Genomic DNA, 144,179 nt, shown 5'->3' with positions numbered 1-144,179 from the left:
GTAGTTGACCAGCATGAGTATATACTAATAACCATTCTTACTCTTAGAGAGTGGGCTGACAATATCCAACCCAACATATTGGAAGGGGACATCTAAAGTAGGCATTGATAAAAGGGGAACCCTAAAAGGTCTGTTAGCAGAGATGACCTGACAGTTGGGGCAAGACTTACAGAAATGCTTGACATCTCTGCCCATATTTGGGCTGATGGACAGTGGTGGCATCATGCAGTTGGCCAAGTGTGCACTTCATTTGAACTGTGTACACCATATGTGACAATAAATCTGAGTTAAACTGATTACACTACATTATTTTTAATAAGTGCACAGCCTATCCCTCCATTATACAACCCTCTATATCCTAACTACAGGGTCACGGGGGGTCTGCTGGAGCCAATCCCAGCCAACACAGGGCGTAAGAAAGGAAACAAACCCCGGGCAAGGTGCCAGCCCATTGCAGGGCGCACACGCACGCACACACACACACCAAGCACACACTAGGGACAATTTAGGATCGCCAATGCACCTAACCTGCATGTCTTTGGACTGTGGGAGGAAGCCCACGCAGACACGGGGAGAACATGTAAACTCCACGCAGGGAGGACCCAGGAAGCAAACCCAGGTCTCCTAACTGCGAGGCAGCAGCGCTACCCACTGCGTCACCATGTCTCCCGTGCACAGTCTAGCATTTTTTTAAAAACCAACATTGTTGTCCACTTGCATATTGTCACTTGCAATACCAATCAATGATCAGCATTAAGCACTTTTCCAAGTAAAAAAAAAAACAAACAGGAAATAATTAAAAAAAAAACACTCCGCAAATTAAGCAATGGAGCCAAGCCATGTTTGAACAGAATACAGCATGATTTTTTTTCTGTAGCTGATGGAGATGTGTTTTAGAATGTGATAGGAAGGGAACAAGATGGTTCTTTTGAGTGAGTAAAAATAATTAGAAACCTTAGTTTGTTTTTTTTTGTTGCTAGACCCACTGTACACTGAGGCAGTACTAATTTTAGGCTTTGATGCTAATGAAGGATCAAGATTTTTAGCAGTTTTATAACACTGTCTGGTACATCCTAATTAACCAACATCTCTATAACTGAGGCACATAGTCTTAGAACATTTCCTGAGTGAAACTAGGTCACACAGCTAGTTTATTTAAAAGACTCAAATGAATTACAAAACAATGACAAAATGTATGAATGAAGAAGACAATTGATTTTAAATTGTCTTATTTTAGTAAAAGAATCGAAGACAATAGCTAAATCTTTGTGACAGTGCTACAAGTACAAGTAGATTGATCTGTCATTATTTATTCATTAATTGTGCATTGGATGATATATATTGGTAATATATATATATATATATATATATATATATATATATATATATATATATATACATACACTCATATAATTTAATATTGTTAGATTGCTGAAATAAATTAAAAAAAAAATGTTTTCATTAATCTGGCATAGCCTGTACCTTTTTCTTTCCCCAGATGTTCAAAAATTAGATTCAGAAATGGTAGCCTAGAGCTTTCATTAAAGAGCATCACAAGAAACCCATACTTGCTAAGCCTGATCACTAAATTGAAGGTCAAATCTGCATCTAGAGTTCTCACCTCAATGCCTAGGAAAGGAAAACAAATAACCTGCAGGTTTCCCCAGCTGGCTTTTAGATACAATGATAAATTAGCTGAAGCTGCTACAATGTATAGACATACTGGTTTTGCACAAACTACTTATTTCTCATCCTGCAGGTCGAGGAAGCTGTTGCAGTTTTGCAAGCTCACCAAGCTAAGAAGGATGCTGCTCATAAAGTAGGGGCTATAAGTCCAGTGGTGACTTCCTAAAGGGTATGAGTAAGATGAAAAGTAATGAGAGCATGTGGTGTATAATCTTGTCTGATTCATTAATTCAGTTAAGAGGAAATTTAAGAAAAAGGAACTGTGACAGAAGGCATATAAGAGCACAATATAGCAACTAAAAAGGGAGATAAATGCACATTGTTTATAGAGTGGCATGAAAAAGTTTGGACACCCTTGCTTAAAATGTCTGTTAATGTGAATAGTTATATGTGCAGGAGATGAACTGATCACCAAAAGGCACAAAGTTAACGATGTCACATTTCTTTTCAGCATTTTTGTGCAAGATTAGTGTATTGTTTTTGTTTTTTACAATTGTTCAGTCAAAAAGGAAAGGAGTGCACATGTTTGGGCACCCCAAGATGTTTGAAGTATCAGATGACATTTACCAAGTTTTCAGACTTTAATTAACTCATTAGCGCTATGGTTTGTTCACATTCATCATTAGGAAGCCCCAGGAGATGCAAAGTGCAAAGCTATATGTAAAGATATACAAAGAAGGTAGAAAAAGATTTTGGGAACCGTCCCCTATGTTGTACAGAATACAAAGCAAAACAACTCAAAGGTTTAACAAATGGCTCCAGAGCAATGTCTGGTTCTGTGTCCAAAACAGGGACAACTAAACACAAAAGGAGTTGGGCTTTTATAATATCCAGAGAGGAAGAGGTGTGGTCTAATAATTGAGGCCGGAAGTGACCTTGGTAGGAGGTGTGGTTAGGCAAAGGAAGCAGGAAGTATTCTATGTTGGTTTTCCTTCGAGGGATCTATAGGAGAAGGAGAGTAAAGGTTAGTGCCATTTGAAAAAACCTGCTCGTTTCTGCCCTCAGTTAAGCCCTTAGCCTGCCTCCCAAGTGTACGTGTGTGACACTATAAATTCTTTGACTCCTCAGACCTTGTCCCAACAATCAGCAGCCATAGGCTCCTGTAAGCCACTGCCAAGCACTCTGAAAAATAAAATAATTGAAGACCACAAAGCATTTTCAGGGAGCTATTCCCTCAGTTTGTAATGTTACTAAAAAATGTCAGTTAACAGAAACGGTGGAGGTCAAGTTCAGGTCTGGAAGACCAAGAAAAATTTCTGAAAGAACTGCTCATTGGATCGTCAGAAATGCCAATAAAAAAACCCCCATTTGACTGAAAAAGACCTTCAGGAAAATTTAGCAGACTCTGGAGTGATGGTGCACTGTTCTGATGTGCAGTGATACCTGAACAAACAAGACCTTCATGGTAGAATCACCAGAAGAAAACCTTTCCTGCTTCCTAGCCACAAAATTCAGCACCTGAAGTTTGCAAACGGACATCTAAACAAGCCTAATGCATTTTGGAAACAAGTCCTGTGTACTGATGAAGTCAAAATAGAACTTTTTGGCCACAATGTACAAAGGTATGTTTGGAGAGAAAAGGGTCACAAATCCCAGGAAAAGAACTGCTCTCCAACTATTAAGCATGGGGGTGGATGTCATGCTTTAAGCTTGTGTTGCAGCCAGTGGCACAGGGAACATGTCATTGGTAGAGGGAAAAATTGATTCAAATACATACCAGCAAATTCTGGAAGCAAACATTACACCATATGTAAAAAAAAAAAAAATTGAAGTTAAAAATGAAATGGGTCCTACAACAAGATAATGATCTGAAATACACCTCAAAATCTGCACTGGATTACATCAAGTGGCTGAAGTTGACAGTTTTTCCATGGCCCTCACAGAGCCCTGACCTTAACATAACTGAAAATCTGTGAATAATCTCAAAAAAGCATGCAAGGACGTGCAAGACGGACCTAGAATCTTGCAGAATTAGAAGCCTTTTGCAAGGATGAATCGGCAAAAATACACAGTGATACTTGCCAAAAGGGGGTGTTACTAAGAACTGACTATGTCAAGTGCCCAAACTTAAACTCCTTTTAATTTTTTAAATATTTTGTACTTGTGAATGATGTAAATAAAAATGTAATCTTACTTAAAATATTAAAGAAATGTGTCATCTTTAACTTTGTGCCTTTTGGTGATCTGTTAATCTTCTGCTCACTTAACTATTCACAGTAACAGACATTTTAAACAAGTGTGCCCAAACTTTTGCATGCCATTATATAGGTAAAATAACTTAATTTGATGATAAGTAGTAAATATTTATACATAGTACAGTTGTGACCAGAGATTAATTACTTGTCTGTATGCATAAATATTGGTGCAGAAAATATTTGTATACTGTTCAGTTAAATTTGTATTGTTTTCAGACTTTTATTGTTAACAGTAATATAAAAGTTGTTCTTTTATTCAAAATGCAAATATACTGTAAATGATCCTCTGTGAGATAAAATAAAGTAAATATTTATTATCAACATATCAAAGCATCAAAAATCAATCCATCCATCCATTATCCAACCTGCTATATCCTAACTACAGGGTCATGGGGGTCTGCTTGTAGCCAATCCCAGCCAACACAGGTCACAAGGCAGGAAACAAACCCTGAGCAGGGCGCTAGCCCACCACAGGCATCTCAAATCTCCAATACAAATTAAATGCTACACAATTATTTCACAAAGATTTTCTACATGGTGAAAGCCAGTAGGCGCTAAACACTGATTTTTGTTCTATTTTATCTTTAACCTACAGTATATTGTTATAAGGTATTTTCAGATGATATATTGGAGATTACATTTTGTTCATACATTGCAATAAATGTAATTATTGAAATGATCTTTAAAAATAAAAAATATGAATATTTATAATAAACCACAATAACAGTTTTTTGTATATCATTTCGTACTTCAATACAAAGTACTTTGTATTTCATTTCCAGTTTAGGTTATGTTATGTTAGTTTTATGTTATACAAAAAAAAAATCAAGTATGGTATTTAAACATATGTAGAGCTCTTGTGCTAGCAACAGGAACAAGGTATAACTTAACCTTCAATCAAAGACTGAAGCAAACTTTTTCTATTAAGATGAAAGTATACAATGTACAGACGGATCCTGTAATTTCAAAGAAAAATTCTTTAGGATACCTAGTACTACTTAACCAAACATATGACAAAGCTGGTTAAAAAAAGAAAGTTCAAACTCAGGATAATAGTTAACTTTAATCTGCAGAGGTAGTATTAAATTCAAAAGATAGTTTATTAAAAAGCTGTGACCTTCTAAAAATAAATATATCAGAGGAATACGGACTAGACAATTTGGAGAAAACATGTATCATTCGGCCTGCTTAACCTGTTTTAACAATACAACAGAAATCTAGGCACATGAATGTATTTATCATTACAAAAACCTTTGAAAAATAAAATCTTATTGGGATCAACACTGTTCTTAACAGCAGTTATTTTTGACTAACCAATTATCATCAATCTCTACACATAATTAATTACTCTGTTTTAGGGTGGTTAAATATTAGCCTTACATAAATTAACCAACAAATATATTCGACAATTGTTATGTTAATGACTACAAAGCACATTTCTGTTCAAGGATATGGAGATCTAAACCTATTAAAGTAATATCTAGACTCCACCATGGAGAGGTAAACAATGAAAAACAATTCTTCACTACCCTTAGCAGTGTTAAACTGATAGGTTGCTTGTCCACAGCATGAACAAAGGTTTAGCAGTAATTATACAACAATAGATTTCATTATACAAAATACATCATTTTGAGAAGCCTATCCCCTGCCTCCACCACTCTGATGAGATCAACAAAGCATCTATCTATATAGCAGCTACCAATTGTACTACCTTCTCTGTATGTTGGGATGGGCCTGTCTAAAATGTCTAATAGCATTGTTCTCTTTGTGTGTGGTAAAGAGAATTTGGTCTAACACAGTCTCTACAGATGTGTCTTTTCAAACAGTTAAGACCAAGCATAATTTGTTTTCTATTTATATGTCTGCTTTCAAATATACAATTCCTTTTCTAGGTTAAAGACTAAAACAGAATTGAAGTGTATCCAGATTGGACTATGTCAATCTGTCCTCCAAGAAGAATGGCTAAGCATTTTCACACTTACAGTAAACTGTGGTGAATGGGAAGTATAGGATATCCTTCCAAGACTGTTTTTAATAACTAGTTTTATGAAGCTATATCTTTATGTTGTATTAGACCTAAGAAAAAATAAATTACAAAATGCAAGAAGCAGCTGAAGGTTTGTTTTGTTTTTTTTTTTAGCTATTTATACCTCAGTGGCCTTTAATTGTTTAAATGTGTTGCCAATAGACCAACTGTGGTTTTGCAATATTATTAGTTTATTCTTCTGCACTGTTTCTAAAAATAATACTGACCTGAGTCTTGAAAGACCCAAAAATGCAATCTTCATTTGCATTACTTTTAAAGTTGTTAGAATGGAAGATGGTGTTATTTATGTGGTTTTCTACCATACTTTACACAAGTTTAGGTTTCTGGTATGCGTACGCTCTTTGTCAATAAATCTATTTATTTATTAAGCTTGTTAGTTCTTTCGTTGAATAAAAATATTCTATACATATAAATGTACTTCCCTTTAAATTTACATTTTACAGTCTAGAAAGTAAGTTGAAAAATATTCCACAAACATTTATCTCATTAAGATTAAGTCCTGTAAAGAATGCTAGGAAACCTTGATTCATTGCTTAATATATTTGATAATCCATTCCATTTAAATGGCTTTGAAAAGTGTGGTAATGCAGCCACTGAAGATTTTTCAGAAGGATATTGCAGCTCAACAACCTGTGTAGTTTCTAAATCGAAAACTTGTTTTTGCATAGTTTGAAACACCTATCCCCAACCAGTTAATAGCACCATACATAAGTAGAAGTAGCAAAATAGCAAAAATATGTTGAACTGAATTTAATAAAGGGCTATGTAGGTATTTTATGAAACAAAAACAATTTAATATCTTGCAACCAATAGACAGTAGTTCCCAAATAATAAAAAAAAATCAACTAAAATATATCTTGTTTTTTACAATTAACACACCTATGTAATGGAACGACCTGGGAAGAGAACATGCACAGGGCATTATCTTCCCCGCAGCGCTAGATGGCAGCCCCCAGGATAACATGAGAGTTGAAGTTTGGCACAGCCCTGTTGGGTTCTGTGGGTGCTGCCAAAGGCTGCTGCAGGAACTGCTGAGCCTTTTATTGCAGCATCTCTACCACACCTGGAAGTGCTACTTAAAGGAGATTACAGGACACCTGGAGTTACTACCAGGTACATTTCTATAAAAGGAGCCACTCCATTCAGGAATCCAGAGTCAGGAGGAAGGAAGATGAAGTTTGCTGGGAGGAGGGGAGGTGGAAAGAAAGAGAAGTGAAAAGGCAAAGGCAAAGTGCTATATTTGTTGGATTATTGGTGCTTTCTGTACTGTGCTGAGTAGTTGAGAAATAAGTGAAAGTGTTTTCCACGGAAAAAAAATTAAAAAACTGGTGTGCTGAACTTGTCTCCTGTGTCTGTTTGTGTCAGATTTGGGGAGCTGTGCGCCCCCTGCAGGCCACACACTGCACTCTGACTGTATATTTATTTCTTAATAATTCATGTATAGATTCCTTGTTTGCGGTACTTTATTTCCACAGTCATTTTTATTCTTGTTCATTGAGTTAACAGTCACTTTAACAACACACTTTCCAGGAGAGGACCATGATCTAATTAATAATTAATTCTAATTATCATCCTCAGCTATGAACTGTGTTGGTGTTGGACATCACAGTCTAATAAGGCTAGTTAAACAACACCATCTGCAAAATGAAGATGTGCAAACTTTAGTTTCCCAAACTCACCAGCTTTGACTACACTTAAGTAAATTGCCCATTAAAATAATTAATGAGAGAATTTGTTAAAAAAAACACAAATCTCTCCACACAAACATAAAGGAATGGTCTTGCAAACTTGCATAACTGTACTAAGGGAAGAGGATATGCTTAGATTTGTCCTGTATTAAGTTCATCTGTTGTTGTCTTGTGCAAAATATAATGAAAACACAAAATTTACAGATTTCGTACCCCACAACAACAACACATTAAGGGGTGCATGGCCATAAGATGACTACAAGTTCAAAAACACATGTAGACCAGACTGGCAAATGTCCTTCCCCAAAAACAGGTATTCTGCACAAAAAACTCAGCATATACTGTACATATTCGAGTCTATACCTCGCTCTTTATTTCACACCCATTCCCTGTGTTAGCTACTGGTTCTTTACCCATAAGGAATAATAGTGAAATTAAATTTGGAAGTTAAGAAATATAAAAGTATCAAGATTGCTGTAACTGAAGAACAAAAAAATCCTTCCTTTTCTTCAGTAAAATGATCTTACTTCTAAGATCACCAGTTCAAAGTATACTAAACATTGAGGCAGTTGGTGGTTGTTACAAACAATACACATCAATTTGTAAAGGTATAATTATGACACCTATTGAGGATAAATAGACTGTAGAACTAGTTGCAAGAAACAAATGGATGAAAGTGAACTTATAACTTTACTCCATTAATGTTCCTTCATTTGATGTTGAAGTTGGAAGCAACTGTGGATGAAGTAATCTATAAAAAAGTGTAAAATGATTTTGCAGAGTTTGTTAACAATAAGCCCCAGACAATTTTAAATGGTGTGTATACTGTAAACCCCCCAAGAGACAACTACGTAGTATTTAATTAAATTAATTCCAAGCTCAACACATCTGCCACCAATCATGAAATAGTCAAAGTTTCTAGTTCTACATGTCTTTCCCATTCTAATGTTTAGTCACAAGACATGTAGACCTTTGGACCATATCTGTAATTTATGTGCATACTGAGTTGCAGCATTTTAATTGACTGTTGGAAGGTGTATCTGATAAAGTGACAACTGAATGTATATTTGTTTCAATGCTATATCTTCTTCTTCTTCTTCTTTCAGCTTCACCTGTTAGAGGTCGCCACAGCGGATCTTCTTTTTCCATATCTTCCTGTCCTCTACATCTTGCTTTGTTATACCCACCATCTGAATGTCCTCTCTCACCACATCCATAAACCTCCACTTTGGCCATCCTCTTTTTCTCTGACCTGGCAACTCCATCCTTAACGTCCTTCTCCCATTATACCCAGCATCTCTCCTCTGCACATGTCCAAACCAACACAATCTCCCACCTCCAGCTCTGTCTCCTGTTTTTTGGTCAGTGCCATTGTCTACAACCCATATAACATAGCAGGTCTCACTACTGTCCTGTAGACCTTCCCTTTCACTCTTGCTGGTACTCATCTGTCACAAATCACTCCTAACACTCTTCTCCACCCACTTTGCCCTGCCTGCACTCTTTTCTTAACTTCTCTTCCACTCTCCCCATTACTCTTTGCCAACTCTACTCTCTGTTTCCTCACCATTCCTCTGACATCCTTCTCATTCACACACATGTATTCTGTCTTGTTCCTACTTATCTTCATTACTCTCCTCTCTAGAGCATATCACCACCTCCTCAGGGTCTCCTCAACCTGCTCAGTACTCTCAGTACAAATCACAATGCCATCTGCAAACATCATGGTCCACGGGGACTCCTGTCTAATCTCATTCATCAACCTGTCCATCACAATTACAAATAAGAAAAGGCTCAGAGCTGATCCCTGATGTAATTCCACCTCTACATGGAATGCATCCGTCACTCGTACCACAGACCTCACTACTGAGCGAGCGCGAGTGGGCGAGCAAGCGAGCCCAAGCAGAAGAAGTAAACATTACAGAATTACATTTCCTCGTGTATGACGCGCACCTGATTTTCTAATGCTAATTTTCAGGAAAAAATGTGCGCATGGTACACGCGTAAATACGGTAATCTACTTGTGTGCATCTTCCTCCACTCTTGTATGACACCCTGTTTTCCTGTTTTCTTTCCTCTTCTTAAAATATCCCACGAGGTTGCTGGATATCATGGCCGGCCTGTACACTGGTACAGTGAATGCTGTGCGGAGTGGAGGCAGGACCTCTGCGTTTTTCCCAGTTGATTCTAGGGTTTTTCAGGGGTGTGTTCTTGCTCCTACTCTGTTCAATGCTTGTATTGACTGGGTGTTGGGCCAGGTCGTGGGTTCCAGCGGTTGTGGGGCATATGTCGGTGAAGAAAGATTCATGGATCTTGACTTTGTTGATGATGTTGTGATCTTCGCGGAGTCAATGGAGGCTCTGATTGTGGCATTTGAGAGACTGAGTGAGGAGTCTGAATGTCTGCGCTTGCGAGTGTCCTGAAAAAAAAACAAGATTCAGGACTTTAATGTCCTCTTGGGCACAGCCATCAGCAGTGTGTCTGTCTGCGGAGAGAGTGTTGACCTTGTTGAGAGGTTTACTTACCTTGGCAGTGACATTCATGTCTCTGGTGACTCTTCCTATGAAGTCAGTAGACAGATTGGGAGAGCACGGGGGGTCATGAGGTCGCTGGAAAGGGGTGTGTGGCGCTCCCGATATCTAAGCAAAAGGATGAAGGTCCAAGTCTTTAGAGTCCTGGTGTTTCCTGTCTTGCTATATGGTTGCAAGACATGGACGCTATCCAGTGACCTGAGACAAAGACTGGACCTCTTTGGTACTGTGTCTCTCCGGAAAATCCTTGGGTACCATTGGTTTGACTTTGTGTCAAATGAGCGGTTGCACAAGGAGTCCCGAATGAGGCACATTACCTGCATTGTGAGGGAGCGTCAGTTACGGCACTACGGCCATGTGGTGCGTTTCCCCAAGGGTGATCCAGCTTGTAAGATCCTCATTGTTGGGGACCTGAGTGGCTGGACCAGGCCAAGGGGTCACCCACGTAACACCTGGCTGTGGCAGATAGAGGGTCATTTCTGGAGAGTGGGACTGGACCATGCGTCTGCCTGGGGGGTTGCAAACTGGGATCCCGAGTTGTTTTGTCGTATAGTGGGTGCGGCAACGCACTGTACCAGTGCATGCTCCCCAACTTGACTTGACTTAAAATATGTATTCACCATAGCCATCTCCATCCTTTTTGCAAAATCCACTATCATCTGACCTTCTTAATTCCTCTCATTGACACTGTACCTACCCATCACTTTCTCATCACTTCTGTTACCTTCACCAACATGTCCATTTGAAATCCACTCCAGTCACCACTCTCTCTCCCTTGGGTACACTCTCCACCACTTCATCCAACTCACTCAAGAAATCTTCTTTTTATTCCATTGTACACCCAACTAGTGGGGCATATGCACTAACAATATTCATCATCATAACTTCAATTTCCAGATTCATAATCATCACTCTGTCTAACACTTATTTCGCCTCCAAAACATTCTTAACATACAGTTCCTTCAAGATAACCCCTTCCCCTTTTCTCCTCCAAACCACACCATGGTAGAGCAATTTGAACCCACCACCAATACACCTTACTCCACTTCCATATGCACACACAATATATCAATCTTCCTTTTCTCCATCATATCAGCTAACTTTCTCCCCTTACAGTCATACTGCCAACATTCAAAGTTCCTACCCTCACTTCTACTCTCTTTACATTCCTCTTCTCCCCTTGGCACTAGACATGCCTTCCCCCTCTTCTTCAGCCAACGGTAGCCCAATTTCTGCCAGCACCCTGTTGGCTAACAGTACTTGTGGTGGCCGCTATTAACCCAGGCCTAGACTGATCAGGCATGGAAGTCTGTATTGTTGCCCGCATATTGATCTGGCAATATTTTACACCAGATGCCTTTCCTGTTGTAACCCTCCAACCATTTATCTGCACTTGGGACCGGCACAAAGAAACACATTGGTTTGTGTATCCTCTGTGGCTGTGTTGGACTTTAAACCCTCAAAAAAAAATTTTTATAGTGTGAAATACAGTAAATACTAACAATAAAAAGGAATTATTGTTGCTTTTTCAAAAGTCCTAAAAACTTTACTATTTAATATTTACTACCCACTATTTGTCATTTTACTTTTGTGCTACGGTGTAAGTAATTTGCCTCTCAAGCGTCCGAGTTAGTGCAATATGAATAGTTAAGGCACCTACCTATCTCTTGTTGATTAGTAGTAATCAAAGTTTTTTGTAAAAGGTATAAATGTTGTGCATATTTTTGAAACAGACTTTTTTCCCTTGGTAGCAGAAACTTGCAGGAATATAAATGTTATGTACTAGAGAGTTTACAGCTGGTCTAGGTTACACCAGAGGGTGGACTGAACTCTCCAAGTGTTTGTTCTTCTTATTGATTGGTTCACAAGAAAAACCAGAGTATGTCGTTTAATCACTTGCCGTACATGCTTTTCTTGTTCTTCTACAGCAGATATTGTATCCTCCACAGCAACAATTTTTGTCCAAAGCTTTCTTAAAAATTACACCCTTAATAATGTGGTAACAATTAATTTCATAATTTAGAAATGAGGTCAAATTAAGCGCATAATGCAATCTATCCTAACACATGGTATAAAGTCACTGTTTAATTACCTTTTACCTTTCTCAATAAAAAAACACACTCTAGACAAACAAAGTATTAGAAAAGATGTTTAATGAAAATATTCAAATCTCTGTAAAAAATGTGATTTTTAAAATCATTAACCTCCTAATGCCCTGAATAGGGCTACTTTCTGCCTTGCTCTCAGAGCTGCCAAAACATAATCTGACCGATGTGAACCTTTATTGGATTAAACGAGTTTGAGAGTGATTGACTGACTGGCAGAGCTGCTAACATTAGATATACCATCAAACATTGCAAACAACTTTGAATGGAAACTGTTTGAAAAAACAATTTACTTCAAAAATGTATTTTTAAAGTGCTAATCATGTATATTCACTTATTTGAAATAAAGACTGTGGAGACTGGCCCAGACACAGACAGGCAGACACGTTCATGTCACCCACAAACACGTTTATTTACAATATTTATAGTCTTAAAGTACACCACAAAACCCCCAAAGTCCTGGCCACACAATGCCTTTCTCTTCAGACCACCTCCTTCTCTCTTCTCCAGCTCAGTCCACTCCACTCCACTCCCGACTCTTGCCTCGAATGAAGGGAGGCGGCCCCTTTTATTATAATATATATATATATATATACATCATATTATATTATGATGTGGTCCAGGTGGGTTCCGGCAATCACCCGCCGACATGCCCCTGTGTGGCGGAAGTGCCGGCTGCATCCCCGGAAGCACTCTGGGTGTCCTTGCTCTTCTTCCCCCCAGCACTTCCTGGTGTGGCGGAAGCGCTGAGGTCCAGGGCTCCAAAGGCATGGGGGCACCCCCTGGCGGCGACCACGGGCCCCTACAGGGTGGAGCTTCAAAGCTCTGTACCCATGGCCCCCAAAGCAACCAGGGTGGCGGCCCAACACGTGATCCAAAGGCGGGCGCACGCCCTCTTCCGGTCCTTCATGGCGTCCCGGCCGGGTCGTCACCCCTGGCACCTCTGACAAGGTATAGTAATTCTAACAGTGACCTTCCATGATCTATTGACTGTTGGGTAAATCATTATTAGAAGCTTAGGACAATAATTTATTTTTCACGTATAATTTGCTGTACAGGTATTACTATCTCACCTTGTTTAAAAGCAAATCTTTGACCTAGTCTAGGTGAAGGTGCATTTTTAAAATGTTACGCCTCTGAACAACACCATATTTTATCATATGTCACCAAGGTTCTTATTTGATTGATTTAATTAAATTAATTAATTAATTATTTTGCAATGTATGTGTTTACCTTTGCTGTGTTTCTCTTCAACAAATTTCAATATATTAACAAATATGTCAGTGCCTGTGAATGGAATAATGTACATATGTGTATCAGACAAACCAAATGATTATTACTGATTCTCTGAACCATAAATTGCAATTAGAGCAATGAGGATGGGCAGATTGATATTAAAGGATTGATGCTTCTGATCCATTTATTTCCTCATAGTCTCACTGAATCAGATGTGTAATACAGTATATACATCTGGAAAACAACTATGAGGTAATTTTGCTTAAAACTGGGTAAAGACAATTAAATGGCTCACTCAGTGTCACATTTCCAAATCATTCCAGTGCCTCATTAAGGTTGTGCTTAAAGTAGGGGCAGTGATTCTGAACCTCAAAGAGTAATGGTGCTCTTGCTAACCTGGTCAGACAGAGAGGAAGACTTTGATTACAATGAACTGTCAACAGCCAAAAACACTCCTAAAAGCACCTTTATTAAACATATTAATAATTAACAAGTCTGTAGGTAACATATTTCACATGTTAAAAACAACTATAACCAGTTTCAACAAAAAACTTTCATCCAACATCAGAGTATACATTGGCATTCGAATATATCAGTGAACTAGTGGTAAAAGTGAGCAATACTTTGTAAAAGATAACAAAGGAGACAAAAAATGTTTGGGGTAGCCAATCCATATACTTGGAGCAGATGCAAAAAAACAATCAACACAGAACTGCCTTAATGGCAACAACATGGCATTGATATAGTCGGGTTGTAGGAAGTGGTCATTAATAATAATAATACTTTTTATTTATATAGAACCTTTCCCATGCTAAAGGTGCTTCAAAGAGTCTTGGAAAAAAAAACAGCAAGGTATATGTAACATTGGATACAAATGTTTTCCTGAATAACAGATAAGAAACAGATAACAAAGCATTAAACAGAATAAAGGGCAATAAACCAGAGTAAAATACTAGATAGATTGATAGATAGATACTTTATTAATCCCTAAGGGGAAATTCACATACTGTACTCCAGCAGCAGCACACTGATAAAAACAATATTAATTAAATACTAAATTCAACACTTAAAGAAAAACCTAGCAAATAACCTAATTTGTGATATAACAGACACACAAATTAACCTGAGCACCTGGACAGAGAGGTCAACTAAAAGAAAGGGCAGAATGTTAAGTTAAAAGCCTTCCTAAATAGATGCATTTTAAGTTGTTTTTTAAAAGAATGAATGGAGTCAGCTGATCTAATTAATTTCACAATGTCATTCTAGAGTCTGGGCGCTATACAGCTGAAGGCCCTGTCACCCATAGAGTGCAGGTTAGTGTGAGGCACAACAAGATTACCAGAATCAGAGGACCTTAGTAGGCGAATAGGAGCATAGTGATTTAGAAGGTCACTGATGTAGTCCGGTGCAAGGCCATTAAAGCTTTGTAGGTTATTAATAAAATGTTATATTCGATTCTGTAAGTCACAGGGAGCCAGTGAAGGTGAAGCAGGATGGGTGTGATGTGCTCAGTGTTGCTGGTTCGAGTATGGACTCTTGCAGCAGAGTTAGGAATCAACTGGAGCTGTGACATAAGATTAGAAGGGGCACCTGCCAGCAGCGAGTTACAATAATCGATGCGGGATGTGATAAAAGCAGGGACAAGTTTCTCAGCATTAGAAAAGGAGAGAAATGAGCGAACACAGGATATGTTACGAAGGTGAAAGTAAGAACGTTTCTTAATGTTGTTAATGCAGGCGGAATAAGAAAGGGAGGAATTAAAAATGACACCAAGATTCCTTGCATCAGAAGAAGGTCTGATGAGATCACCGTCAAGAGTGACTGAAAAGGAGCTCATTTTCTTCAGTAGTGCTTTAGTGCCAATTTGCAGGAGTTCAGTTTTGTTGCAATTTAATTCTAAAGAGTTTTGCTCCATCCAGGTTTTAATTTCACTGAGGCAGGTTGAGAGCTGAGAAAACTCTGAAGAAGTTGCACTTTTGACATTGAAATAGAGTTGAGTGTCATCTACATAAAAATGATAACCCAGTCCATAGCTATGAATAATATGACCAAGGGGAAGCATATAAATACAGAAGAAAAGAGGGCCGAGGACAGAGCCCTGAGGAACTCCTTGTGTGACTGGTGCCAAGCTGGATCTGCTGTTGCCAAGACTAACAAACTCTTGCCTATCAGTCAGATAGGATTTGAACCACTGGAGGGCAGTGCCAGAGATACCCAGCATGACAGTGTCCAATGCTGCACTGAGGTCTAACAGAATTAATATGCTGGTTTATCCAGAGTCTGCTGCCATAAGCAAATCATTGGTTACCCGAAGAAGAACAGTTTCACAGCTGTGCTGCACCCTGAAACCAGACTGAAATTGTTCCATCAAATTATTAAAGGTTAAGTAATTGGTGAGCTGAGAGGCTACAACATGCTCAGGAACATTTGACATAAAAGGTAAGTGGGAAATAGGCTGAAAATTGTTAAGATCATCACTATGAAGGCCAGACTTATTTAACATGGGGGTTACAGAAACGATTTTAAAAGTGGCTGGCACAAACCCAGTGTCGAGGGATGTATTGATTATTGTCGTAACAGTCGGAATTATGGCATGAAGGCAAGATTTAAGAAGTGTGGTGGGGATGGGGTCCATTAAACAAGTAGTTGGTCTCATCTTACAAAGCAGGTCATTAACAAATGCTGATGTGACTGGTGAAAATTTAGAAAAGGAGCTGGATGGTGTGGGAAGACAGGGAAGGATAAAAGTGGATGAAAGATTTATGTTAGTTGAATTATTTAGATCTTTTTTTATTGCGGAAAAAATGGAGGACTTCAGCAGAGGAGGTAATTGGGCCAGATGCAGGTTGAAGTAATTTATTAACTACAGTGAACAAAACCCTTGGGTTATCATGGCCACTTTCTATTATTCTGCTATAATGTGTGTTTTTGGCTGCAGTTAGTGCATCCCTGTAAGACCTTTGATGGTCAGAATAAGCCTGGATGTGAACAGTGAGGCCAGTCTTACGTGACATTTTCTCAAGGCGTCGGCCAGTTGCTTCATAGATCATAGCTCTGAATTATACCATGGAGCTGATCGCTTAAAGGAAACCTCCTTATGTTTTAAAGGAGCCTTTTAATCGAGTGCTGAATGAAGGCCTGTGTTATAGTGGTCAACAAGACTATCTAGTGTTGATGGAAGAGGTGAAGACAGAAAAAGATCAGAAATGGATCCAGCAAGAACAGAGGGACAGATATTTTTAAAGTTTTGGAAAGAAATTTGACGTTTACAGGTAAGAGGAGGGAGAGGTAATGAGACAGTGAAAAGCACTGCTTTATGGTCAGATAGTCCCAAATCACTGCTATAAGTGTTGCTGAAAGATAATCCAGATGTGCAGATCAGGTCCAGTATATGACCACCAGAGTGGATGGGAAAATCAACATGCTGCACGAAGTCAAAACAGTCCAGTAAGGACAGGAATTAATTTCTTAGTTTACATGCAGTAATGTCAATATGGATGTTGAAATGGCCAAGAAAAATGACTCTCTGGGAAAGTGAACTTAAGTGGGTTAATAATTAAGTCAGATCAGATAAAAAAAGATGCATTGTATTTCGGGGGATGATAGACAACAGTAAGTGAGACAGGACCAGATTTTGTTATTAGCTTAAGAGCCAGACACTTAAAAGACAATGGACCGTCAATGGGGATTCTTTTGATGTTTAACTTCGATCTAGCAATTACTGCGACTCCTCTGCCTTGTCTTGAGCTGCGAGGCTCCATGAAGTGAATGTATCCGGGCGGGGTCACCTCCCTGACAGATTTAAAGTCATTTGTTTTTTGCCAAGTTTCTGTTAAGCATAGCAAGTCAAAGTTTGAGTCTGTAATGAATTCTGATAGCACCAGTGCTTTGCCATTAAGAGATCTTGAGTTAAACTGTGCAATATTAGCCGATGTGGGTTCATTGTGCGCAGTTCCATGACCAGAGTGTATTTTAACATATTGCAGATTTAGCACACTGACACTCCTATTTCCAAAGCCGTGAGTAGGACACCATATCCCTGAGAAAATGCTGCTGGTGAACTTTTCATTCGCAGCCCAGCTCTGGAGGTGATATGACCCACAATGTAAATATTTTGGGCGCCGCACAATACCATTGTCTTTTAGGACATTCCAGTCTGACCATTTGCTCTGAACAAACGGTTTAATATGAAGGAGTTTGTCACAAGAGTAGTTTAGCATAGTAGAGAGCAATACTTATCTGATAGAAGCAGCACAGCACAGCAGAGAAGGTGAGATGGGAGGATCGGATGGCGCAGATGAGCGGCAAGCAGCAGAAAAAGCATAGTAGGAGATATTACAAAATGCACATGAAGATACCAAGATTCGGAGGTTCCAACATACAGCCACATACATAGAACGCTGGGCTTTACAGGCGGGATTGCCCAAAGCTGCATCCAACTGGGTGTAAACCTCAGATCATTTCTTAGTCATTAAGCACGTATAGAAGGAATCAAGAGCAATTCAGAGTATAAATTATAATCAAGAAGACAGACCATTCCCGGCTCATAGATCGTCACGGTGCAAAGAAATGTCCATAGGGCTCGTCCAGTGTGCCACAGAAAGATTCAGTTGTCCCCGAGGCTGCAAACCCAGTCAAGGTAAAGTCCATAAAAGTAAATCCAAATCAACACAGTTCGAGACAATTGCATCCATGATCTACTGTATACGTACTATAAAAAAAAAGTGAACAATTACAAAAAGTGTAAGTTTAAAATGAATGTGATGTGTGACAATATATATAGACCACAATTCTTCTCTAAACTTTGCTTGGTGTTGTTATGCTATAGTGATATAATGGTCAAAATGACAGAAACATAATGTAGCAGACAGAAGCACTACACAAATGCAAGTAGCCAACTAACTGCAGTGGTCTATGTGTACATGTCTGTTTGCCTGTCTCTTTTGTTGCTGCACTTTTCACAATGTACAAATTAATCATTAAACTTCTGTTGCCTTGTGCTACTGAGCTCCTAAATGAATAAAAGTAATTTTACATTTCTGTTTTCTCTCAACATCAAGTTTTTTGCTCAGTTTATTTTGCTGTCTCCCTGAAGCTCTGGTAGATTAAAGTGCACCGAGTGAAGGACTAGTGGATGAGTGTTTTAGGAAGAAACCCTGTGGATGTAGACTTTTTTGCTGTTCACTACAAATATTTTAACAAGTTTCCACCAGAAGTGTATTCTCATTTCAGAGTCCCGTCTGGTCCTACACAACTATGACCCTTGCATCAAAGGACTGATACCATGTGTTTCCTTTAAAAGTAATTTACCTTGTAACACTTACCCTAAAATAAGAGCAAAATTACAGCAGTATCAATAGTTGTATTTAGAAAAAAAATCATCACCCTATGCATTTGATCAAACTCCTCCCCACCTGTATTTAGCTTCAGAAATAATTTGATAGGAAGAATTGGAAATATTTCTAGAGTGTATTTCAAAAGTACAAAAAACGTAAAGCACATTTGCAGTGGCATAACCATTATGATAATACATATAATACACCACCCGTTATGTCTCAGTCCCCTTTATACAATGACAAAAGCAAGAAAATAATATAAGCTGCTGGCTCACTCCTACATCCTGGATTCGTCATTACTTTAGTACAAATATATGAATTTAAGAAAATCAGTTTCTCCTCAGCAATCCAGCTAGTATTTGAATGTCTCTAACTTAGATGCATGTCTAACTGCTATGCCCACTGAGGTTACTTCTCTCACCTTCTCACCTCCAGTCTTCTGGCTATCCCTTTTCTTTCTTCCTTTTGATTTTCCTGCAAATTCAATTTATCTCCTGTTTTGGCAAGCCATTGTCAAGACAACACTAACAACATTGACTGAAACCCAGAACATCACATGGAAAGAAAGGGTCCTTAATGCTTTAGCTACTGTTAAAGCCTCCACAGACAACAAACATCACATACAAAAACAGGGAGATGACAGATATTAAGTCGAAAAGCTAACTAGACAGACAGTATGTGGCAGTGTTACACACTAACATGCTTAAAAACATACAGTCTGTCAAGCCATGAGAGACCACGGGTGCCAGTATTATAACATTAGAGCAAATGAGATGAGAACATGCCATTCAGCCCAACATTCCAGTCTATCCTATTTACCTAGATCAGGGGTGTGCAATGTCGGTCCTGGAGAGCCATAGTGGCTGCAAGTTTTTGTTCCAACCCAGTTTCTTAATGAGAAAACAATTATTGCTGATCAAACACTTATTGCTTAAGTGACATTTTGATGCCTCATTTTAGTGGTCTTGCTTGTTAAGGTTCCCCACCCTTGATTGCTTATTTCAATCTTAAACAGCTGCACTCATTGTTTTAATGGCTCCTTATTAGCAATAAAATGTAAATGACAAAGCAGCCAGCATTTCTTAATTCAGTTTGTTTTCATCTGCATTTATGTGTGATTTATCATGCACTGTTTGATTTATTAAAACACTAGGATTACCAGTTATATACAATACAATACAATTTATTTTTTGTATAGCTCAAAATCACACAAGAAGTGCCTCCTGACAGCCCCCCAGCCTTGACCCTCAAAGAAGTCCAGAAAAAAACTCCCCAAACCCTTGTAGGGAAAAAATCAAAGAAACTTTGGGAAAGGCAGTTCAAAGAGAGACCCCTTTCCAGGTAGGTTGGGCGTGCAGTGGATGTCAAAAAGAAGGGGGACAATACAATACAATACAGTACAATACATAGAACAGAATAAATCCTCCATATAGTATAAAAGTAAAAATTCTAGAAGTACGGAGTAGAATTGCACATGAGATGATGTCACATAATATGATTTGGATTTGTTTTAAGTCCTGGACACCTCATTCATCAAGCTGCCTGTCGCGCTGCCCTTCGATCTTTTTAAAGCCTGTCCAGCCGTAAATCTATGTTTTGTGCATTGAATGATGCAAATGCGAAAAGACTTTGTTTTCTGCTCTTTTCCTTTTATTTCTGACCTCGCTTTGTCCTGCTATTTTTTCAATTACACCTGGTATTGATGATTAATTTCCTTTTTTTGTGCTAATGCGATCTTTTATTCGTTGATGTTTCATTTATAACGTATTGTCCTTTATACGCATTATATGCACTGAGACACCTGTATCTGTGTGTGCTGCTTCCCTTTACACTACTGATTTTTTTTTTGCCCATTCTCTTTCATCTTGCAGTTCCTTTATTTGTCTTTCGTGATCTTAACGTGAAGATCACGTATTGTCTCCTAGTCGTTCATTCCACAGGATTTTTTTTATAATAGAGCAGGGGTGCCCAATGCGTCGATCGCGATCGACTGGTAGATTGCAAAGGTAGTGCAGGTAGATAGAGCTGCATTCCAAAAAAAATTTTTTTAAACGTTAGTTTATCATATATCCTCCCTATGGCATTTGCCACTTGATTGACAAAACAGGGCGGTCATCCCGCACGCACGATCAAACGCGCGAGCTACTGCAAAACTCCGGCTGTGATCTAGTTAGCCTTCCAATTTATATCGACTAAAGAAGGGATTTAAAAAAAAATGTTTGGGGTGTGTATGGGCTGGGTGTGGAATTGGAAGAGGATTTTTTTTCTCACAATGTCACAATCTAAGTGCGTTTGTCTGATCTGTCAATCTATCATTACTATTCCAAAGAAGGAAAATGTATAAAGGAACTGCTCATAAAAACTACGAAACTGACTTCCTTCCGAAAAGCGATCTGAGAAAGAAAAATGAGCGGGAACTAAAATCGCAGTTAATCGGACAGCCGTCATTTTTCACTTGGCTGAATTCAAAAGCTCCTCGACTGCATTATTCTGCTCTACTTATTTATGCGAGTCAGCCTTTTCCCACATGAAGATGATTAAATCCAAATACAGTACTGTAGTGACCATAAATGTATTGAATTGTTACTGTGCTATATATATATATATATATATATATATATATACATAAAGTGATCCCTCGATATAGCGCTTCGACTTTCGCAGCTTCACTCTATCGCGGATTTTATATGTAAGCATATCTAAATATATATCATGGATTTTTCGCTGGTTCACGGATTTCTGCTGACAATGGGTCTTTTAATTTATGGTACATGCTTCCTCAGTTTGTTTGCCCAGTTGATTTCATACAAGGGACGCTATTGGCGGATGGCTGAGAAGCTACCCAATCAGAGCACGTATTACATATTAAGTAAAACTCCCCAATGATATACGATGTGCTTCCTGCATGGTGCTTCGCATACTTGAAAGTCCAAAAGGCACATATTGAGTTTTTGATTGTTTGCTTTTTCTCTCTCTCTCTTTCACTGTCTCTGACATTCTCTGCTCCTGACGGAGGGGGTGGGAGCAGAGGGGCTGTTCGCACACTGGCCTAGAGGATACGGCCGCTCCTCTAAAAAATGATAAAAGACTTGCTTCACATTGCTCCCTTTCTTGCAGCTGCTTTCTCCGGGCGGTGCTTTGCCGAACTTAAAAGCCCTATTGATTTTTGATTGTTTGCTTTTCGCTCTCTGTATCTCTCTCTCTCTCTTTCTGACATTCTCTGCTCCTGACAAGCATTCCTTTGAAGAAGAAGATATGTTTGCATTCTTTTAATTGTGGGATGGAACTGTCATTTCTGTCTTGTCATGGAGCACAGTTTAAACTTTTGACTAAACTTTAAACCCTTGATAAACCTTTTAAACTTTTAAAGGGTGTTATTTCATGTCTAGAGTGCTCTAATAATGTTAAAAAACGTATTTAGAAGGTCGTAAACAGGTTTTCTATGCTCTAACTGCGAAAATATTCGATTTATAAATAAAGAATCCTACTTCGCAGAAATTCATTTATCACGGTAGAGTCTGGAATAGATTAACCGCGATAAACAAGGGTTTGCTGTGTATATATATATATATATATATATATATATATATACTGCTCAAAAGAATTAAAGGAACACTTTTTAATCAGAGTATAGCATAAAGTCAATGAAACTTATGGGATATTAATCTGGTCAGTTAAGTAGCAGAGGGGGTTGTTAATCAGTTTCAGCTGCTGTGGTGCTAATGAAATTAACAACAGATGCACTAGAGGGGCAACAATGAGATGACCCCCAAAACAGGAATGGTTTAACAGGTGGAGGCCACTGACATTTTTCCCTCCTCATCTTTTCTGACTGTTCAGAGTCACTACTGGTAGCATGAGGTGATACCTGGACCCTACAGAGGTTGCACAGGTAGTCCAACTTCTCCAGGATGGCACATCAATACGTGTCATTGCCAGAAGGTTTGCTGTGTCTCCCTGCACAGTCTCAAGGGCATGGAGGAGATTCTAGGAGACAAGCAGTTACTCTAGGAGAGCTGGAGAGGGCCATAGAAGGTCCATAACCCATTAGCAGGACCAGTATCTGCTCCTTTGGCCAAGGAGGAACAGGATGAGCACTGCCAGAGCCCTACAAAATGACCTCCAGCAGGCCACTGGTGTGAATGTCTCTGACCAAACAACCAGAAAGACTTCATGAGGGTGACCCAAGGGCCCCATGTCCTCTAATGGGCCCTGAGCTCACTGCCCAGCAGCATGCAGCTCGATTGGCATTCACCATAGAATACCAGAATTAGCAGATGCACCACTGGTGCCCTGTGCTTTTTACAGATGAGAGCAGGTTCACCCTGAGCACGTGACAGAAGTGAAAGGGTCTGGAGAAGCCATGGAGAACATTATGCTGCCTGTAACATCATTCAGCATGAGCAGTTTGGTGGTGGGTTAATGATTGTCTGGGGAGGCATATCCATGGAGGGTCACACAGACCGCTACAGGCTTGACAAAGGCACCTTGGCTGCCATTAGGTATCAGGATGAAATCCTTGGACCCATTGTCAGACCCTATGCTGGTACAGTGGCTCCTGGTGCACGACAATTCCTGGCCTCATGTGGTGAGAGTATGCAGGCAGTTCCTGGAGGATGAAGGAATTGATACCATTGACTGGCCACCACACTTTTCTGACCTAAATCCAATAGAACACCTCTGGGACATTATGTTTTGGTCCATCCAATGCCACCAGGTTGCACCTCAGACTGTCCAGGAGCTCAGTGATGCCCTGGTCCAGATCTGGGAGGAGATCCCCCACAACACCATCTGTCATCTCATTAGAAGCATGCACCGATGTTGTCAGGCATGTATACAAGAATACAGGGGCCATACAAAGTGCTGCATACAATTTTGAGTTGCTGCAATTAAATTTTGGCAAAATGGACTAGCCTGCCACATAATTTTTTCACTCTGATTTTTGGGGCGTCTTTGAATTCAGGGCTCTGTAGGTTGATCATTTTCATTTCCATCAAACGATGTGGCATCCTTTCGTTCCTAACACATTACCCAGTCTATATCAGTATAGATATCCAGGAGGATTTCATTTTTCCCATTGAGATCTGATGTGTTTTCAAAGTGTTCCTTTAATTTTTTTGATCAGTTTATATATATAAACTGTCCTGTTTATATATATATATATACTGTCCTGACCAGGATTGATCCCCAGGTCCATACAATGAAGAGGTATCCCGGCCAGACAAGAACCCCAGCCATCTGTGACACCACCTACACATCATGCCTTGAATTCCCACTTCTTTTAGTTTGATCACTAACCTTTTATGTGCTACCTTATCAAAACCCTCTTCTAAAACTCTGCACTACTTGAATGCTTTTGTTGCTTCCCCATAGAATTTAAGCATATTAGTTAATCACAGCTTTCATCATCTGAACCCATGTTGAATATTTTCTGATATTAATAATATTAGAATTCATTTATAAATAATATTGGAATTATAAAATAGTATTTTCTCCTGCCATGTGATGCTCGATCTATTCCTTAATAATTGTTTACATTATTTATTTGTCATGCATTTTAAGCTTACTGGCCTATAGTTACTTGGAACAGGTCATTAACCATTTTATACAAGGGAATAATATTTGCTAACTTCGTGTCTTTAGGAATTTCTGCAATGTGCACAGATTTTTTAAAAATATATGTCAGTGGGTTATATAGGTACTCATGTCCTTAAGAACTCAAGGGTAAATGTTATCTGGTCCTGGTGATGTGTTAGATTTTAGCCTGTTTGATGCAATACAAAACAATACAACTTTTTTATGTATAGCAATCTTAACTGAGTGCAGACTTCTCAATTAAAATACAAATACTGATTATTCTGATTACTAAATACAGAACTGGTACAAGTATAAAAGCACATTTTTAAAGCACATAGAGAACACGGCAGAAACTGGTTAAACATAAATTGAAAACAACAATTAAGTGATTGATGACCTATGGACAGTTGATGACAGAAGAGCTTAAAATTATAAAAGAGAAAGTCCTGGAGAACTTTGCCAACTGACCACCTATCTGCTCCTGGGTTTTCTCTAGCAGTTTGTGATGGTCGTCCATTCTGATGATATAATCTTTCCATCTGATGACTCAAATACCCCTTTATTCTAGATGATTTTTCCATATGCAGGAGAAACAGCCTTGTAGTAGAGCCATGCCACTTCCAGATACCAAGAAAAGAAACTGAAGAGTGGAGGGTTTGTAACGGTTTTAAAATATTGTGATGCTTATATTTCTGTACAAATTACTAACAAACACAAATGCAGGATGCACAGCTAATCGGCAATTCTACTGAGGGTATTCTAGACTAAAGTAGTGAGTCTTCCACCTGGATTTAATTAGCAGGCAAATCATTCCAAAGCATCTTGGAACTGTAGCTAATAGCACCACCTCCCACTGTTATTTTATTAATCCTTGGAATGTTAAATAGGACCAGCATCTTGAGATCTCAATGTGCGCTCTCCTTTGTAGGTAATGGTAAGTTAAGATAAGATAGCAGGGCTTTGGTCATTAAAAGTTTTATAGGTGAAAAGGAGGATTTTGAAATCAGCCTTAAGCTTACCTGAGAGACAGTGTAAGGACTTGAAAACAGGAGATATATGTTGCATTTTCTGTTTTGTGTAATAATTCTTGCAGCTGCATTCTGAATTAACTGAAAGCTGCATAAAGAATGAATAGAACAGCCAGTGAATAATGCATTACTGCAGTTAATACTTCTAGAAATAAATGCAAGGATTCATTTCTCATTATTTTGCATATTTAGAAAATGTCTTAATCTTCCAACGTTTTTATGATGGAAAAAACATGTTTTGTATAGTTTTGTAATATATGTTTTAAATGACATGCTAGTGTCAGAAATAACACCTACATTGTGTGCTGATTCAGTAAAACTAATAGTAATTTCAATGGAGTTAAACAGTGGCAAACGTTGATATGGCCAGCATCATTCCCTCCAATAGCTAACATTTGTTTTTTTTCTGCATTTAGAGAAACCAATATTTCTTATCCATCCACTCCTTTAACTCACTGACACAATTAATTAAGGACAGTACCGAAGAACTCTCATTTGGTCTAAAAGAAAGGTATAAGTGGGTGTCATCTGCATATGAGTGAAAATTAATATATTTTCTAATGATAGTTCCCAATGGAAGTAAGCAGTACTTCACCCTTTACAATTTCCAAGTCACAAAGTACCTCTTCAGTAGTCATTGTTCTTTTTGGGAGATTTTTGAGTTTTTTACATGTATAAACCTCAGAAAAATGCAAGTTTAACTTACTGTCTACTTTACTGTCTGTATATTGTAGCTCACCTCCCTGTACTGTATTATCATGGACATTCATCACATACAATATACTACAATGTTATTGTTATACTATGGTGTGTGTGTGTATGAATGTTAAATATATCTTCTTTATAGTGTCCCACATTTGCAGCTTTATCTGGAAATGACCAGCTGACATAAGCAAACTGAGACTTTTGTGTAGCTGCTTTATATTTTCCTACGTGTACAGCTATATCTTCCCAGCTGCCTCAAGCAGAGATACTTACTAGCTTTGAGCAGACCAAATGGTTGTCCCCAGACATGAGAAGCATTCAACACCTGTGTCACTTGCCAGAGTAGGTGCCTTCTCACTGCACTGCAACTTGTTTATGGAGTCCCTTCTTAACTGCTAATCCCTGCTAGAATATGGCAGTTACGCATACTAGGTGCTTGTAACACTATACCTTGGCATAACCAAACAATATTAAATCACATTTGAAAATAAGCAAAATTAATAAAATACAGTAAAACCAATATCAGCAAAATTGTACTGGAAAAGAATCTTTTGCCATAAAATTTCCTGAGAAAGAGAGTAAATTGGAGGCATCAGAAGTACTATTTAAGATAATGAATAATTTTCTATATGCAATATTGGTTTTCTTTGGGTTCCCTCCAGCCCCCACTGAGGCAAATACTAGTTTCACTGGAGCTTCTTACTCTTGAATAGTCTACAAGTACTTACAATTGTACATTAGCAAAACATTCTTGATGTAGATCAATTCTTGCTTTTTCTAGTTACAGTACTTGGTTTTTGTTGAATGTCATTGCAAAACACAGCTTTAGATGAATCTGTTTTCTATTGAATTTAAACAGGTAATTAGTACAAATAATGGACATTTTGGCCATAAATATAATTTCACTCTGTAGAAAATCCTGTAAAAATGGTACCTTCAATTAGATTTGAATGCAAACCTGATCTGTAATCTTGCATCATTTACAAAGGTTTAAAGGGCTTTGATCAAAAGCAATATACACTGAATCTTGTTTTCCTTTAACATATTACACAGAGCATTGTGGTTACAAGCTGAACATTAACATGGCCAGTGTAATGAACTGAATGTCTTAAGCACTGTACAGTGTCACAAACAAACTCCAGACAAATACAAAGGTTTAGGGCAGCCACCCGTATATTATATCCTGGCTGCAAAAAGTTTGAAATAAAGGAAGTAGTTCACAAGACTAAGTCCAAAACAGAACTGAACATGTGGGGGTAAGATGGTGGTTTTAAAGGTTGGTGGAGGAAATAATGTCTTTGGAACCGGAAGTGACGTCGTCAATGGCGCGGGTACCTGGCGGGCTTTCCCAGCAATGGTCTGCAAGGAACTGAGAGAGACAGTCAGTACACTCTGCCATACTCTTGTCTGATGTAGCATTACCATTACTCAAGCCCTTTAGCTGCCTTCTAGTCGCACATGTGTGACAACAGATAAGAACAGGTGAAAAGAAATAATATTGTGAACTATGTATAATTTCCACTTACTCTGTGTTCTATCCATGAGAATACCCCTTTACTAAGCTGCAAAAGCATTTAAACTAACCAAATCATGTTCCCAGCTTGTGTTACACCTAGGGCTTGAAATAGGTACGTTTTACTGGCAGCTCCCCATTACTGCTCTGCAAACCAGAGTATAGTGGCACGTTGCAGTCCATCCTCAAAGGGGACACCTTAGATCTCCGTAATACTGCATGTATTTTACCACCAAATTTCATCCTCCAATCCTTGTTTCTTAGAAGTATTTGTATATAAGAGCACAATTGACAGTCCAGTCCAGCTTGAATTTGTATTTTATTTATCCTGTGAAGTAAGAAGAAGCAGACAGAATATGTACTACTGCATGTACCCAAGGAGGTCAGTTGTTAACCACATCTTCTTTGAGTTTTGACTATCTTTTCTTCGTTCATTTCATATCTCATTTTCTGAAAAACATTACCAAATTTCAACCAAATCTATCAAAACATTATTGAGATTCTGGAGTATTTCATTTTTTTATTGTAGGTTTTTTCCCCCATAAAAACAGATTTATCGAAATGTCTCTAATGTCTCTATTAGCAGATCCCTACTGGACTAAATGTACCATCCTGCCAAATTTCAGCTTTTTAACTAAACAGGAAATGATGTTTTTTGTATATTCAGCTTCTGTAGGGATACAAATAATAACAAGGATGACTTCTTTCAAGCTTGGGTGAATAGCTGCTAAAAAGTTTCTTTAGTCTATAGAAGTTTACCTTTCCGATTTCAGAAGAAATACAGATGTCTCATTTATGATGAAGACCTTCTCTCATTCTGTGCACCATGATACCCAAATACAGTATACGGACTTATCTCCTTGTGGAGTTAACAATGATTACATAAGTGACTGATAATGTTAAACCACTGTCATATGTATATTGCAAAATTGTATTCTTTACCAGGCTGATCACCAAGCTTCCTATCTATCCCAGGCTAATACATAATGTTGTTTGTAAATTTTTAAAATAATAACTGATATACCTGTGGTGGGTTGGCACCCTGCCCGATATTGGTTCCTGCCTTGTGCCCAGTGTTGGCTGGGATTGGCTCCAGCAGACCCCTGTGACCCAGTGTTTGGATTCAGCGGGTTGGAAACTGAATGAATGGATGGATGGATAACTGATATATCTAGCTGTTTGAAAATCATTACCTAGCATTTTCCATTACTATCAGTTAAAAATATAAAATATCTAATAAATAATTTCAATGGGTAAAACTGTAGTACAGATTGTTTGAAAAAAAGTTTATGTTTATTGTAGCTAGTTAATCAGTTCACAGTTCAAACATGGTTCTTAATTTTGTAGCAGTAATTTAATCAGTTCCTTTATCTTTGTTAAAGTTCTAATTTTATTGTATTTAATTCACAGTTCAGTATAATGAGTTTGAACATTTATTAGTCTTCATTATGGCATGTTTCCATCATCATGCATGCTCCTAATGCTCTTCAGCTTTTCTGTTACTATTAGAATATTGAACAAATCTTTTTGGATCATCGTTTACCTTTTATGGATTAATATCTATTTGTTTTTGAACATACACTCTACCAAACACTGTAAAATATACCCTCACCGGACATTTCATTAGGTACACCTGTTGAACTGCTTGTTAATGCAAATATCCAATCAGACAATTACATGGGTGCAACATAATGCATTTAAGCATTATTTAAGTTCAAACCAGGTATCAGAATGAGGAAGAATGGTGATTTAAGTGACTCTGAACATAACATGGTTGTTTGTGCCAGATGGGCTTGTCAGAGTATTTCAGAAACTGCTGATCTACTGGGGTTTTCATGCACAACCATTTCTAGGGTTTACAGAGAAATGTCTGAAAAAGGGAAAATATCTAGTATGTGGCAGTTGTATAGGCAAAAATGTCTGTTGATGCCAGATATCAGAGGAGAATGGCCAGATGAGTTCAAGCTGATAGAAAGGCAACAGTAACTCAAAAGCCACTCATTACAACCAAGGTACGCAGAAGAAAATCTCTGAATGCACAACACATCAAACTTTGAAGCAGATGGGCTACAACTTCATGGAGACCACATCAGGTGCCACTCCTCTCAGCTAAGAATAGGCCACTGAGGCTACACTTCCTATAGGCTTAAACATGGCCTGCTCTGATGAGTCTCGGTTTCTGCTGCAACATTCAGATAGTAGGGTCAAAATTTGGTGTCAACAACATGAAAGGATGGATCCATTCTGCTTTGTATCAACAGTTCAGGCTGGTGGTGTAATGCTGTGGGGGATGTTTTCTTGGCACACTTTGGGCCCCTTAGTACCAATTGAGCATTGTAATACAGCCTGAGTATTATTGCTAATCATGTCTATCCCTTTATGACTGCAGTGTACCCATCTTCTGATGGCTGCTTTCAGCAGGATAATGCACCAGGTCACAAAACTCAGATCATCTCAAACTGGTTTCTTGAATATCACAATGAGTTCACTATACGTATATGTCCTCCACAGTGGCCAGATTTCAATCCAATATAGCACTCTGGGATGTGGTAGAATACGAGATTCGCATCACCCTGTTGAATCTATGCCACAAGGAATCATGGCATTTCTGAAGGCAAAGTTGTAGCAAGTTGTACCTAATAAAGGAGCCAGTGAGTGTATGTGTGTGTTTGTGTGTGTATATACATATTCATATTGCCAAAAGTATTGGGACACCCCTCCAAATCATTGAATTCAGGTGTTCCAATCACTTCCATGGCCAGAGGTGTATGAAATCAAGCACTTAGGCCTGCAGACTGCTTCTATAAATATTTGTGAAAGAATGGGTTGCTTTCAGGAGCTCAGTAAATTCAAGCGTGGTACCGTGATAGGATGCCACCTGTGCAATAAGTCCATTTGTGAAATATTCTCACTACTAAATATTCCAAGGTCAACTGTTAGTGGTATTATAACAATTTGTAAACAATTGGGAAAAATAGCCATAGATCTCCAAAAGCTCAAGAACAGTGCGTAGAGAGCTTCATGGAATAGGTTTCCATGGCTAGAAGCTGCATCCAAGCCATACATCACCAAGTGCAATGCAAAGCATTGGATGCAGTGGTATAAAGCACACCGCCACTGGACACCCGAGCAGTGGAGACATGTCCTCTAGAGTGACACACTTCTCTGTCTCGCAATCCAATGGTTTGGTGTTGCCAGGAGAATGGTATTTGCCTGACTGCATTGTGCCAAGTTTGGTGGAGGGAGGATTATGGTGTGGGGTTGTTTTTCAGGGGTTGGGCTTGGCCCCTTAGTTCCAGTGAATGGAACTCTTAAAGCCTCAGCATACAAAGCCAGTTTGGACAATTTCATGCTCCCAACTTTATCTTAACAGTTTGGGGATGCCCTCTTCCTGTTCCAGCATGACTGCGCATCAGTACACAAAGCAATGTCTAAAAAGAAATGGATGAGTGAGTTTGGTGTGGAAGTACTTGACTGGCCTGCAGAGAGCACTGACCTCAATCCAACAGAACACCTTTTAGATTAATTAAAGTGGAGCCTGTGAGCCAAGCCTTCTCATCCAACATCAGTGCCTAACCTCACAAATGCTCTCCTGGAAGACTGGTCAAAAAATCCCATAAACACACTACATCTTGTGGAAAGCATTCCCTGAAGAGTTGAAGCTGTTATACCTGCAAATGGTGGGCTCAAGATGAGTATTCAAGATGAGGCCTCACCAGTGCATTATAAAGGTTGAACATAACCTCCTTGAACTTGTACTCCACAGATCGTGCTATATAACCTAACATTCTGTTAGCCTTCTTAATGGCTTCTGAACACTGTGAGGAAGTTGATAGCTTAGAGTCCACTATGACTCCTAAATTCTTCTCATAAGGTGTACTCTCAATTTTCCAACCACCCATTCTGTATTCAAACCTAACATTTTTACTTCCTGTGTGTTATACTTTACATTTACTGACATTAAATTTCATCTGCCACAAATCTGCCCAAGACTGTATGCTATCCAAGTCCTTCTGTAATGATATAACAGATTCCAAATTATCTGCTAATTCACCTATCTTGATATCATCTGCAAACTTAACCAACTTGTTACTTATATTCCTATCTAAATCATTTATATACTGTATATTAAAAATAGCACCGGCCCTAGCACTGACCCCTGTGGAACACCACTCTTAACATTGGCCAGTTCTGATGAGGTTCCTCGCACCATCACACTCTGCTTCCAGTGTCTGAGCCAATTCTGCACCCATCTAAAAACATCACCCTGAACTCCCACTTTTTTTAGTTTGATGTCCAGCCTCTCATGTGACACCTTATGAAATGCTTTCTGAAAGTCCAGATAAATATGCTCCACTTTGATCATATGCTTTTGTTACCTCCTCATAGAATTCCAGCATGTTAATAAAACACGACCTCCCTCTTCTGAACCCATGCTGACTGTTTAATAACTCCTGTCCTTGCCAGGTGTTGCTCAATCTTTTCCTTAATAATTCCTTCCATTAATTTTCCTGTGATGCAGGTTAATCTTACTGGCCTATAGTTGCTTGGATCTGCCTTGTCACCCTTTTTATATAATTGAATGATATTTTCCATTTTCTAGTCCTTCGGAATTTGCAGTGACTTCCTAAAAAATATGTGTCAAGTGCTTATATATGTACTCACTACCCTCATTAAGAACACGGGGATAAATATTATCTGGTCCTGGTGATTTGTTTGATTTCATCTTATTTAATCTGAGCAGCACTTCTCCCTCTACAATTTCCAAATCCCTCAGTACCTCCTTAATAGTCACGTTTACCGCTGGCAGGTTATCCACTTGTAAACACCTTAGAAAAATGTAAGTTTAGGGCATCTGTTATTTCACCGTCTGTATCTTTTAAATCCCCTTTACTATTTCTGATGCACTTGACCTCCTCCTTGACTGTTCTTTTACTACTAAAATGCTGAAAGAATCTCTTAGAGTCTTCTTTTGCCTTATCTGCTATATTCCTGTCCAACTGTCTTTTAGCCTCCCTAAAATCCTTCTTAATGGTTGCCCTCATGTTCTCATATGCTCTACGATTCACTTTGCAGTCATTAGTCTTACATACTTTATAAAGCAGTACCACAGGTAGTGCTTCCTAATTATCAGTTTAAAAGTTATCTGACATTCATTTTATATATTAGAACTTCACAAAAAGTCTTTGACCAGGTCACAAACCAGACTTCCAGTGAGGCCTTCACTGAGTTGTGTCTTTCTTTAGCCCTGTGTTGTGTCAATGGCATTATGGGGGCAGAGAATAGTGGTCTTAAAAATGGAGGTTTTGTGTGATCTAACTGATTTATTAAATGGCAATCATTTCTGTTTCCAGTAATTCCAGACCATATAGGGAACAGCAAGGACCTTTTCTCTCTGTCCCTTCTTTTCCATTACTGAAGCATATGCACCCTTTCTTTCCTTTTCTCACTCACTCACACACACATTTCTCAAGGGCTTGATATTGTATATCCTTAACCAATATGTGATAATGTAAAATATATTTTGTAAAAGTATAATGTGGTATGAGACTATTGGAATTCAGTAGAAAGTCAAGTGTTTTCTCCTATAAATACCCAAACGTTTATATAAAATGCATGTATTTTTGAAAATGTTGACTGAATTATTTATGCCAGTACAATGAATAGTATCAAATTTAGTTTACTGTTCCCAAAATTAGGCAATGAATGGCTTCATAGGCTTGCTTTTGTGGAGTGTACTGTGACGGACAGCCGGGTCCCATGCCCGGCCGGGACGCCTCTGATGCATACGTCCCGGGGGAGCCATCATGGACTTTGCAATACCTCCCGGGCGCTTGGGGCAGTCTCCCTGGCACTGGATTCCTCCTCAATCTCCCCGTGGCTCCATGGGACATGGAGTCCACCACAGCAGCCCGGTTGGGAGATGGGGTGGCCGCTAGGGGGTGCTGCAGAGATCCAGCCACCACACTGGACGGTTTATCAGCCCCACCCGGAGGTGCAATTAAGACCAGCTGGTCAGGCACCTGGATCACTTCCGGGTGGGGCATAAAAGGGCCTGCCTCCCAGCAATCGAGGCCAGAATCGGGAGGAAGAGGACGAGGTTGCCTGGGAGGAGTGGTGGAGCAGGAAAGTGTGGGTTTGTGTTTGGCTTCTTTGTGTTTGTGCTTTGGACTGTGTTTGGGCTGTGTGGCACGGGGAAGACGTGTCACACAGCTGAAGAAAAATAAATATTTGTGAGTGTGAACACGTGCCTCTGCCTATTCTATGCCGGGTCGGGCGCTATAAAGCGCCTTGTTTACAGTACCTTTTTGACTGTTTCCTTGTTCTTGTTTCCTTGTTCTTCAAAGATCAGATATTTATGGTTATGTGTAGTTGTTGGCAAATTATTAAAATTAGTATTAAGTATTAAAATTATTGAAATGCTACAAAATTGACTTGCAGAAATGCATAATATTTGATAATCTATATTACTGTGCCTTGTAGCACTGAAAATGTGGTTCAACAAAGACACAGCCCTGTCAGATACTGTATGTAGTGAAATGATTCTTACCAGCTCAAACACAAGAAATGCCTTAAAAGTAATGATTCTCTTTTTCCTTTTCGATATTATTCAGTCATCAATCAATCTAAAATGGAGTGATTGTTTGCTTCAGGTAAACACTTTAAGTATAACCTTTTACATGTAGCATTTCTATTGCAATATTTTTAGGTTAATGTTTTAGTAGTTTTTAAAGTATACTTACTAAATTGGGAACAATTAAATTACATATTATTTGATATCATGATTTTATCCCTCATAAGTGACTGTATTGTGGTAATTGGACTATTTTTGTCTTTCAGGTACTCACTTAAGTACAATTCGTGTAGACGTACAGATTGAATTGAAATGGGTCTTACAGCAATGTATTAGTGAATAAAAATGTATGATTTTTTAAATTCAGAGCACTTAGTCATTTTTAATTATTTGTGCACTTTCGGAATGGTTTCTAACTAGACATGACATTCCCTTGAAGATGAACTGCTATGGTTGTACACTGGCATTTATTTTTTCTTTTTTACTCTACCTCATGAATAAAGCAGAGGCAAAAAGCAAGAGAAATCAATTGAGCCAAGCATTCCTATGACATACTGTGGTCATACTGGTGTGTTTATTTCATAAGCCAATTTGACTGTAGTTTAAGTGAATGTGGAGTTAATATGTTGATATTCCTAATAAAATACTTCACACTCTGTATTGTTTTCTTTTTCACAAAAAAGTCTTCATTGTCTGCTTGTGACCGACTTGTTGGGAAAGAACTCAGGCCAAGAATTCTGGATATAGACGAGGATGAAGTAACACACACAACTGGAAAATTAGACCAAAGGAGAGACGATTAAGTCATGTCCTCCTTGTTATTTACTTTTGACTGCATGAAGGATATGCACTCATATCTTGATGAGATACAGGGTAAAAAAAAGTTCCCACTAGTTGCTGCTGTTCTACCAATTAGATTGTTATGTTTTGTTTTAGTTTTGTCAACTTTTCCTTTACATTTCCACTGTAAAGAAAGGTGGGGATGGACTGGTTTTCTGACCTGGTTCAGTAGTTCCTTGTCTACTCAAAAGATATAGTGGATGGAGGACACAAATGGATGCCCTGACTGCGATTGTGTGCTTTATTAATTTAAAATATATTTATATTTCAGCCTGGAACTTGTATGTGTGTGGTTGTGTCCAGGGTTTGAGTGCTAAAATGCCCCCCACAGGTTTCACTCCCCTATGTTGTAGTTAATAATGATCTTTGTGTTTTGATACATCACTTTAACTTTCAAGACCTAGACCATTGGCTTGCAAGTTCAAGATGGGAAGCAAATATTAGATGGGACAAAAATCTGCAGCCCTGGGGACTGAATATGAGAACCACTGTATCAAACAATGCCATGTTACAAATCAGGATTATTAATATATACTATATGTGTTTGGGTGTGTGTGCATGTGTGTATATATATATATATATATATATATATGAGAAAGAGGAGGAATATATGTGTGTTTCATGATTTAAATCTTTTGTAATGTTTCAAATGTGCTTATCTATTTATTCATCCTTTTCGTGTCATTTTATAACTAATTACACTCACTCGGACTTCTTACTAAATTTTAACTTAGTACATAACTTTGCTCCACTTCACCATCTCCATGATGCATACTGGTACAGCAGTTAAGTCTTATACTCCATATCATCTTGGCACATGTGGATAATGTAAAAGCTGCTCTTGCAGAGGTATGTCTATAGACAATAGCTTAGCATTCAACACTGTTGTGCCAACAGAACTGGATTTTGGACTTCATAGTGAGCAGACCTCAGCTTTGCAGATTGCCAGCATCATATCTTCTTTGCTCACCTGCAGCCCAGGCAAACTATGGGGTAGGGTGGTAATCCCCCAGTGTGATTATGTGTCCAGACACCACACCAGCTCCATCATTAAAAATGCTACTGACATCGCCGTCATAGGCCAGGAAACTGTCAAGGGTCTTTTGATGGATGTCTGCCCCCGCCTTGAACCCGGCCCCCCTCTTCCTAGGACCCTTGACATGTCCAGGCAAGTTTATATCCAGACCCTGCCATCCCAACCACCATGTCCCCAGCATGAAGGCCCTGCATCGGCCCCCGGTCAGGCAGCCCCTGATGGCAGGGCAGCACATGTTGGTTGGCCCCTCCATTTCCTGGCACACTTCTTCCGAGGACATACACACACACACTCACATGCTCCTGCCTATATTGCTTTGGGTAAGTCCACATGTATCTATGTAACCATTATTTAAAATATCTATCTAACCTTTGCTTTATCTAAGTCAAAACATCCTTTTTTTCCATCTCCCTGAAAATCCTTTCACAGAAAGGTCTAAACGTCCAGCTGCTGAGCTGAGCAGACAGCCTCGACGTGAGATGCTCAGGCTGAAGCTCTAAGCGTACACACAGGCAAGTGAGTGTAGTTCGAAATACAAGCTGTCCGTCTTTCTCTGTCTACACAGAGACTCTAGGAGCAGACAGCACCCCTGCATGCCCCCGCGAGCAGGCACGCGTCTATAGCTGGAAGCTGCACACTGTATGAGCCCCGGAGCTCCGTTAGATACAGCCAGCGCCTGACACAGGCCAGGAAACTGGCAGCCTCCACCCCCCTGCTGTGTTCTGCGAGCGCATGCTTGTCAACCCCCCACCCTAATCCCAGAACGGGAGTGTGCATCAAGCTCGCCCGGTCACGCGCAGATCCTCAGTCCGGAGAACAGGTTATGTGTGTGTCTTTAAAGTTAAGGGATTTAAAATCACCCACACAGTTAAATAATAGGCAACAGGGACCTTTTAAAGAATGTTAGAGAAGTCTTAAAATCTGACCTCGGATGTATATTTTGTATATCTTAAAAAAAGCCCTGTTCCATCCATTACCTCCCATTTTAAATAATCAGATGCCCCTAAGGAAATACGTTGTGAAAGCATGGCGAACAGTTTTCTAAAAGTTAGAATTGTACTCAAATAATCCCAGAGTGAACGGAGCACAAATATTTACCAGAAGTGGGATTCGAAACAACGCTGGCATTTGTCCCTAGGAAGTTAAAGCCAAAGCCTTAAACAGATCGGACCTCTGGGGATACAGAAATGCATTATAAAACACTCTTTGGCAAAACATTTGGGAGCGATTCACAGCTCAGAGGCAACTGTTGGGGCCCTGGCTCTGACCAGATCATGATCTTTAACCTCATGTCGGATCATCCGGTGGACAGTGTGAAAGCGTATGACTATTATCAACTATTGAGTTGATTCTCAAGCGCGTCGTGAGCGCTTGTGTAGGAGCGTGAGCGCGCTCGTGTGCGTGTAAAATCCACCAATCAGGCCTGTATGGTAGAGTGGCCAGACGGAAGCCACTCCTTAGTAAAAGGCAAATGGCAGCCCACCTGGAATTTGCCAAAAGGCACCTGAAGGACTCTCAGACTATGAGAAACAAAATTCTCTGGTCTGATGAGACAAATATTGAACTCTTTCTCACATTTGGAGGAAACCAGGCACCGCTCATCACCAGGCCAATACCATCCCTACAGTGAAGCATGGTGGTGGCAGTATCATGCTGTGGGATGTTTTTCAGCGGCAGGAGCTGGGAGACTTGTCAGGATAAAGGGAAAGATGACTGCAGCAATGAACAGAAACATCTTGGATGAAAACCTGCTCCAGAACGCTCTTGACCTCAGACTGGAGCGACGGTTCATCTTTCAGTAGGACGACCCCCCTAAGCACACAGCCAAGATATCAAAAGAGTGTCTTCAGGACAACTCTGTGAATGTCCTCGAGTGGCCCAGCCAGATCCCAGACTTGAATCAGATTGAACATCTCTGGAGAGATCTTAAAATGGCTGTGCATCGACGCTTCCCATCCAACCTGATGGAGCTTGAGAGGTCCTGCAAAGAGGAATAGACGAAACTGGCCAAGAATAGGTGTGCCAAGCTTGTGGCATCCTATTCAAAAAGACTTGAGGCTGTAATTGCTGCCAAAGGTGCATCAACAAAGTATTGAGCAAAGTCTGTGAATTCTTATGTACATGTGATTTCTCAGTTTTTTTATTTTTAATAAATTTGCAAAAACCTCAAGTAAACTTTTTTTCACTTTGTCATTATGGGGTGTTGTGTGTAGAATTCTGAGGAAAAAAATGAATTTTATCCATTTTGGAATAAGGCCGTAACTTAACAAAATGTGGAAAAAGTGATGCGCTGTGAATACTTTCTGGATGCACTGTACAGAAGGGACCATTTGTGAAATGCCTACTCTTTCGAATCGGCATCGGTAGCAGGGGAGTCTCTGCACGGTCCGTCTGTTTTAAGCGTATGAGATAACGAAACATTTTTACTTTATAAACTCTTATTTGTTACAACCGGTTGGAGACAGCCTCCAGGAGCTTACTGTAACAGTGTTTTCATTCATTTCGCTAAATGTAATGATTTTAATTCAGAATAGTAATATAATTAAGTTATTTTTAAAAGTAATCCCACACTGCAGAAGAGGGACAGATTCCATGTGTGTTTTAGGATTTGCTGTGCCCAGTGATGATTTTTAATTTTTTGCTTAGCTCATTTCTATAACATAGTAGCCTTTTGACAAAGGAAAACTCTGTAAATACACTTTTGCATTTAACCGGAGATTTATAAAAAAGCAGGGTTCTACCTTATCCCAGTTTTGTACATGCATGTAAATGCACTCATTGTTACACTAGCACAAAATTTTGATATTTTCGGTCTACTCAAAAAACTAAAATTATTTCTATTAACACAGGTGATAATTAGAAAACATTTTACTATTTTTAATTAAAAAGTTAAAAACAGAAAAGCCCAATTATGATTTTTGTTTTGTCATGGGCGGGTCCTAGGGTGACACTTTTCCCCTTTATACTCTTTCTTATGTAAACCTTAACACATATTGTTACCAAAATAGTTCATCACTTCCCAATTCCTGTAACTTCAGGTAATTAGACAGAGATCCATAACAGGCAAGAGAAAAGTATTATAGGTCAAATACAGAGTGCCATAAAACAAAAGCAAAATAAAGTGTGAACACCATTGTGGTATTGTTAGATGTTTTGTTTTTTCCAGGTATCAGCCATAAGTCAAAATCTTTGTTTTATTCTTTTTTGATCAGCTTTTGATGTGCTTGTTTAACTAGAGGCAAGGGATGTAAGAAGCGCTCTTCTGCATGTCCGAAGTTTATTGAACTAAAATCATGTTTTTAAAATCAGCAGCTTTAGCTCATGCTAATGACCTCATAAACAGGTGCCAACAGCTCAGCACTCTTGTATAGCTCACAAAATAGCAGAGCTAATTATTGTTTCTGCTTAAACTAATTATCAAATATTCAGGTAATTAATTCAGGTAATATGCACTCATATCTTGATGAGATACAGGGTAAAAAAAAGTTCCCACTAGTTGCTGCTGTTCTACCAATTAGATTGTTATGTTTTGTTTTAGTTTTGTCAACTTTTCCTTTACATTTCCACTGTAAAGAAAGGTGGGGATGGACTGGTTTTCTGACCTGGTTCAGTAGTTCCTTGTCTACTCAAAAGATATAGTGGATGGAGGACACAAATGGATGCCCTGACTGCGATTGTGTGCTTTATTAATTTAAAATATATTTATATTTCAGCCTGGAACTTGTATGTGTGTGGTTGTGTCCAGGGTTTGAGTGCTAAAATGCCCCCCACAGGTTTCACTCCCCTATGTTGTAGTTAATAATGATCTTTGTGTTTTGATACATCACTTTAACTTTCAAGACCTAGACCATTGGCTTGCAAGTTCAAGATGGGAAGCAAATATTAGATGGGACAAAAATCTGCAGCCCTGGGGACTGAATATGAGAACCACTGTATCAAACAATGCCATGTTACAAATCAGGATTATTAATATATACTATATGTGTTTGGGTGTGTGTGCATGTGTGTATATATATATATATATATATATATATGAGAAAGAGGAGGAATATATGTGTGTTTCATGATTTAAATCTTTTGTAATGTTTCAAATGTGCTTATCTATTTATTCATCCTTTTCGTGTCATTTTATAACTAATTACACTCACTCGGACTTCTTACTAAATTTTAACTTAGTACATAACTTTGCTCCACTTCACCATCTCCATGATGCATACTGGTACAGCAGTTAAGTCTTATACTCCATATCATCTTGGCACATGTGGATAATGTAAAAGCTGCTCTTGCAGAGGTATGTCTATAGACAATAGCTTAGCATTCAACACTGTTGTGCCAACAGAACTGGATTTTGGACTTCATAGTGAGCAGACCTCAGCTTTGCAGATTGCCAGCATCATATCTTCTTTGCTCACCTGCAGCCCAGGCAAACTATGGGGTAGGGTGGTAATCCCCCAGTGTGATTATGTGTCCAGACACCACACCAGCTCCATCATTAAAAATGCTACTGACATCGCGTCATAGGCCAGGAAACTGTCAAGGGTCTTTTGATGGATGTCTGCCCCCGCCTTGAACCCGGCCCCCCTCTTCCTAGGACCCTTGACATGTCCAGGCAAGTTTATATCCAGACCCTGCCATCCCAACCACCATGTCCCCAGCATGAAGGCCCTGCATCGGCCCCCGGTCAGGCAGCCCCTGATGGCAGGGCAGCACATGTTGGTTGGCCCCTCCATTTCCTGGCACACTTCTTCCGAGGACATACACACACACACTCACATGCTCCTGCCTATATTGCTTTGGGTAAGTCCACATGTATCTATGTAACCATTATTTAAAATATCTATCTAACCTTTGCTTTATCTAAGTCAAAACATCCTTTTTTTCCATCTCCCTGAAAATCCTTTCACAGAAAGGTCTAAACGTCCAGCTGCTGAGCTGAGCAGACAGCCTCGACGTGAGATGCTCAGGCTGAAGCTCTAAGCGTACACACAGGCAAGTGAGTGTAGTTCGAAATACAAGCTGTCCGTCTTTCTCTGTCTACACAGAGACTCTAGGAGCAGACAGCACCCCTGCATGCCCCGCGAGCAGGCACGCGTCTATAGCTGGAAGCTGCACACTGTATGAGCCCCGGAGCTCCGTTAGATACAGCCAGCGCCTGACACAGGCCAGGAAACTGGCAGCCTCCACCCCCCTGCTGTGTTCTGCGAGCGCATGCTTGTCAACCCCCCACCCTAATCCCAGAACGGGAGTGTGCATCAAGCTCGCCCGGTCACGCGCAGATCCTCAGTCCGGGAGAACAGGTTATGTGTGTGTCTTTTAAAGTTAAGGGATTTAAAAATCACCCACACAGTTAAATAATAGGCAACAGGGACCTTTTAAAGAATGTTAGAGAAGTCTTAAAATCTGACCTCGGATGTATATTTTGTATATCTTAAAAAAAGCCCTGTTCCATCCATTACCTCCCATTTTAAATAATCAGATGCCCCTAAGGAAATACGTTGTGAAAGCATGGCGAACAGTTTTCTAAAAGTTAGAATTGTACTCAAATAATCCCAGAGTGAACGGAGCACAAATATTTACCAGAAGTGGGATTCGAAACAACGCTGGCATTTGTCCCTAGGAAGTTAAAGCCAAAGCCTTAAACAGATCGGACCTCTGGGGATACAGAAATGCATTATAAAACACTCTTTGGCAAAACATTTGGGAGCGATTCACAGCTCAGAGGCAACTGTTGGGGCCCTGGCTCTGACCAGATCATGATCTTTAACCTCATGTCGGATCATCCGGTGGACAGTGTGAAAGCGTATGACTATTATCAACTATTGAGTTGATTCTCAAGTGCGTGCGTGAGCGCGCTCGTGTGTAGGAGCGTGAGCGCGCTCGTGTGCGTGTAAAATCCACCAATCAGGCCTGTATGGTAGAGTGGCCAGACGGAAGCCACTCCTTAGTAAAAGGCAAATGGCAGCCCACCTGGAATTTGCCAAAAGGCACCTGAAGGACTCTCAGACTATGAGAAACAAAATTCTCTGGTCTGATGAGACAAATATTGAACTCTTTCTCACATTTGGAGGAAACCAGGCACCGCTCATCACCAGGCCAATACCATCCCTACAGTGAAGCATGGTGGTGGCAGTATCATGCTGTGGGGATGTTTTTCAGCGGCAGGAGCTGGGAGACTTGTCAGGATAAAGGGAAAGATGACTGCAGCAATGAACAGAAACATCTTGGATGAAAACCTGCTCCAGAACGCTCTTGACCTCAGACTGGAGCGACGGTTCATCTTTCAGTAGGACGACCCCCCTAAGCACACAGCCAAGATATCAAAAGAGTGTCTTCAGGACAACTCTGTGAATGTCCTCGAGTGGCCCAGCCAGATCCCAGACTTGAATCAGATTGAACATCTCTGGAGAGATCTTAAAATGGCTGTGCATCGACGCTTCCCATCCAACCTGATGGAGCTTGAGAGGTCCTGCAAAGAGGAATAGACGAAACTGGCCAAGAATAGGTGTGCCAAGCTTGTGGCATCCTATTCAAAAAGACTTGAGGCTGTAATTGCTGCCAAAGGTGCATCAACAAAGTATTGAGCAAAGTCTGTGAATTCTTATGTACATGTGATTTCTCAGTTTTTTTATTTTTAATAAATTTGCAAAAACCTCAAGTAAACTTTTTTTCACTTTGTCATTATGGGGTGTTGTGTGTAGAATTCTGAGGAAAAAAATGAATTTTATCCATTTTGGAATAAGGCCGTAACTTAACAAAATGTGGAAAAAGTGATGCGCTGTGAATACTTTCTGGATGCACTGTACAGAAGGGACCATTTGTGAAATGCCTACTCTTTCGAATCGGCATCGGTAGCAGGGGAGTCTCTGCACGGGTCCGTCTGTTTTTAAACGTATGAGATAACGAAACATTTTTACTTTATAAACTCTTATTTGTTACAACCGGTTGGAGACAGCCTCCAGGAGCTTACTGTAACAGTGTTTTCATTCATTTCGCTAAATGTAATGATTTTAATTCAGAATAGTAATATAATTAAGTTATTTTTAAAAGTAATCCCACACTGCAGAAGAGGGACAGATTCCATGTGTGTTTTAGGATTTGCTGTGCCCAGTGATGATTTTTAATTTTTTGCTTAGCTCATTTCTATAACATAGTAGCCTTTTGACAAAGGAAAACTCTGTAAATACACTTTTGCATTTAACCGGAGATTTATAAAAAAGCAGGGTTCTACCTTATCCCAGTTTTGTACATGCATGTAAATGCACTCATTGTTACACTAGCACAAAATTTTGATATTTTCGGTCTACTCAAAAAACTAAAATTATTTCTATTAACACAGGTGATAATTAGAAAACATTTTACTATTTTTAATTAAAAAGTTAAAAACAGAAAAGCCCAATTATGATTTTTGTTTTGTCATGGGCGGGTCCTAGGGTGACACTTTTCCCCTTTATACTCTTTCTTATGTAAACCTTAACACATATTGTTACCAAAATAGTTCATCACTTCCCAATTCCTGTAACTTCAGGTAATTAGACAGAGATCCATAACAGGCAAGAGAAAAGTATTATAGGTCAAATACAGAGTGCCATAAAACAAAAGCAAAATAAAGTGTGAACACCATTGTGGTATTGTTAGATGTTTTGTTTTTTCCAGGTATCAGCCATAAGTCAAAATCTTTGTTTTATTCTTTTTTGATCAGCTTTTGATGTGCTTGTTTAACTAGAGGCAAGGGATGTAAGAAGCGCTCTTCTGCATGTCCGAAGTTTATTGAACTAAAATCATGTTTTTAAAATCAGCAGCTTTAGCTCATGCTAATGACCTCATAAACAGGTGCCAACAGCTCAGCACTCTTGTATAGCTCACAAAATAGCAGAGCTAATTATTGTTTCTGCTTAAACTAATTATCAAATATTCAGGTAATTCTTAACTAAACACTAAAGTATTAGTGAACAAAATACATTTTCAGTAGCCAAGTTAAATGACCAGTTGCTTTAACATAAAAATAAAGCATCTTTAGAAAATAAAGCATCTAAAAGCATCTCTGTAAAGATCAAATTTTAAAACATAATAAAAATCCTTGTTTCCAAAACAGTTTAAAAATTAATATTAGAAATAACATAGTACATCCCCGCAACACTGCAGATCCTCCTAAGCCCCAATACTCCGTTATAAACAAATGAAATTCTTTCACCAGGATAAATTTACCTGATTTACATAAAATAATCTCTCAACTGAAACCCTCCACCTGCATCCTTGACCCAATACCAACATGTTTTTTCAAAGACGTATCAGGCATGCTAATTGATAATATTCTTGACATAGTAAATTAGTCATTAAATACGGGGGTCTTCCCAGACTGTTTTAAGACTGCTGTAGTTAAACCCCTACTCAAGAAAAATAATCTTGATGCCTCTGCTTTTGAAAATTTTAGACCCATCTCTAACCTGCCCTTCTTAAGTAAAATTCTAGAGAAGGCAGTCATTATGCAGTTAAATGACCACCTCAAAAAACATGCTATTCTTGATAAATTTCAGTCAGGTTTTAGAATAAATCACAGCACAGAAACTGCACTCGTTAAAGAAGTAAATGACTTGCGGGTAAATGCAGACAAAGGCCATTTATCTGTTCTCATCCTCCTAGATCTGAGTGCCGCATTTGACAACATTGATCACAATATTCTTATAAATAGCCTTAGTCAATGGCTGGGCATCTCTGGCAGTGTCTTAAATTGGTTTGAATCCCACCTGGCAGGGAGAAAATTCTTTGTTAGGTTGTGGTAATTACAACTCAAAGACACATGATATCCGATATGGTGTTCCACAAGGCTCTATCCTGGGTCTGCTGCTCTTCTCAATCTACATGCTTCCGTTAGGTCAGATTATCTCAGGGCACAACATGAGTTACCACAGCTATGCTGATGACACACAGCTGTATTTATCAATAGCACCTGATGACACTGACTCTCTCGATTCACTAACACAATGTCTTACTAGTATTTCTGAATGGATGAATAGTAATTTTCTTAAGCTAAATAAAGAGAAAACTGAAATTTTAGTGATTGGCAATACTGGATACAATGAGGTTAGCAGAAAAAATCTTGATGCATTAGGATTAAAAGTCAAGACGGAAGTAAAAAACTTAGAGGTAACTGTTGACTGCAACCTGAATTTTAAATCGCATATTCATCAGACCACTAGGACAGCATTTTTTCACTTAAGAAACATAGCAAATGTTAGACCTCTTATATCATTGAAAGATGCTGAGAAATTAATTCATGCTTTTGTTTTCAGTCGACTGGATTACTGTAACGCACTCCTCTCAGGACTACCCAAAAAAGAATTTAATCGTTTGCAACAAGTGCAGAATGCAGCTGCTAGAATCCTAACTAGGAAAAGAAAATCCGAACACATTTCTCAAGTTTTGATGTCACTACACTGGTTAACTGTGTCTTTCAGAATTGACTTTAAAATTCTGCTTATGGTTTATAAAGCCTTAAATAATCTCACTCCATCTTATATATCGGAATATCTGACATCCTATATTCCAAATCGTAACCTTAGATCCTCAAATGAGGATCTTAGAATTCCAAAAGCAAAACTTAAAAGATGTGGTGAGGCGGCCTTCTGCTGTTATGAACCTAAAATCTGGAATAGCCTGCCAATAGGAATTCGCCAGGGTAATACAGTGGAGCACTTTAAAAAACAGCTGAAAACACATTACTTTAACATGGCCTTCTCATAACTTCACTTTAATTTAATCCTGATACTCTGTATGTTCAATTCATTATAATAACTATAATAACTGGCTCTAAAATAACTAACTCCTATTCTCTCTTCTGTTTCTTTTTCCGGTTTCTTTGTGGTGGCGGCCTGCGCCACCACCATCTACTCAAAGCATCATGATGCTCCAACATTGATGGACTAAAAGCCAGAAGCCTGACCATCATCCTCAAGTCCTTCCGTGAGAACCCTAAATACAAAGAGGACTGTTTCATTTATGTGAAGTAGAATGCCCAGAGGGGATTGGGCAGTCTCATGGTCTATAATCCCTGCAGATTTTATTTTTTTTCTCCAGCCATCTGGAGTTTTTTTTTGTTTTTTCTGTCCTCCCTGGCCATCTGAACTTACTCTTATTCTATGTTCAGTAATGTTAACTTATTTTATTTTCTTACTGTGTATTTTATGTTTCTATTCTTAAATATGTAAAGCACTTTAAGCTACATTTTTTGTATGAAAACGTGCTATATAAATAAATGTTGTTGGTGGTGGTGGTCTGTAGATTGGCATTACAATTGTGTTGGAATCTGTTTTAATATTTAAAACTAGCGAACACGATGCATAATCAGGTCGTTTTTTTTAATCATTTTTAAGTAAAGGGAGAAAAATTTAACATTTGCAAAATCGGTAATGTAATAAATCAGCAAGAAAAGCAACATTGTAACAATGCACGGAACGAACCAACACACAATCGTCCGTGCGGTGTAGCGAGGTGGGAGGGGGGTGTGTACAAAGTGCAGAAGACGCATGTTTGTCGCGGATGCGAATTGCTATTTGTAGCGTGTACAACACTTTGCTATGCTGCACGCGGTCGTGCGTCGAAACCGAAAACTCGTTTTTTAAAGACTACTCACTTCATTGTGTTTTAACCTCAGTTGTAAAGGAATGTTTCAATGATCCCATGGAATACCCCTCGCAAACAGTTTTACACGCTGCATATGGCGATTCACCTCCATGAGAAACATGCCTCTATTAACAGTCAACATGTGGGAGGGGGGTGTGTACAAAGGGTAGGGACAAAAACAGTGGGAGCGTATGGGTCGCACTTAGTGGCAATTCCACGGTTTGCAGCCCGAATGGGATTCAACGGCTTACCCACGCCTAGACACACGCTCAATCTCATGCATAATTATTTATTGAATGGTAAACACTTCTGGAAAGACACGGTTGTCTAAAACAGGTTAGTGTGAGAATACAACAGTAAGTGAATGAAAAGATAGAACTCTGGAGAGAGCAAAATACAACACAATAGTGAACCCGCGGCATAACAAACGCCACATAATTATTTATTGATGGTTGAACACTTCTGGAAAGACACAGGGACACCCCTCGCAAACTGCTTTACATGCCGCATACAGGGATTCACATCTGCGCCAAACAAACTGTTTTACACACTGCATACAGCGAATCACATCCGCGACATGATTTTTCCTAGATGGTCCTGTCGCATCCACCCTTGCACTCGAAGCATACACACTGCCTGCTCATGTGCCCGGTCGCAAGCTGCGTCCAGCCTCGTTCTGGAAGCATACACACCGCCTGGTTATGTGTCCGCTCGCAAGAGAAACTCACGGAGAGCCGCCCACCAGCTGCCTGTGTGTGTGCCTCTGTCTGTCTCTGGAGCGGCTTTCTCTTGCGCTGCCTCTGTGTGAACCGGTCAGGCACAGAGAAGGTCAGCGGCTGACAGAGCATCTCGACTGTTGCAGGGCCTGCATTGGTGAAGCAGGTGAGACGGTAATGAAACAGAGGCACAGGGCTTATTGGTTTTTAAAGACTGATTCCTTCATTGTGCTTTAACCTCAGTTTTAAAGGATTGTTTTAAGGATCCCATGGGATACCCCTCGCAAACCGTTTCACACGCTGCATATGGCGATTCACCTCCGCGAGAAACATGCCTCTATGAACAGTCAACGTAGCTCGGAGGTACATGACATTAACCTGACCTGCACTGCATGTGACCTCTACGACAGACGAACATAAATGATGCCATTTTTTCTGTGTCGTCGTGTCCAAGCTGGTGGGCGTGGCCCTGGGAGTTGTTGTCGTATCCAATGGTCTTGGAGTTGGTGGGCGTGGCTCCTTCCTGTGTGCGCCATAGGTGACTCACTTGTTGGCGGCTTAGTGAATCCATGCCCCTTCCAGCGTGCTTTGTATGGTTGTCTTGCCTTAGTGAATTATATATATATATAGATGAATGCCTCAAACGATAAGTCACCTACATTTTTTGAAGTGATTTGCCTTTTGTTACAATGAATTATTCCAAGGCCTCCTCCTCGACCAGAATCTCTAGATTTATGAAGGAATGAGTATCCATCTAGTATTGCTTTAGCTAGGGGAAGAGTGCCACAATTAATGAGCCAGGTTTTAGTGAGAAGAATCAGATCAGATTTTCTACTTAATATAATATCATTTACCAAAACAGCTTTATTTCCAAGAGAGCGAATGTTCAATAAGCAGAATTTAAAACTGCATACTTCTTTCTGAACTGGTGATATATATTTTTTGTTTTAATTTGAACTGTTTCTATTACAGGTGCCCCTGGTGGAGGGTCTGGTTTGATCCTTGAGCATTGGAAAGGTGCTATATAAATAAAATTTATTATTATTATCCTTCTCTCTAATTATACACCTTATTTTTTGGTTATCAAGTAATTTAAGGTCTGCATCATGACTAAATTTAATGGATGCTCCATAACAAGGATTATGGGTAGCAGCTTCAGGAAAAAAAAAAATGGATAAACAACAGCCTGCGAGTTAAGATCACATGACTGGCCTGGATGGTGCTCTAATCAGTATCTTGCAATTCCTAAAGAACTGGATATAAACAAAATAAGGTCCAGTGAACTCTGTCTCAATGTCCATAACCAAATTTGTTACTGAAATACCATTTTTGAAAGCACACATATGTGTTTCAAAAACACCAATTATCCATTTACCAAATTTCTTTGGTACATTAAAGTACCTGTAACATTTCTGCCATTAGGCTTTTATACAATGCATCAATCCACTCCTATTCCCTAGGTTGCCTTGGTACTATTCAAATGTACTGGAGTTATCCCCTTTCTTTATGTTTGCATTTTGCCTTACATTTTCTTATAAATTTTCAGATTTGCTTCCATCCTCATGTTTGATTTTTACTGAATCTTGTTTAGTGCGGTAGTACAGTGCTTGGTGATGGAAAGTACAAAACTACTGGACTAACTTCTTCCACAATGCCGCTCTCATTAGTTTAAAATGTGTATGTACCTCAATACTTTCTTTTAATATTCATTTTCGTGTTTTATTCGTACCATTAATTATGGGGCACAGGATGTAATTATGGCAAATAATGCAAATTCAAATCAAGCAAAACAGGAAATGATAGCGAGTTAGAGAGACAATTTTTTTGGTTATGAGAGATCATAGTTAAATATTGAAATGGGTTTACAGAAGATGGAAATGAAAATGTAAAAAAGGACAATAATGACAATGGCATAATATATTCCATCCATCCATTATCCAACCAGCTATATCCTAACCTCAGAGTCACGGGAGTCTGCTGGAGCCAATCCCAGCACATTATCAGAATTACACTTACTGTATCACAGTTCGACTCAATATAATATTGTTTAGTTTTCTTGAAAGGGCCGCTAGATTGCAAAGCTTGAGAAAAAAAAAACATTCACTGTACACCTCAAATATAAGAAATTTAAATGTATTTGTTGCAACATAAGGAAAAATATGCTATATTATTTTTAAAATAATTTTCTTTTGTACTATCCTCTGCAAAGACACCATTCATTTATCAGAAAATGTGTACACATATTACAAGTTGTAATATTTGCAATGCTTCCAACTTAAAGAAAAGTTTAGATTCTTCCATACTATTAGTTAAAAGAGTTGTAATACAGGCCAGCTTGACTCCAACACCTTACAGAGCAAAGTTTTATCATAGAAAAGTGAAGATAGGGTAAGAACAAACTAGAATTACAAGTGCTATGGTATTTTGACAATTTTACAATTACAATAAATTATTTAGAATAATAAAAAGAAAGAACCAATAAAAACTAATTAAGTGTGAACTTTTTTTTAAAAACTTCTTTTTTTTATTATTTAACTTTCCCAAGTGTGTAACAGAAACAGCACACTGACAAGAGATTAACTTCCTCAGTCCTAATTCAGAAAATGAAATAAGTTTAACTGCATATGATAAATCTTTTATGACCTTGCCAATTATGAGCATACTACAAGCTGCATCAAAGCATTTTAAGGCAGAGATTGAGTTCCACAAACACCTTCAGGAGACAGAAGAAACTTTCAGGTACATCATTAAAGTGTTAGTAATAATGTCTGGGTGGCTGAAAGTGTGTTTAATGCACATAACACTACTGCAATCATTTATGTTGTATTACTTATTTATTAGCATTAGCTTGTTTGTTGCAAAGTTAAACAAACTTAACCAATCTATCTCAATATCCAACAATTTTTCCCTTCAATAAAAACATAATCATCTAATTTAGGCGAGGACAAAAAGTCTTTGTGCACTTTTCCCAGTTATCAATACACAGTTGTACACCAACCCCACTACTAAAGCACCAAGAAGTGCTATTGCCCTGAGAGCACATTAAGCATATTTGCTTTCAGGTTTGAAATGTGCTATTACATCCACAGAGAGGTAGGCACATGAAGTACATTCAAGCCCTTTGCCTCAGTGAATAGCAGATTAATATATACAACATGGAGGAAACATGCTAGAATGCCTTATTACTAACAATCATAAAATGTTTTCACAGCACTTTTTTCTTTGAAGACTGCAGTTATAGGCAGTTGAAGAAAAATATTATGAAGGATTCATCATCTTCAGGGTCTTAAAATTGCTAAAACATAAATGTCCGTCAATAGTTTTTGTTTTACACCTTCTGTACTGAATAGCAGGACATAAATAACATCCCAATATGTTAACACAAAATTTGAATTTCCCCTTACACAGAACATTTCACCATGTGAATACATTCATTTACCTTAAACAAAAGAGTTCTTTCTCATATTTCAGTGCAGCAAATATCCCAAGATGAGAAAGGCCACAGTCTAGAATCAACAGATAATGTCCATGGGACAGGGAGGTTGAAGGCTGGGGACATTTGGACTTGTGTGGTTTACCCATTGAATATGCAAGCTGCTGTGTTTTCAGTAAGATATCACTGATTTCATTCTTCGTATAAATCATGCTGAGCTAATGAGTTTATGTATAAACTGATTTTAATTTTTAAATTGCAAGAATGCAATCATAACATTTGGCCTGGTGAATTATCCTTGACACCTCTAGCACAACACACACCTCATCATTAGATTATGGCTGTTTAATACATTCTTTTCAAGCAAGGCTTCCTCATGTAGATCTGCAGCAAATCTGTAGCAAAAGCTTTAAACATAAGTCATCTAACAAATACATATAATAATCTTTTTATACAACAAAAGATGGATATAGTCTGCTTCTCTGACATCTGTAGTTGAAATAACTGCACACAAACAAAAAATAAATATTTAGTCAATCACAATAGGGGTGTCAATATTATCTACACACCCTATAATGATTAAAAATTGCACAATAACGCACATTTACTTTACAATATGCCTGCATGAGCCCTGTATTTCCTGCATTACCTCAACTTAGAAGAACACTTTTATTAGCTGTATTTTTGTTCTCTAAATTACAATCACATCTGTACACAATGTGAATTTTTAGGAACTTTGTAGGATCTTTATAATGACATGTTTCCATGGATGAAAACAAAGTTATACAGATTAAAGGGAAGCCTCTCCAGTAGAATAACCACTCTACTACATGCCGTTTCATTTATACTGATCAGGGAGATGAAGCAGTTCTTCAAACACACATAGTTGGTTGTCAAGATATGCAGTCATGCAAAAACAACACTGCTTATTGAAACCAAATAGAATAAAAATGCAGGCATGATTTCCTCTAAAATAACTTAGAGGAATCACCTGAAAAAAACTGATTGATACTACTTACACACTCACACTCAGTTCACACACCTACACTGTAAATGTGTCAGTCATTAACTACCTAAACAGGAATAACCCTTCTGACAAACTACAGTTTTAGGCTCAAAGAAGTAAAGATATCTCTTAATTTGGTTACTCTCACCACTACTGAAAGTGCCTGTACATACATTGATAGTCAAAAGGCAAATTTTGGTTGTTGAGTATCACCGATAAAGAATACTGTTTTCAGAGTTGTGCAGACTGTGACAGTCCAGAGTCGGGGTGCACATTTTAGGTGCCCTGGGAAGTGTATTCCAGCATGCTCTGGGATAAGTCACATCACATTCATCTGAAGTAAGGTCTGGAATATCATCTGATTGAGTATCTGAGGTCTCTAGGTCACTGCGGATGCTCTCAGGTTGTGCTAAAGTAACATCTCCAGGTTGGTGGATAGAGCATTCTTTGCCATGATCCATTCCTCCTGCAGAACCAGCATCTCCTAGTTCAAATCCTGCATTAAGAGCCATAGCAAGTAATGGGCGGGTCTGTGTCAAATCTTCAATGCTACTTCCACTAGCCAACCGCAAATGGCTTGGTTTTGTCTCAATATCCACTTGAATTTCCAGATTAGTGCAGTCTCTGAAAAGAAAAGCAAAGATATCCTTCAGGTAGAATCTGGGATGGATGCATGCATTAAAAACATTTTTAGCTATCAAATTTAAAATTTTGAATGGAAAAAAATTGTGCTCAAAATAAGGCCACTAGCTTCTAAATTTTCAAATCAAATAATTTTAATGTCTACGGTGGGTTGGCGCCCTGCCCAGGATTGGTTCCTGCCTTGTGCCCTGTGTTGGCTGGGATTGGCTCCAGCAGATCCCTGTGAACCGGTGTTCGGATTCAACGGGCTGGAAAAATGGATGGATGGACGGATAATTTTAATGTGCAAACTAAAATCACTTATACCTAGAAGAAAGAGGAATAAAATAGTCAGCATTAAAGTCTGTTATGCAGATGCTAGATTGATTATTTGATATTCCCCGAGATTATTTGTAGATTATTTGGTAGTCCCCGAGTTACGGACATCCGACATAAGAACGGGGCCGCAGCTGCTCCTTCATTTGTCTGAGGAACACGACGCAGGCACTTCAGTAACTGCAACTCCATCATTTTCAGCCTGGGGATGCTGCAAGCGGTGGTTGGAGGGGGATGATTTCGCTGCTCGCGCAGTGTAGTGTCCCTTGGGCGACTCTGATGAATGGGGCAGTGGTGGCCGCACCCTATTCATTCTCAGTGGGCAGTTGGGTGCACGGCAAGTAGTAACCCGGGTCATAGTCACCGTGAGCAGGAAGGAGGCTTGATGGGGCGAAGGGGGGCGTTTCACTGTCCACCCACTACAGAGCCTTGCAGTATCCCTTGAAAGGCTGCCAAGTTTGTTCTCGAGAGGTGGCTGGTGATGTTGCAAGCAGTGACACGGTTGTGGCTGAACAGAAGCCATTGAGGATGAATAGGGCGGCAGGGGGCAGCATTGTAGTGTGTCTTGGGTGGCCGCCTATTGAATGGGGGTGGTGGTGGGCAATTCACTACCCACCTTTGGCCCCACCCTGTTCGTTCTCGGTGGGCGGACGTTGCAGGCAGCATACTGTATGCAAGTGGAGGTGACTGTGTGGTGGGCGGGTGGTGAACCGCCCCTCGCCACCCCCATTCATTCTCAACAGCAAGCTTGCTTGTACGGTTACGTACATAGCAGGAAGTTGTTTATCGTCAGTACACCAGACGTGCTGACGAAGGGTGCCTTCCTGCTGTGATAGCATGTACAGTGCTGTGCATCTTAACCTTTTGTCTTCACTCTTCAACAATGTCTCTGAAACACAAATCTGATGCAAGTGCTGGTGATGCAGTAAAGAAGATAAAAACCACCACCACGGAAAATAAAGTGGAAATAATAAAAAGGTCAGAGAGAGGAGAAACTCTATCATTCATTGGCAGAGCACTTGGTTACAGTCGGTCAATAATAACATTTATTAAAATAATGTACCTGTTCCGACTTACATACAAATTCAACTTCAGAACAATCCTACAGTCCCTATCTCGTACGTAACCCGGGGACTGCCTGTACCGAAACTTGTAGCCTTAGAAGTGAAAGCAACACCTCTCATCTTTTTCAAAAGAACAGGTTATGGATAAAAATGTTTACTTTATGTTAGCGATTAGAACTTTGGTCTGTTATCATTACAACTGTACTATTCGGCTCAACAAGCTCATCCATTCTATTTGCCTAGATGTTCCAGAACATCATTGAGATTTAAAGATCCATACTCCTACTCTCCACTGTACTACTTAGTAATCTATTCAAATGTGTCTATGATTCTCCCATTGTGTATTCAAATCTAACATTTCTCCTTCCTATATACTGTATAATACCTACATTTACTCATATTAAATTTCATCTGCAACAAAGCTACCCAAAGTCTACTGTCAAAGTCCTACTGTAACAATTTAGCTGATTCTGCATTTTCTGCCCCTTCACCTGGCTTGGTATTGCTTGCAAACACAACCAGCATACTGATTATAATCTTGTCCAGTGATCATGAAAAAGCCAGGCATCTAGTGGAAATACATATGGTAATAAATGTAAATCTGAAAATTTATACATAATTTATACTAAAATAATAATTTACACTAAAATCCACTGATACTTCAGTCTTTTATATAAGATTGTGTAGCATTTGCTTATAATCTATGTACATCCTCCTGTATACTTTAAAGCATCTCTAGCACTAGCTGCACTAACAATTCCAAAAAAATCATCTTCTTTCTGCTTTATTGTGTGAATGCTTAATGCTTGACACTTTTCAAATCTAAGATTTTATTTTTTTATTAAGAAATAACAATTTATACTCCCTCTTAGCCTTTCAGCTTGGAATTATTAATTCCCTGCATTCTGTGCACACCACTTATAACTACCACCAATTTTATGGTTTGGCAAGGTCCCCAGAATGGCACTATACAATCACTCACAGCCTCTGGCACAGCGCCAAGACAACATCAAACTTGACATGTCAAGTTTAAATGGGCCCTTACTGTGTCTTGGGGGAGAGAGTGGAAGGCTGGCACATCTGCTCAAACCTGTATGTAATCACTGGTCCTTTCCCAGAGCTGTTGTACCACAGGGTATTCCTGCATATTGCTTTGTTCACGTGTACTTAGTGTGGTGCTCGGCAAACCTGCAAGTGCCTATGTTTAACTGGCAATAACAATTAATTGAAATAATGTGTGAAAAAATCTATTTTTATTAGATAAATGTTGAAATATACTTTTTTAAATTAAGCTTTCATACAAGTACTTTATAGAAGAAATTAACAGGACAGATCAAAATTATGAGGAGCATGTTATTTTTTTGCCATGTATACAATGTATAAATATTTTCTTTACATATATTATTAAAAAAGTGCTGCAGATATTTTAAAGGAATTTTATTTTTGTACTTGAATGTGTGGAAGAATAATTTTAGGGTAGCATAGCATTCATCTTAAAATAGTATAAAGGGTTAAAAGATGTCAGAAGCCTTTGCAGGGATATCAGTAAACCATATAAAGTGAATAACAAAATGTACTGAAAGTTGACTAAGAAATCCACAGATATTCTGTAAAACAACCAGAATGGACAGTTGTTATATGCACAGAAATTTCAAGGGGGGTGGCTCAACTCAAAAGGTATAAGAAGAACCAGAATATAAGACTTTTATTTTATAGAAGTCACTTGGGTGTAAACTAATGAACCAACCTGAGTAAAATGTATGCATTGATTTATACTGTATTTAAATTCAATAGTTTCTAAAACTAATCTCGATTCTTTGTTTCTCTGATCATTCTGACCATGCTGTAACAGACTGATTTTGAAGAATGCTCCCTCTAAGGCATTTTTCCCCCGATTTGTCCTGTAAGATGATGCTTCTTTCTTTAATAAGATGTAAAATTTCTACCATAAAGGTCATTGAACAATATGCTTACAGAATTTCACAATTAAAAAATGAATAGGTAATACTTGTAGTCTATAGTTTAATTATAAAGATACCAATGTTAACAATTTAATATAGAATGTAAGGCTTCTCTGCATCTGGTTATGAATGAGCTTAGTGTAAAAAAGTTTTTAATACTAGAATCCCTGAAGCCTACGAAAAAAGTCGTAATTCCGGACTACCTTAAATTCCTTTTCACCTCTCCATAAGCATCTTTTGTTTTGTAAATGCGTCCATCAGCACAAGCAGCCCGCTATCCCATCCCCACCTTGTTGGAGCTTAACTCAGGCAAAACAATCTCCCAGTTCAAGCCAAAGCTCCTTATCTGTGTGTGAGGTGCCTGGAGTTATACAGGGTCAATAATACAGTATATCGTTATTTGGAATACATGCATTTCATGTGTGTTCCATGTCTACAAAGATCTGGGTAAGTGTAGTATGAAAGGAAATGCGTGGCAAGAAATGCTGAACACATACATAAAGCAGAAAGTTTTTCCATAGGCTTCAGGGATTCTAATGCTAACAGTCATTGCTGCTACTGACAAAGTCAAAATTATTGGTTCAATATCTCACGAAACTGAATTTTGGAATTGTGCCAGGGATTGTCTTTTTTTTCTAGTGCACTCTTTTGTTTCATAGGAGTTAGGTGGTAAAATCAACAAAGCATCTTACCTTTCGTGAGGGTTGTAAGAGCTGATGATGGATCCTGCCATTGCACGAGTGCTTGCATTATCACTGATGGTACTCAGACTTACAGTGTCTTTATGGAAGGTTTCTTTCTGGAAATCTGCCTGCACCTCTAGCCTGCAAAAGAACAAATAAATAAAAAAATAACAGTTCAGCAGCTTTTTTGGTGTATTATGTGCTAAGATGATCTGTCACTCTCCCCAAGCAAAATATAAAACAAACCTAACTGCATCTTTGGATTTTAGTCTCTTAGTCTCAGTGTTCTACAGTTGCAGCATCTTCTTCATTTTGTTGAGGTAACTTCACACACACTATTATATATTAGCAGAATACCCGCGCTTCGCAGCGGAGAAGTAGTGTGTTAAAGAAGTTATGAAAAAGAAAAGGAAAAATTTTAAAAATAACGTAACATGATTGTTAATGTAATTGTTTTGTCATTGACATGAGTGTTGCTGTCATATCTATCTCTCTCTATATATCTATATCTATCTATATCTATATATCTATAGTGTGTATATATATATATATATATATATCTATATCTATATCTCTATAGTGTGTGTATATATATATATATATATATATATATATATATATATATATATATATATATATATATATATACACATATATACAGTGGTGTGAAAAACTATTTGCCCCCTTTCTGATTTCTTATTCTTTTGCATGTTTGTCACACAAAATGTTTCTGATCATCAAACACATTTAACCATTAGTCAAATATAACACAAGTAAACACAAAATGCAGTTTTTAAATAATGGTTTTATTATTTAGGGAGAAAAAATCCAAACCTACATGGCCCTGTGTGAAAAAGTAATTGCCCCTTGTTAAAAATAACCTAACTGTGGTGTATCACACCTGAGTTCAATTTCCGTAGCCATCCCCAGGCCTGATTACTGCCACACCTGTTTCAATCAAGAAATCACTTAAATAGGAGCTGCTTGACACAGAGAAGTAGACCAAAAGCACCTCAAAAGCTAGACATCATGCCAAGATCCAAAGAAATTCAGGAATAAATGAGAACAGAATTAATTGAGATCTATCAGTCTGGTAAAGGTTATAAAGTCATTTCTAAAGCTTTGGGACTCCAGCGAACCACAGTTAGAGCCATTTTTCACAAATGGCAAAAACATGGAACAGTGGTGAACCTTCCCAGGAGTGGCCGGCCGACCAAAATTGCCCCAAGAGCACAGAGACGACTCATCCGAGATGTCACAAAAGACCACAGGACAACGTCTAAAGAACTGCAGGCCTCACTTGCCTCAATTATGGTCAGTGTTCACGACTCCACCATAAGAAAGAGACTGGGCAAAAACGGCCTGAATGGCAGATTTCAAGGCGCAAACCACTGTTAAGCAAAAGAACATTAGGGCTCGTCTCAATTTTGCTAAGAAACATCTCAATGATTGCCAAGACTTTTGGGAAAATACCTTGTGGACTGATGAGACAAAAGTTGAACTTTTTGGAAGGCAAATGTCCCGTTATATCTGGCATAAAAGGAACACAGCATTTCAGAAAAAGAACATCATACCAACAGTAAAATATGGTGGTGGTAGTGTGATGGTCTGGGGTTGTTTTGCTGCTTCAGACTTGGAAGGCTTGCTGTGATAGATGGAACCATGAATTCTACTGTCTACCAAAAAATCCTGAAGGAGAATGTCTGGATCATCTGTTTGTCAACTCAAGCTGAAGCGATCTTGGGTGCTGCAACAGGACAATGACCCAAAACACACCAGCAAATCCACCTCTGAATGGCTGAAGAAAAACAAAATGAAGACTTTGGAGTGGCCTAGTCAAAGTCCTGACCTGAATCCAATTGAGATGCTATGGCATGACCATAAAAAGGCGGTTCATGCTAGAAAACCCTCAAATAAAGCTGAATTACAACAATTCTGCAAAGATGAGTGGGCCAGAATTCCTCCAGAGCTGTAAAGACTCACTGCAAGTTATCGCAAACGCTTGATTGCAGTTATTGCTGCTAAGGGTGGCCCAACCAGTTATTAGGTTCAGGGGGCAATTACTTTTTCACACAGGGCCATGTAGGTTTGGATTTTTTTCTCCCTAAATAATAAAACCATCATTTAAAAACTGCATTTTGTGTTTACTTGTGTTATATTTGACTAATGGTTAAATGTGTTTGATGATCAGAAACATTTTGTGTGACAAACATGCAGAAGAATAAGAAATCAGGAAGGGGGCAAATAGTTTATATCTCTATATATATATCTATATATATCTATATATCTCTATATATCTATATATATCTATATATATATCTATATATATATATCTATATATATATATCTATATATATCTATATATATCTATATATATATATCTATATATATCTATATATATATATATATATATATATATATATATATATATATATATATATACACACACACAGTGGTACCTCGGTATATGTCTGCTTTGGAATAAGTCCAACTTGGTATACGTCCTGTTTAGAGGCAAAATATTTTGCTTGGTATACGACCTTTGTTTGGAATATGACTCGTGTGCTAGAACAACACGTGTGGTATACCGGGCGCGTGCCTTCAAAAAAAAAAAAAGTTTTAACTTGTACAGTAATCCCTCACTATATCGCACTTCGACATTCGCAACTTCACTGTATCGTGGATTTTATATGAAAGCATAACTAAATATATAACGCGGATTTTTCCCTGCTTCGCGGGTTCTGTGGACAATGTCTTTTTACTTCCTGTACATGCTTCCTCAGTTGGTTTGCCCAGTTGATTTCATACAAGGGACGCTATTGGCGGATGACTGAGAAGCTAACCAATCAGAGCACGCAGTTAAGTTCTCCTGACTGAGAAGCTAACCAATCAGAGCACGCAGTTAAGTTCCTGCGTGCTGAATGCAGTGTTAACCAGGAAGTCTCGTCTCGCTCATTCAACATCAACGTGTTTCACTGTGTAAAGAGTTAACTTTTGTGCTCTTTTGTGTTTATCTTTGTTTATAGTCAAGCCATTCATTATGGCTCCAAAACGATCTGTTACTGCTTCAGGGGCCGTGCCCAAGTGCAAACGGAAGATGTTAACGATTGTCGAAAAGGTAAGCGTTTTGGATTTGTCGAAGGCTACGATTCTTTTATTTAAAAGTAGGAAAGGAATACAAGATCTACGGCCGCAGTGTCCTTTTAACCAGGGTGCAAAACGAGTTGTAAGTGGATGTAATAAGGCAGTAGTCTGGATGGAATCTGCTTTAGGGATTTGGATTGAAGACTGCCAGAAGAAGAACAACGGCAGTGCTACACAATCGCCTGAAGTGGCAACTTTGGAAGAACTGTAACGCTCTCCTTTGTTCTGCAGTAAATTTAAACTCATTGTTATCGGACAAGTCATCGTGTCATTTTTGGTGAGTAACGATAATTAATTTTCTACTTAAAGAAAATTAGTACATGTACGTACGTTAAGTGTCACTGTACACACATTTACTGTATACTATATTTCTTGCGTTGTACATATTTATTGCTGGTGGCCTGTCTATCGTAATGGCTGTAACATATGTGATATCGGAGACACTCAATATCTTTAAAATAATATTTAGGTTTTACTGTATATAAACAGTGTGTTTATATACATAATTTCAATGAATCTTACCTAATATCTAAGAAAATACAAAGGGATTATGCTGTATAACTCTGCGGGGAATATTTATAAACAGTGTGGGAGAGTTTAAAAGGGCTTAAAATATATAAAAATAACCATACAAACATATGGTTTCTACTTCGCGGATTTTCACCTATCACGGGGGGGTCTGGAATGCAACCCCCGCGATCGAGGAGGGATCTCTCTCTCTCTCTATATATATTATAAATATATATTTATTTTGGAGAATTAGTGAGTGAGTGAGTCAGTGAGGGCGTTGCCTTTTATTAGTATGGATATATATATATATATATATATATATATATATATATATATATATATATATATATAATCTATAATAATAAAAGGCAAAGCCCTCACTCACTCACCACTAATTCTCCAACTTCCCGTGTGGGTGGAAGGCTGAAATTTGGCAGGCTCATTCCTTACAGCTTCCTTACAAAAGTTGGGCACGTTTTATATCGAAATTCTACGCGTAATGGCCATAACTGGAAGCAGTTTTCTCCATTTACTGTAATGGAGATGAGCTTCAACGCCGTGGGGAGTTTCGTGTGACATCATCACGCCTCCCGTAATCACGCAGTACATAGAAAACCAGGAAGACCTCAAAAAAGCGCTGAAGAAAACATGCATTATATAATTGAGAAGGCAGTGAAACAATAAGAAGCGAGCGAGTGACATATACAACCATATTCATGAGTTCTGCTACTTCGGAAACAAAGCACGATGTAAACCTACACTCTAAATTAAGTTCATAGACAGGCTGCCGCTGGCGTTTGTAATTTAGTGCCTGCCCATATAAGGCCGTCCGTCAGCGGCAATCCAACAGCAAACTGCCACGGGTAAATATTCACGGGTGAAGGACTGTGCTTATGGAGAGGAAGATGAGATGGTCAGGGTGGTGTTTGACACAAACTCAGCGAAACTGCGAGAGAAAGTTTTAAGTGCCAGGACTAAGGTAACATTAAATACAGCTATGGACATAGCACGAGATGGCACCAGCACAGCTGGGAACCTTCGATGCATGTACACCGAAGCGCTCACATGAACTGACGCAGTGTACAGATAAAAGCAACAGTTCCAAAGAGCTGAACAAAACCAATTACACAATTGAAAAGGCAGCAAAAAATATGTAGCGTCTGATACTTACAAGCATATTCATAAATCCAGCTACTGCGGAAACAAAGCACACGTTGGAAAAAGTCAATGTCCCGCTAAAGGAAGACAGTGTTAAAAAAAAAAAAAACCCGTGCATGCAGTGTGTCGTATGTTACGTTATTTTTAAAATGTTCCCTTTTCTTTTTCTAGCTTTTTTAACACACTACTTCTCGCTGCGATACGGGTATATATATATGTATATATATATCCCGATCTACATACTCGAATAATGGATACTTTATTCGCCATCAATGATTGTTTTGGTAAAGCCATACTCAGTGTATTCATTAGATGAACGGTAAAAAAGTAAGAGCGAGGGGAGGATGACTCATTGAGGCATGCAGGCTGTAGTGCACGTCAACTCTATCTGAATTGCGCGATCACATTTGAAAAAATATATCTTTTCAAGTTCTATTTAGTCCATATGTGTCAAACTCAAGGGCCGCTGGCCACATCCGGCCCGGCGTGTAATTATATCCGCCCGAGATCATTTTATATACTGTATTATTGTTATTAATGGCCCGGGTATATGAAGCGCTGGTAACACAATAAACTACAGATCCCATAATGCAGCGCTTCAGCTGCCTTGCCGAACACTTACCGCGTTAATCAAGTCTACCTTATGATGCTGCAAGTTATTGCGCAGCTACAGTTATTGCGCAGCTACAGTTATTGCTCACTGAGTTTGCACGGTGCTTTGGTGACTTTGAAGAACAAAAAAAGTCTGTCTACATGCGGCTCGAACCTTGTGCATGTTTGGTAGCACATATCTGTGTGAGAAGCTCTTCTCAGTGATAAAGACTAACAAAACAGCACACAGGAGTCGCCTCACTGATGAGCACCTGCAATCCATCCTGAGAATCTCCACAACACAGAACCTCACACCAAACAGAAACGAACTTGTGGCCAAAAAGATGCCAGGCGTCCAGCTCTAAAATGACATATGAGCAAAGACAACTTAATGATTTGATTTGTTATTGCACGTAAGAGCGGAGTCAACTGTTTTAACAAACAGCGTATTGCACTGATACGAAATAGCTGTGTGTGTATATATGTAGATATGTATGTATATGTATATATATGTTTATATATGTGTGTGTATGTATGTATATATATATATGTATTTGTGTGTATATATGTGTGTGTATGTATGTATGTGTGTGTATATATGTGTGTGTATATATATATATATATATATATATATATATGTTTATGTGTGTGTGTGTGTGTAAATATATATATATATGTTTCCTTTTCTTTTTCATTGCTTCTTTAACACACTACTTCTCCGCTGCGAAGTGCGGATATTTTGCTAGTATAATATATAAAAGAGACGCTGCTGCTAAATACTCGCAGGCAAATCCACAAGTTAATACCGGGAATGCCTGTTAAACATGTTAGATTCACGAGTATCGAATATATATATATGTATATATATATACACACACATATATACATACATACATACATACACACACAGCCAAACTTTTGCCTCGGTTCCCGCCCACACACTCGGTATACAAACAAGCCAGTTTCCCTTTCAGTTTGTGCGGGCCGATGATTTTGCATTGTTCTCGGTCAGACGTGCCTGCCTGCTGCTGACAGTGAGGGTGTGTGCGAGAGAGAGAGAGAGAGAGAGAGAGAGAGAGAGTCAGAGAGAGAGAGAGACTGCACGTCAAGCCTACCTGCTGCTGAGAGAGAGAGGGGGGGGCGCGTTCTGCTGACAGAGAGAGTGAGCCTGCACGTGCCTGCTGCTGAGAGAGAGAGGGGGAGGGTGCGTGCTGCTGAGAGAGAGAGAGAGAGAGCGCGAGCCAGCACATGCGTGCCTGCCTGGCTGGTTCATACGCGCCGATTACTGTATTTAAGCAGAGCCGCTCCCTGTTCATTGTTCTCAGTCAGAAGTGCGTGCTTTACCTGCGATCTCTTTGTGCTCTACAGTATTTTGTGTGCTTTTGCAGTTAACTATGGCTTCTAAGCAAGTGAAGAGTGGTGAGAAAAAAGTTTTGAAGAAAATTGAAATTGAAGTAAAGAAAGAAATTATTGAAAAGTTTGAGCGTGGCGTTCGTGTTACTGATCTTGCCGCCGAGTACAAGAAGTCAAAATCTACGACTTCAACTATTCTAAAGCAGAAAGAATCTATTAAAGCAGCTGATGTTGCAAAAAGAGTTACAGCATTAACCAGGCAGAGGCTTCAAGTGCTGGAAGAGGAGGAAAAACTGTTTACCAGTTTATTCATTTACCAATTTGAGAACCCTCGTACTTTCAATGTAAACAAAGCCAGACTGCCAGTAATGTGGAGGGCAAATACAAAGGGTTGGGTCACAAGGACTTTGTTTTTGGAATGGCTGCATGAGGCTAAAAACACCAGAAACCCAAGAAACCACAAGAGAGAAAACACCTGAAAGAAAACATCCCTCTATTGCGGAGCCAGACTCTCCCTCAAAACTGTAACCTCCTCTTCACCCAGTTCCTCCACACTTCATGCCAGAACTCAACTCATGCAAAGTTAGTTTTCTTGGTGGTTTATGGTTTTTGTATTACAGATTTTTCAAAAGTAAATTTTTCAGTTCGTAGCGTGAATTGTTGCAATGTTACTTTTCTCTTTTTCAAATGTTCATTTTTTTCCCTGTGCTTAAAACTCATTTAACACTAGAATTACCAGACCCTACAAAAAAACTCGTAAATCCGTCCCACCTTAAATCGCTTCTTAAATTCCTTCACACAGGAGCATTTGAAAAATCTGTAATTTAATAAACCACCAAGAAAAGTAACATTGCAACAAATCACACTACGGACCACTCTCTGTAAACACTTTTTTTTTTTTTTTAAACACTAAAATTACCAGAGCCTACGAAAAAACTCGTAAATCCGTCCCACCTTAAATCGCTTCTTAAATCCCTTCACACCTCTCCGCCAGCGTCCTTTGTCCTCTAAATGTGCTGATAAAGAGAAGCTAGAAGCAGCCGGCTATTCCATCCCCCCACCAATTTAGAACGTGCACGAACTTCTCTCAGCTCATGCCTTGATTGAGTATCTGGGAGTGAAGTGAAGTTTTAGAGTGGAAATAATAGATCGTTACTTGGAACACACGCATTTCATGTCTGTTCTGTTTCTACAGTAATCTGTGTAAACACATTGTTAAAACAGAAACGTTTTTTATATTCTAGTAGTAGATGACAAAATGTAGGCATAAACTATATAATGTATGAAGCCTGAAGTCCAAATATCAAAGAAACATTTTCACAAAAGGTACAAATATAACACAACAATTGCGCTTTTATTCAAAAAAATAACTGCAGAAACAAAAAGCCGCCTCAACAAGCGACATTGACACCCATTTATTATAACTGCCTCCATGGCGCAATAGAATCAGCTGCTGCCCAGGAATCAAAAGGTTGTGAGTTCGATCCTGCACCACTCCGTTTTGAGAAGTAAACTGCTCTTAGTCTTACTATCTATACTAATAAAAGGCAAAGCCCTCACTGACTCACTCACTCACTGACTCATCACTAATTCTCCAACTTCCCGTGTAGGTAGAAGGCTGAAAATTGGCAGGTTCATTGCTTACAGCTTCCTTACAAAAGTTGGGCAGGTTTCATTTCGAAATTCTGCACGTAATGGTCATAACTGGAAGCTATTTTTCTTCATTTACTGTAATGGAGTTGAGCTCGAAAGCCGTGTAGGGGATAGGGGTCGGAGTTTTGTGTGACATCATCACGCCTCCCACGTAATCGCGCGGTACATAGAAAACCAGGAAGAGCTCCAAAAAGTGCTGAAGAAAACATGCATTATATACTTGAGAAGGCAGCGAAACAATAAGAAGCGAGCGAGTGACATATACAACCATATTCATGAGTGCTGCTACTTTGGAAACAAAGCACGGTGTAAACCTTAAGTTTAAATTAAGTTCATAGACAGGCTGCCCTGTCTACCCCGACATACATACTCTCAAATAGACAAGCCACACGCCGTGGCACAATGGTAGAGGCTTCGCCTCTAGCGCCGACATCCGAGGTTTGATTCCCGAGAGGGGATGCACGGAGTATGTACGCGTGCTTCCCAATTCATTTTACCCTCGCATCCCCTTGGTTTGAGACGTATGAAAAAATATGCGATTAACGCAGAATCATGTTACGTTATTTTTAAAATGTTTCCCTTTCTTAGCACAAGCACAGCTGAGAAGCTTCGATGCATGTACTCCATAACGCGTTAAAAAAAATAATGCATTTCATCACACTTTCAATTCCAAGCAAAGGGGAACTTTTGTCAATGCATGATTTCCTGGTACATCGATTACATTGATGCACACATCAGAGCTACAAAAATGTTAGAGTCGGAATAAAGCGCATTCCTACGACTGATCGGAGGAAAATTTCATTTCAAAAGACTACCCGACGGAAGCCTTGATAAAAGCATGGTTTTGTGCACACTGAAAAGCAAGCAAAATTAGATGCATTACAGAAAGCGGACTTTGTGGCTCTTACTGGGGATCATTGGACTTCCGTGACCATTAGTAATTCTAATGACATTACAAAATGTTCAATGATCACACTGTTTTAGCCTAATGTACAAAATAATTTTGGCTAAGGTTACTCAGAGTTTAAAGATTAAGATGGTCAAATTACCTTTTACGTTTCTGACTTATTTTTTTAAGAAGAAAAACTGCACTTTATGTTGAAATTTTGGTTATTATTATTTAAAGACAATACCATTCTGAAAATGTACTTAAAGTACTTAAAATACCACTTTATTTTTAAGGCTGCCCAATTTTAGCCAGGGATGATATTTTTGTTTCTGTTTTGAATTGAAATGCAGTTTTCATACATTTCATACATTTTTTTTCCAGAAATGAAAAGAGCTTGAGTTTACAATATTCATGTCCATATCTATTATTTGATTCTGTTGCCCACTAAAACCCTTTTAAATTAAAAAAAAAAATTTGCGATTTAGAGCAAATTTTCATGTGTGATTACATACGATTAATCAAGATTAATTATTACAGTCTCTAATTAATTAGATTATATTAGGGGTGGGGACTTGATTAAAAAATATATATATATATATATATATATATATATATATATATATATATATATATATATATATATATATATATATATATATATATATATATATATAAATATATATAAAAGTGCACTTGTTTTGTTATACTTTTACACCAACATATGTTCCTGTGTTTGAGCATGCTCAAACAGGCATGCTCAAAAAATACACGTGTAATGCCACGAAAAGAGAGAATAGAGAGAAGTGTGTATATTGCTTCTTACAGGAAAAGGCGATGGAAAAAGTGCACTTTTGTTATACTTTTACACCAACATATGTTACTGTGTTTGAGCGACACAGGCAGATGGGGAGTGTCTGATTATTGCATATAGCGCCGAAGTTACTGCTCTTTACCATTCTCTCCTCTGCATGTCCTGGAGTACAAAAGAAACAGCATACAGCAACATGCAGTGACTGGCAGGAACACTCAATTAAACTGAATAAAAAAAAAATCAAGTGACAGTGAGATACGAAGAAGGCAGGTTGGCCAGTGTTTGTGTGTCAGAACATGCGTGGGGGGGGTTGGGGGGGGCGTTAGTATGCGTGGGGGGCGTTAGTATGCATGGTGGTACACTGCAGAGCTATAGCACGTCTTTATGTGAAAACAGCCATGTCAGATGGGGTTGTATGGATTGATTCTGAACACAACTGAGGGAATGAAAATTGAATTTACAAAAAAAAAAAAAGCCAAACTTTACTAGGATCATAAATTACACCAGCTGTTACAAACTGAAATCAAATGTATGCTTTTACTCTAAAATAGTAAGACTAAGAGCAGTTTACTTCTCAAAACAGAGTGGTATAGGATCGAACTCGCGACCTTTTGATTCCCAGGCGGCAGCTGATTCTATTGCACCACGGAGGCACTCATAATAAACAGGTGTCAATGTCGCATGTTAAGGCGGCTTTTTGTTTCTGCAGTTATATTTTTGAATAAAAGCGCAATTGTTGTGTTATATTTGTACCTTTTGTGAACATGTTTCTTTGATATTTGGACTTCAGGCTTCATACATTATATAGTTTATGCCTACATTTTGTCATCTACTACTAGAATATAAAAAACGTTACTGTTTTAACAATGTGTTTACACAGATTACTGTAGAAACGGAACAGACATGAAATGCGTGTGTTCCAAATAACGATCTATTATTTCCACTCTAAAACTTCACTCCCAGATACTCAATCAAGGCATGAGCTGAGAGAAGGTAATGCACGTTCAAAATTGGTGGGGGGATGGAATAGCCGGCTGCTTCTAGCTTCTCTTTATCAGCGCATTTAGAGGACAAAGGACACTGGCGGACAGGTGTGAAGGGATTTAAGAAGCGATTTAAGGTGGGACGGATTTACGAGTTTTTTCGTAGGGTCTGGTAATTCTAGTATTAAATGAGTTTTAAGCACAGGGAAAAAAAAACGAACATTTGAAAAAAGAGAAAAGTAACATTGCAACAATTTACACTACGAACTGAAAAATTAACTTTTGAAAAATCTTTTGAAAAATACTTTTGAAAAAAACACCAAGAAAACTAACCTTGCATGAGTCAAGTTCTGGCATGAAGTGAGGAGGAACTGGTTGGAGAGAAGGTTACAGTTTTGAGGGAGAGTCCGGCTCCGCGATGGAGAGATGTTTTTCTTCAGGTGTTTTCTCTCTTGTGATTTATTGGGTTTCTGGCATTTTTAGATGTTTAGCTGGTGGATCAGTGTGATCAGTTTTTTCACGAATTCTTTTGCAGCTTCAGGGTCTGAACTAGCAGCCTCTCCATGCCTTACCACACTATGAATGCCACTTCTTTTGCAAAACTTTTCAAACCATCCTCTACTGGCTTTAAATTCCTCACTTTTGGCACTCGTAGAAGGATAGTTTTGCAGCAAATCGCCATGAATCTTCCTGGCTTTCTTGCATTACATCACCTTGCTTACGCAAGTTGCTTCTTGTTCAGCCACACTAGCAACAGTTTTTCCACCTCTTCCAGCACTTGAGGCCTCTGCCTGGTTAACGCTGTAACTTCTTTTTCAACATCAGCTGCTTTAATAGATTCTTTCTGCTTTAGAATAGTTGAAATCGTAGATTTTGATTTCTTGTACTTGGCGGCAAGATCAGTAACTCCAACGCCACACTCAAACTTTTCAATAATTTCTTTTACTTCGATTTCAATTTTAATTCAAAACTTTCTTCTCACCACTGTTAACTTGCTTAGAAGGCATGGTTAACTGCAAAAGCACACAAAATACTGTAGAGCACAAAGAGATCACAAGTAAAGCACGCATGTCTGACTGAGAACAATGAACAGGGAGCAGCTCAACACGTGCTTAAATACAGTAATCGGCGCGTACGAACCGGAAGGGAAATGGAATAGAACGCAAAGAGTTCACAGTGAAAGCACGCATGCACGTGCGGAAATCATCGGCGCGCACAAATAGAAAGGGAAACTGGCTTGTTCGTACGGTGGGTACGGAAAGTATTCAGACCCCCTTCAATTTTTCACTCTTTGTTATATTGCAGCCATTTGCTAAAATCATTTAAATTAATTTTTTCCCTCATTAATGTACACACAGCACCCCCATATTGACAGACAAAAAAGAATTTTTGAAATTGTTGCAGATTTATTAAAAAAGAAAAACTGAAATATCACATGGTCCTAAGTATTCAGACCCTTTGCTCAGTATTTAGTAGAAGCACCCTTTTGAGCTAATACAGCCATGAGTCTTCTTGGGAAAGATGCAACAAGTTTTTCACACCTGGATTTGGGGATCCTCTGCCCTTCCTCCTTGCAGATCCTCTCCAGTTCTGTCAGGTTGGATGCTCAATTGGGTTTAAGTCAGGGCTCTGGCTGGGCCATTCAAGAACAGTCACAGAGTTGTTGTGAAGCCACTCCTCCGTTATTTTAGCTGTGTGCTTAGGGTCATTGTCTTGTTGGAAGGTAAACCTTCAGCCCAGTCTGAGGTCCTTAGCACTCTGGAGAAGGTTTTGTCCAGGATATCCCTGTACTTGGCCATATTCATCTTTCCCTCGATTGCAACCAGTCGTCCTGTCCCTGCAGCTGAAAAACACCCCCACAGCATGATGCTGCCACCGCCATGCTTCACTGTGGGGACTGTATTGGACAAGTGATGAGCAGTGCCTGGTTGTCTCCACACATACCGCTTAAAATTAAGGCCAAAAAGTTCTATCTTGGAGTTTGCTAAAAGACACCTGAAGGACTCTGAGATGGTGAGAAATAAGATTCTTTGGTCTGATGAGACCAAGATAGAACTTTTTGGTTGCAATCGAGGGAAAGACGAATATGGCCAAGTACAGGGATATCCTGGACAAAAACCTTCTCCATTGTGCTAAGGACCTCAGACTGGGCCAAAGTTTTACCTTCCAACAGGACAATGGACTCTAAGCACACAGCTAAAATAACGAAGGAGTGGTTTCACAACAACTCTGTGACTGTTCTTAAATGGCCCAGCCAGAGCCCTGACTTAAACCCAATTGAGCATCTCTGGAGAGACCTAAAAATGGCTGTCCACCAACGTTTACCATCCAACCTGACAGAACTGGAGAGGATCTGCAACGAGGAATGGCAGAGGATCCCCAAATCCAGGTGTGAAAAACTTGTTGCATCTTTCCCAAGAAGACTCATGGCTGTATTAGCTCAAAAGGGTGCTTCTACTAAATACTGAGCAAAGGGTCTGAATACATAGGACCATGTGATATTTCAGTTTTTCTTTTTTAATAAATCTGCAACAATTTCAAAAATTTTTTTTTTGTCTGTCAATATGGGGGTGTTGTGTGTACATTAATGAGGGAAAAAAATTAATTTAAATGATTTTAGCAAATTGCTGCAATATAACAAAGAGTGAAAATTGAAGGTGTGAATACTTTCAGACAAGATGATGTGTGTGTGTGTATATATATATATATATATATATATATATATATATATATATATATATATATATATATATATATATATATATATATATATATACACACACACACACACACACACACACACACACACACATATATATATTTTAATACATATTTTTACACACACACGTTATATATACGAACATCTATGTTTAATCAGTGGAATTGCCAACCACCCCATTTTTATTCTCCCCCTCACCTTCTATATTTGCCCTTGTTTGTGCCAAGAGTTCCTCCAGAAAGAGCTGTGAAACTACCAGTCTCCCCATAGCCTCCTTGTGCCATGCTAAGCCCATCTGTAGGACTACCACTTGTACTTAGGCCACTGGTTAAGCCCTCAATGCTGCTTTCACCAAGACTTGGGTTCTTCAAAGCCCGCCAGGCATCTGCCACTGAAGAAAGAAAGGATGAAAATGATAAATAGAAAATGTTAAAATTGACTGCCCTACAGTTTGTAATCTAGAAAATGTAGGAACCTGTGATTGGTCCATCATCTTCATCAAATTCTATCTTGACTCCTTTTCCATTGCCTCGGCTTACACCACATCCCCCTCCTCGGCATAGTGAAATTGGTACTACTCCATAAACATACGCCAACATGATGGGTACTCCAATGCCTGCAGATCAACACAAAACAGCTCAAGACCTGAATTGTTAGTTGCTTACCACCTTCTTTTAAATGCTCAACCTGATTCATGGTATTCGTAAATGAAAGTAATGTAACACGCACCTACACTAACCGCTGCAATAACAGGCGATGCAACAACTGATAGTGCAACACCTCCTGTTATAGCAAGATTGCGTTTATGCTTTGAAGTCTTCTTTCCATCATAGCGACTATGGATCTGTGAAAGGTTTTAAACAGAAACAAAAAACTTTTGTTATTTTTGCAAACATAAACTATTTTTTTTCTCATAGAAAATGACACTGGTCAATGGCAATTTTAAAAGATAGCTCTAAAAGACATATTAAAAAGTTATTATCCTGAGAATTTCAATCCACTTCAAGTATTTAATGTCTGACATATAGTCAATAACCTTTGTTTTGAGCCATTACTATTCTATTAATGGCCACTCATCTCTGCGTTTCATGTCTTTAACTACAGATGTTCTAAGTTTCAGTAATACCATACAAACCCGACACTAATGCTGTTTCAAGTTGAGATCAGGCTTTTGAATGCCATCAGGAAAAAAAGCAAGCCCTATTTTCATCATTTGCCACTTATTATTTTATTACAGCTTTTGTAGAACCACAAAGTCATAAGCAGCTCAGAGGAACATTAAATAAACTCCACTAACAGAGTTATAAAAATGATTAACCAAGATACCAATATTACCTTCCTCCCAATATATACAGGAATGCCAATGATCATTGCAGGAACAGCAATGCCAGCTATCAATGTGATGCCCACAGGTGCGCCAATAAGTGTGCCCAGCTGCCACAGAATCTTTTTCTTGCGACTCCAGGGTTTTTTGCCCCAGAATGTGCATCCTGAAGGACTATGGGAAAAAAAAAACAAAAAAACAAAAACATTCCTAAGGTGTTAGAATGTTGTCAGTAAACCAAAGCAATCTGCAAGAACACCTGCATTACAAATTCAGAAAAATAAACATGTTGTATGGTAATGATGGTTGTTTATACTTCTGGCAGGTTGAAAAAACAGTTGCCCTTAAACAAACAAACAAACAAACAAAAGTTCTTTAAACTACCTGGAAGACAAGATGACCTTTTTTATTTTGTTTCATTATTTTTTCTTGCGGTACATACAGTAGGTGATTTGAGATGTAGTTTTTACAGCGTGGGATTGTTATATACAGAAGTAGAACCATTTTAACCTACACCAATAGAAAAAACTAACAAGTTATATACAGCAGTTCAGTATGTTGTCATTAATGACAAATAATGTGTCCTTTATCAAACTGTATAGATCCTACCAGTTCTGCCCTCATATCCATTACATAGGCACACCTGAAGTAGATTTCAACTGTATTAAATAGCAGACAAAGCAAGGCATTTATTTCCCCCCCACCCATTCAGTAAAAAGCAGGAGCTTGCCCTTTTAACTGTTTAAGCAGTGTTCAGTTTAAATGAAGGAAGATCTGTAGATACTGTGTTTGCTCAAAAGACTTCCAAAGTGTTAAATCTCTAAACCCAGTACTTTCTGTTCTTTATTTTGCCTTATACAATTTCTTGTATTAGGAATTTGTTCGTTTTTACATACGCATTGGGTTAAAGCGCAGTGTCAGCCATTGAACAGCGCCCCTGGAGCAGCTGCAGGTCATTCTGGCTCCATAATCATTCACTATCTCTAATAGCTCATGTGTTCTGAGCATACTGGCACAGAAATGACTGCCATTGCATCATCCAGGTGGCTGCAACACAGTGGTGGTTGAGGTGGCATCCAACTCACTATGTAAAAAACTTGCTTTGAGTCATGAGAAAAACACTATACACTGTAAAATGCAAAGAATTATTATTATTAGTAAAGCAGAGATCTTACTGACTCTGAAAGAGTGATAATTGTTAGGATATGCTTTGTAACAGCTTCAGTGATGAAGGCTAAGATGATGGCAACCTTACAATAACTCAAAACTAAACAACATATTTTGTGTTTTAAAAGTTCCTAGTGTTTCACAAATTCTCCATCATTAGTCAATTCACCAAACTAGGTGGATTGTCAGATTATCTATAATCCATGGAATCCTTACAGAGGGACTTGGACAGATTTAAGGCAGATACTTTACATTTAAAATACATTAAATTTTATTACACAGAAAGTAAAAATTTTAGATTTGAATAGACAATGGGAGGTCTAAAAATGTAAAGTATATCTTATGAGAAGAAGGCTAGCAGAATATTAGGTTATAAATCTTAATGTGTAGAGTACAAGTCAAAGGAGCTAATGCTCAAGCTTTATAATGCACTGGTAATGCCTCATCTGGAGTACTGAGTGGAGTTTTTGTCTCCAGGCTACAAAAGGGAAATAGCAGCCCTAGAAAAGTTCCAGAGAAGAGCAACTAGGCTCATTCCAGGGCTATAGGGGATGAATTATGAAGAAATATTAAAAGAGTTTAGCTTTTTCAGTTTAAGCAAAAGAAGATTAACAGGTGACATGATTGAAGTGTTTAAAATTGTGAAGAGAATTAGTGCAGTGGAGACTGTTATTTTCAGATGTGCTCATCAAGAACATGGGGACACAATTGTAAACTTGTTAAGGGTAAATTTCGCACAAACATTAGGAAGTTTTTCTTACACAAAAAAACACAGACACTTGGAATAAGTAGACTTGATATATTTTTAGAATAATTAAGTAGATAGGACTGGCAAGCTTTTTTGGGCTGAATGGCCTGTTCTCATCTTGATTGTTCTAATGTTTAAAAAGACAATAACATGCAACTAACAACTAGTTAAGGATACATTTTGCACCAAAATTAGGATGTTTTTCTTCACACAGAGAACCATAGACACATGGAATAAATTACCATGTAGTATGGTAGACAGCAGGACTTTAGGGACCTTCAAATCTTGACTTGATGTTATATGGTGTAATAAGTAATAAGTCATTCTTCACTTTCTTCCATAGGTCCTAAATAGAGTAATTTTCACTCCAAATAACTCAAATGGTAAACAAGTCAACCTCAAAAACTGATTTTTTTCTAAAAATCTGTTTTTCTAAGGTTTACGGTAAAAGCTTATAATATTACAGCACTTAAGGAAGTGCATGTGTCTTTTTTCTCCTAGAACCAGTCAGGAGTATTTTAGAAGAGAGAGAAAAGACCAGAATGTTGGCTTTTATATTAAAGAAAGTGAAGTAATAAACTGAAAAAGGAATTTAAGGAGTCAATTGGTACATGTAGAGGAATGGCAGATATGTACTGTATGTTGTCCAGTTGAACTTTGAGTGGTAAAAAAGGAGCCCTGCTGACAGATATGCGTGCCTTTGGCAGAAATTAAAATAGAAGGTGTTTTAAAGAATTCAGACCTTTTCATTTTGTTAATTAATTAAAATGGTCACTTCTTGTCCAAGTGTGGACAGTAAGTGAGCTTGTGTTTATTACAGTAGCACATTTGAAATTGAAAAAGAATAGATAAAAAAAAAAATTTTCACTTGTTTAATAAACAAAGTTTTCAGCTTATAAGACAACTTTGTCTATTTAACTTGTGAACTTGTTAAGGATGTTAGCCTTTATCTTCTTTATAAAATTCAGGAACATTTATTAGCATTGTTACTTCTAGTTATTTTATTTCTTTTAATCCATATGTACAATGGATACTTATTTTAATTAATAATACATGTACATAAAATATTAATTTTATGGTGATTTTATTTATTTTAGTATTTTTTATGATTACTAAGCAGTAAGTCTGCAAAATTTCACTGTATTAATAAAATTGAAAAGGTAGCACCTGTGGTGTAACTAAAAATATCAATTTTAGCACTTTAATATAAAATATGACTTTTACATGGCTGGACATACAGATGTTTAATTTTAAAAAAAATGCTGAAAGAATAAAGCAAAGAAAAAAAAAGATCAGAATTGAATGATTCTAGCAACATTAAACTGGTAATAGGCATCAGCCCTAAAAAAACATATACATTTAAAGAAACTTGTAAAATATGCATAAAAGAGAACAGAAGCTGTTCTGGCCTGTTATAGTAGTTCAACCCCTTTTAAAAACATTTTAAACAGGGATTAATTTGTCAGTCACCTGTAGCAGACACTGCACTTTTAGTGGGAAATTTTACACTGCGCATCCCTGATAAAGTAGGCAATACCTCAAGTAGTGTAAATCAGATATCTCCTTCATGCAGAGCCAGCAGAACTCACAGCCACAAACAGCACAGGTCATGTGATTGCAGCTACCATCATTCATCTTGATAATATAAGCACCACAACGAGGACATGGTTTAATGTCATCTGTTAAAGGAAAAAAAAAGTGGGAAAAGCAGGCAATAAGGTAAGATGCAGTCTTAAAGGTTTTAAACTTGATGCTACATTTTTTTCTAACCTGTGGCAGACTCTTGCCCATAGCTTAAACCAGAAGTATGCTTAGTGCGGACCCGCATGCTGTTTGCTCGTTGCTGTCTCGCCGTGTCACAGGTCTGATTTGGGTGCCATACCTGCTTGCAGTGATAACAGAATTCTGTTTCACACCCTTGGCGCCCACAGGTGAGTTTTGGACAACTGGCACAGCCATATGCAATAACTGCAAACCTGAAAATTTGTGGGGAGAAAAAAAAAAACACAAAAAAAAGAAAAGCAGGTGAAATATAAAAGTAATTAAATGAACAGTTTATACCTAGAATTTCAGGATCTTAAATATAATTACAAAACTTGAAAACACATCTTATAAATCTGTTGGGCCATTGAGCAAGGCCCTTAACCTGAAAATTGCTTCCAGGGGTGCTATACAATTTCTGAACCTGTACTCTGACCTCTGAATGCCATGTGAAAAGACATTTTCTCCACAGGGATTAATATACTAAGCCAAATACCAAAATAAATGGAGCTATGGAGTCTTAAGGTACTTTCTCACCACAGGAACTGATGAGTTCCTGTACAATATAGGCCCTGGGCCACTTGTGGTCACAGGCTACTTTTGTGTGTTGTGTTTCTGCCACACAACAGGAACTATAACCTTTATGCAAAATATGTGATGTGTAAAGAAGATTGACTTAATGCAAATTGAGGTGCATTTGGGAGTTCATGTGGGACTCCCCGACCTTACTGCTTGAAAGATTCAAAAGGAAGATCACTGCTTTGATGCAGTGTACCAGGAAGCCAGTTGTAAAGAGTGATGCAGTTTGAAGTGTGGTGCTCCATATTCATGGGTAGGAGCTTTAAAAAAAACAAATAAATAAAAAAAAACAACAAGTACCACCTACCAGGAAATACAAATGGCCCAAGTTCCCGAGATGGGAATGCTACAAAAGTTCCTGTGGTACAAAGCGTCTATAGGGGACAGAGGAGAGCGCCTAACTTTACTATAGGACTGCAAAGTATGATATGTGGAAAAACTGAAAGTGTGCCATTTGAGAAAATAAAAATGAAGAGGTGACACTTAAATGATCTACTTTTGCTCACTTTTGGAAAGCACATTCAATTTAAAATATCTTCACCTTTCAAAGTTTTACATGATAAAGCATTTCATATTTATAAACTTCACTAAATCCTTACACTCTGAAAAGAGAACTCTTGTAAATGATGCCCACCTCTTGTCCATCACACTTTACCAATACAAATGTTTGGGTTACACATCTTTAGTTAATATATACTTCTCAGCTAACATACTCACTTCCAATGAGATTAGACAGAAGTAGTCAAATGATTTGTTTAAATGTAAAGAAGAAAAATTGTTAAAAATCCAGGCACACACTTTCATTTTCTTTCTTTGGGCTACCTTTATGTGCATTTATTCTCCTATTTCAGGTTTTTCTTTAATTTTCAAAATATATTGTATTTTTTGTTTCACGTTATCTGTAAAAATGTCCTTTTTTAATTCTATTTTGCTGTTGCAACAAGTTTTTAATGTTTATGGGTTTTTTTCCTAGCTATGTTATCAATTAATGTTTTGCAATTCTTATTTTAGGTTTTTCAATTATTCCTGCCAACTCCATCTCTGGTATTGTTATTGTATGGGTTTTTTTGGCTTATTATACTATCTATGTACAAATTTGCTACTTTTTTCTCTAGAATTAAGATATCCTCTTCAACAACATTATATATTTCTAATATTACTGTGTCATTTAATATATATGTCTACAGGGCGGTAGTGAGACCAGCTATTTTATATGGGTTGGAGACAGTGGCACTGACCAGAAAGCAGGAGACAGAGCTGCAGGTAGCAGAGTTAAAGACGCTAAGATTTAAATTGGGTGTGACAAGGGTGGATAGGATTAGAAACGAGTACATTAGAGAGTCAGCTCAAGTTGGACGGTTGGGAGACAAAGTCAGAGAAGTGACATTGCGTTGGTTTGGACATGTGCAGAGGAGAGATGCTGAGTATATTGGTAGAAGGATGTTAAGTATAGAGCTGCCAGGGAAGAGAAAAAGATGAAGGCCTAAGAGAAGGTTTATGGATATGGTGAGAGAGGACATGTAATCCTTGGGTGTAATAGAACAGGATGCAGAGGACAGAAAGATATGGAAGAAGATGATCCACTGTGGCGACCCCTAACGGAAGCAGCCGAAAGAAGACGATGACTGTGTCCTTTAATATATTGTCTTATTTTATTCTGTTTTTTGCTTAAGTTGCACCTAGTTTTTCAATTTTTTGTTGGCTTTTTTACCTATTTTGTTCTAATGATTACAATAATTTGATTTTCTTTTGATATACATTTTTTTCTTGGATTCTGGTTGGTTGGTTGGTCTAACACTTGACCATGGGGCAACATTTTGTGAGTTTTCTTTATATTTCTCCACTGTACTACAGACATCTTTTGATACTGTTTATTTTTCTGTGTGTTCTGTTTTTGTTAACTAAATTATACTTTTCCAAGATTTTCTCATCACTTTTAATGGAATGTTTTGATGATTCGGCTTAATATGTTTATTGATGTTCTTAAGACATAGGAACACTATATTTTAGTAGTTAAAGATTTAATGATAATATCTTAAATATTTTTCTCTGCTCATTATTTGTTTTTTGTGATTTACTGTTTAAGCAGTGTTTTATTACTTTAGTAAGTTTTTTGTACATTATTTGTTTATTTCAAGACTTAGAGGCCTTTTTATCTGATCAAACTTTCCCAGTAGCTTGTTTATTTTATAAATATTTTATGTAATTTAAAAATGTTATTGTCTACTAAATAGTTTTATATTTTATGTACCATTACTTGATGTAATGGGTCTTACTACAAAAATTCTGGCTTGAATTCTTGTGACATGGAAGAAGTGTTTAAATTTACGAAAGGAATTAGTACTGTGGATGTCAGCTACAACTTTGAAACGTGTTCTTTGAATTGAACATGGTGGTGCAAATGGAAACTGATTTAAAGGTACTTTTAACATAAAGAAAAATTGATACATGCAAAATGTTTCCAAGAAGTCAGTAGTAACTGAACCTTCAAATGGTGACTTAATGAAATTTTGCAAATGCTATGTGAATAGGAATTGATGAGGTATGATGGGCTGAATAGCCAGTACTTACCCACAGTCTGGTGCTGGACACCACCGGCAGTCAGGATCAGAAGCCAAGTAGCGGCGTAGCATAAACAGCTCATATTTATCCATAAGGACGGGGTCATCCAGGATGAGGCGTATATCATGCGGGTTTAGACGCTCCGAACACTCAGGACAGCTAATATTTACACGGCTCTCTGTAATCTCAATCCGCAGGTACTGTCTTAGACAAGCCAGGCAAGAACGATGGCTGCAAGTCATGATTTCAGGCACCTTCTCTTGGGGCTGTCTAATCAAACAAAGTGGACACTCCAGCATATCTTCACTGCAAGTAGCATTTTCCAAACCTTCAGATGAATCCAATGTGTTCTGGCTTCCCAAGACTGCAAGATCTGTTGGTGTTTCTATATACAGAGGGTGCAAAACATTTTCTGAAATGCTCAGGACACTGCCCAAGCCAGCAGGGGCTGCATCCAGGGGTGGTGTCAGCGGCTGCTGGAATGGAGCCTGCTTAGCCCGAGACTTCCCACTGAAGAAATGAAATGAAATCCTTTGCCTCTTGCCTCGGCATTTGGGATTAGGCAATCCACTAATGGAAGAATGGGGGGACTCGGAGTCCTTTTGGGATCCCATAATTTAAATATGCTTATTAAAAGAAATCAGCTGCCTTATTTGATTGGCAGGCAATAGATTGAATTTTTCAAATAAAGGCAAAACAACTAGAGCCCATATTAATTTTTTTGAGCATTGTATCATGTACTATTTGTCAATACTGTATCTCCAATTCCTTTTGAATTCATAAGGGTTTTTGGTCAGTATGCGACATTCACTTCAGGTAATCCATCAAAATAGAATGCACATGTCAAATTCTTTCTCAGAAGGGAAAAAAAAAATCAAAGTGACTTCTCGTTTTTCTGTTTTGCTCAAACGTTGCCTGTATCAAAAAAGAAGAGGAAGTGAGCAAAAATGCATCTCAACTGGGCAAATTCTACAATCAGATTCCATTTCTTAATTTTACCCTGTACAAACTGATAAGAATATATACTGAACATAATTTGGAAAGTGTTAAGTTCAGCTAGAAAGCTCCCTAAATCCTTCAACTTGTCTTAAGAAAGCCTCTAACACACCCAAAATATATGGCTTTACACTAGAGATGCTCCGATCGATCAGCCGCTGATCTAAATTGGATGATTTTCACTAAAAAAAGACAAGACACCAAGAAATTATTAGAATATTAGCCATTACATAAAAAATGAAGTAATAAACTGAGGAAAAGGAATCAGTCTTCCTGTGCAATCAGACAAACAGCAAGAAAAGATACTTTAATTCAGACCTTTTTATTTTGTCCTTAAAATTAAATATGGACAGTGAGCTTCTTTTAAGTTCAGCAGCTTACATTTTAATTAGAAATAGAAAAGATAGACACATTTGAAATTGCAGCTTATTAAACAATAGGTTTGCTAGCTTAACAGAAAAAATGTGTCTTTTACTTATAAACTTGCTAAGCATGCTAGTTTTGTGTCTTCTTGATAAAGAACTTATGAACATTTGATACATTTTCAGCTTTTTTGTACTATTTGTACTGTGTTTATTAAACTTTGCTGTGCTTTACACAGTATAAGTTTTGGTAAGAAACACGTACTGCATTATTAAAACGGTAATCCATATTTAAATTACACCTCAATAATTATGAATTATGTCTAGCTGATACACTGAAAAAAAACATACCTGTATAAACATACTAAATGTATAATTTAACAGTAAAAAAGCTGCAGTGTGATTAATGATTAAAACCAATAATTGCAGGCATATTTTTTAAATTTAAGCAGTGCTTATTTGCCAATACCAATTAAGTGATTGTTTCAGTATGTATGTGTAGCTGTTTTGTTAGAAAAATGGTGAAAACAACTTTTTTTAATAAGCCACATTTCAGTTAGGTTCTTTACAAAACAAACAATATTATAGCTTGTAATTGTAAGAAGCATTTATTTTCTTTTATGCAATATTTATTAAGTATAAATATTTTTGTACATATATTTTATAAGTATGAACAACAGGCCCACAGGATTTCATTTTGTTATTTAAAAATGTACAGTTAACACTGTGGTCTATAGTTTAATTATAAAAATACACTTTGATATAGGATATAAGGCTTCTATGCATCTGGTTATGCACATAAAAGTTTTTTAAAGTTATAAAGGAAAAAACAAAATCGGACTCAGTATTGGAATCGGCTGATCAAGTAACATGAAATTTGTGATTGGTATCAGCCTAAAAAAACCTGATCTATGAGGAATCAACAAAAGGATATGATCAAAGTCAAGCATAGGATATTATTTATCTTGACTTTCAGAAAACATTAGATAAGGTGCCACATGAGAGGTTGGGTATCAAACTAAAAGTAGTGGTTGTTCAGGGTGTTTGTAGATGGATGAAAAATTGGCTCTGACACAGGAAGCAGGAGGTTATGGTGCGAGGAACTCTATCAGAATTGGCCGATATTAAGAATTGTTCTCCATATGGGTCAGTGCTAGGGCAGCTGCTATTTTTTAATTTATTTCATTTATATTATTAAATATATATATTGTGGCAGGCGGCTGCAGCACATCTGGGGCACTATAAAAGGAGCCACCTCACTCCATCAGACAAGAGGTGACAGAAAGAGAAGATAAAGAAGAAGAGAGACTATTGGGGTTTGTGCACTATCTTGTGGGTGCAGACATGTTTTTAAGAAATAAACGTGTTAATTCTAGTGTTAACCTAATAAAGATATATTATTTATCCTATACAGTTTCAGACATCTAACTCCCAGATAAACAGACTTCAGCTCTAAGAATTTTGTCCGACTTCAGCTGCCTCGGTGGGGGATGAGTGAGCAGGCTGCCTGCTGCCAGTGCTGACTGACACATTTGCAAAAGAAAGACTGTAATGAGGAGATGCGAGGGAATTTAAGGTTACATACATAAAATTACATACATAAGTAAGAACTTGGAATGGAATGGATTTATTGTATAGCGCGAATACAATGGTACATGAAGATCAGGGGCTTGTGGCAATTGTTTGTGTATATCTGGGACTGATAGATCAGGGGCTTAAGCAACTGAAGCCTAATACCTCTGATATTATTGTCCATTTTTAAACCTGTCCTGTGTTTATATTAGATAGGACAGCTTCACCTTTCCTGTGTTATAAATCAGTTCAAACACTATTTAACTGAAGGCTGATAACATTGGTTCAACACAATAATAATCTGCAGGTGATATTTTTAATCAATTCAGTCTTACTGTATATATGTTTACAATATTGTTTTCCCCTTGTATTTACAGTATTTCCAGATAAGAGACTTTCTTTGTACTCTATTAGTTAACATAAATAAAACAGCAGGAGAAAGGTGCTGCTGTGTGAGATATTTGCACACCCACATCCTCACTTGCATTGGGCATCATGGTTGTTCCTCTTTTACTTGTCAGAGATCTACAAAATATACAAGCTGAAGCAACCAATCTCAAGGTAAAACTGAAATAGTAAAATGAATTCCTATTTGAAGTTGCATAACACATTTCTGTTTTAAGATGAACAAGTTCACAATTTCACCAATGCATTTCAATGGGAAATGTTCAAATTTTAAAACTTAGTAAAGTGCGATCAATTTGAGTTATCTGAACAAAAATTGAACAGGCTTGACAAATTTCTTTGAAGAACAACTTTGCCGCATCTCAACAAAAGTAGTCCAAGGGGTGCCCCCCCAAGATGTTTCATGCAGAGATATACAATATATGTGACATTTTGAAGAAATCATTTTATGACCTGAATAGCACCAATCAGAAAACATCATTGCACTAATGCAATACTATTTGAAAACGAACAGCATCAGATCGGGTGTGAATTTATACTGGCGCTTTTAGAGTCAGATCAGAACGGGAGGGGTTGAATGAGAGTCTGAACGTGACTGAGAGAATAAGACTGAAAAAAAGCTAACTTTAAGAAATGCCATACATTTACAGCTGATGCACGGGGGCCACTGAGAAAAGAAGAGTGTTCATGGGTCACCTTGCAGAGGAGCTTCATTGTCACTTCTTACAAGAAAAGTGGATGGATAAAGCAAAAGAGGATGCAACATCGACAAGCTTCTGTTCCAAGACTGCCACTTCTCCAGCCCCCTCAGTGTAATAGTAACCACAGCACAGAGTGAAGTGTGTACATTGCAACAGGTACACGTCGTAAACGTAGAAAGGATGGTCCTTGGGTTTGTGGGAACTGTTAACATTTGAATCTGATGATTGCATATAGCGCTAAACTGACCTCGCTGTGCTATTCTTTCTCTGAATGTCCTGGAGCACAAAAGAAACAGTAACGTGCACAAAAGTGGACACTGGCAAGATTGAAGAAAAAAAAAAACCACAGTCACTGATTACAACCGCAAGATGTTATGCGAATGAATATGAATAATGTTGCATCAGTGCCACAATGTTTTCCGAAATGTACTATACCGGTCATAAAAGGAGTTATTCTAAATATCATATACTGTATACATATGTCTCTGTTTTTTGTCAGTGTGGCTTTGACATCATGGACCATAAGATGCATACTAATTCAGTGTGAGCAAGAACACTCAATAAAACTGAATTAAAAAAAATTCAAGTCACGGTGAGATACGAAGAAGGCAGATTCACCAGCGTTTGTGTCATCCCTCCAGATCTGAGAATTTCCAGTTCCATTGTCTCAAAACACCACTCGCATCTACAGTTATTCCTAGTTTCAGATAAAAAGTAACCACGTCAGATCTGGGGCGGGGGGTGGGTGTTGTATCGTGATCGTGACTGGGAGAATAAGAGAGAGAATAAAAGTGAACAAGTACAATAAATTTACATTGGCTGTTACAGACACAAATCAAATGTACAGTATGTTTTTATTGTGTAATTTTAACAATAAGGGCAGCTCACTACTCAAAACGGTAAATATGACAGTTTCTAACTCACAACCTCCGGATTATTAGTCCACGGATCTTACTGCTACACCACGGAAGCTGTCATATTGTATGTGCACCTTTTGTGAAAGTGTTTATTTGATATTTGGCCATCAGCCTTCATACATTATACAGTTCAAGTCTATATTTTTTTATTACTAAAACATTACTAAAACGTTTCTATTTTAACGATGTGTTTACACAGATTGTTGTAGACACAAAACACACATCAAATTATTTCCTCTTACAATTCTGGGTAGTTCACTCCCAGATAACCAATCAAGGCAGGAACTGGGAGAACTTCTTGCCCGTTCTGTGGCGGTGGGGGGTATGGTATAGCAGGCTGCTTGCTGCTTTGGCTTATTGACACATTTAGAAGACAAAAGACGCTGACAGAGAAGTGTAAAGGGATTTAAGGTGGGCTGGATTTACAAGTTTTTTGTTGGCTCTGGTAATTCTAGTGTTAAATGTAAGGATGTGAAACAATACTGTTTCACTCATCTGTACTTGGTACTATGCTCTTTTTTGGCAAATATTAGAAAGTATATGTTTACTATTGAGAGAATACATTGTGCAAAAATGCAAGCATTTTGTTCAGAATTGCACAAACATTGCACTATGTAAAATCTCAGATTAATTAAAACAGCGACTGACCAACTAATGAATTAACAAAAGATGCAGATTTATTCTAGAGACAAAAAAATCTCATATGGCAATTTGCTTTCTGGGCACACAGGTAGATGGACCTCTAGCCAGAGGAGGTGTGGATCCAATTATCATTGTCCATGTTGGGATAAATGACATACAGTGCATCTGGAAAGTATTCATAGCGCATCACTTTTTCCACATTTTGTTATGTTACAGCCTTATTCCAAAATGGATTAAATTCATTCATTTTCCTCAGAATTCTACACACAATACCCCATAATGACAATGTGAAAAAAGTTTACTTGAGATTTTTTCAAATTTATTAAAAATAAAAAAATTGAGAAAGCACATGTACATAAGTATTCACAGCCTTTGCCATGAAGCTCCAAATTGAGCTCAGGTGCATCCTGTTTACACTGATCATCCTTGAGATGTTTCTGCAGCTTAATTGGAGTCCACCTATGGTAAATTCAGTTGATTGGACAGGATTTGGAAAGGCACACACCTGTCTATAGAAGGTCCCACAGTTGACAGTTCATATCAGAGCACAAACCCAGCATGAAGTCAAAGGAATTGTCTTTAGACCTCCGAGACAGGATTATCTTGAGGCACAAATCTGGGAAACATTACAGAAAAATTTCTGCTGCTTTGAAGGTCCCAATGAGCACAGTGGCCGTAAGTGGAAGAAGTTCAAAACCACCAGGACTCTTCCTAGAGCTGGCCGGCCATCTAAACTGAGCGATCAGTGGAGAAGGGCCTTAGTCAGGGCGGTGACCAAGAACCCGATGGTCACTCTGTCAGAGCTCCAGAGGTCCTCTGTGGAGAGAGGAGAACCTTCCAGAAGGACAACCATCTCTGCAGCAATCCACCAATCAGGCCTGTATGGTAGAGTGGCCAGATGGAAGCCACTCCTTAGTAAAAGGCACATGGCAGACTGCCTGGAGTTTGTCAAAAGGCACCTGAAGGACTCTCAGACCATGAGAAACAAAATTCTCTGGTCTGATGAGACAAAGATTGAATGAACTCTTTGGTGTGAATGCCAGGCGTCACGTTAGGAGGAAACCAGGCACCGCTCATCACCAGGGCAATACCATCCCTACAGTGAACCTTGGTGGTGGCAGCATCATGCTGTGGGGATGTTTTTCAGTGGCAGGAACTGGGAGACTAGTCAGGATAAAAGGAAAGATGACTGCAGCAATGTACAGAGACATCCTGGATGAAAACCTGCTCCAGAGCACTCTTGACCTCAGACTGGGGCGACGGTTCATCTTTCAGCAGGACAACGACCCTAAGCACACAGCCAAGATATCAAAGGAGCGGCTTCGGGACAACTCTGTGAATGTCCTTGAGGGGCCCAACCAGAGCCCAGACTTGAATCTGATCGAACATCACTGGAGAGATCGTAAAATGGTTGTGCACCGACGCTTCCCATCCAACCTGATGGAGCTTGAGAGGTGCTGCAAAGAGGAATGGGCGAAACTGGCCAAGGATAGGTGTGCCAAGCTTGTGGTATCATATTCAAAAAGACTTAAGGCTGTAATTGCTGCCAAAGGTGCATCGACAAAGTATTGTGCAACGGCTGTGAATACTTATGTACGTGTGATTTCTCAATTTTTTTATTTTTAATAAATTTGCAAAAACCTCAAGTAAACTTTTTCACATTGTCATTATGGGGTGTTGTGTGTAGAATTCTGAGAAAAAAAATGAATTTAATCCATTTTGGAATAAGGCTGTAACATAACAAAATGTGGAAAAGTGATGCGCTGTGAATACTTTCCAGATGCACTGTACAGTGGAACCTCGGGTCACGACTGTAATTCGTTCCAAAACTCTGGTTGCCACCCAATTTGGTTGTGACCCGAAGTAATTTCCCCCATAGGATTTATGTAAATACAATTAATCCGTTCCAGACCGTATGAGCTGTATGTAAATTATATATATATATATATATATATATATATATATATATATATATATATATATATATATATATATATATATATATATATATAACCACAAAAATAGTTAAATTATACCATAGAATGCACAGTGTAATAGTAAACTAAATGTAAAAACATTGAATAACACTGAGAAAATCTTGAACAGAGAAAACTAACCTTGCAGTCTCTTTAAAAACGAATCCGGTGCATTCTTTAACTGCCTTCTCGCGCATGCTCGCTGCACAGGGAGAGACTGAACACGTGTGGAAATCATCGGCGCGTACGAACTGGAAGGGAAACTGGCTTATTCGTCACCCGAGTGTGTGGTCATGAACAGATGCAAAAGTTTGGCGAACATTTTGGTCGTAACCCGATTTGTACGTAGTCCGAGACGTTTGTGGCCTGAGGTTTCACTGTACGCAAGGACAGGCTGTAATTTCTACAATGCAAATTTAAAGACTTAGGTGCAAAGCTGAAGAACATAACTAGCAAGGTGGTCTTATCTATCTTCACCCTATTGGAGCTATTATTAGGAAATTTAACATTTCTTTTCATCGCTATGCGGATGATACACAGGTTTATATTCCCATCTGCAACTCTGCAATAATTCAAATGCACATCTGTCTTTTTGAACTAAGATCCTGGATGGCTAATCATTTTCTTGATATGAATCAAAATAAAACGGAGGTGCTTATAGTGGGTCCAACAGCTAAAGCCCAAATTGGTCTTGGACTTCTCAGCTCTTTCTCTGTCTTTTGCAAACCTCAAGTCCGCAATCTTGGTGTTATTTTTGACAGTAACCTCTCTTTTGAAAGACAGATTAATTCTGTAGTCAAGAGTTGCTTTCTCAAGCTTCATCTTTTAGGTAAGATCAAGCCTTTTTTATCTTCTAGGGATCTTGAGAAAGCTACTCATGCTTTTATCTTTTCTCGCCTTGATTACTGATTATTAGCAAATCCCTGATACGCAGGTTACAGTTGTTCCAGAATGCTGCCGCTCACTTTCTGATTGGGGAAAGAAAATCCGATTCTGTTTCTCCAATATTAGCTTCTTTACACTGGCTGCCTGTTAGTTTTCAAATTGATTTTAAAATCTTGTTGCTAGTTTTTCAATCATTAAATGGGCTTGCTTCTAACTGTTTATCTGAATTGTGTGCTTAACATCAGCCATCTAGAGTGCTTAGATCTTCTGGTCAGTTGTCTCTTGTCCCTCGTTCCAAGTGAAAAACTAAGGGGGCCAGGGCTTTTGCAGCTGCTCCTCCTCGCTTGTGGAACTCTTTACCTCATTACATAAAGGAGCCTTCTACAATTGAACTGTTCAAAACAAGATTAAAGACTCATTTCTATTCACTTGCTTTCCGTGACCTTCAGTAATACTGATGGTATCCTCTTTGTGATTATGTAATCTTACTTCTATTTATTATTTATTTTATTTTCTATTTATGTTTTTGTGTTAATTGTATGTTTTTTAGTTAAAGAATGCGCCCTTTAGTTAGTCAAGATAATCAGGTAAGCCAAAATTTACCATCTTATTATTGGAGGAGTAGAGTGCTGAGAGACAGCCTGGGGAAGACATGAACATGGCTACCAATAAGCCAAACCAACTCTCTATTAATCTTTCAGATAGATATCTCTTATTTCAGATCATTATATATAAAACTGACATTTTTCTGGAGGGATATGCAAGTAAATATCTGTATTGTTCTTTAATTTGTTAATATATTTTTCATTTCACCTACTTTTGCATGTGGCATTTTTCTGTGTTGGTGGTTTTTTTTTTTCTTTCTTTTTAATTAGTTTTCTATTTTCCAAGTGATTTTTGTTGCTGCTGTGGCTCTAGTAGCACATAATTGTTTCACTTCCTGTTTAATTTATTCTGAAGGTACATTATAGCTTCATGTAAAAGAACGAACAGTAGTGTAAAAGCTTATACAGGGGGTCCTCAGGTTACAACGTCTCGACATACAACGTTTCAAGTTTACAATGCTCACTCCCATAAAAACTTAAAAAAATTGAAACGTGAGAAGGAAGGTAAGGATTTTTTTTACACTCATTTTTTCTGTTCCTACAGTACAGTGTACAGTACAGTATATTTATGTCCTTTTCCTTTTTCTGTGGCTTAGTTGTGGTTTTATGTTCTAGATTATGATTTTGCAAATGTGTTAGGATAGGTAAGTGACTTAGCATAGGGTGTGTTTCGACTTACAACAAAATTTGGGTTACATCACTGTTGTAGGAACGGAACTGTGTCGATAACCCGAGGACCCCATGTACACTTCTTAACCTAGCACAATGTTCAAAAGCAAGGAACACATTAAAAATTAATTACTTTAATGCTTGAGGTATCAAAAACAAAACAAGTAAGTTAGAGTAATATTACTTATGATATTTTAGCAATAAGATAAACCTGACTAAATAAAAGATGGGGATGAGCAACATAGAAAGATACACATCTTTTAGGAATGATAAGCAAAAGCAAAACAGAGATACTATTGATGCGAAACCGAATTAGAATGCATGCTGGATGATGAGTCACAAGTGCCTGGATTTGACTAGAAAGCATATGGGGTACAGGCATGATAATACGAGCGAGTTATAGAGACCCCAATGCAGACAAGTTTCATTGTGTATCTTTTTTTACAAAATCAAAAAAGCAAATTTACAGGGGAATATTATAGTCATGAGGGATTACCTAATACATAAATATTCTAGTACAACAGCACAACCTTTTAAGACTTAATTTGTGTCTTTTTTTAAAACACCAACAAGAGGGAAAACCTGTTTGGATGTCATATTTTGTAATAATTAGGATTGAATTTGAGAGGTAAAAGTAATAGAACCATTAGGATCTATTGGCCATAATATAATATTTCACAGTGTTAAGTTTAACTTTAGTAGGGCAAAATTTTCAGCAGATGCAGCAATGTCTAAAAGTGATAAACATTTAAATGTTGACAAAGTAAAGCCGAGAAATGCAATATGCATATGTGCACCTTACATTTTATTTAAATCATAAAACCGACGAGAAACCGTCAAGCTATATGTCCATTACTTATAACGAGCAAAAACCAGCCAGTTCCAATTAAACTAATAACATTCAACCAAACTAATGTTGATCTTCACTAATGGATTTGAGAGGCAGACAGTCTGCTCCTGAACATGCTACACCTTCTGATTAAGTGTTAGTTTTATATTTTACTTACAAACATATTTCCTACTCTTAAGACACATTCTGCCTTTTTGGCACCCTACTTCACACCAGAGCTTTGGTCTATGAAAGCTGTTGTTAATCATTTAGATCAAATAAGCAAGAAAACTGGGCTTGCTGATATACTTCTTGGCGGCTATAAGGAAGTACTTACAAAGACTAAAAATCTGTGGACTCTCAGTAAAACCACAGAGTACTTTTTATAATTAACAAGCTATTGCATTCTTCTAACATTTTTCTACATAATGCATCTGCCAATTTACATACTGAATTCCTGAAAAAGAATCCAGTCTATATATCAATACCTGCTGTAATCAGTTTTTGGTTTTTTTTCACAGAATGCACCATTCTCTTCTCCATCTCCTTTAGTTAAAGTATTTTTCAGTTTTTTTTTGTGCTTAGGTAAAAACTGATTTATTAACTGTGCATGTTTTAAAAGTAAGAGCTATTACTAATCAGCTTGACTACATGCATTTGGTTAAATTTTGTTACTCTTCCTTTCAGCTCTCTTGATATCATCAATGTATCATTTCACTCTGGCATTGTTTCATCTGAACTTAAAGTTACATTGGTTGTTTCTGTTCTCAAGAAGACTTGAATCAATTTGTGTGATTTTTAAAAATTACAGGCTAATTTCCAGTATCCCATTTTTTGCCAAGCATTTTTCTTGAGTTTACGGATCTCAGCCAAATAAAATCTCAGATGGAATATTAATGAGCTGCTTGAATACCTCTAGTTAGGATTTTGTGTATCTGTTTTGATGGTATTAATATTTACTTATTTTTTTCACAGCATTGAAACTGCGTTGAATAAGATTTTAAACAAAGTCAGAGTAGCTGCTGTCTCTGGTCATTTAAATATACTTACTTTTCTTGGTCTAACAACTGTCTTTAATACAGTTAATCATAATATACAGTATTTTTAAATACATGTGGAGGCATTTTGTAGAATTACTGGAATGTCTCTTGACTGGTTTAAGTCCTACTGTTTCTATCGGACATGTATCAGCCTGTCTCAATTGATACTCTTAGATCCATCTTTTGCTCAGGGCATTATATAGGGTTCCGTGTTAGGTCCCCTATTGTTTAATATTCATATGTTTCCTCTTACTCAGATTATTTACTGTCCTGGATTACATTTCCATTGGGGTTGATACTCAAATTTTGAACAAATACATATTTTTCCCTATAGGTTACCCCTAGGAATCTGATTTGTTCTCTAAATGAAATAAACGCCTAGATGGAGTGTAATTTTTAATGTTAAATGGGTAAAAAACTGAGAGGCTTTTCATTGCAACTCAACCCATCCTGAGGTACACTGAAAGTTTTACTCTATCTGTTCCAGGTTTTATCTCCTACTACAAAATAGAATAATTATGGTGTTATCCTAGATTACAGTGTTTCTTGTGTGAATCCCATAATACGAGCATTACTAAGGCAGTTTTTTTCATGTAAATGTAAAAAAAAAAAAAATCTCTCTCTCTCTATATCTATATATATATATATATATATATATATATATATATATATATATATATATATATATATATATATATATATATATATAATTCACTAAGTCGCCCGACTATGGGATACGCACGACAGAGCCCCGCCCGCCAACTCTAACCCTCCTCCCGCATCATGGGATACGCACGACAGATCCCCGCCAGCCATCTCTAATCCTCCTTCCGCGTCCACAACCCTTCGCTAAATCATACAAACACATGCATGAAATCGCTCAGTCCAGTCCAACAGCATTTGTACGAATGCTTTTCAAGGAAAACCCTAGGCAGGATTTACAACGATACAAGGCCCCGACATGTCACACCAACGTTTCAGCGATTTTCGTTGGAGAAGATGGCAAACCGCCTGCGGAAAGGGACATATGCATCTGTCCCATAGGAAACTCCTGTAAACAGATTTCCACGCTCAATATGAATTGCAATCCTATGGTTTACCCACTTTTATTCCATTACGGAGACATTGGCTGGCACAAAGATTTACAACATGTTCCCGATAAAAGAACCGCCAAGCAAAGAAGGCTTACTCAATGCCAATTTTACGCGCACAGATTAGAAATGAGGAATACATTTAGTATTTTGCACTCCAGTGGCAAACTATTCCAACAGTACGTGGTAGATGCGTATGTTAAAACAAAGGGCGCGTGTCTCAACTATCTCAGATTAGATCAACAAGATTTGCGCGTGGAACAATACAAAGGACAGTCAGACACACTGCAAGCAAACGCTGAAAATAACAACGCACGTGTAGACAAAATGATCATATTACCGTCCACATTTCCAGGAAGTCCAAGATACATGCAACAAAACTTTCAGGATGCCATGGCCATAGTACGTAAACTCGGACAGCCTCATTTATTTATCACTTTCACATGTAATTCTGCTTGGCCGGAATTGCTACATGCACTGTTGGATACCCAAAGACCGGAGCACAGACCTGATATTGTAGTACAAGTCTTTTAGATTAAGCTGCAGGAATTACTTACAGACATTCTACATCAACATTTTTTTGAGATTGTTATTGATTATATTTACGCATACATGTCATTGTATTTCTATGTATTTATTTATGAATATGTATGAATTTATTTTGATAATATTACTGTATTATATGGCATGTTTAATTTTATTCGACTGTACAGCTTCACTGGTACCTCAAAAGGCGGTTTCAACAATATGTATTAAAAATATTATCAATAGGCTTCTCTAACAAGTAAGAACACTGTGTTTCACGCTATTACTTTAACTAATTCATGAATCTGATTTTAGGGTTTTGGACTGTTTAAGAATGTTTTTAATAGAAAAACCATCAAACTGGCTTTTGTTAAACAGTTAATTAATAGCCAGATATTGATGATCTCTGTTTATGTTAAGTAGTTTAAAACTACTTTGCTTACCTGTCAGTTTAAACAAATCTGTATCTTTACGTGTATTTCTTATGAACTTACTTTTAAAAAGTTTTATTTCCATTTTACCTGAGAAGTTGTCACAGCAACCCAATGAATACCACAATACCAAAATAAGCTGAATTAAAATTGGGGGAAAAAAACAAATTATATATGTGTGTGTACTTGAATACAAGGTGAAAAAACTCACAGTTCAAAATACCCCAACTTATTTTTATCCTGTTTCATTTTTTAAATTTTTCTAATTTTAATTACTAGTGTCTTCCTTTATGAATTGCTTCCTTAAATAGGCAGAATTTCATTGTGCAGCTGTCTGCTATTGCAATGTGGCATTTTCTTTTTTTTCTTTGTTTGTTTGTTTTTTTTAGGGGTGATAAAAATGTCTTGTTCCTTTTGACTTATCCTTGTGAACCTAAATTGGACTGAGAAAATGGATGGATGGTTGATGGAGTTTTGATTCATAATAGTGCACAAAACTGTATTTTGCACAACATGTAACACATTCAATAGCAAAAGTACTGTATAAGCAAAACATTATTATGACATAAAAGAAAATATCAACACTTCCTCCATTGTCTTAAGACTTCATTTACAGACTTTGGCATTAGGAATAAAACTACACTGATCAACTGACACTGGTACCATTTAAAAGTAAAATAAATTTTAGAAACGTATTCATCCATCCATTTCCTGAAACTGTCTAATCTAATTCACGTTCCTTGACAACGATGGCCTGTTTAGCAAAATTAAGGCCAACACAGGAACCAGTTCAGGATTGGACACCAGTCAAATCACAGAAAAGACACAACTAAATGTTTTAAAAACAAAACATAATACATAAGGCTAAATAATACATAATCCTCTTTACATCCAAGCACTTAACAAAAATTAACTCATATAATTTTGAATAAACTGTACATTTAGAAAAAGAAATCAAACTTTCTAATCAAAGTACAATTCACAGCATAACATATTCTTTACATATACACAGTTATTCTGAAATGCCAGTTACTACTACACAGTCTGGAGAATCTCGACTTACACGGGTCAAAAACGGCATCTTTCTCTCTGGCTCACCCCGTACACTTTATAACTTATCTTCTTGGTTCATAGGATGCATTTAAGTTTGTTAACCTGCCATTTGTATCTGTGATTACAATATACGGTGTAGCAGCTTGCTCTTATCACAGTAGTGTTTCCAAAATAATCATGCCATTTATGTAGAATACAATTTCTGTTCGCACAACCTGAAATGTAATTCCTTCATCCATTTCTGGTATTCCCATATGTAATTGCCATATTGCTTTCTGTTTCTCAAGGCAGCACAAGGCAGAATTGAAATGATCACTTAAATGTCCACTTAAATACTGCAAGTTGGACTTATACGCTAAAAGAAAGTATAGACGGATGAATAGAAATAGGCACCTGGTGTTCTTTAAAGTAAATCATTTTATGCTGTCGTTTACAAGGATACTTTCCAGAGGGCCATGGTTTAAATCGCCCAGATATGAACACCGTCTCTGACCACCCAGATCATATCAGCCATTTTAGTGAAACGTGCATTTCAATACAAGTTTGAATTGGAAAAGACAGCGGTGAGCATAACCCCCTACAGCTCTCGATTTTGCGATCAAACTGTTCGCTAATCTTAAACCATTTCGTCCCCAGGAGTTAGAAACAGAATACTGCCACCTCAGTCGTAAACCCTGCAAATACCTGTTAGCACCGTCACGACGTACGCCAGCTTGATCAAGCCAGCAAGCAGGCTGCTTCAGTAAATAAACCCTTCCGCAATCAAAGGCTCTCACCTCCCAGAAGAGTGATGCGGCCTGACGTCAAAGGGGAAAACCCAGTGACGCAACATGCCTTGTTTGGAAAACTTATTCCGTGCATACTGTAGGACGAAGAAGTATCATCGAAACCTAAATCACTCATGGGCCAGGTCGGCTTGAGCGACACGTGCAGTCTCCGCCCCCAGTGAAACGGATTCATTTTTTTGGGCGGTGTTAAAAGAAATCTTCGTTTCAAAACGCGTATGTAACCTTACGTAATCCTAACCATAGACATATATAGATAGACGCCGCATTCACTGTGTTGCCCTGTCGACACGATACGTCAGCGCATCCGCCATATTGCGAGTGGCAAAAGTGCCATTTAAACTAATACAGGTAGACGTGGAAACCGGGTTTTGTGATGAAAAAACAATAAGGTTTAAAACAGTATCGTTTACATACAACAGATTTTGGCGAATCGTTTAAGTACAATTACTTATATCCATTTATATACACTAATAATTGCAATTAAATAATAATAATAATTATTATTATTATTAAATAATTCCTCCCATATAAGTAACAGTTCTCGGACTGCCTTCTTCCATCTCCAAAACATTTCCAGACTTCATCCTGTTTTTATGCAACACAGTACTGAAGTATTGGTTAATGCCTGAGTCACCTCATGTACAGATTACTATAATGCTATTCTATCTGGCATCCCACAAAAACGTATCCATCGCTTACTACTTCTTCAAAATTCTGCTGCCAGGATAATAATCTGTTCTAAATCCACTGAACATATTACACATATTCTCTCTCAGCTTCACTGGCTCCCTGTTCACTACTGAATACAATACAAAATACCACTCTTAACATTTGAAGCTCTCCACAACCTCTCTGATCTCCTACAGACTCTCACTCACTCAGATCCTGTAATTTGAGAGTATTCAGTCTGGCAATATGGTGCAGCCTCAGTTTGTGGAAGACAGACACAACTAAAGACATGAATATAAAATGATAGTTGTCAATTTCAAACTGTGTTTCCTCAATGTGCTCCTTGAGAAAAAACACATTATCTGAACCAATCTCAGCCAGAATAAACTGATTGATTAAAGATACACTGACAGCGTGCCCTAATGTCGACTGTCAGATAACATGCTCATCTACTTTGACCACCTTGACTGTACCCTCAGAAGGAATCATCAAACTTCCTTTGTTTTTAATGTGAGCAAGTGGTAGCTTTGATCATATGATGCCAGTACAGTATCTGTTACCAAACTAGCACGACACACATCACAGGACAGCTTTCTCAAAATTCCATCTAAAGGCTACCTCCCACTGCTTCCTGAGGTGGATTTCTTTGGGAAACCTTCAAAGTTTGATAAACGTTAACAGCTAACAACAATCTACTTAGTTAGTGACTAAATACATTTAGCCAAAACATTGTTTGGAGGCTCACTTGAGCACATAAATGCATAGCTTTGCTAGTTTAGCCTGGCGTAGCTAAAGTTAAGATTATAAAATGGGATTTTATAATAGCCAAACATAATCAAAACAATTGTTCAGCCTTACCTATGAAATGTAATCCCCCGGGATCTAGATTGGAGCGTACAGCAATTTGCACAATCCCAAAAGCAGCACATGTGTGAGGCATCTTTATCCATTACTTCACTCCACAGCAGTGCCACTCTCAATATAGTGGCGACGTTGATGTACAATGCTGCTGGTCATGCACCATCTATTAATTCTATGTCTATGATTCAGATGATGTGTTTTTTCTCAAGGATCACATTGAGGAAACAAAGTTTGAAATTGACAACCATCATTTTATGCTCATGTCTTTAGTTGTGTCTGTCTTCCACAAACTAAGGCTGCACCATATTGCCAGACTGAATACTCTCAAATTACAGAGTGGCAACACACAGAAAAAGCTATGTAAGACAGTTCCGTTTCAAGGATTTTAGATCCTGCCCTGCATATATTTAAGTAACCACATTGTGTGTGTGTGTGTGTGTACGCATGTGTGTCAGAGATAAAGATTGAGAGAGAAATGAGTTAAATATTTTCAGAAATTTGTATACAATAAAATTGTTTATTTTTACCATTGAGTGTATCATTTCACTGTTAAAAGAAAGACAAACAAAGATAACTGGCAGTAACAGTGCAAAATTGGTATGCCAGTTTGAAAAGATAAGTTTTAAAGGTAGTTTTAAAATGTGTTATTGGATCGAGCTGTATATGAAAGGGAAGAGAAATCCAGAGTTGAGAAGCACTATGAGAGATGCTCGAGCTCCCATAGAACAGAGTTTGATGTGTGGTACAGAGAGATGCTCAGGCATCCATAGAGCAGAGTTTGATGTGTGGTACAGAAAGTAGAGCTGCAGATGAGGATCTGTTTGAGCGAGATGGAGTGTAAGTCTGTAGGAGATCAGTGAGGTAGGGAGGAGCAAGACTGTTTAGAGATTTAAATGTTAAGAGCAGTATTTTGTATTGGAGACTAGGGCATTAACCAATATTTCAGTACTGTGTTGCGTAAGAACCTGACTAAGTCTAGAAATGTTTCGGAGATGGAAGAAGGCAGTCCGGGAAATGTTACTTATATGGGAGGAATTATTTAATAATAATAATAATGATTATTATTATTATTTAATAATTGCCATTATTAGTGTATAAATGGATATAAATAATTGCATTTAAATGATTCACCAAAATCTGTTGTATGTAAACGATACTGTTTTAAACGTTGTTTTTTCATCAGAAAACCCGGTTTCTGCATCTACCTGTATTAGGTTAAATGGCACTTTTGCCACTCACAATATGGTGGACGCACTGACATATCGTGTTGACTGGGCAACACAGTAAATGCGGCATCTATCTATATGTGTCTATGATCCTAACTATTTGGAAGGCAGCCAGTATCTGGTATGGAACGTGGGTTGGGTCAGAAATGTCTTGGTGTTTACCCAATGGCAACTTTTAGTAACAGTTATTTTTGACATGAAACAAAACGTGTACAGGCCTAGTATCCAGAAGACAGCAGTGACTGCAACTGAAACGTAATTAACGTACACACTTGTTTTAACATTCAGAATGCATATTTTTAATTAACTGTTAAACATCTGCAAACAGTATCATTTTCCTCATCCTTTACATAACTAGGTGCCAAATAACAATCAAATGCAAATAACAAGAGAATCAAACAATAGATACCTTGACCTCAAGTGCACCTGTCTATGTTGGTCATATATAAACACATATGCAAATAAGAAAGAGGGGGGAAAGTGAAGGACAGAGAAGTACTAGTTTTTTCCTAGTCACAAAACGTTTTGATGTTCTCAGAAAATAAATAAAACATATTACAGACAACTGATCTGATAGGATGCAAGAACTAGCAAACCATATGATTAAACAGCACATTTAATAATTGATTATTGGCTGTTGATACAAAAATGTTTAGATGAAAAGAGTCATGCTAATCATCCCACTGGAAGCTGGATCTAAAATTCTTATTTTATTTGGCTGATACCTTTCTCCAAGGCAGCTTCTACAATTTTGGCATGTGCAGATTTCATATTTAAAATACATTGTAATAATCAATGTAAAAGATGATTTCACTAATTGAAAAAAATATGTAGAGTTATGATTAAATGCATACAATTAAAAAATATAAAATCCTGAAATATCTCCATCCATCCATCCATTTTCTAACCCGCTGAATCCGAATACAGGGTCACAGGGGTCTGCTGGAGCCAATCCCAGCCAACACAGGGCAGGAACCAATCCCGGGCAGGGTGGCAACCCACCACAGGACACACACACACACCAAGCACACACTAGGGCCAATTTAGAATCGCCAATCCACCTAATCGCCATGTCTTTGGACTGTGAGAGGAAACACACGCAGACACGGGGAGAACATGCAAACTCCACACAGGGAGGACCCGGGAAGCAAACCCGGGTCTCCTAACTGCGAGGCAGCAGCACTACCACTGTGCCACCGTGCCACCCAATCACAATAGTACCTAAGTTAATTAATTTTAACCTTGTATTGGAATCATGTTCTAAACAATAAAAAAACAAATGAATGTCGAATGAATCAAAGACATTACTTCATTAAAGTAAGGTTTCTATTGTTTAAATAAAAAGCTGCCATCCACAATAAAATTTTACATTGAAGTTTAATTTTTGTTCCATATTATACAACAAGCAATATTAATGTATGATAATTTAAGTGTAACATTTTAAAGAATTTAATCTTTTCTCATGTTCCAAAATGCAGTAAACTATAATTTTATGTATTTTCAAACATTCAATTAAAGTATTAGCAAGAACAATTATAAAAATATTTTCTGTTCTATTCAATTACAGATTCTAGCAAATGATTATAGGTCAAGATCACAGAAAATGAGGTGATGAGAGAGGGAAATGTTCTGTAGGTTGTTAGGAAAGTGCTGTTTTTACAACAATTCCATTTTTAACAAGTCTAAAGTCATTCTATTTATTATGCTTAAATCTGGAAGGAGATTTGGAGAAGACCTCCCTGGCCTCCAGGGTCATGTGTGATGAAAATTGTGAGCTTCAGCTTGTGTGCTTGGAAATGGAGATTAGTAGAGAGAATCCAAGTTTTAAAAATGTAGATATCTATTTCTTAGAACACTGCAAACTTACATTCCCCATTGCTGTACAAGAAAGTAGCATTACCCTCTTTTCTTTGGTGTGGCACACAAAACTTGAGCTGCAGCTTCTACCCTGATTTGCAGCTCTCCCTTTTTATGACTTTTAATATCAAACTCCTACTTAAGTCAAAGCATGAGTTCTCTGTTACCTCTCTTTGATATGCAACATCTAGATCCCTTTCTCATAACACTATCAATCACAGTCAAATGTACTATTTTGTACTATTTATTGCCTTAGTCATTGACAAAAACGACTATAAGTCAGACTTGGCCAAGGTTGATGGATAAGGCTTTGCACCAATAAAAAAGCATACAGTTGAGTTTATGTTCAGTGTGCACCCAAGAAACCAATGGCAAAATCTTCATTGCTTTCTTTATACCCTCAAGCTCTCCTCTCTCTCTTCAATACTAAAGACCTGGGTACACATTCAGCTCCTTTGCAGACCAGTTTGTTGGATCATGTGTGTTCTACTAAAATTTAAAAGAAAAGTTTACAGGATGATAATATAATCATACTACCTAAGTATTAGCTGAGATAACTTTGCAAATAGAAGAGCAAAAGAGCTGGAATTTTTAGAAGTAATCAGTGACTGTTTTTAACTTGGTATGTTAAAGCACTTAGCTGTCTGGATTTAGTATTCTGTAATAATCAGGATAGAATTGAGGGTGTAGAGGTGATTGAACTATGAAGGTGAAGTGACCATAATACAGTTCTCAGTGTTTTGGAAAAGTGTGATTGCAAATACTAAAACTGTTAAGTTTAACTTTTGTAGGGCAAATTTTTACCAGAAAGTCTAAGGGAGATGAATTAGGAAAAGATTTTAAGGGTGAAGAGACAGTTGAGGAGCAGTGGGATAGATTTACATGTTTTACATGTAATGCAGGACGAGTACATACTTAAATTTGGAATTAGTAGGACATTTTAAAAAAACATGCAGTGGATAAGGTGTATAAGACTAATAACTCCAATGTGAATTGTAGGACATATGAGAACATGAGGGCAATCATAAGAAGGATATTAGGGATGATAAAAGGCAATTAGAGAGGAATATCTATACTAATAAAAGTCAAAGCCCTCACTCACTCACTCACTCACTCACTCACTCACTCACTCACTCACTCATCACTAATTCTCCAACTTCCCGTGTAGGTAGAAAGCTGAAATTTGGCAGGCTTATTCCTTACAGCTTACTTACAAAAGTTAAGCAGGTTTCATTTCAAAATTCTACACGTAACGGTCATAACGGTCGATAACGGTCGACAACATTCGCCAATTTGGTAGGCGGCTTTCCCGCGCTAACCGAAACCAATGTACATACTTATTTCGGTGGTATGACGCCACTGTCAGCCACCATATTGAACTTTCCAACGTCACTAATTCTCCAACTTCCCATGTAGGTAGAAGGCTGAAATTTGGCAGGCTCATTCCTTACAGCTTACTTACAAAAGTTAAGCAGGTTTCATTTCAAAATTCTACGTGTAACGGTCATAACGGTTGACAACGTTCGCCATGTTGAACTTTCTTATTTATGGCCCCATCTTAGTTATTGTGTAGATATTTTAGACTTACTTTACATTGTTCAAGTACCCATTTCCTTTATCATTCCAACCGTACCCCCATTAACATGTCTATCGAGGTGATCACCATCGATCAAAGAACTGTCACTTACCGAGTGGTTTCCATGCCCGGAGATGGCACCTACCTTTTCCATTTTCTTTGTTACATATTGCACGGCCATATCAGGCTCACTCTTGATATCCGGAGGAACATTCTGTCTTATGTATTGAATGACTGGGACAGGTTCAAGGTGTGGACTGATGACGGTACAGGAGATAATTATACTACACAGGAGCACTATAAGAGTGAAATGCTTAAGCCCTTCACCTATGCATCTGCATGTGAGTTGATAGCTGTCGCTGAATTGTTCGGTTGTCGCTTTCAAGTGTACCGAAATGGCCAAATATTTTACACCTTTGGACAACCGGCAATGCCTCCTAAACATCTTAGATTCACAGGTGACGATTTCAGTAGTGGACACTTTGATGTTTATGAATGTTTAAACTCTTAAAAGCTGGATGTGAAGTTATCAATGAAACCGGTTGTATACTTTCAACGCTTGACAGATGCCGAATATCTCTTCAACACAAGTCCTACAAATACTGTCATAATTGAAACAAACCATGAAACTCAAACTGATTATGACAGCAGCAATCCAAGCTGTGAGATTTGAAACAAGATTACTGTTTACATGGCCAACTGTACATTGCATGCTCAAGAGTAAGCTCAGCGCACAGCTTGGTCATATTACAACCGGAGGGCCGAACTCATAATTGTAGTATACAAAGAGATCCTTAACAAATAATTATTGGTATATTTTCCCTCACTTTAAAAAGGTTTAATTTTCTTCTTAATAAAAATTTTAAGGCAGTACTTCGCTGCTGCGAAGCGCGGGTATTTTGCTAGTATTAGATAATATGAAAGATGACCCAGATTCTTTCAGTAAAAATAAAAAAAAAGAATAAAAGAATGGTCAAGGAGGAGGCAAAGTGAATCAGGAATAGTAAAGAGTAACTAAAAAATACAGATAGTAAAACAGAAGATGCTCTAAACTCACATTATTCTGAGGTCTTCAAATGTGAGAAAGTAGATAAACTCCCAGCAGTAAAACGGACTACTAAGGAGATACTGAGTGATTTGGAAATTGTAGAGGGAGAAGTACTGTTTAGATTAAATAGGTCAAAATCAAATAGATCACTAGGATCAGATAATATTTACCCTCAAGTTCTTAATGAGGTTAGTGAGTATATATATAAACTTTTGATGCATTTTTTAGGAAGTCTCTGCACACTGGGGAATTCCAAAAAGCAGGCAAATAGCAAATATTATCCCATTATATAAAAAGGGTGACCAGGCAAATCTAAGCAACAATAGGGCAGTAAGCATAACATGCACCACTAATAAATTAATGGAAGGCATTATTAAGGATATGTTTGAGCAATAAATAACAACAACAGGGGTTTTACTGAACATTCAGCACGGGTTCATAAAAGGGAGGTCATGTCTAACCAACATGCTGGAATTTTATTAGGAGGCAACAAAAGGATATGATAAAAGTGGAGCATTTGATATTATTTATCTTGACTTTGATAAGGTGCCACACGAGAGGCTGGGTATCAAACTGAAAGGAGTGGGAGTTCAGGAAGTTGTTTATAGATGGGTGTAAAATTGGTTCAGACATAGGAAGCAAAGGGTTATGGTGCAAGGAACCAGATCAAAATTTGCTGCCTTTAAGAGTGATGTTCCACATTGGTGAGAGCCAAGGCCGGTGCTATTTTTAATATATATAAATGATTTGGATAGGAATATAAGTAACAAGCTGGTTATGTTAGCATATGAATCAGAGGGACTTGGGACAACATACAGGCTTGGGCAAATTTGTAGCAGATTAAATTTAATGTAAGTAAATATAAAGTATTACATATAGGAAGTAAAAATGTTAGGTTTCAATGCACAATGGGATGTCTGAAAATCGAAAGAACACCTTATGAGAAGGATTTTTGAGTCATTATTGAACTCAGCACTATCAACTACCAGTGTTCATAAGCCATTAAGAAGGCTAACAGAATGTTAGGTTATATAAATCCAAAGTTTATGTTTTATAATACTGGTGAGGCCACATCTGGAGTACTGCATACAGTTTTGCTCTTCAGGATGAAATAAGATCATAGAAGTCCTAGAAAAGTCCAGAGAGGAGCAACTAGGCTGATTCCAAAGCTACAGGGGATGAATTATGAGGAAAGATTAAAAGAGCTGAGCCTTTTTCAGGTTAAGTAATAGAGGATTAAGAGGAGATTTGATTGAAGTATTTAAAATTATGAAGGGAATTATTACAGTGGATCGAGAAATTAGTTCTTCAAGAACACAGGGACACAGTTAGACACTTGTTAAGGGTAAATTTTGCACAGACATTAAGAAGTTTTTCTCTCCACAGAGAACCATAGACAAACAGAATAAGCTACCAAGTAGTGTGGTATATAGAACTGATACGTATTTAAAACTGATGTTTTCTAGATGAATTAAGTGGGTTGGACTGGCGGGGTTTGTTTGGCTGAATGGCCTGTTCTCCTCTAGATTGTTCTAACATTCTAAAAAAAACAACTGAAGGAAAGAGTTGAGTCATCACCAGCTCTCAGTCAAAGTATCCATTGTGTGGAACTTTAGTCTGTAACTGTATATAGCTGTCCACCACAAGGTGCAATGAAAACATAAAAATACCAACATATCTTGTAGCTTTAAACTGATCAGGCAAAACGTTAAAACCAGCTGCCTAATACTGTGTATGTTCCCCTTGTGTTGCTAAAACAGCTCTGACCCATCGAGGCATGGACTCAACAAGATCAGAAGGTGTCCTATAGTATCTAACACCAAGACATTAGCAGCTGATTCTTTAAATCCTATAAGTTACGAGGTGTTGCCTCAATGGATCAGCCACGTTTTTTCAGCACATCACACGGATGCTCAATCAGATTGAAATTTGTGAACAACTTGAACTCCTTGCCATGTTCCTCAAACCATTCCTGAACAATTTCTGCACTATGGCAGGGTGTAATATTCTGTGAAAAAAGGCCACTGACATCAAGGAATACTGTTGTCATAAAGGAGTATATGTTGTCTGCAACAATGTTTAGGAAGGTGATACTTGTCAAAGTAACATCCACATGAATGACAGTACCCAAGTCCTGTATTTACCTGTACAGGTAAATCTTTATCCTTGATAAGTTTCTCTGAGCACAACGTATATGCATGGAATATAAGAATGCCAACTAAAGTGCACGGACAAATGAACAGAGAAAAAAGAGGCAGAGATAATTGTGTGCTGCTATTAAAATTCCCTTGTTAATAATGTCCCATATATATAAACACACAGGGATGTGAATCATTGTTGTATAATTGACTACTCTGACTTCTGCACTTGAGTCTGAAGTTATTTAATAAGTATGATTAGAAATACAACTTAATATCAGTTATTTTTTTAGGCAGCAACACATTACTTAAACTACACACAGATACCCAACTGCAAATGTAATTTGGTTTAAACTTTTCAGGGAGTACCACTGGATTTTAGCTTTGCAGTACAAACTAAAGATTCAAATGTAATGGGTTTTGTGCAAATTCAAAGCAATATTTTTTTACCTGGAATTTAATTGCACATTCAATAGTTTTTTGCATTAAAGAAAACAAACACAAAGCATGTCATTAAAAAAATTAACATTTCGTTAACTAAAACTAGAAATAAAAACCAAATAATGCCTGAAAAAAAGAAATAAATAAATAACAATAAAAATGAAAACAAAACTACTTTTTGTAAATGTAATTTTGATTTTAACCCCACTAGTCTTTGTACACTGCGGTGGGTTGGCACCCTGCCCAGGATTGGTTCCTGCCTTGTGCCCTGTGTTGGCTGGGATTGGCTCCAGTAGACCCCCGTGACCCTATTCGGATTCAGCGGGTTAGACAATGGATGGATGGATAGTCTTTGTACATACTGTATATGTGAGTTTGCAATTGCTGGTATATATAAAAAATGAGTAGCCGTAACATTAGTTTAGACAAGAAAATTGATTCACGCACATGTAAAAGTACCTCTCAGTGCTCCTGTTGGAATTTTACTATCAGCAGCTGTATTCTGTGCATTTCATTGGTTGTTTTTTGAGCTATAGGTCAGCTTTTCCTATAAATCTGAAAGAGATACTAAAGCCTCATCAGTTGCCAGTGACTTATTCTGTGGATTTCATTGGCCATAACTAAACATCAGTCACAGATGTTCCTCTAGCTGCCAGCAACTGCCATCTTTCACCAAACTTCAAGGCAAGGCTACCTGTTCCATTGGAAGATACAACATTAACAGTTTTATATTGCCCAAAAAGCACACAAAAATGCCTCAATTGGCTTTAACGGGCACTTTTTAATTGTCAGCTCCCCAACTTTAACTCTCCAAGGAAACAAGAAAAAACTATTGGGAACAAAGGAAGAAATCTTTGGAAGGACAATTCAAAGAAAGATCCCCTGGTAGACTGGGTGTGCAGGGAGTGTGAAAAAATAGGGTAAATACAAGATAGAAAATGGAATGCCACTAGTCCTCATCTCAGAACTACATGATTGTTATAGGTATTGGTGTCATATCTCCCTATATATAAAATCCAACATCTGTCTGTCTGTCTGTCTGTAATTTCTGTCCACTGTTCACAAGAGAAATACTTAACGGATTTAGATTGGGTTTTTTTCTATAATTTGCTTGAACATTCCAGTTGATTTTGTGACTTCTCTCATCCCGCTAAGTATTGTAGTTATATATTATAGCGGCATCGATTTATTCCCATGAATCTCAGAGACAGGCTGTGGGCTGAGGGGAGGGGGAGGCGGAACCTCAGGAACAGGGAGTCAGGCAGGCCATCCTCACTCACATGCCAGCCTCCATTCAAGTTGCTCTACCTCTCGCCACGTGTTGGACTGCACCTTGCCTCTGCTTCGCTAGCAATACCTGTTTGTACACCAGACATTATCATCTAGAGATTGTTAAAGAGTAACGTTTGATGTTTATGGAAGAGAGATCACAGCTACATGTGTTTTAGTGTGTACCTGCTCATTGGCAGAGATGTCATGGCCACGTACTATTGTCCCCATGCAGGGGACACTCTCCAATCAGAGCTTAACACGATCAGATACAGTGGCAATGTTTGATGTTGAAAAGTACCTACCTTCTGTGGAAGATTAATTTTAGGATAACAGAGCATTTCACTTAAAAAAAATAGCATAAAGGGTTAATAAATGTTGTAAATCAGATAAAGGTCAAGTGAACAACAAAATTTACTGAAAGATGACTAAGAGATGACTAAGAAGTCAGCAGATGTCCTGTAAATAACCAGAATGGACAGTTGTCCAAATTTCAAGGGTGGTGGGTCAACTCAAGGGCATAAAGAAGAAACAGAATATAATATAATATATAAAATAAAAGTCTAATATATTATATTATATTATATTATATTATATTATATTATATTATATTACTAGCAGAAAACCCGCGCTCCGCAGTGGAGAAGTAGTGTGTTAAAGAAGGTACGAAAAAGAAAAGGAAAAATTTTAAAAATAATGTAACATGATTGTCAAAGTAATTGTTTTGTGTATTTGGTGTCAGCGTCACTAAGTTATTTTCGTCTAGCTGCATCAGAAAATGTACCACGACGTCTGACACGCCTCCTTTTTAGTGTTTTCTCACAGCTTGGATTGCTGCTGTCATACACACACACACACACACACACACACACACACACACACATACACACACACATACATACATACATACATACATACATACATACATACATATATATATATAGATATATATATATATACACATACATATCTTCATATCTACATATACACATATATAAATTATATATATGTGTGTATGTATGTATGTATGTGTGTGTGTGTGTGTGTATATATATATATATATATATATATATATATATATAATCTAGATAGGGGTGTGTGTGTATATATATATATATACACATACATACATATATACACATACATATACTTGTGTGTATGTTTGTATGTGTCTATATGTGTGTGTATAGCTTTGGTCACTGAGTGCAAGGGAAAAATAAAATATAGTCTATAAGTTATTAAACAGTAAAACATTAACGTTTTAAGAAGTACAGGTACATTGAGCACTACTGGAGTGGTTGCGGGTAAACTACATTTTAAAGACTGTGTAACACAACAGGTAAGTAACTAACAGCAGCTAAAATGTATATGGATCATCTCTCGGTAGTAGATCCCTTTTGAAAGGCTACACGACGGCTGTGGTATAGAAATTACATTTTCTATGTGAGCGTTCAAATTTGTGCCTCTGGTAATGTGCCTTACCGCAATTAAAGAAAATTATTTTGTGTCCTCTGCAGTGTTAAGAGAAAGGCTTTGGTTTGGGATAAAAGGAAAAAGGTGTAAAGAAAGGAAAGTTGCCTTTTCTTTTATATAGTATAGAGAGATGTGTTCGCTGACGTTATGATCGCCTTTTGGGGACAGTCGTGGTGGGTCTTGTGTAGACTGGTGAGACATCCCCGCCATTAATCGGCTGTGATGGCACTGTCAGTCCTCCACTAGTGTGCGTATCTTCATAATCCGAGTTGAGGACCTCATAATCGTATACGTGCAAAATAAAGTGTGAATCGCCTTAATATTATTTTGCCGTGGTGTAGAAAAGGGGTCCGTGTTTGCACTTGTCTGGGCTATAGCGCAGGGGAGGAAGAAAAAAAATTAAAAGTGCTCACTTTGACTTAACAAAGGCCGGCACAGCTATGTGCGTGCGCGCTGGCTGCTCGACTTTTGCTGGGCAGGAGACCCCTTTTGTACACACGTTCATGATATCAAAAGTCTCAGAGCTCTTTGGAGGTAATTCATATATATATATATAGCAAAATACCTGCCTATGGCGGAGAAGTAGTGTGTTAAAGAAGTAATGAAAAAGAAAAGGAAACATTTTAATAATAGCGTAACATGATTGACATTGTCATGAGTGTTGCTGTCATATATATTCCTGCCTAAATAAGTCACCCTCGCTTCACTCTTACTTTTTTACCGTTCATTTAATCATGGCTAGTGGCGGAAAAATTATAAAATGGAAGGGAGGATGGCTTTACCAAAACAATTATTGATGGCGAATCGATTATTCATAAAGCTTGAATTGGTGATCTGTTTTTCTGTGTTAACCTCATATTTTTCATACTTCTTCTCAAACTAAGGTGGTGCAAGGGTAAAATGAATCGGGATGCGCTGATCAATGTAATCGGTGTACCAGGAAATCATGCATTGACAAAAGCTCCCCTTTGCTTGTAATGCAAAGTGTGATTAAATGCATTATTTTTAGCAGCGTTATGGAGCACATGCATCGAAGCTTCTCAGCTGTGCTTGTGCTAAGAAAAGGAAAGATTTTAAAAATAACGTAACACGATTGTCAAAGTAACCTTTTGTAAGCAGTGCCTGGAGGATTCAGTGTGGAGAAACTCTAGAGACAGCGTGTGTATTAACTTGTGGATTTTTCTGTGAGTATTTGGTGGCAGTGTGACGAAGTTGCTTCGGAAGACGGCGATAGCCGCGGAGCTCAGCTCAGAGCGAAATGAGGTAAATGGGAGGGGAGATGATGACGTGACTCCCCAACCCGCCTTAACTGTCAATCCCCCCACAAACACAGTCTCTCGGAATTTGCATAAGCACACCCCTTCACCTACAATTTCAACTTAGTTACAAAGTGATCAAAACTCTCGTTTATATCCTGCGTCCTCTCATTAAACTTGTATCCCGCATTACCTGTGGGCATGTGAAACGCCAGTGGTAGCCTGTCTATGAACTTAATTTAAAGTTTAGGTTTACACCTTGCTTTCTTTCCGAGGTAGCAGCAGTCATGAATATGGTAGTATATGTCACTCGCTCGCTTCTTATTGTTTCGCTGCCTTCTCAATTATATAATGCATGTTTTCTTAAGCGCTTTTTGGAGGTCTTCCTGGTTTTCTGTGTACTGCGTTGACAGTCAGTTCACGTGACTACGTGGGAGGCGTGATGATGTCACACGAAACTCCACCCCCCACGGCTTTCAAGCTAAACTCCATTACAGTATATGGAGAAAAATAGCTTCCAGTTATGACCATTAGGCGTAGAATTTCGAAATGAACCCTGTCCAACTTTTGTAAGTAAGCTGTAAGGAACATGCCTGCCAAATTTCAGCCTTCTACCTACACGGGAATTGGAGAATTAGTGATGAGTGAGTGAGTGAGTGAGGGCTTTGCCTTTTATTAGTTATAGATATTATATTATAAGTTATTTGGATATAAATCTACAAATCAACCAGAGTAAAATGTATGCATTGTTTGACACTGTATGTAAATTCAGCAGTTTATAAAATGAACTTCTTTGCTTTGTTTCTATGACTGTTCTGACCAGCTGTAATGGACTGCTTTTGAAGAATGCTCCCTTCAAGGCATTTTGCAGAGGAGTAATTAAAAGATACAACGAACAGCTTTTCTCCTGCCTGATTACTGATTTGTCATGTTAGGGGATGTTTCTTTCTTTAATAAGATGTTACATTTGTGCCACACTTCTGCTTCACCAGAGATCCTTTGCCAACCTTTTACATTTTTGCCATTTCACAGCTACATTCTTCACCTGAGAGCAAAACCAAAAATATTATATATCAAGAAGTCCTGGGATGCGAAATCTATCAATATAGATTCTTCTCAATACAAATGATTATTTTTTTATTGATTTTAAAAGTTAGTCCTGTTTCACTACTACGCAGGCAGAACCGTGGGGGACAGCTAGTTATATTATATACTAGCAAAATAGCGGAGAAGTAGTGTGTTAATGAAGTTATGTAAAAGAAAAGGAAACATTTTAAAAATAACGTAACATGATTGTCAATGTAATTGTTTTGTCACTGTTATGAGTGTTGCTGTCATATATATATATATATATATATATATATATATATATATATATATCAAAACACACACACATATAAACATATATACATATATACATATATATACATATCTACATATACACAAATATACATATATATACATATACACATATACATATATATATATATACACACATACATATACTGTATATATATATACACACATACATACATACACACACACACACACACATATATATATATACACACACAGACACATATATACATATATATACAGATCTACATATATATACATATCTACATATATACACACATATATATACTCAGCAAAAAAGAAACGTCCCTTTTTCAGGACTGTGTATTTCAACAATAATGTTTTAAAAATCCAAATAACTTTACAGATCTTCATTGTAAAGGGTTTAAACAATGTTTTCCATGCATGTTCAATTAACCATAATCAATTAATTAACATGCACCTGTGGAATGGTCGTTAAGATCTTAACAGCTTATAGAAAGTAGGCATTTAAGGTCACAGTTCTAAAAACGCAGGACACTAAAGAGACTTGTCTACCGACTGTGAAATACACCCAAAGAAAGATGCCCAGGGTCCCTGCTCATCTGCGTGAACGTGCATTAGGCATGCTGCAGGGAGGCATGAGGACTGCTGATGTGGCTAGGGCAATAAAGACAGCGCTACAGGGAGACAGGAAGGACAGCTGATCATCCTTGCAGTGGAAGAGCCCGGATCTCAATCCCACTGAGCACGTCTGGGACCTGTTGGATCGCAGGGTGAGGGCTAGGGCCATTCCCCCCAGAAATGTCCAGGAACTTGCAGGTAACATCTCACAACAAGAACTGACAAATCTGGTCCAGTCCATGAGGAGGAGATGCACTGCAGTACTTCAAGCAGCTGGTGGCCACACCAGATACTGACTGGTACTTTTGATTTTGAGCCTCCCTTCATTCAGGGACACATTGTGAAAATTTTTAGTTTATGTCTTATGGTGTTGACTCTTTTACTGTTCATACAAATATTTACACATTAAGTTTACTGAAAGTAAAAACAGTTGAAAGTCGGAGGACGTTTCTTTTTTTGCTGAGTATATATATATACATATCCACATATATATATACACATATATATACATATCCATCCATCCATCCATCCATCCATTTCCTAACCCGCTGAATCCGAACACAGGGTCACAGGATGATCAGCTGTCCCTATCTATATCTACATATATATATATATATATATATATATATATATATATATACTGTATATAGCAATGGGTGGCGCAGTGATAGTGCTGCTGCCTCACAGTTAGGAGACCCGGGTTCACTTCCCGGGTCCTCCCTGCGTGGAGCTTGAATGTTCTCCCCGTGTCTGTGTGGGTTTACTCCGGGTACTCCGGTTTCCTCCCACAGTCCAAACACATGCAGGTTTAGTGGATTGGCGATTCTAAATTGCTCTAATGAGCTCTTTTGCCCATCTTCTCTGACTCCCTTCTACTCCTGTCTGGCCGAACCTTGAGTTTCCATGGGAACCCTTATCATCTCCTTATTTTCCTATCACTGGCCCCCTCGTGGAATTTCTTATTTTTCTATGCTGTTCCCATTTTCTCTAACTGGCCAAGGCTTCAATTCCATATATGGGTTTCCTCTCATCATTTTCTTTCTTAAACCTTCCAAACTTTTTATAATAGTGACCTGAAGCTTAAGCTTTTAATAAAAAAAGAGGTATAGTATGTGCTTTCATTTAATCATTGCTTGGCATGCTTGATTTGTCTTAATTTCTACACTAAAGTTAATCTATACTAATACTATACAATACTACTCATCACTAATTCTCCAACTTCCTGTGTGGGTGGAAGGCTGAAATTTGGCAGGCTCATTCCTTACAGCTTCCTTACAAAAGTTGGGCAGGTTTCATTTCGAAATTCTACATGTAATGGTCATAACTGGAAGCTATTTTTCTCCATTTACTGTAATGGAGTTGAGCTCGAAAGCCGTGGGGGGCGGAGTTTCATGTGACATCATCACACCTCACACGTAATCACGTGAACTGACTGTCAACGCAGTACGTAGAAAACCAGGAAGAGCTCCAAAAAGCGCTGAAGAAAACATGCATTATATAATTGAGAAGGCAGCGAAACAATAAGAAGTGAGTGAGTGACATATAAAACCATATTCATGAGTGCTGCTACTTCGGAAACAAAGCACGGTGTAAATAAACAGAACTTTTTTATTTTCTCTTCACCCGTAGGCGCACGTCTTCCCTGTGTCCCACAGGCCCAACACAGTCCCAAACACTTAAACAGTTCAAACACTCTTCCCCTGTGGGGCACGTCTTCCCCGTGAACCCCACAGGTATAACACAGTCCCAAAGCACCTTACTTTACACACAGCAATCCTTCCGCTGGCACCACCACTCCTCCTCTCAGGCAACCTCGTCCTCTTCCGATTCTGGCCCAGAGTGGTGGTTGCTGGCTCCTTTATGGCCCTCCCGGGAGTGCTCGTGTTGCTTGTTCACCTGTTCCCAATTGCACTCCCATGTGGGCCTGATGATTAAACCAGCTGGGCTTAATTATCTTTGTCTCATTCCCTGGCCGCCATCCTGGGTCCCCACAGGGTTAGGGAGAACTCCATTTCCCATGAAAGCCTGCGGGAAACTGAGGCATCATCAACCAGGGAGGCTGCCACCAAGCGTCCTGGGGGAGGTACTGAGAAGTCCATGGCTGCTCCCCTGGACCATATACGGCAGGGTCGTCCCGACCGGGCATGGGACCCAGCTGTCCATTACACCACCCCTCTTCCAGATGAGTCTCGTGGGACTCAGCGGCCCGTCCCGCGAGGGCTGGTCTTCTCCATAACGGGGAGTTGGTATCCTCAGCACTACAGTTCTACCCTGTGGAAATATAAGCAAATGGTCTGGGGGTGTTTCCCCAACGTCGCCACTTGGACGTCCTCGACTCCCTTTGGCTTGACCTTTGCGGGAGTGGAAGCAGGCAGGAAACTCCTGCCCATTCACCCGCTCAATTGAGGGTTCCAAGCGTCTTGGGGAAATGTACTGCGGAGTCTCTGGTGGCTTCCCCAGAACATGCGCAAAAGGGCGTGGAACCCGGCCATCCATTACAATATATATATATATATATATATATATATATATATATATAAATGCCAGCAACACTCATGACAATGACAAAACAATTATTGTCAATCATGTTACATTATTATTAAAATGTTTCCTTTTCTTTTTACTTCTCCGCTGCCAAGCGCGGGTATTTTGCTATATATATACTGTATATACTAGCAGAATACCCACGCTATAGCCGAGAAATAGTGTTAAAGAAGTTATGAAAAGAAAAGGAAAAATTTTAAAAATAACGTAACATGATTGTTAATGTAATTGTTTTGTCATTGATATGAGTGTTGTTGTCATATCTATCTACGAGTATCTATCTATATTGTCGCAGTAGGGGGCAGTAGTGCTCCCTTGAACCCTCAGGTACCACGCCAAACACCTGGTAAAATTGCCACAATAATTATATTATAATAATGTGCACCAAGCACCCTCCACTCCACTATATTCATCAATCACAATAATAATAATAATAAATCAACAATCCTCCACTCCCAGACACGTTGCCCTCCTACCACCCAGCTCAGCTCGTTGTCTGGGAGTTCCCAGAGTCCTTTTATTCCCCCTGACCCGGAAGTCTTTCTGCCCAACAGTTCCACAAGTCCTTATTCCTTCCGGGTCAGGGTAAACAGTACTTTTCTTCACCCCGGAAGCCCGTCGCTCTTCCTGTGACGAACTTCCGGGTCATGATGTCCAAATGAGTCTATTGGTCTCCCAACAGCGACTCCCAGTGGCCCCCAAGGTATCCAGCAGGGCTGTATATAAAAACTACATAGTCCATGAGGCCCTGCTGGAATTCGGGGCCCGTATATGCTCTGGAGAGCTCCTCCCTAGCGACCAGGGGTGAGGGCGGAGTAAAATGCCGCAATCCACCACAATATATATATATATATATATATATATACTAGCAAAATACCAGCCTTGAGCGGAGAAGTAGTGTGTTAAAGAAGCAATGAAAAGAAAAGGAAACATTTTGAAAATAGCGTAACCTGATTGTCAATGTAATTGTTTTGTCACTGTTGTGAGTGATGAGTGTTGTTGTCATATATATATATATTTACACACACACACATAAACATATATATATATATATATATATACATATCTATACATATACACATATATACATACATATATATCTACATATATACACACACATATATACACACATATACATACATACACACACATATATACACACAAATACATATATATACATATACATACATATCTACATATATACACACACAGCTATTTCAGTATCAGTGCAATACGCTGTTTGTTAAAACGTTGACTCCCACTCTTACGTGCAATAACAAATCAAATCATTCAGTTGTCTTTGCTCATATGTCATTTTAGAGCTGGGCGCCTGGCATCTTTTTGGCCACAGGTTCGTTTCTGTTTGCTGTGAGGTTCTGTGTTGTGGAGATTCTCAGGATGGATTGCAGGTGCTCATCAGTGAGGCGACTCCTGTGTGCTGTTTTGTTAGTCTTTATCACTGAGAAGAGCTTCTCACACAGATATGTGCTACCAAACATGCACAAGGTTCGACGCGCATGTTGACGGACTTTTTTTGTTCATCAAAGTCACCAAAGCGCCGTGCAAACTCAGTGCGCAGTGCGCTCAGTTTATCAGCAAAGTGCGTGTTTGGGAACACCGTAGTGACGACTTGGTTTAACATTACTTGGCAACAGGGAAAGTGGGGCAAGGTGAACTGGTGCATTTGTGTCTCCCATAAAAGCAGCTTCACTTGAAATCACTTTGTGATTGTGCACGGGTTAAAGCGTCCGCTGAAGTGTCAGATTCTTATTTAATTATGCTGTTTTCTGTATCTTCTGAATTGCATTCAGGTTACCCTGATGCAAGGCAGCTGAAGCGCTGCATTATGGGATCTGTAGTTTATTGTGTTACCAGCGCTTCATATACCGGGCTTTAATAACAATAATACAGTATATAAAATGATCTCGGGCGGATATAATTACGCGGGCGGATGTGGCCCGACCCTTGAGTTTGACACATATGGACTAAATAGAACTTGAAAAGATATATTTTTCAAATGTGATCGCGCAATTCAGATAGAGTTGACGCTACAGCCTGCATGCCTCAATGAGTCATCCTTCCCTTGCCCTTACTTTTTTACCGTTCATCTAATGAATACACTGAGTATGGCTTTACCAAAACATTCATTGATGGCGAATAAAGTATCCATTATTCGAGTATGTAGAGCGGGATATATATATATATATATATATATATATATATATACCAGCGTATCGCAGAGAAGTAGTGTGTTAAAAAGGTAGAAAAAGAAAAGGGAACATTTTAAAAATAACGTAACATGACTGTCAATATACAGTATTTGTTTGTGAGTGTTACTGAGTGTTGCTGTCATCAAGGATTTGATTATCATTATTTCTTTCAATCAGGTTCGTATTTGTAGGATGTGTTGTGTTCAAGTTACATTCCGTGTTTGTCAATCGTTGTAAAGATGACAGGTTTCATTCATCGATTCGTTTCTTACTGCATCAATAAACAGCTCGTCTTCTTCTTTATCTGAGACCTGACACACTGCATGCACGGGTTTTTACACTGTCTTCCTTTAGCGGGACATTGACTTTTTCCACCGTGTGCTTTGTTTCCGCAGTAGCTGGATTTATGAATATGCTTATCAGACGCTTCATATTTTTTGCTGCCTTTTCAATTGTGTAATTCGGTTTTTGTTCAGCGCTCTTTGGAACTGTTGCCTTTTATCTGTGCACTGCGTCAGTTCACGTGAGCCACTCGGTGTACATGCATCGAAGGTTCCCAGCTGTGCTGGTGCCATCTCGTGCTATGTCCGTGGCTGTATTTAATGTTACCTTAGTCCTGGCACTTAAAACTTTCTCTCGCAGTTTAAGCTGAGTTTGTGTCAAACACCACCCTGACCATCTCATCTTCCTCTCCATAAGCACAGTCCTTCACCCGTGAATATTTACCCGTGGCAGTTTGCTATTGGATTGCCGCTGACGGACGGCCTTATATGGGCAGGCACTAAATTACAAACGCCAGCGGCAGCCTGTCTATGAACTTAATTTAAAGTGTAGGTTTACATCGTGCTTTGTTAGTAGCAGAGTAGCAGAACTCATGAATATGGTTGTATATGTCACTCGCTCGCTTCTTATTGTTTCGCTGCCTTCTCAATTATATAATGCATGTTTTCTTAAGCGCTTTTTTGAGCTCTTCCTGGTTTTCTATGTACTGCGTGATTACGTGGGAGGCGTGATGATGTCACACGAAACTCCATCCCGCGTTGAAGCTCATCTCCATTACAGTAAATGGAGAAAAACTGCTTCCAGTTATGACCATTACGCGTAGAATTTCGATATAAAACCTGCCCAACTTTTGTAAGGAAGCTGTAAGGAATGAACCTGCCAAATTTCAGCCTTCCACCCACACGGGAAGTTGGAGAATTAGTGATGAGTCAGTGAGTGAGTCAGTGAGTCAGTGAGTGAGTGAGTGAGTGAGTGAGTGAGTGAGTGAGTGAGTGAGGGCTTTGCCTTTTATTAGTATAGATATACAGTGGAACCTCGGTTTGCAAGCATAATTCGTTCCGGAAACATGCTCGCAATCCAAAACACTCGTATATCAAAGCGAATTTCCCCATAAGAAATAATGGAAATTCAGATGATTCGTTCCACAACCCAAAACTATTCATATAAAAAGGATTAATACAAAATATAAAGTAAAATACATAATACAAGTTAACCTGCAATTTACCTTTAAAGAGAATCATGGCTGGTGTGAGTTTCTAAACTCATGTGGAATTTCACCCAACGGGAGGACACGCTGAAGAGTGTCCCAAAGCAATCGCAGTCTCCCAGCGCTGTAGCAGTTCGCCGTATAAGCGCATCCAAAAGATCAAGGAACATTATAAAGATCCCGCTGCAATAAATAACAGCGCTGTTGCTATTTCAAACTGAATAAACTGGTGTTTATTCAGCTGGTGTTAAAGTACTGAGACTCAACCGTGTTTTGGGGAGCAAGATGAGGACTGCACTTCACAGCACACACACAGTCACAATGCTGTAGTAAACAGAGAGAGGCGCTGGGCGAGATAAGAAGAGAGAGAGAAGCTGTAAATAGAGAGCTGCTGCGAGCAAGAATAGGAGAGAGAGAAAAAGACGCACTGGGCGGAAGCGAGATAAGGAGAGAGAGAAAAAGACACGATGGGCGAGCGAGCGAGATAAGGAGAGAGAGAAAAAGACGCGATGGCGAAGCGAAGAGATAAGGAGAGAGAACCACCATCAGCTCAGTTGTGATCACATGACGCTCAGCAGACAAAGTGTATCCATACTACTCGTATTGCAAGACATCACTCGTTTATCAAGTCAAAATTTATTAAAAATTTTTGCTCGTCTTACAAAACACTCGTAAACCAAGTTACTCGTAAACCGAGGTTCCACTGTATATATATTGTCACACATGCGCAAGTAGGAGACCGCGGACGGACCTTAAACCGCTTCGAAAGGCGTTAAGCGGCAGGGAGTGGCGGGTACTAACCTTTCTCCTTTAATGTCTTCCCGGAAAAGAGACGCTCCGCCATCATAAGCCTTCCCGCAGTACGTCTACTTCCGCCCTTCCTCTGCCATCTTTCCTGATGTCAGCAGTCCCATCCTCCCTCACGGTTCCTTCCCAGCATTCCTCCACTTCCGGCTCCTCCCTATAAATGGCGCGGCGCCTCAGAATGGCGTCGCGCACATGAACTGTTTTGTTTATATTTGACCCGATTTTTGATTTATTGAATTGTGGATTGTCTGCAATACACGGGGCCGGAAAACCCCAAACCTTTATGCTGTTTGTTGTTACATCTTTTACAGTGGCATAGTCGGCAGGATACCAGTCCGAGAGAGATGACTGAAGGACAAGACCTCAACACAGTGCTGCAGGAAATGAACGCCCAGATCCTGGCCCTGCAGCAAGCGCAAGCGCTACCACCCGCGAGTTGGAGGAAACGAAGGCCAGGTTGGCAGAAGCCCGAAGGGTAAGACCCGATCCGCCTCGTCCATCGCCCCCGCCTCTGGTACCCATGACAGAGGCGGATGACATTGAGTCTTACCTGGGCATATTTGAACAGATGGCCACCCGGAACTGGCAACCTACCTGAAGGGACCCGCGCAGCAGGCTTATTACGACCTCCCCGAGGAGGAGGCCGCGAGTTATGACCTCCTAAAGCAGGAGTTCCTGGCACGCTACGGCATTGCGGAAGGCCAGCAGGCGACCGAATGGCGGAGCTGGCAGTTTGACCGTGCACAGGCCTTCGACTTCTGGGGGAAGATGGGACGCTGGTTACGGCCCGAAGGTCCCCAAGCCCGGAAGGTCGTGGAGTAGGTGGCCTGTGAGGGCCTGTTGAACGCCTTGCCAAGCTCCCTCGCCCAGCAGGTCTGGCGCCACCCCATAAGGATATGCCAGGCCTCCTGGAAGTCCTGGAGCGTCAGCTCGCGGTCTACCAAGCCGGGGGGTCGGAAAGGTACGCTCGTGGGAACCGACAGGGACGGGCGGCCACCCCCGAGCCCTCTCGACGCGCTGCAGAAGCACCACAAAGGCCCAAAGAAAAGCCGGCCTCCTCGCGCTGTTTCAAGTGCGGTGAGACCGCCCATCTACTGCCGACCTGTCCCCTCAACACCCCCTCGGAGCCGGTGGACTGCACCTGGGCCACCGCGGAAAGGTACTGTACTCCGTCGCACCCGCTGGCAAGTCTAAACACGGGAGTGGTGTTATTGAACGGGCACTCGGTGGTGGCTTTGTTTGACTCCGGCAGCAACATTACCATTGTTGCTCGCCGTTACGTATTACCGCGACAGTGACTTATGCAGCATTTGCAAGTCACTTGTGTGCATGGGGAGACCAAGTCTTACCGTTCCGCCCGCTGTTACATCACGTGGAAGGGGCAGGTATCCAACTTGACGGTCGTGGTGTTGCCCGAACCCCCCTATCCATTAATTTTGGGACAAGACTGGTCGCACAGAAAACTCGGTAAGACGAACACCGCTCCCGGGGCCTCACTAGGTCTAGTTATGAGGGGGCGAGGCACCCCTCCTACGGTCTCCACGCCGTGCTCTGGGCCAGGCCCTAGTGACGCAGGCCCATCGGGGGGCATTTCTCAGGCGACGGACCCTGACCCGGAAGTATCCGCTGGGGAAAGGACAAGCCAGGGAACACTTCCGCCAACCCACTCACAAGCGCCCTGAGCAATTTGGACCATCAATTTCCGTAAACGCCTGCCTCATTTAAAAGGGAGCAGTGGAATGACGATTCCCTGCGGTTTGCCCGGAATGCGATTGTTCTTCCAGGCAGCTAACGGTTCCATGCCACGCGAGCCCTTCTTTGTGCTGGAGAATGATCTGTTGTATCGGGTGGCAACCCACGAGGGTGAGGTGCGGAAATTGCTGCTAGTGCCGCGTACCTTCCGGCGGGAGGTATGTGAACTAGCTTATGCTCACCTCCTAGGTGCCCACCTCGGGGCCGAGAAAACATTGGAAAGAATCAAGCTCCGCTTTTATTGGCCTGGGATCAACGAGGAGGTCCGGCGCTTCTGTCAATCCTGTCCGGAATGTCAGATTCGCCAGATTCCTAGGAGGGACGCTCCTTTCGTCCCAATACCCCTGATAGAAATCCCGTTTGACAGAATAGGGGTGGATTTAGTAGGACCCCTGGAACCATCTAACCGTGGTCATAAATATATATTGGTCATGGTGGATTACGCGACCCGATACCCAGAGGCGGTTCCCCTGCGCTCCTCTAATACCAAGAATATCGCACGGAAATTAGTCAACTTATTTTCCACAGTGGGTATCCCCAAAGAAGTCCTCACAGACCAGGGTACTTCCTTCACCTCAGATACGTTCAGGGAGGTTGCCAGATTACTGCGAATAAAGCACCTGAAGACGTCTGTCTACCACCCCCAAACAGACGGGTTGGTGGAGTGCTTTAACCAGACGCTTAAACAGATGCTCCGCTAGGTAGTCAGCACCGATGGCAGGAATTGGGACCAGCTCCTTACGCTCATGCTTTTTGCCTACCGGGAGGTGCTCCAGGCCTCTACGGGCTTCTCCCCTTTTGAATTATTGTACGGGCGACAACCCCGGGGACTTTTAGACATACTAAAAGAGGGCTGGGAGGCTGAGGCCCTTCCCTCCTCCAATATATTGGAGTATGTGGTGCAACTGCACGACAGGCTCGCTAAAATCAGGCCACTTCTAAAGGACCACGTGACTCGTGAGCAGGCAGCGCAGGCCCGGTGTTACAACCGCAACTCCGTCCTCCGGGAGTTCCGCCCGGGGGATCGAGTGATGGTGCTCGTTCCTACCTCCCACTCCAAGTTGCTAGCTCACTGGCAGGGGCCATACGAGGTTAAGGAAAGAAAGGGGCTCGTCGACTATTTAGTTAAGCATCCTAATCGTCGACCGAGTGAGAGGATCTACCATGTCAATTTATTGAAACCTTGGAAGGACAGGGAGGAGTCTCCCGACACTTGTAGGTCCCTCTCCCTATTCGCTAGCACGTCTGCCCTTAACCTCGGTGACGAGCTGACACCCTTACAGAGGCGAGAGATGTCACGCACGTGCGAGTAGGAGACTGCAGACGGACCTTAAACCGCTTCGAAAGACGTTCGCCGGCAGGGAGTGGCAGGGTACTAACCTTTCTCCTTTAATGTCTTCCAGGAAAAGAGACGCTCCGCTATCATAAGCCTTCCCGCAGTACGTCTACTTCCGCCCTTCCTCCGCCATCTTTCCTGACATCAGCAGTCCCATCCTCCCTCACAGTTCCTTTCCAGCATTCCTCCACTTCCGGCTCCTCCCCTATAAAATGGCCACCGATGCCTCAGAATGGTGTCGCGCATATGAACTGTTTTGTTTATATTTGACCCGATTTTTGATTTATTGAATTGTGGATTGTCTGCAATATACGGGGCCGGAAAACATACATACATGTGTACACATGTACACACACACATATACTATGGGGTGCCAAACAGGCAAATAAATTTATTTTGTGAATATATAAAGTCGGCGTCAGAATATATAAAGTCAAAACTTGAATATATAAAGTCATTCCCGAATATATAAAGTCAAAACTTGAATATATAAAGTCACTGTCGGAATATATAAAGTCAAAAGTTGAATATATAAAGTCAGCGTCGGTATATATAAAGTCAAACTTGTTTCTGAATATATAAAGTCAAAACCTGAATATATAAAGTCAGCGTCGGAATATATAAAGTCAGCGCTGGAATATATAAAGTCAAAATCTGAATATATAACGTCAGCGTCAGAATTTATAAAGTCATTCCTGATTATATAAAGTCAACATCGGAGTATATAAACTCACTCCTGAATATATAAAGTGAAAGTCAAAATCTATTGATTGAAACGACTCTGAACTGAACTAAGTTAACAAAAATGTATTCAGAAAAATAAATTAAAAAAACACTGTTCGGTTAATGTTTTGAAAATGATGCCTGTGCCCTGCCCAGGATTGGTTCCTGTCTTGCGCCCAGTGTTGGCTGGGATTGGCCAGAGCTGACTTTATATATTCCGACGCTGACTTTCTATATTTAAGTTTTGACTTTATATATTCCAGCGCTTACTTTATACAGTATATTCTGAAATATTCCAACGCCGTCTTTATATACTCAGGTTTTGACTTTATATATTTGGGAATGACTTTATATATTTAAGTTTTGACTTTATATATTCCAGCAGTGACTTTATATAATCAAGTTTTGACTTAATATATTCGGGAATGACTTTATATATACAAGTTTTGACTTTATATAGTTAAATTTAGTCATCATTGCATAATGTTTTCTTTACCATAGAAATTTAAAGACTAAATTCAACTTCCATGCCTAACAAAGATATTTCTGACGACTAAATAGAACCTACTTATATCCAAATTCGAGCTATTGAGCTGTCGCCTGCCTGCCTGAATGAGTCACTCTCGCTTCGCTCTTACTTTTTTACCGTTCATTTAATCATGGCTAGTGGCGGAAAAATTATAAAATGGAAGGAGGATTACACTGAGTATGGCTTTACCAAAACAATTATTGATGGCGAATCGATTATTCATAAAGCTTCAATTGGTGATCTGTTTTTCTGCGTTAACCTCATATTTTTTCATACTTCTCCTCAAACCAAGAGGGTGCGAGGGTAAAATGAATCGGGAAGCGCTGATCAATGTAATTGGTGTACCAGGAAATCATGCATTGACAGAAGTTCCCCTTTGTTTGGAATGCAAAGTGTGATTAAATGCATGATTTTTTAACGCATTATGGAGCACATGCATCGAAGCTTCTCAGCTGTGCTTGTGCTAAGAAAAGGAAACATTTTAAAAATAACGTAACCACGATTGCCAATGTAACCTTTCGTAAGTAGTGCCTGGAGGATTCAGTGTGGAGAAACTCTAGAGACAGCGTGTGTATTAACTTGTGGATTTTTCTGTGAGTATTTGGTGGCAGCGTCACAAAGTTGGTTCCTCAAGACGGCGTTAGCTGCAGAGCTCAGCTCAGAGCGAAATGAGGTGAATGGGAGGGGAGATGATGACGTGACTCCCCACCCGCCTTAACTGTCAATCCCCCACAAATACAGTCTCTCAGAATTTGCATAAGCACAGCCCTTCACCAGCAATTTTAACTTAGTTACAAAGTGATGAAAACTCTCGTTTATATCCTGCGTCCTCTCATTAAACTTGTATCCCTCATTACATATGTCAATCTGTCGGTTCTTATTGTTTCGCTGCCTTCTCAATTATATAATGCATGTTTTCTTCAGCGCTTTTTGGAGCTCTTCCTGGTTTTCTACGTACTGCGTTAATAGTCAGTTCATGTGATTACGTGGGAGGCGTGATGATGTCACACGAAACTCCGACCCCCACGGCTTTCGAGCTCAACTAACATTACAGTATATGGAGAAAAATAGCTTCCAGTTATGACCATTACGCATAGAATTTCGAAATGAAAACTGCCCAACTTTTGTAAGGAAGCTGTAAGAAATGAGCCTGCCAAATTTCAGCCTTCCACCCACACGGGAAGTTGGAGAATTAGTGATGAGTCAGTCAGTGAGTAGATATGTGTATATGTAGATATGTTTATATGTATATATGTATAAGTATATATGTTTATATGTGTGTGTGTCTGTGTGTGTGCGTGTGTATATATATATATATGACAGCAACACTCATAACAGTGACAAAACAATTACATTGACAATCATGTTACATTATTTTTAAAATGTTTCCTTTTCTTTTTCATAACTTCTTTAACACACTACTTCTCCGCTGCAAAGCGCAGGTATTTTGCTAGTTGCTAATATATTCTTCTAGTATTTTTGCTAATGCCTGAATTTACTAAGATTTTCTCTTCATGTATTATGTCACCATGACCCAGCTTACAGCAAAAGCCTTTTTGTTAACTTTCTGCTGATTCATCAGCCCAGCTGCTTTTTGATACGAGCCTTTCAGAGGCATCTTCTCTGTGTGATTGCTTCCTAGCCTTGAATCTCAGGTGTTCTCAAACTCTTATTCTGTCCAAAGCTGGTTTCGGTGCATCAATTTGATGTTCTTTTTTTACTCTGGAAATTTTACTGTAAGCCTAAAAAATAATGCAATATAACTGATTTTTTAGTTAACTATTTGCTAGACCTATCTTATTTGCTTAATCTTAATATTTTAGAAGCTTTTAATTACTTTTTATGGCTCTATATGTTAATTTGCTATTATCTATGTTAATATAAAAATTTTCCTTCTACAAAAGCTGAGACCAAAGGGGCATCTCTAATAGTAGCAGGCAGACCATTCCACAGTTTAGGGGTCCTGTAACTAAAAGCCCAACCTCCCACTGTTATCTTATTAATCCTTGGAATTATAAGCAGACCGGCATCTTGAGATCTTAATGTACATTCTGGTTTGTAAGTCATGATAAGTTCAGACAATTAAGCTGAACCTTGGCCATTTAAGGCTTTATACGTTAAAAGGAGGATTTTGAAATCTGCCCTAAACTTAACCGGGAGCCTGTGTAAAGATTTAAGAACTGGACCTTTGTGTTCGTATTTTCTTGTTCTTGTAATAATTATTGCAGCAGCATTTTTATTAACTGAAAGATGTATAAAGAATAATTTGAACATCCAGTGAACACCAAATTGCAGTAGTCAATCCTACTAAAAATAAATGCACAAATTAATTTCTCAGAATCCAGCCTATTTAGAAAACACCTTCATTTCCCAACATTTTTAAGATGGAAGAAACATAATTTAGACAATTTTGTAATGTGCACATGCTATAATCAAAGACAACTCCTAGATTGCGGGCTGATTCAGTAAAATTAATGGTGATTCCAACTGAGTGAAGTGATGACAAAATATTGTTACAATCAGCATAATTCCCTCCAATAATTAACATCTCTGTTTTATCTGTGTTTAAAGAAAAGTAGTTCTCATCCATCCATCCACTCCTTTAATTCACTAACACAACAAATTAAAGACAACATCGGAGAAACTTCATTTAGTCTAAAAGAAAAGTATAACTGCGTGCGAGTGAAAATTAACATTATGTTTTCTAATGATAGATCCCAGTGGAAGCATGTAAAATGTAAACAGTACAGGTCCTAGTACTGAGCCTTGAGGGACACTACATCTCAATTCTGTGTATAATGATGGAATACTGTCATCACATTTCTCTACATACTAGAATTGATTTGAATTGAATTGATATGATAAACAAGAACTAAAATAGGCAAGGACAGTGCCTGTAAGCCTAACATCATTTTCTAGCCTGTGCAGTAAAATAGTGGTGTCAAATGCTGTGCTTAAGACTAACAACATAATTACAGTGGAGTTTCCTTCATCAGAGCATATCCAAAAGTTGTTTACAGCATGCGTTAGTGCCATTTCTGTACTATGACCAGTGCGGAAATTCTCAAATAAATTGTGATGCGTAAGGTGTTACTAAAGCTGATTGGCGACCACTTTTGGCGACTACTTTTTCAAGTATTTTAGAGAGAAAGGGTAAATTTGGAAAGAGTGTATCATTATTAAGAATGTGTGGGTCTAGGTCTGACTTTTTAAGTAACGGTTTAATGACTGACATACAATAATGAATTATTAATAATGTTAAGCATAGGCGAATACCAAATCTAGGGAACAAGTAGTAGGTTTCATTTAAGAAATTAAAGTCAAGAATTCCTGCTCAGTTACAGGATTAAAATTTCTAAACTGTAGAATGCAATGTGAGGCAGGGTCTGCCAAGCTAGTATGTGGTGTGCACTGTGATGCTGAGATCTGGGATGTTATATTTTTAATTTTTTCATTAAGACGTTCATAAAGTCTGTACTGCAAATATCTGTTGGTATTTTGCACAGTAGATCTGAATTCCCATTTGTTAAATTAGCCAATGTTCTGAACCGTACCCGAGGTTAATGTTATCTATTATTTTAGAACAGTAGTCTGAGCGTGTTTTAAAGAGAGCTTTTTTATAGTTTTTAACACTCTCTGTTCATGCAATTTGAAAGACATGTGGCTTTGTTTTTCTCCATCTGCAATCCAGTTTTTGACACTCTAATTTAGGAGCTTAAGTATTTCAATTAAATCAGGGAGAGTTTCTATGTGCTTTGATCACTTTTGTTTTAAGAGGAGCCACTGCGTCCAGAACATCTCTCAAGGTCATATTATAGTGTGATGTTAGAACATTAGAACAATGTAGACGAGAACAGGCTCATTCAGCCCAACAAAACTCACCAGTCCTATCCACTTATTTCTTCCAAAAAAACAAGTCGAGTTTTGAAAGACCCTAAAGTCTTATTGTCTACCACACTATTTGGTAGCTTATTCCAAGTGTCTATCATTCTTTGTGTAAATAAAAACTTCTTAATGTTTGTGCGAAATTTACTCTTAACAAGTTTCCAACTGTGACCACATGTTATTGATGAACTCATTTTAAAATAACAGTCTCGATCCACTGTACTAATTCCCTTCATTATTTTAAACACTTCAATCATGTCACCTCTTAATCTTCTTTTGCTTAAACTGTATAGGCTCAGCTTTTTTAATTTTTCCTCATAATTCAACCCCTGTAGCCCTAGAATCAGCCTAGTCGCTCTTCTTTGGACCTTTTCTATTGCAGCTTGTCCGTTTTGTAGCCTGGAGACTAAAACAAAACACAGTATTCCAGATGAGGCCTCACTAGCGCATCATAAATGTTGAACATAACTTCCTTGGACTTGTACTCTACACATCGTGCTATTTAACCTAACATTGTTTGCCTTCTTAATGGCTTCTGAACACTATCTGGAAGTCGATACCTTAGAGTCTACTATGACTCCTAAATCCTTCTCATAAGGTGTAGTTTCGATTTGCTGACCGCCCATTGTGTATTGAAATCTACGGTAACATTTTTACTGCCTATGTGTAATACAGTGAACCCTCGTTTATCACGGTTAATCCATTCCAGACTACTGTGATAAATGAATTTTCGCGAAGTAGGATTCTTTATTTATAAATCGAATATTTTCGCAGTTAGAGTATAGAAAACCTGTTTACGACCTTCTAAATACGTTTTTTAACATTATTAGAGCCCTCTAGACATGAAATAACACCCTTTAGTCACCATTACACTCGTATTACCCAATATATTAGACAAAATAAGAGTAAATAAGACATATTAGACGTTACAAATATCATATTACTAGGCGCACTCGCCTTTTAAGGCGACCGACTTTTATCCTCAATTTTTGTGCGCTCCATGTGTACATCAGGCATGTAAGTGCAGAGAATGAGAACATCAAAGTGCCCATTCATAACATCTCCCGAAAACCTACATTTTTTTTTATCCCCTCAAGTGCCTGTCCAAAGTTGTACAATGTCAGCCCGAATCTGTACCACTAAAGACGGAGTTTCATGCACTAAATAAGCTATAGATGAGAATAAGCAAGCACCATCTCCCCTGATATTTACTACGCAGTGAGGCATTTGTACTCCATCAACATTAATTATTTCCAGAGACATAATTTTGTCTATTTTTCCAGTGCATCGCGCACAAAAGCAAGGGAATGATGACAGCACCAGAACTCTGCTCACATCGCGTCGCTTCGTACCTCAAGCCGCAAGTAGTAAGTCTGTAATAAGCGGAATACCGCTACGCTTTGCACTCACGGGACGGAAGGACAATCCCGAACACTTTTATATAATAGATTATTATACTGTACATTTAATTGCACACAACCACTAACCTATGAAGGCACGACCTCAGTAGGAGAGTCTTCAGAGGTGGTGCAGTATCTTCAGCAGGTGCGTTGTTGTCTTCAGTGAAGAAGTACTAGGAGTAGGCAGTGGGTGTCTGGGTGCGCGGCTGAAGAACATCTTGATAGGCAGTTGCTGGCACTGTCTTTTCATATGCGTGAGGAGGCTTTTGTAGGGTATTGCCATCTTTAATCATATCCAAGAGTTTCACCTTCTCCTGGATAGTAAGGATCTTCCTCTGGCGCTTAGTTTTATTGTCAGAAAACTTAGAAAAAGCAGCACGTTTAGGAGCCATCGTAGGGCTTAGATAAAAGTTCTCAGAAAGCATGCGTAGTGACGTAAGCGTGTATAAGAAAAAAATCGCAATAGAGTGAAGCCGCGAAAGTCGAAGCGTGATATAGCAAGGGATCACTGTACTTTACTGACATTAAATTTCATCTGCCAAAAATCTGCCCAAGCCTGTATGCTATCCAAGTCCTTCTGTAATGATATATCAGATTCCAAATTATCTGCTAATCTGGCCTATCCTGATATCATCTGCAAACTTAACCAGCTTGTTACTTATATTCCTATCTAAATCATTTATATATACAGTATATTAAAAATAGCAGCCCTAGCACTGACCCCTGCGGAAAACCATTCTTAACATTGGCCAGTTTTGATGAAGTTCCTCGCACCATCACCCTCTGCTTATTGTCTCCGATCTAATTCTGCACCCATGTAAAAACATTACCCTGAACTCCCACTTCTTTTTGTTTGATTCCCAACCTCTTGTGTGGCACCTTATCAAAGTCAAGATAAATAATATCAAATGCACCACTTTGATCATATCCTTTTGTTGCCTTCTCATAGAATTCCAGCATGTTAATAAAACATGACCTCCTTCTTACGAACCCATGCTGAATGTTCAGAATAACTCCTGTTCTTGCCAGGTGTTGCTCAATCTCATCCTTAATAATTCCTTCCACTAATTTTCATGTGATGCATGTTAAGCTTACTGGCCTATAGTTTCTTGGATCTGCACTGTCACCCTTTTTACAAAATGGGATGATATTTGCCTTTTCCCAGTCCTTTGGAACCTCTCCAATGCACAGTGACTTCCTAGAAATATGTGTCAAAGCTTTATATATGTACACACAAGCCTTTGTAAGAATTTGAGGGTAAATATTATCTGGTCCTGGTGATTTGTTTGATTTCAGCCTATTTAATCTGAGCAGTACTTCTCCTTCTAGAATTTCCAAATCCCTAATATTTGGGATCTAAATTATTTTCCATGTTTACAGTCAATGTTAACTGTATGATAAGAATGAGTCTCCAGACATCATAAAGGTTTGGGGCAGCCACCTGTATATTATTTCCCAGCTGCAAAACATTTTTAGATATTGAACAGAGATGTTCACAAGACTGAGTCCAACACAGAACTAATCATTTGGAGGTAAGATGGCGGTTTTAAGGGTTTGGGAAGGAAATTATGTCATCTAGTCTGGAACCGGAAGTGATATCATCAGAGGTGCCAGAGCTGTAAGTGACGTCGTCAGTGGCAGCAGAAACTGGTGAGGTTTCCCGGGAATGGTCTGCAAGAAACTGAGAGAGATAGTCAGCACACCCTGTCACCCCCTGGTCTGGTGTAGTATTACAGTTCCCCAGGCCCTTTAGCTGTCTCCTAAACTTACGTGTGTGACAACTGATATAAATGGTTTTCTACAGTTACACTAGACTTACTCAAATTATCTATACATTTTGAAGCAGAATTACAGTTTAGATTTCATACTGTGTTTCTTTTCATCTGTGAGTGTATTGGTAAGGAAATAACCAAATCAAGTGTAATTAAGTAATGATTGGAAATAACTTCATTTAATGGAGTAATGTTTAAATTTTTGTAAGTTATAATCACATTTTTTTAACATTTTATTAATTTTATTAAAATCAAATAACACTCCATACAAGCTAGTCAGGTTTAACAAAACTAGGTTTCAAACAAAACTACCCCCACCCATGAAAAAGAGAGATAGGTCAGCAGAGTAAAATTTTAATAATAGTGAAAATCTGTAAATAAATAAATGAATAAAAATAGATTAAAAAAAGAGGGTAGAGAATCTGCTTCCACAATTTAAATGCTTATTCTAAAATGTTTTTCATCAGATCTTGCCAAGTTTGGAAAAAGTTTGTACAGATCCTCTGAGAATTAGATTTTTTTCCAATTTTATCTATATATATAATTCACTAAGGGCAGGCAAGACAGTGAGCACAAGATAGTGAGTGCAAGCAAGACAGAGAGCGCACGCAAGACAGAGAGCCACGCCTGCCAACTCACAGAGCCCCACCTGCCAACTCTAAGACCATGAGATACGCTCGACAGAGCCCCGCTCACCAACTCTAACTAAGAGCAAGCAAGACAGAGAGCGCACGCAAGACAGAGAGCCACGCCCACCAATTCACAGAGCCCCACCCACCAACTCTAAGACCATGGGATTCGCACGACAGAGCCCCACCCGTCATCTCTAATCCTACTTCCGCGTCCACCGTCGCTCTCGATCAAACAGCAATAATTAGCATACAAACAAAGATAACTGGCAGTAACAGTGCAAAATTCACAATTGGTATGCCAGTTTGAAAAGATAAGTTTTGAAGGTAGTTTTAAAATGTGTTATTGAATCAAGGTGATGTATATGAGAGAGAAGAGAATTCCCGAGTTGAGGAGCACTATGAGAGATGATCGAGCTCCCATAGCACAGAGTTTGATGTGTGGTACAGAAAGTACAGCTCAGATGAGAATCAGATAAGCGAGATGAGTGTCAGTCTGTAGGAGATCATTGAGGTTGTGGAGAGCTTTAAATGTTAAGAGCGGTATTTAGTATTGTATTCTGTAGTTAACAGGGAGCCAGTGAAGTTGACAGCGAATAGGTGTAGTATGTACAGTGGATTTAGAACAGCAGGTTATTATCTTGGCAGCAGAATTTTGAATAAATTGTAAGCGATGGATACATTTTTGTGAGATGACAGATAGAATACCATTACAGTAATCTACAGTGACTCGGGCATTAACCAATACTTTAGTACTGTGTTGCGTAAGAACAGGACGAAGTTGTTTCGGAGATGGAAGAAAGCAGTCTGAGAAATGTTACTTATACGGGAGGAATTATTTAATAATAATAATAATAATAATAATTATTATTATTATTATTATTATTTATTTAATAATTGCCATTATTAGTGTATAAATGGATATAAATAATTGCATGTAAGCGATTAAGCCAAAATCTGTTATATGTAAACGATACTGTTTAAAATGTTATTGTTTTTTCATCAGAAAACCCGGTTTCCATATCTACCTGTATTAGTTTAAATGGCACTTTTACCACTCGCAATAGGGTGTACGTGCTGTCTTATCGTGTCAACTGGGCAACACAGTGAATGCAGAGTCTATCTATATATGTCTATGTTTTCCGTGGCCTGCTGCAGGAAGGTACTCTCTCGACCATTGGCATTGGTTTCATCCATCCATCCATCCATCCTCTTCCGCTTATCCGAGGTCGGGTCACGGGGGCAGCAGCAAGCAGAGGCCCAGACTTCCCTCTCCCGGCCACTTCTTCCAGCTCTTCGGGAGAATCCCAAAGGCGTTCCCAGGCCAGCCGGGAGACATAGTCCCTCCAGCGTGTCCTGGGTCTTCCCGGGGCCTCCTCCCAGTTGGGCGTGCCTGGAACACCTCACCAGGGTCCAGGAGGCATCCTGAGGAGGACAGGAGGAGCAGCGGCTCTACTCTGAGCCCCTCCTGGATGACTGAGCTTCTCACCCTATCTTTAAGGGAAAGCCCAGACACCCTGCGGAGGAAACTCATTTCAGCCGCTTGTATTAGCGATCTCGTTCTTTGGTCACTACCCATAGCTCATGACCATAGGTGAGGGTAGGAGCGTAGATCGACTGGTAAATTGAGAGCTTTGCCTTACGGCTCAGCTCCTTTTCACCACGACAGACCGATGCAGAGCCGCATCACTGCGGATGCCGCCCCGATCCGCCTGTCGATCTCACGCTCCATTCTTCCCTTACTTTCGTGAACAAGACCCCGAGATACTTGAACTCCTCCACTTGGGGCAGGATCTCTCCCCAACCCTGAGAGGGCACTCCCCCCTTTTCCGGCTGAGGACAATGCTCTCGGATTTGGAGGTGCTGATTCTCATCCCAGCCGCTTCACACTCAGCTGCGAACCGATCCAGAGAGCTGAAGATCACGGCCTGATGAAGCAAACAGGACAACATCATCTGCAAAAGCAGTGACCCAATCCTGAGTCCACCAAACGGACCCCTTCAACACCCTGGCTGCGCCTAGAAATTCTGTCCATAAAGTTATGAACAGAATGGTGACAAAGGGCAGCCCTGGCGAGTCCAACTCTCACTGGAAGCGGGCTCGACTTACTGCGGCAATGCGGACCAAGCTCTGACACGGTTGTACAGAGACCGAACAGCTCTTATCAGGGGTCCGGTACCCCATACTCCCGGAGCACCCCCACAGGATTCCCGAGGGACACGGTCGAATGCCTTTTCCAAGTCCACAAAACACATGTAGACCGGTCGGGCAAACTCCCATGCACCCTCAGGACTCTGCTAAGGGTGAAGAGCTGGTCCACTGTTCGCGACCAGGGCGAAAACCACACTGTTCCTCCTGAATCCGAGGTTGACTATCCGGCGGACCCTCCTCTCCAGAACCCCGAATAGACTTTTCCAGGGAGGCTGAGGTGTGATCCCTCTATAGTTGGAACACACCCTCCGGTCCCCTTTTAAAGAGGGGACCACCACCCCGTCTGCCAATCCAGAGGCACTGTCCCGATGTCCATGCGATGTTGCAGAGGCGTGTCAACCAAGACAGTCCTACAACATCCAGAGCCTTAAGGAACTCGGTATCTCATCCACCCGGGGCCCTGCCACCAAGGAGTTTTGACCACCTCGGTGACTTCAGTCCCAGAGATGGGAGAGCCCACCTCAGAGTCCCCAGGCTCTGCTTCCTCGTGGAAGGCATGTTAGTGGGATTGAGGAGGTCTTGAAGTACTCCTCCCACCGACCCTAGCGTCAGTGAGGTCAGCAGCGCACCATCCCACCATATCGGTGTTGACACTGCACTGCTTCCCCTCCTGAGGCGCGGACGGTGGACCAGAATCTCCTCGAAGCCGTCCGAAAGTGTTCTCCATGGCCTCTCAAACTCCTCCCATGCCCGAGTTTTGCCTCAGCAACAACGAAGCAGCGTTCGCTTGGCCTGCGGTACCTATCAGCTGCCTCCAGAGACCCACAGGACAAAAAGTCCTATAGGACTCCTTCTTCAGCTTGGCGGCATCCCTCACGCGGTGTCCACCAGCGGGTTGGGGATTGCCGCCACGACAGGCACCGACCACCTTGCGGCCACAGCTCCGGTCAGCCGCCTCAACAATAGAGGCGCGGAACATGGCCCATTGGACTCAATGTCCCCACCTCCCTCGGGGCGTGGTTGAAGTTCTGCGGAGGTGGGAGTTGAAGCTACTTCTGACAGGGGACTCTGCCAGCCGTTCCCAGCAGACCCTCACAACACGTTTGGGCCTACCAGGTCTGACCGGCATCTTCCCCACCATGAAGCCAACTCACCACCAGGTGGTGATCAGTTGACAGCTCCGCCCCTCTCTTCACCCGAGTGTCCAAGACATATGGCGCAAGTCCGGCGACACGACCACAAAGTCGATCATCGACCTGAGGCCTAGGGTGTCCTGGTGCCAAGTGCACATATGAACACCCTTATGCTTGAACATGGTGTTGTTATGGACAATCCATGGCGAGCACAGAAGTCCAATAACAAAACACCGCTCGGGTTCAGATCGGGGCCATTCCTCCCAATCACGCCCTTCCAGGTCTCACTGTCATTGCCCGTGAGCATTGAAGTCTCCCAGCAAAGCAGGGAATCCCAGAAGGTATGCCCTCTAGCAACCCCTCAGAGACTCCAAAAGGGTGGATACTCCAAACTGCTGTTGGCATACGCACAAACAACAGTCAGGACCCTTCCCCACCCGAAGGCGGAGGGAGGCCACCCTCTCGTCCACGGGGTAAACCCCAATGCACAGGCTCAGTGGGGGCAATAAGTATGCCCACACCTGCTCGGCCTCTCACGGGGCAACTCCAGAGTGGTAGAGAGTCCAGCCCCTCTCAAGGAGATTGGTTCCAGAGTCCAAGCTGTGCGTCGAGGTGAGTCCGACTATATCTAGCGGAACCTCTCGACCTCGCGCACTAGCTCAGGCTCCTTCCCCTTCAGAGGTGACATTCCGTCCCAAGAGCCAGTTTCTGTAGCCGAGGATCAGACCGCCAAGGTCCCGCCTTGGCCACCACCCAACTCACACTGCACCCAACCTCCTTGGCCCCTCCCATAGGTGGTGAGCCCATGGGGAGGAGGACCCACGTTACCTCTTGGGCTGTGCCCGGCAGCCCATGGGTGCAGGCCCGGCCACCAGGCGCTCGCCATCGAGCCCCACCTCCAGGCCTGGCTCCAGAGGGGCCCGGTGACCAGCGTCGGGCAAGGGAAAGCGTCGTCCAAGTTTTATTCTTCATTGGAGGTTTGTTGAACGCTCTTTGTCTCATCCCTCACCTAGGACCAGTTTGCCTTGGGTGGCCCTACCAGGGGCATAAAGCCCCGGACAACATAGCTCCTAGGATCATTGGGACCGCAAACCCCTCCACCACGATAAGGTGGCGGTTCAAGGAGGGACACTGTTGTCTGGGATCTTTGTAAGTTATAATTAATTCTTATGATTATGAGTTGGACCTTTGAATTTAGAGGACCTACTGAATTTAACAAATAAGTAAAACATTTGCTAAAAGTGTCAGTTTCCACATCAATGTGTATATTAAAATCCCTCATCAATAGAAAATGATCATAATTTATAGCCAAGTCAGATAAAAGGTTGCCAAATTCTGTCATGAACAATGAATATGGCCCTTGTGGTCTGTAGATTGGTACAGGAATTGCGTTGGAATCTGCATTAATATTTAAAATGAATGCCTCAAAGGATGTGAAGTCAGCAGAATTTTTAGAAGTGATTTGCATTTTCTTACAATGAATTATTTCAAGGCCTCCTACTCGACCAGAATCTGCAGACTTATAAAGGAACAGCTAGGGAACAGTGTCAGATTTACTAAGCCAGGTTTCAGTGAGAAGCCACAGATCAGATTTTGTACTTAATATACTGTAATATCATTTACCAAATTAGCTTTACTTCCAAGAGAATGAATGTTCAATAAGCAAAATTTAAAACTGCATACTTCTTTCTGAACTGGTGATATATTTTTTGTTTGAATTTGAACCAAATTTCTATTACAGGTGCCCATGGTGGAGGGTCTGGTTTTATCTCTTGGTCTAATTATACACCTTATTTTTTGGTTATCAAGTAATTTAAGGTTTGCATCATTACTAAATTTACTGGATACCCCCTAGCAAGAATGATGGGTAACTTCAGGAAAGTTACAGGTGGGATAAACCTCAAAAACAGTACTGTATGTTCTTTGACATCAAAAACCTGACATTAGACAGCATCCAAACCAAATATGCATAAGAAATCATTAGTAAAGTTGTGATTTCTCAGAACAAGGTAAGATGACAATTAAAGAAGCATTGAATCAGAAAAAGTCCTTTTTACAATAATCTGAACAGACAATACTACACTAACTCTGTCCCTTTGTCAAGTCAATTAAGGGTGTGACTCTGCTAGCAAAGTTGAGAATCAAATACCTGTAATAACCAGCCAGCCCTAAAAAAATAAAAAGATTAAAAAAAAAGATACACTGGGTAATCCCTAGTTTTTTTAATTTGTGGTTTAATCAAGCCCCTCCCCACATAACAGCCCAAGTAGTGAGTCTGTGACATACCCAAATTACATTTCTTTGGATTAACTGTCTGTTAACCCAGACTCCCTCAGTCTATTGAGTACTGCCTGTAAGCATGTCAACTGCATCTTCCAGTCATTACTGAAAAGACCACCAGAAAGTGATGTCAGGGGGAGCACCTGGGGCTCATCCGGGTCATAATAAAAGGGGCCGCCTCCCTCCACTAGACGAGCCAAAGTTGGGAGGAAGGAGAAGAAGCTTGTGAGGAAGAGAGAGGAGGTCGAGAGAGAGAGAGAAAGAAGAAGAAGAAGAAGAGAAAGAAGAAGAGAGAGAAAAGAGTTGGTGAAAGAAGGCATTATGGTGCAGTGAGAATTAATAAAGAAGTGTGTTTTGGATATTCTGGTGTCGATCTTTCTGTGTATGCTTTCCATAATAGATAGATAGATAGATATATAGATACTTTATTAATCCCAAGGGGAAATTCACATAGTGCAGCACAGCATACTGATGATAAAAACAATATTAAATTAAAGAGTGTGTAATAAGAAGGGACAAGAGACATGGCAAGGATTGGGGCAGCCACCCATATAATTCAGTATCCTGGCTGCAAAAGTGAATGCTTTTTAGTCTTAGTCAAGTTTACAAGACCGAGTCTAAAACAGAACTGAATTCCAGTGAAAAAACGTGAGGCTTTATAGGAAGTCTGGGGGAAGTGATGTTGTCCTCAGGCCCGGGACCGGAAGTGATGTCGCCCTCGGACCCAGGACCGGAAATGATGTCGTCCTTGGGGCTGGGACCAGAAGTTGGGTGTCCTGATTCAAGGTGGTGGCTCCTGGTGGGATTTCCCGGGAAAGGTCTGCAGGGAACTTAGAAAGAGCGTTAGTGCACCCCACCACCCCCTGGGCAGATGTATTACCATTCATCTCCAAGCCCTTCAGCTGCCTCCTATTCACACATGTGTGACAAGACTTCCCCTTCAGCCCAGACCCATTTGGTCGGGCGGCCTAAACCGAGAAGTCGTGAGCCTGGGAGAGGGCATCAGCGTTGGCCTGAAGAGACCCCTGGCGATGAATGAGCGAAAACTTGTATTGCTGCAGTTCAAGAAACCACCTGGTGACTCGCGGATTCGACATAAGACATAAATCATTTGCAACTAGTGCAGAATGCAGCTGCTAGAATCCTAACTAGGAAAAGAAAATCCGAACACATTTCTCCAGTTTTAATGTCACTACACTGGTTACCTGTGTCATTCAGGATTGACTTTAAAATTCTGCTTATGGTTTATAAAGCTTTAAATAATCTCGCCCCATCGTATATATATGAATGTCTGACACCTTATATTCCAAATCGTAACCTCAGATCCTCAAATGAGTGTCTCCTTAGAATTCCAAGAACAAAACTTAAAAGAAGTGGTAAGGCGGCCTTCTGCTGCTATGCACCTAAAATCTGGAATAGCCTGCCAATAGGAATTCACCAGGCTAATACAGTGGAGCACTTTAAAACACTGCTGAAAACACATTATTTTAACATGGCCTTTCTATAACTTCAATTTAACTTAATTTAACTTAATCCTGATACTCTATATGTTCAATTTCCTCATAATAACTATTCATGGTGGCTCTAAAATCCGTACTGACCCCTACTCTCTTTTCTGTTTCTTTTTCCGGTTTCTTTGTGGTGGTGGCCTGCGCCACCTCCACCTACTCAAAGCTTCATGATGCTCCAACAATGATGGATGGTTTAAAAAGCAGAATTCTACGTGACCATCTTCATCAAGCCCTTCCGTGAGAACCCTAAATCCAAAGAGGACTGTTTCATTTATGTTAGGTAGAATGCTCATGGTCTGGAATCCCTACAGATTTTATTTTTTCTCCAGCCATCTGGAGTTTTTTTGTTTTTTCTGTCCCCCCTGGCCATTGAACCTTACTCTTATTCGATGTTAATTAATGTTGATTTATTTTGTTTTCTTATTGTGTCTTTTATTTTTCTATTCTTTATTATGTAAAGCACTTTGAGCTACTGTTTGTATTAATATGTGCTATATAAATAAATGTTGTTGTTGTTGTTGTTGACTCCTTGTGAAGGGCCATCCACTTTAGGGGTGCATGATCCATCACCAGAGTGAACACCCAACCCAAGAGGTAGTACCACAGCTGCGTAATCGCCCACTTAATCTCCAAGGGCCTCATGTATAACGCCGTGTGTAGAACTCGCACTATAACATAGCGTAAGCACAAAAGCCGAAATGTGCTTACGCACAGAAAAATTCAGATGCAGGAATCAGTGCGTACTCCAACTTCCACGTTCTTCGCTACATAAATCCCGATCAGCGTGAAAACTAACGCTTCGTGCACGCGCATTATGTAACGCCCCAAATCCTCCCAGAATTACGCCTATTTGAATATGCAAATCAATATAAATCGCCCTTAAGCACATCCTTCTGTGAAAAGACAATGGGAAAAGCACGGGGGGAAACATAAGAATTTCAGCAAATACCAAGTGGAGGCAAAGGAAAAACATACTATTTGTTCAAATAAACCGTGGTATAATCAACAAAAGGAAGTTGATCGAGTGGCATAGCGTGTTGGAGAAACATGAAAGCTCACATCCACAAAATCGCATAGTGCCGGAAATAAAAAAGAAGTCACATATCAAAGTCGCCGTGGAAAGCCGAGTTGTAAGCCCACTGTCTGAGTGTCATATGAAAGCTTATTAGGGTACAGAGAAAAAAGCCACACGGTGGGGAAAAAGCACGAAATGTCCACTTCAATCTCGACATTTCCACTTTAATCACGTAGTTTATTTTGTCATTAAAGTAGAACATCATAAAATTCATCTTAAAATTGTTTAATTAACCAGTTTCTAAAATCACATCGTAATTAAAGTAGCACGTTAAATGCTTTGTTTTGTATTTGATTTTTTATGTGCTCTATGTGTGTGAATCACTACTTGTTTCTTAAACCGGCTCTCTTCCTCCAACTGGACACAGAATCCATTACATTTGTGATATTACAGCTCTCTGAATAACTAAAATACTGAGATGTATACGTGATGTCATTTTCATGATGATAGGAGTTAAAGCACGTTATTAAACATGTTTCACTTCGATGAAATAATTTATTGCAGCAGTACTCAGGGCGGCTCTAAGCTTGTGGTGGCACTGGGCAGAGGAAGAATCGGTGGCTCCTTCGCCCGCCAATGTCAGTAAAGTATCTTATGCACGGTGGATGGCCACGTATGTTGCAGACACTAGCCGCCTCGTGCTCATGACACAAGCATTTAACTTTTGCCAAAATTTGTCGCTGCGTTTTTAGCTGTGTTGTTATTTTATCTTTCTGTTTTATATTCAATATATATTGGTGTAGCCGTCACTGCAGTCAGTGCTTTTCTTTCCCCAAGTAACCGATCGCCATACAATCAGCTCTGTAATAGACGTTAAGCCATCTGTAAGCTTAGCGCAGATTCTTCAAAACGTTTAAAGAACATTGAAATATCTTCGTAGTACATGTTTAATTATTCTATCCTTAAAGACACTCCCAGTGAAGAATATAGATTATTTAAATGAAGTTAAAGTTTTATCTGTATAATTTAACAAACATATTTTGCTGCATTTCACCTTAAAAATGATATCGTCATCATATGTAAATACGCGCTTTATAAAGTGGCTCAGGTTGTGCGATATTATAACTATAGTGCAAGTTTACAGTGATTGTACTTATAAGTACAAACAGTTCTACAAGGAGCACTTGATTGGCTGTATTTAAAGTTCTTGGGATTAAACTGTTTTGAACCGCGAGGTCCGTACAGGAAAGGCTTTGAAACGTTTTGTCGTGGCAGAGACAGCGTGTGCTTAATGCCGTATACCGATAATTCTCTTTCCGATCAGCTGCTGCTGTGATTCACACTCAGATACAGTGATATAAATACTCCGAGTGGTGCAGTGAGAGAAATATGGAAAAAGATGATCCGCTGTGGCAACTCCTAACGGGAGGAGCTGAAAGAAGAAGAAGAAGAAGAAGAAGAAGAAGAAGTGAGAGTAACAATGCTAAAGCAGTTATGGCATTTGGAATACTATGGCTGTTCCCTGGACCATTATATTGTTACGAGTTAATTACAATCAGATGCATTACACTAATAAACAATATGCGGTTAGTTTCTGTGTATTTATAAAGCCGCGTCATGAAAATAATGAGTAATCACACAAGAACAGTAGCACTGCTTTGACGCTGGGTGCCGCCAGTTTGCAAACCGATCGGAGAACTTGCGTACGACAAGACATGAGGTACCGTGGAAAAGTGCGTGGCTTTACACCAAGTGTAGGTTTTATACATCGTGATTTGAACGTGGAAAAGTTCTTATGCAACATTTCTGTGCGTACGCACCGTTTATACATGAGGCCCCTGGTCTCCCGGTCCAACAGTTTCCGGCTTAGGTACATTACGGGGTGTTCAACACCATCGACGCTTTGGCTCAACACGGCTTCCAAACCTGTGTCCAAAGCGTCCGTCTGGAGGACAAATGGAAGAGAAAAGTTAGGGGCGATTAATATAGGTGCTGAAGTCAGAGCCTTTTTTAAGTCACTGAATGCAGTCCCCGCTTTGTCAGACCATACCACTAGGTTGGGACCTCTTTTCTTCATCAAGTTGGTCAAGGGCGCTGTTCTCTCGGAGAAGCAAGGCACAAACCAGTGGTAGTACCCGGCCAAACCGAGAAAGGATTGGACTTGCCGCGGGGCCATGTCAGTATGGCATTTAATTTACTGTGGCCTCACAGTACCCCGGCCCACCAGGTAGCCCAAATACTTGGCTTCTCTCAACTCGAAGAAACATTTCTAACGTTCTAAGTCGGTGGGGGGATGGAATAACCGGCTGCTTGCAGCCAGAGTTTATCAGCACATTTAGAGGACAAAGGACGCTGGCAGAGAGGTGTGAAGGGATTTAAGAAGTGATTTAAGGTGGGACGGATCTACGAGTTTTTTCGTAGGCTCTGGTAATTTTAGTGTTAAGGGTTCCTCCCCAACAAACGTTACACCGGGCAGATTTATACAAGCGGACATCTCCGTGTATACACCTAAGACTGGTCTTTCTTTTAATCCACTGGTTGTGGTAAGACATAATGGGGAGCAACGACAGACACATTACTGCCGGTGTCAAACAAGGCCGTTACTTTGTATCCATTAATGAGTACCTCCCCCGTATGGGTATCCGCCAGAGGGTTGCTAAAGGCACACAAACAACATTGGCGCATTCCCCTGCAGTCCACCTTGTTACCCTACAGGTCGCACACAAGGCAGTCCGGCGACTTCGGAACAGGGTCCAGATTGAGCGGGAGGGACCTCCTAAGTGGGACTTAGTTTCCATGGATTCTACTAAGGGGCCATTCTGCCCCCCCAGGTTTCAATGTCGGCCTTGGGGTCTTTAGGAGCTGTAAAAGCTCCTGCATGGAGTGGAAGTCACCCCAGGCCAGCTGGGCAGAGTCCTGAGGTAAATGCTGCTGCAGCAAAAAGCAGGCAACCTGCTGCGCAATTTGTGGTGGGGTCCTTTCAAATGGCCGTAGCCACAGACCCGCCTGCTGCCAGAGAGCCATGGCTTGCTCTGGGAGTGCTCTTTTTGGGTCAAACTCCCAGGACTGCAGTTCCTTCACCTGCTGGCCTGGGGAAAGCCCATCCTTATCAGGGACCTTGGTCTCGATGGGCAGCTCAGCTCTTCTACTCCGCCCTATGAGCCCCTTTTGCGTCCTCCCCAGAAACCAGCCCACGTCTGTGGGTCCCTTCAACATTCTCCACCAGATAGGGCTTCAGCCCGAGTTTGTCTTTGTCGAGCGGAGATTGCACCGGGTCCTTCCCGACCCTCCGACACACTCCCCTCCCAGAAACTCGGCCTCAGTACTTTCCTACCTGGATTTTTTTAGGGTCCTGTCCCAGGTTCTTCAGGGGCATCATCCTGCCAACTACGCCACTGTAATAAGAAGGGACACGAGACATGGCAAGGTTTGGGACAGCCACCCGTATAATTCAGTATCCTGGCTGCAAAATTAAATGCTTTTTAGTCTTAGTCAAGTTTACAAGACCGAGTCCAAAATAGAATTGAATTCCATTGAAAAGGTGTGAGGCTTTATAGGGTCTGGGGGAAGTGATGTCGTCCTCGGGGCCGGGACCGGAAGTGATGTAATCCTCGGGGTCGGGGCCAGAAGTGGGGTGTCCCGATTCAAGGCAGTGGCTCATGGTGGGATTTCCCGGGAAAGGTCTACAGGGAACTTAGAAAGAGCGTTAGTGCACCCCAGCACCCCCTGGGCAGATGTATTACCATTCTTCTCCAAGCCCTTCAGCTGCCTCCTATTCACACGTGTGTGACAAGTGATAAAAGTAGTAAAACAGACAATAACTTTGTATAATGTTAATGTTTACCCCCCCCGGGTGAAATTGAAGAGTCGCATAATGTGGGGGAGGAACGATCTCCTCACTCTGTCATTGGAGCAGGACAGTGACAGCAGTCTGTCGCTGAAGCTGCTCCTCTGTCTGGAGATGATACTGTTCAGTGGATGCAGTGGATTCTCCATGATTGACAGGAGCCTGCTCAGCACCCATCGCTCTGCCACGGATGTCAAACTGTCCAGCTCCGTGCCTGCAATACAGCCTGCCTTCCTCCCCCATTGTGAGGCGTCCTTCTTCTTTATGTTGCCTCTCCAGCACACCACCACGTAGAAGAGGCCACTCGCCACAACCATCTGATAGAACATCTGCAGCATCTTATTGCAGATGTTGAAAGACACCAGTCTTCTAAGGAAATATAGTCGGCTCTGTCCTCTCCTGCACAGAGCATCAGTATTGGCAGTCCAGTCCAATTTATCATCCAGCTGCACTCCCAGGTATTTATAGGTCTGTAATCTCTGCACACAGTCACCTCTGATGATCATTTGGTCCAGGAGGGGCCTGGGTCTCCTAAAATCCACCACCAGCTACTTTGTTTTGCTGGTGTTCAGGTGTAAGTGGTTTGAGTCGCACCATTTAACAAAGTCCTTGATTAGGTTCCTATACTCCTACTCCTGCCCACTCCTGATGCAGCCCACAATAGCAGTGTCATCAGCGAATTTTTGCACGTGGCAAGGACTCCGAGTTGTATTGGATGTCCGATGTATATAGGCTGAACAGGACCGGAGAAAGTACAGTCCCCTGAGGTGCTCCTGTGTTGCTGACTACAATGTCAGACCTGCAGTTCCCGAGACGCACATGCTGAGGTCTGTCTGTAAGACAGTCCACGATCCATGCCACCAGGTATGAATCTACTCCCATCTCTGTCAGCTTGTCCCTAAGGAGCAGAGGTTGGATGGTGCTGAAGGCGCTAGAGAAGTCCAGAAACATAACTCTTACAACACCACTGCCTCTGTCCAAGTGGGAGAGGGATCGGTGTAGCATATAGATGGTGGCATCCTCCGCTCCCACCTTCTCCTGGTATGCGAACTGCAGAGGGTCGAGTGCGTGGTGGACCTGTGGCTTCAGGTGGTGAAGCAGCAGCTGCTCCATGGTCTTCATCATATGTGACATCAGGGCGACAGGCTGGAAGTCATTCAGCTCACTAGGACATGATACCTTTGGGACTGGGGTGATGCAAGATGTTTTAAAAAGCCTCGGGACTCTCCCCTGTTCCAGGCACAGGTTGAAGATGCACTGCAGAGCAGGCATGTCAAACTGAGGGTTGCCCGAGGGCCATATGGGTCACATTTGTGTTGTCATGAGTGCCACACACAACAACTAATTGAAGTCATTTAATAAAAATTATTGCAGAATATTTTTATTACTTAAACTTAGAAACGTACGATGTGCATACAAATGGTTTAGCGGCTAGCCACATTCATGAATGCAAGGTAATGAAGTAGTTTAATAAAAGAAAAAAAAACGAAGTTTAAAACAGCAACATAGACTTGTATGCAACAGCAACAAATACATTGTACAAAAATTACAACAGTTCAAAATGAACACATTTATTTACGACTGTTTAATCATTTTTAGTGTTTTGTCCTGAGTCTTGACACCTCTTTTTAATGACAATTTTTGGCATATCTGGCTGAAATGTCTGTGCAGTTCCGACTTTGATCAGAGATGACAAATATTGATCAGTCAGCCTTGTTCTCTGACAAGTTTTCGTTGATTTCATGAAGGAAAATAACTGTTCACACACATAGGTAGAACTGAACATTGCCGTAATCTTTGTGGCAAACTTTTTGAAGTTTTTAAAATTTTCAGGAAGGTATGAAAAGAAACCAGGTATCCCCATTTCAAGATACTTTGCTCTAAGTGTAGAATCCGACTGCATTTCTAATAGTTCCATCTGCAGGCTTTCTTCTGCCTTGACAACATCTAAGCAGAATGGTGCTGAGAATAATGCAAAGTGGTGTTCAAAAGATGAGAAATCATGAAATCTTTCCTGAAATTCCTTTGATAACAATTCCAGGTGACTGTCATACTTAGCAAAGGTAAGTACAGACTCAGTATTGGCAGTGTTTCTTAGCTCTTTGCACTTAGGAAAATGAACTAAATTTTCATTTGACAACTGTGACTTCCATAAGCTTAGTTTTGCAATGAAGCACTTGATGTCATCATACAACTGAGTGATGAGTTTGTTTTTACCTTGTAATTTCAAATTAAGATCAGTTAGTTGTGCAGTAATGTCCACAGCAAAAGCCAGATCCTGGAGCCAACTTTCATGTTTTATTTTATCTGTGTTTTGACCTTTCATCTCCAAAAACATAATTATTTCTTGTCTCAACAAATAAAATCTTTTCAGCACTTTTTGACATGACAACCAGCGGACTTCTGTGTAGAATGGAACATCTGTGAACTGACTATCCATATCTTCCAACAACTGGCTGAACAGTCTCAATTTTACTGCACAACAAAGGAGAGCGTTACAGCTCTTCTAAAGGAGCCTCTTCAGGTGACTCTGTAGCACCGCCGTTGTTCTTCTTCCAGCAGTCTTTAATCCAAATCCCTAAAGCAGATTCTATCCAGACTACCGCCTTATTACATCCACTTATAACTTGTTTCATGCCCTGGTTAAAGGACACTGCAGCCATAGATCTTATATTCTCTTTTCCTCCTTTTTAAATAAAAAAGAACCGTGGACTCATTGATGCTGTAATGGCATCCTACAGCGGCGTAGCTGTTCCCTTCCTTCAACATAACCAAAACTTTTACCTTTTTGGCAATCGTTAACATCTTCTGTTGGCACTTGGGCACGACCCCTGAAGCAGCATCAGGAGTAAATCATTTTGGAGCCATAATAAAGGGCTTGACTATGCACAAAGATAAACACAAAAGAGCACATAAGTTAACTCTTTATTTACACAGCGAAACACGTTGATGCTGAATGAGCTAAACGAGATTTCCTGGTTAACGCAGCGGAATCGAATTCAGTGCTCCGTCGCTGAACCAATTAGCACCCAGAAACTTAACTGTGTGTTATGATTGGGTAGCTTCTCAGCCATCTGCCAATAGCATCCCTTGTATGAAATCAACTGGGCAAACCAACTGAGAAAGCATGTACCAGAAACAAAAAGATCCATTGTCCACAGAAATCAGTGAACCAGTGAAAAGTCTGCGTTATATATTTAGACATGTTTACATACGATAGAGTGAAGCCGTGAAAGTTGAAGCACGATATAGCGAGGGATTACTGTATTCACTGCAGGTAGCCCTAGCTCCTGTCGCATTTTTTAATCTTGAACTAATCAATATTTTTTGCAGAGAAGCCGTAGTCACTGCGAGAGAGAGCATTGGTGTTGGTGTGGAGAGAGCCCTTCCGATGAATGGAGAGAGAACTTATAAGGT

The 144,179-nt window shown here is 39.4% G+C and overlaps 2 protein-coding genes across 2 annotated transcripts in view; one reads left to right on the top strand and one right to left on the bottom strand.

The window, feature by feature from the left end:
- The window catches only part of pabpc4 (poly(A) binding protein, cytoplasmic 4 (inducible form)), a 156,022-nt gene extending 150,028 nt beyond the window's left edge, over positions 1–5,994 (top strand). Inside the window, exons 14-15 of the mRNA XM_039739399.1 lie at positions 1,760–1,855; positions 5,774–5,994. Of these exons, the coding sequence (XP_039595333.1) occupies positions 1,760–1,852 (93 nt within the window). The 3' untranslated portion in view covers positions 1,853–1,855; positions 5,774–5,994. The remainder of the gene's footprint in view (positions 1–1,759; positions 1,856–5,773) is intronic.
- A 44,254-nt stretch (positions 5,995–50,248) lies between these two features.
- On the bottom strand, positions 50,249–93,956 carry rnf19b (ring finger protein 19B). Its single transcript, XM_039739401.1, has 10 exons — positions 93,873–93,956; positions 78,499–79,404; positions 75,358–75,563; positions 75,125–75,266; positions 71,684–71,846; positions 71,078–71,192; positions 70,824–70,964; positions 70,547–70,739; positions 56,547–56,678; positions 50,249–52,496 (listed from the first exon to the last, which is right to left on the bottom strand). The coding sequence occupies exons 2-10, from the start codon at positions 79,101–79,103 to the stop codon at positions 52,082–52,084; spliced, it is 2,112 nt and encodes a 703-aa protein (XP_039595335.1). The 5' UTR covers positions 79,104–79,404; positions 93,873–93,956; the 3' UTR covers positions 50,249–52,081.
- Between the last annotated feature and the right edge of the window lie 50,223 nt (positions 93,957–144,179).

This window comes from Polypterus senegalus, chromosome 17 (genome assembly GCF_016835505.1).
Source record: "Polypterus senegalus isolate Bchr_013 chromosome 17, ASM1683550v1, whole genome shotgun sequence".
In the NCBI taxonomy this organism is placed as follows: domain Eukaryota; kingdom Metazoa; phylum Chordata; class Cladistia; order Polypteriformes; family Polypteridae; genus Polypterus; species Polypterus senegalus.
Note: the sequence above shows the minus strand (reverse complement) of the source record. Positions and strands in the feature narration are given on the sequence as shown.

What these genes read in the sequence shown, in the direction of transcription:
- rnf19b (XM_039739401.1), bottom strand. Translation starts at nt 79,103, where the DNA reads ATGGGATCCCAAAAGGACTCCGAGTCCCCCCATTCTTCCATTAGTGGA. An exon ending in TGTCCAGCACCAGACTGTGG is followed by an intron (nt 75,564 to 78,498) that starts GTAAGTACTGGC and finishes ACAAATTTTCAG; the next exon opens with GTTTGCAGTTATTGCATATG. An exon ending in TCTGATTTACACTACTTGAG is followed by an intron (nt 71,847 to 75,124) that starts GTATTGCCTACT and finishes TTTTTCCCATAG; the next exon opens with TCCTTCAGGATGCACATTCT.